General features: G+C 40.5%; 2 protein-coding genes, 3 non-coding genes and 2 pseudogenes across 5 annotated transcripts; 5 read left to right on the top strand and 2 right to left on the bottom strand.

The window, feature by feature from the left end:
- The first annotated feature begins 328 nt into the window (after positions 1-328).
- Positions 329-458, top strand: LOC129070061 (U8 small nucleolar RNA). The gene has a single exon (XR_008529079.1). It is a non-coding gene; the product is annotated as a U8 small nucleolar RNA (small nucleolar RNA).
- An 8,115-nt stretch (positions 459-8,573) lies between these two features.
- DDX21 (DExD-box helicase 21) lies at positions 8,574-28,680 on the top strand. The gene is made up of 15 exons (XM_054572688.1): positions 8,574-8,760; positions 10,914-11,363; positions 13,011-13,086; positions 14,198-14,376; positions 15,679-15,796; positions 17,214-17,399; positions 18,277-18,422; positions 19,301-19,450; positions 20,519-20,680; positions 22,212-22,331; positions 23,368-23,441; positions 24,724-24,883; positions 25,688-25,822; positions 27,679-27,723; positions 28,341-28,680. The coding sequence occupies exons 1-15, from the start codon at positions 8,674-8,676 to the stop codon at positions 28,608-28,610; spliced, it is 2,358 nt and encodes a 785-aa protein (XP_054428663.1). The 5' UTR covers positions 8,574-8,673; the 3' UTR covers positions 28,611-28,680.
- Positions 11,972-12,116, top strand: LOC129070071 (uncharacterized; annotated as a pseudogene).
- LOC129070075 (U6atac minor spliceosomal RNA) lies at positions 21,478-21,606 on the bottom strand. Its single transcript, XR_008529087.1, has one exon. It is a non-coding gene; the product is annotated as a U6atac minor spliceosomal RNA (small nuclear RNA).
- Positions 28,681-35,947: 7,267 nt separating the features above from the next.
- Positions 35,948-63,840, top strand: KIFBP (kinesin family binding protein). Its single transcript, XM_054572687.1, has 7 exons — positions 35,948-36,511; positions 44,973-45,071; positions 47,109-47,188; positions 47,498-47,681; positions 50,291-50,375; positions 58,309-58,424; positions 62,404-63,840. The coding sequence occupies exons 1-7, from the start codon at positions 36,086-36,088 to the stop codon at positions 63,277-63,279; spliced, it is 1,866 nt and encodes a 621-aa protein (XP_054428662.1). The 5' UTR covers positions 35,948-36,085; the 3' UTR covers positions 63,280-63,840.
- A 1,346-nt stretch (positions 63,841-65,186) lies between these two features.
- LOC129070070 (small nucleolar RNA SNORA33) lies at positions 65,187-65,315 on the bottom strand. Its single transcript, XR_008529084.1, has one exon. It is a non-coding gene; the product is annotated as a small nucleolar RNA SNORA33 (small nucleolar RNA).
- Positions 65,316-78,636: 13,321 nt separating this feature from the next.
- Positions 78,637-95,729, top strand: LOC129069726 (60S ribosomal protein L10a-like; annotated as a pseudogene).
- The last annotated feature ends 10,720 nt before the right edge of the window (positions 95,730-106,449 follow it).

Genomic DNA, 106,449 nt, shown 5'->3' with positions numbered 1-106,449 from the left:
GAAAGCTAAAGACATGGTTGGGGTGTGCCTGACCAGTCTCAGGAGTTAGGAAGGCTTTCAGAAGTGATGCTCAAAAGAAGAAGTAAAGCAAAAATATCAGTTCATCTAGCCAGGTGTATGTGAATGGTGAGAAGAGGAGTTTAGAGGGGAGAGGCTTTGTAGGCAGAGAGAACAGCATATGCAGAAACCCAGAGGCAAAGAAGAGTATGGTAAGTCTGAGGACCTATAATTAGTTCAGTATGGTTTGCCTGTGACAAGCAGAGGACAGAAAAGGAGCGATAAGTAATTAATAACTTAGAGGGACCAGATTTTAAAAGCTTGCGTGCAGTAGTCAGGTAGGATAATCCTACCTGTTCCACCTTTTGAAAGGCAGATTATAACATGATTGGAGTTTGCATGACTTGTGATTAGCCTTTCTGCTTCAGCAGGACTTGCAATACTGATTGCTCCTATCTGATTCTTCTTGGGAGAAAAAGAAAATGTTGTGTGCATTATTAAAGAGTTCAAACATTCCCTGGAAGACAGTGGGAACCCTTAAAAAGATTTAAGTAATAATTAACATGATGAGATTGGTGTTTTAGAAAGATCACTGGCTGCACTGAGAAGATTGGATTGCAGAAAGGGTAGACTGGAGGCCAGGAGGCCCTTTTTTCTTCTTTTTTTTTTTTCATGGATTTTAGAGAGAGGAAGGGGGTCATGGAGAGAAACAACAATTTCTTGTTCTATGCATTTATTGGTTGATTCTTGTCTGTGTCCTGACTAGGGATTGAACCCGCAACCTCAGTGTATTGGGATGATGTTCTAACCAACTGAGTTACCTAGCTGGGGCTCAGGAGACCTCTTAAGATCTTGTTAGAGCAGCAATTTTCAACTGGTGTGTTGCAAGAATTTTTAAAAACATGCAGTACCTGCCTAGTCAGTGGCACTGACCTCTTTTTCCCTTAGATTGTCAAATTAAAAAATGGCAGCTATCACAAGATCCGTCTGGTGTGAATGCCATCTTGAACCATAAATATATAGGTCATATAATAGAATTGCACTTTATTGGTCACATGGCATAATGAGGTTGCATCTGATTGGTTAATTCTTATACCAGAAATCCTTATATACACAATATAGGAACCTGATTTTTTAAAAAGTCACTTTGGAGCAAAAAAGGGTAGGTAATTACTCATTATTTTTTGTAAATCAAAATTATACCTGTTTTTGTCAGATTGGCAAAAAATATATTTTTAATGTACTGCAGAATTTTAGTAATTATTTATAATTGCTGTGAGATGAAAAAGATTGAAAGTCATTGTGTTGGAGTAATTCAAGATAGAGGTGATGGCAGTCTTCACTACTGATAGGTAACATGTTTTGAATCTTGAGAACTGAGGTCCTTGAGAGGCTGTCGATAGTCCAGAGCCACACAATTGGATGACACACAGTGGAGTGAGGATTTGGACCAAGGGAAGTCTGGCTTCTGAATCAACACTCTTAACCACTGTGCTAAGAAGTCACAGTGGGCATTGGGAAACAAAGACTTCAGAAGTTTTTAGAAGGTAAAATTGTTAGGACTTAAGTGATTTGAATTGGAAAATGAGAGAGGCTGAATGTAAACCTAGGTTTTTGTCACTGAGATAAGCTACTAGAACTAAGCAAGAAAAGCTGTTGAGGGAGTGGGAATATGATTAGTTCAGGATTAGATTTAATATTGAGTACACATGAGATATGTAAGAGGAGATAAACAGTTGGATTTATAGTTCTGAAGCGGGAGAGAAATCTGTTCTAAAGATTTAGGAATAATAAACAAAAATGGTCATTATTATTAAGGTCATAGATGAGATTATCCAGGAACGTATAGGACTGAGAAGGGAGAGGCTTTGTAGGCAAAAATTGAAAATTGGATTGCTCTCTAAAAATCAACTTAATTTTTTAAATGTTAAGGACTCAGCCAAAGTGACCAGAGTAATGGTCCATAGAGTCTAGGCTGCCTAGGGATTGAAGTGAAGATGGGGTTGATAATGGAGACTGTAGAAGGGCCAAGGCACTGAAGGTCAGTGAGGGATTCTGAATTCAGGTGCAGTGAACTCAGAGGCACATCAATATAATTACTGAGTAGCAGAGGGAAGGGGATCCCATTAAGGGTTAAGCAGAAGAGGGCAGAACGCCCAGAAGTGTTGAGTCTTTCAAAGAAACCAATAGATAAGCCTGAAGTGCCCATTGGTCTTGGCAAAAAAGATATCTGACATGAAGAAAGACCATATTAATATACTGATGAGAGTAGAATCCATTTAGCAGTGGGTTCAGCAGGAAATAGGAAATAAGTCGGGACAACAAAGATGAACATGTCTTGAAGAAATTTGGCTGTGAATGGGGAAGAGGAAAGCTGGACATAGGAGAAAGGATATGAGATCACAGTGAGAATTGTGTGTCTTAGGGGTTGTGGTGTTTGGGATGAGGAGGTTTGAGTATATTGAAATATTAATATGGGCAGTAGCTAGAAAGGAAGGAGGAAGAGAAAATATATGATGGATCAAAGTCCCCGCGAAGACCCTGTGGAATGAGATCAAACACACATGAGATTTTAGCCTTAGATAGTAGAAGCACATCTGTAACATTTTAAGCACATCAGGAAGAAAATGATTATCATGTACATGAGTTTTAAGGTATTAAGGTAAAAAATTAAGGGAGTGCCTACTTCATGTCTTCTATTTTTTTTCTTGCATCATCATTACTGAAGGTGAAGAGGGAAGTACTAGGCTAGGAGGTCTGAGGAAAGTGGAGAAACGCTGAAGTATTAACTAGAACAAGATGGAGAATTCATCAGGCAAACTGAGGGTTACAGTTAGCTTTGAGGGTCTAGTTGAGATTGGAGCCTGAATTTGTAGTGGCAGCAGTTAGAGTGATCGTACGATTTCCTGTAGCAACACTCAACATTCTGTTACAGGAAGGGACATGGGAGACAGTTGACTGATCCAGGATTGGGGTTTTGCTCTGTGAGCTGAAAGTATGACAAAATGAAAAAGGACTTCCCCTGGCAAGGTAGCTCAGTTGGTTAGAGCATACCATCCCGATATGCCAAGGTTGCAGGTTTGAGCCCTGATCAGGGCATATACAACCAAATGCATAAAAAAGGAAAAACAAATTGATGTTTTTCTCTCTGTCTCTAAAAATCAATTAAAAATTTTTTTTAATGTTAAGGACTCAGCCAAAGTGACCTGAGTAATGATCCATAGAGTCTAGCCTGCCTAGGGATTGAAGTGAAGATGGGGTTGACAATGGAGACTGTAAAAGGGTCGAGGAACTGCAGGAGAGTCAGGGATTCTGAATTTGAGATTTCAAGAGGAGAGCAGGTGGGAAGACAGGAGCAGCATGTGATAGTAGGCCTGTTGGGGGCAAAAGTTATTTCAGTTGAGGTGGTCAAAGAACTGGCAAGCCATGCCTTAAACGGATATTTTTAATGGGCAAAGAAGTCTAGAATGAAGACAAACCAGACGTGAGGAAGGGAGAAGCCAGGTAGCCAAATATAATGAATAATGGAGGTTGTTAAATTACCTGAATTAGGAGGGATATAGGGTGATAAAACTTCAAAAAACTTCAGAGACAAGTGTATTTACATGAAAGTGAAGGAGTAATAGTTTGCAGAAGAGGACATTGACACAGCAGGCAGGGTGCATGGAATGTGAAGGAATAAGCAGTATAGCCGTATACATGAGAAAGCTGCCAGGGGAGTATTTTTCAGGAAGAGCCAGATTTCAGTTAAGCCCAAGTGTAGGGAAGGACTCTCAGTGCTGGACTGAGAAAGGAGGAAATTTTGATTAAGGGGAACAGGGCTCCAGATAACCTATGCTGGGGGGGCAAAAACCTCAGTTGGATCTGATCTGAATAATTGTGAGCTCTGGATTTATACCCAAGAAGAAATAGGATCTCTATTTCTAGGTGCATAGGTACTAATACATGAGTCAGAATGCCCAATTGTATGTATAACATCCCAAGCACTATGTTTGGTATACAAAAGTGAGTAAGTAGTGCCGAGTCTCTGCCCTCAGGAGCTCAGAATCTAGTGACATAATTGGACACACAAATTTAAGTTCATGGCAATGACCAAATGGAATGATTTGAGAGCTCTGCACAAGGGCACCTAGGCCCACAAAAAGATTTTGGATGTGATGATTGCACATGAATTAAGTGAGGTAAAAGGAATGGGAAAATGGGCGAAGACACAATAGCTACTAAATGACATGATCTAATATAATGAACAATAAATAGCTCTTATTGCTGGGATCTTCACTATGAGGAAAGCAGTAATGAGAACACAGCAACAGTCCTATCTTGGAATGCTTCATAGGCCTTGTTTTGGCCACTGAAGTGTTTCAGGAAAGAAAATGAAAAAGATAAGCATGTAGGTAAATGCCAGCAGGGTGGACATGGATTTAAGGGGTCCTCTTGCTAAAGGCCGGCATCCCTATAAATAAGGAAAGTGAAGCGGGTCCTAAAAAGATTTAATAATAACTTTCCATGTCTTCTGGAATGAGGAGGAGGCAGGGCAAATTCCTCACCAAAATCTCAGCTTTGGGTCGCATTCTGCCCCTTACCTTTACTCTGCTCCTTCCTCATGGAGCCCAGCACTTCATGGTACCACTTTTTGGCCATTTAAAACCTCCAGTTTGGTACTCTGGCCAGCTATATGAACTTGAATCAGTTGCTTTGTTCTTCAGTTTTTGAATTAATAATGTTTTATTACCTTCAGCATCAGATATTTGAATAACGAATTCACGTTTATTCATTTTAATTTTCTTTTTTAAAATTGTAGAGAGTGAGAGAGAAACATCGATTTGTTGTTCCACTTATTTATTCATTGGTTGTTTCTTATATGTGCACTGACTGGGGATGGAAGCTGTGACCTTGGCATATGGGGATGACACTCTTAACTCAGTGGTCCCCAACCTTTTTGCACCAGGGACTGTTTTGTGGAAGACGATTTTTCCATGCACGGGGGTCCATGGAAAGGGGAGAGATGGCTTAATAGTCTGCCACCAGATGCAGCTTAATTGTCACTTGCGACTTACTGATAGGATTTCGATGTGAGTTTATGATTTATTATGATCTCTGGGCAGTCAAACCTCTCTGCTAATGATAATCTGTATTTGCAGATGCTCCCCAGTACCTCAGCCCTACCTCAGATCATCAGGCATTGGATTCTCCTAAGAAGTACTCAACCTAGATCCCTCCTATGCACAGTTCACAGTAGGGTTCATGCCCTACCTAGTGCCTTTGATGATCTAATAGGAGGTGGAGCTCAGGTGGTAACATGAATGATGGAGAATGACTGTAAAGACAAATGAAGCTTCACTCACTCACCAGTTTGCCCGCCACTCGCCTCCTGCTCTGTGACCAGGTTCCTAACAGGCCACTGGTCGGTACCAGTCTGTGGCCCTGGGGTTGGGGACCCCTGCTCTGACTGACTGAACTACCCAGCCAGGGCTTTTCATTTTTATTGAATTTATTGGGGTGACATTGGTTAATAAAATTATATAGGCTTCAGGTATACAATTATTTTTGTTTTTAAAGATTTTATTTATTTATTTTTAGAGAGAGGGTAGAGGAGGGAGAAAAAGAGGGAGAGAAACATGGATGTGTGAGAGACAAATCAACTGATTGCCTCTCGCATGCCCCCAGTTGGGGACCTGGCCTGCAACCCAGCCATGTGCCCTGACTGGGACTCAAACCAGCAGCCTTTAGATTTGCAGGCCAGTGCTCAATCCACTGAGCCACATCAGTCAGGGCTTGGGTGTACAATTCTATAATACATCATCTGTATATTGAATTGTATATTCACTACCCAAAGTCAAATCTTCTGTCACCATCCCCACTATAATGAGTTCACATTTAGATGTGAATTTCTGAGAGCCTCCTCTCACAATGTTTTTGTTTCATGTATTTTGGGGTTGTGCTTAGTAAGTTTTTAAAGCCACATTCTTCTTTTTATATTAGTAATACATGTCCATTGTTGAAAATTTGAAAAAAAGAAAAAGAAAATGAATGGAATAAACACCACCCATAATCATCACATCACTCAGAGGTAATTAGCGCAAATATTTTGTTGTATAGATGTGAATTGACTGTGTGTGTACATGTATGTATACATACTTTTTGCAACAAATTCTCCCCTTAATTTTATGAAAATATTATATATCATCTACATCAGGGGAAGCTAGTCTGGTGCAGTCAATATTCAGGCAGGATTTCACATTTCCTATCAAATGTATATAAAACTCACCTTGTTACTAAATTTTATACTGAAGACTAGATTCAATACAGTAATTTGGCCACCTTTGAGCCAACAAGGGCCTTCCGCATGTTTCCTCTTATAATTTTGGCCTTGTGCCAATGTGCAGGTATATTACAAAGGAACTTACTTCATAAGCCTTGACAAAATTTTTCCTTTAGTAGTGTTCTGGGCTCACTCTCTTGTTGAGTATCTGTTGATAATAAAAATGTCCTTATACTATTCGTAGCAGTATCACATAGTTTTGTGGTTTATCAACCAGACTGTGGTTTATCAACTTGGGGCAGGCAGTGGTCCCTTACTTACATCCTCTAAAGTCTGCAGTACAATCCCGAAATCCCAGATATTAAGCATTTTGTTAGTCTGTTGGTTGATTGCAGTCCAGGATGATCGAATTGCTTTTCTGCATGGGCATACAGCTACAATTTATTTCAAGGGGTTCTCCTCCTCTCCTCCACAATGCCATTCTTTAAAAAAGATTTTATTTATTTTTTAGAGAGATAGGGAGAAAGAAAATCATCATCAGTGAGAAAAGAGAAATTTTGATCAGCTGTCTTTTGCACATGTCGCAACGGGACCAAACCCGCAACCCAAACATGTGCCCTGTCTGGAAATCCAACTGGCAATCTTTTGGTTTGCAGGACAAGACTCAATACACTGAGCCACACCAGTCAGGGTGGCACAATGCCATTTTAATGATCAATCAACATTTTGTGACAAGCTACTATGTACCAGGCACTGTCTGAAATCTTGATACAAAAATGGATAAATCAAGGCTCCTGGCTCAAGGATATCACAGAGTATAAGTTACACTAATTTATCTGTTAAAAATTTGAGACTGAAATGTCAAATAATAATTTATGTGAAACATGAAATTTTTTCTTTAAACTGTCATTTTAAAGATTTTATTTTTAGAAGTAAAGAAAGGAGGAAAGAGGGAGATGTTGGACAAAATAAATATTAAAAAAAGTAATTTAAAAATTTAAAAAAAGAGGGAGAGCAACATCTATGTGTGAAAGATACATGGATCGGTTGCCTCTCGCACCCTCATACCCTATCATCCCCATCCAGGGACCTGGCCAGCAACCCAGGCTTGTGCTCTGACTGGGAACTGAACTGCCGACCTTGGGGTTTGCAGACTGGCACTCAATTCACTGAGCCACACCAGCCAGGACTAAACTGTCATTTTTAAAATGTGCAGTTAAATTAGTCTTATGAAATACAGAAATAAAACTTGCAGCATTTTCTTTTGTCATAAAATGATTACATTTTGAATTTTCTAAACACCTTGACACTGCTATGAGTTTTAATAGCTTTCAGGTATCGTCCCCTAGGTGCCAGGCACTACCAACACCTTTTCATTCATTATCTTAATTTTCTCAAACCATGAAGTAGGTTTTGCTTTACCCATTTCATGCTGGAGAAACTCAGGTAATGTGTCCAAAATCAAAGCAAACGGTGCCAGTTTCCAAAGCCAGCCATGATTTCAACCCATTTTTAAGAAACGTATTTATTGATTTTAGAGAGAGAAAGGGAGAGGAACATCAGTTTGCTGTTCCACTCACTTATGCATTCATTGGTTGATTCTTTGATGTGCCCTGACCTGGGATGAGCCCACAACCTTGGTGTATTGGGAGGACGCTCTAACCAATACAGCTACACTGCCAGGGCCTCAACCCATTCCTTGAAATGATTTTATGATGAACTGGCTCCCAATTCTTTGGATTACTAGCTCTTCAGAGGAAGCTTAGGAAGTTTGTTGCGTGCGTGCATAAACGACCAGACCCTACTGAATTCTAGTTTTTCATCAGGCTTGTGAGTCTGGGCTATTCTTTTTAGAGTGGACAAAATCATCAAGAATATTTGTATCGCGAACCTGTTCGTGATAACATAAAGCAGGGGTCCCCAACCCTCCGGCTGCGGACCTGTACCGGTCCATGGCCTGTTAGGAACCGGGCCACACAGCAGGATGCTATCGGCGGATGAGCGAGCGAACCGGTTTGTGGTGCCAAAAAGGTTGGAGACCGCTGACCTAAAGTACAGAAGAGGCGCCACTCAAAAACAACTACAAGTCTATTTATCGGGCCGGGGCGAGCAAGAATCTGGCCAGTGTTTGAATATAAAGCCAACCTTCATGGCTTCTTCCAGTACTATCCTACCGTAGATACCCTGTAGTTCACGGGCCGAGCACTCAATTCACCAAGGCCAGGAACTGTGAACAGCTGGTGCCAAAGAACTATCACGTGTGGCTCCGCCTCCCTGGGGTTTCCTTTTCCGGGCGAAATACTTTGCTACCGGAAGTGACGAAAGCTGGGTGGTGCGCCCCAAAGGGTTAGGTCTTTCTTTTCCTCTCCACGCGGTGGTTGAGATCGGCCGGCCGGCACAGCTCGTCCTGAACGATGCCAGGGAAACTCCTTAGTGACCCCGATTTGGAATCAGACGGAGCCATGGGAAAAGTAGAGACACCGCGAAAACAAAATGAGAAGGTACCACCGAGGGCGAAGGTTCCTGGGGCAAGGCAGGACGAGAAGCCGGGGCGCTAAAAGGCCCGGGCCCGGCCTGTCCGGGGATCCGCGTGGGTCTCGGCGACGGGGCGTCTGGGAGTAGTTTCCCTCGCGGGCGGTGGGCGCGTCGCCGCGCTCCGTGAGCTCCCAAGCCGGGACCCGGAGACATCGGAACTGAAGGGAGGGCCAGGTGTCCCACGTGGTCCTGGAGTCTGGGTACCCCACAGCAGGTGCACAGAGTTGCATGTTCAGTTAGGCCCCACGTTCTGGCTCAAGCTTAAACCTAATTCTCGGCGAGTGCGTGCGCGGAGCGGGGAATTTGAAGTCAAATCAAGGTAGGGACTGACGTTTTAAACTTTACTGCACACATGGGAGGCGTAAGCAGTGACATTTTTATACTATTAGGAGAGGTATAGTTTTCCGTAAGCAGCCCTTAGAAAATGAAGTGACTCAGTTCCTCCTAATGTTTATTGACCAGATTACCCGTTGAACTGTAAAGCTTTGTGTGGTGCTAACTGTATACCATATTTTTGAGATAAACCAGCAGAGTGCAGTAGTCGTGTTACCTTGACAGCTGTCTGCCTCCTTGTTGTTGCTTCTTTAAGTAGTGATTTAACTGTGACTGAGTCTGTTCTGAGATAAGGTCAGTGGGAACAAAAATTGTCCCTGAATTTGTGTTGTATATGACTTTTCTTTCCTTGCTGTTTCTGGGTCTTTTTGATATGGGGAGGTTTTACAACAGCAACATTTTGGCTTTGTAGGAAGCCGAGGGACCATGGACTTGTCTTCGCAGGAGGGCAAGACACTTCACTGTCTTTACCTGCTCTGCATCAGTGAACGTGTTCAGTTGTGAGGTGCTCGGATTAGTAGGGACAGGACCAAACTTCATTGTATTACGAAGGAGACCACCTGGATGGAAAATCCACTCTTATTTGGTCAAACCAGGTTATGAAAGAGCTGAAGTCATGTGGGAAAAGGGAGATGAGGTTATTTTTCAAATGTCTGATGGTTGGTCACGTGGGAGAAGTTACCCTGATGCATGATTTGAAAGGAGACGCCAGGCTTGAAGTTTTAGGGAGGCAGATTTCAGCTCAATGTAATAGTCTCTGTCCTTCTGGGATTGTGCTGGAGCTCTGTCAGAGAGGTTTTAACAGGCTACAACACCTGTCTAATTGTTTTCAGTAATATTAATTAAACTTTCAGTAATATGAAAAGTTGGAGGTCAGACATTTCTGGTAGGAACCATAGTCTGCTTTGGTTTTGAGGTTTCACTTATTCCATGTCCTTGTAATTTGTGCTTCACTGTCCCCCTTTCTTTTTTAAATTAGATTCATTTTATTTATGTTTTTTAAAAGATTTTATTTTTCAGAGAGAGGGGTAGGGAGAGAGAAAGAGGAGAGAAACATCAGTGTGCGAGAGATCAATGTATCTCTCACACCCCCCCAGCTGGGGACCTGGCCCACAACCCAGGCATGTGTCCTGACTGGGAATCGAACCAGTGACCTTTTCGGTTAGCAGGCAGGCACTCATTCCACTGAGCCACACTAGCCAGGGTAGATCCATCTTTTTATATGTGTGTTGCTCGATTGTGAGTTTTTATAGCTTTTTGATTCAGGAAGTGTCTCTGTAAATTCATTTGCACTTGTGAGATAATCACGACATATTATGAATCCTTGTTTTGCCTGTACAGGAATTCTAGAAGTCTGCCTAACATCTTCCATCCGTGGACATATATGGTCTTATTTTGCTTACCACAATTAAACTGTACTTGATCACTTGCTGTAGTGTTTTTAGTTTAGAGCCTGTTGGAACATTCCATGAGCCACCACAAATCCTTTGTGAAGATTGTAGTATACTTGTTTGACAAACATGAGTTGAATAGTTAACAAGAGGCATTCTCTTCTAAGCTAATGGAATTGTTGATATATATTTGTCTCTATATAGCTAAGAAATAGTACTAAAAAGCATGTTGTTTGAGTTTTGCCTTATTGCAAGATGAAAGTACAAATGTTGAAAAATGCCCCCAAATTGTGTGATCTTGAAGTAATCCAGAATTGGTGTATTATACAAATTTATCAGATGCTTTGTTCAGTGTTTGTATTTTCTTTATTGATTTTTTTTTTTTTTTTTTTTAGAAAGGTAGAAAAGAGAAGCCAAAATCTAATAAGACTGAAGAGGCACCAGAAGAAAAGGAAGAAGTTATTTCCCCGAAAGCTAAAAAAGTTAAAAAGAAAGCAGGGCCTTCTGAGGTTGACATGAATTCTCCTAAATCCAAAAAGGGAAAAAATAAAGAGGAGCCCTCTCAAGATGATGTGATTTCTCCTAAAACCAAAAGTGTAAAAAAACCCAAAGAGCCCATGGAAAAGAAAGATGTCTCTTCTAAAACCAAAAAAGTTAAAAAAAATGAGGAGCCTTCTGAAGAAGAAGTAGGTGCTCCTAAGCCCAAGAAGATGAAGAAAGAAAAGGAAATGAATGGAGAAATTGGGGAGAAAAGCTCCAAACTAAAGAATGGATTCTCTGATTCTGGACCTGACTCTAATTCAAACGAAGCTGCCAGTGAAGAAAGTAACAGTGAGTTGGAACAGGTAAAGGTTAGATATGTAGAATGTCATCATTGTCATTTCAGATAAATAAGTAGGTAATTGCTACATGTTGTTTACTCAAGGGAGGAAATTTGATTTGTCAGCTCTTAATGGGGTCCTTTGCATGCCTACTTTGCGAATAAACAGATCTGTTTAAGTTTGGGAAAAATCTTCTCTCCGGACAAGGTCAGCTTATTCGCAAGTCAGAAATCAACAGAAAGGATATAGTCATGCAAATAGACCCCAGCTTCTGCTGAGGGGTTTCACCAATAAATTACAATTAAGTAGGACCACTAAGTTTCTTTGTTTAGGCCATTTACTAACTTGAGTTGAACCAGATGATTAAATCTGTCTACTTGGAAGCTAATTCTGGCAGCTTTCAAAAACTCAGCAAAGAAAAATCCTAATTCTAATAAACAATTTTGTGTTTGATGTAGGTCATGATCAACATTTAAGAATTTTTTTCAATTCTAAAAAATACGTGATTCAGAGAAATTAGGAAATGTAGAAATTTATTTTTAAAAAGCCCCTCCCCCCAAAAATTAAAGTTAAAAAAGACTCCCTAAAATTTCTGCATGTAGTAATTCGGTGAATATTAAACATTTTTGGGAACCCCTTGGCAATGGGCAAGGACACACCTGATGAGTGGTGTTGCTCTTATATCAGTCAGGGGCAAAGCAGTTGTACAGTCCTTAGTTCATCCTAGCTTGTTGCCTGTGTTGGTGGCCAGAGCTGGTTCATGCCTGGGGCACATAAAATTAAAAAAAAAATTAAAAAAAAAAAAATAAACATTTTCGGGTACAGAGGTAACCTACTGAATTTTGGTACTTCCTTTTTATATATGGAATTTTTTTTGGGTCAGATTAGGATGATATTATATGCAATCTTGTATCCTGAGTTTTCCATTTTTTTTATATGCATTTCCCACACTTTAATTTTTTTCTTTTAATTCTTACCTGAAGACATGTTTGTTTATTAATTTTAGAGAGAGAGGAATGGGGGAGAGAGATACCAGTGGGAGAGAGAAACATCAGTTCGTTGCCTCCTTTAGGTGTCCTACCAGGGATCGAACCCACAACCTTTGGTGCACGGGACGACACTCCAACTAGCTGAGCCACCCGGCCAGGGCTTCCCCTACTTTCATTAAATATTTAATTTATTTTAATGATTTTATTTATTGTTAAATAAGAATATTAAATCTTTTTTAAAAATCTTAATGGTTGCATTATGCATCATGGAAATGTTTAGTTGGGTGTTCAGATTTTTTACTAACAAGTAATGTCACTGTTTGCTCCTTATTTTCTGTGGACGTATATGGGAGATGTTGCTTGGAAAAGGGCTAATGACCTGTGCAACAGTATATTTGTTTGGAATAGCAATCGAATAGTTCTTAATTGAGACTGATTCTGCCTTCACTAGCCATGTATAGTGTGTGTATAGTATATATTTGCTACAGATTTTTCTTTTAGGGTCTTATAGGTTATTTCCTTTTTTAGATCTTAATGTATCTACCAAGAATTTTATGTCTTTTTGGCTGATTGAGAATAGGTATTTTAGAATAGGTTCTTCAGTTTCTTTTTCAGAAGTCTTCTATTATTAACCTGTAGGGGTAAAATTACTGATTTCTTTCTGTGGCCCTTAACTTGCCAGGAGATACCTGTGGAACAAAAAGAAGGAGCTTTCTCTAATTTCCCCATATCTGAAGAGACGATTAAACTTCTCAAAGGTAATATTCTTAGAAATATTGTATAAATTAGAACATATTATTTGTAAGCACTCTGCTGTTTTTGTTGAGATGAACTAGGATATGTTTTTTTTTTTTTTAAGATTTCAAAAAATCTTTATTGTATCTTTTTTTCCATTACCACTTAGTCCCCTGCCCTTTTAAGATTTTATTTATTTATTTTTAGAAAGGGGAAGGGAGGGAGAAAGAGGGAGAGAAACATCAATCGGGCTGCCTCACATGCGCCCCCAACTGGGACCAAGCCTGCAACCCAGGCACCTGCCCTGACTGAGAAGCGAAGTGCAACCTTTCTGTGGGATGACCCCCGGCCCTCTGAGCTACGCCAGTCAGGGCAGGATGTGTTCTTACATGCAGCCATAGAATGAAGTACGGCCGTATATTCAACATAGGACTATATTTGTGGATGGCCTTTGTTGACTCTTAAACAGGTGGTTAAAATTTATTCAATACAATATGTATATTTAGAAGCAGACTGATAGTGCTGCTGCAGTTAAATAGCTGATGCCTTGTTAATATTTTCTTTTCTTATCCTCTTCCAGTTATTTTAAATTTTTTTTACTTACTGATTTTAGAGAAAGAAAGATATTGATTTCTTGCTTCACTTATTTATGCATTCATTTGTTGATTCTTGTACGTGCCCTGACGGGGGATCAAACCCAAAACCCCGGTGTGTTAGGACGTCACTAACCAACTGAGCTACCTGGTCAGGGCTCTTCCACTTCTTGAGGTGTCCCGAGCTTAGTCATACCAGCCTGGCTTAGAATTCATCTTAGCAGTGTGCTTGTGAATGAGCTAGGTGCTTACAGATGCTCAGTTAGGTATTTTCTGAACCAGGTATGGCACAGTCTGGGCTTGGACTGAAAGCTGATTTTCAGGCTTATACTGACCTGTGGATGAGATTTCATGACAAACAACTTAATCTCTTAAAATAGTAGATGCTTACTGCAATTTGGTGCTTTAAAATGTGTTGATATTTTTCAGTCAAGTAGATTCTTCACTACCAGAATATATTTGAACCTGACTTTGTAGATGTTGATGAGAAGGTAGAATTTCTTCCCCATTATGGCCCATAACACGGTTACTTTGTTCACAGCCCGTGGGGTGACCTTCCTGTTTCCTATACAAGCAAAGACATTTCACCATGTGTATAGTGGAAAAGATTTAATTGCACAGGCACGGACAGGAACTGGGAAGACATTCTCCTTTGCTATCCCTTTGATTGAGAAGCTTCTGGGAGAACTGCAAGACCGGAAGAGAGGCCGTGCTCCTCAGGTAACTCATAGCTTTAACGCCAACCTCAGGGCCTCCAAAGCCACACAGGAGAAAACCTCTCTTGGGCATTGTTTACAAACCCTACTGTTTTTTTTATAGGGTTCTCCTTAAAGCCTTTTTTGGGTATTTGCAGTGTTGGCCACAAATTCTGTATATTTAAATATTGTAATCCATCCCATGGTTGTGGTCACCTGTATTATTTATTAATGCTCATCAAGTTCCTTTCAAACTATTATGCGTCCCCGGGGCTTGCAGGTTTGGTCAAGTGTCGTTACCATTTTTGCTTTTAGTAGAGATGCATGAATAGAAGGAGAGGCCAGGCCGCCTCCTCTCACTGAAATGTGCTTTATCATGTTGGCTGGGGGTTCTCGTACCTGAATTCCTTGCTCCACCTCACTTGTTTACTGGCTTTTTGTGTCCATGCCCTGCCTCAGTAGTTTATTTGTTTACTGCTGTTAACAAATACAGCAGTAAATGAGTTATTCTGGCACTTAGAATACCATCTAGTGCATAGTAGATAATCAGTAAATATCTGTTGGGTGAGTGTATTAGGTTCTTCTTAAATCATATTTGTGTCACGTTGTCACATGACTAGAGGATCGGTAGTGATTTTGTGTTTTATGTCCAGTTGGATCAAACTCAGACGGCTGCGGGATTCAAAGCCTGTTGTCATGTTGGTCCTGTCTTCCTTGTCTGATTCCCATTCTGTTTCAGATTGATTGTGGTGGAGAGGTTCAGACCTCAGGTTTTGGAGCTGGACTCTGAATTTAAATCCAGGCTTGGCCTCTTCTTAGCCTTTGGTTTTAGAAATCTCTTTGTGTATTTATTGTAGGTATCACAGTGCAATTGTATGATACAGTTGTAGATATTTTAGATGAATAACTTGTGAGAATTAAATGAGAATAATGCATATTAAGCATTTAGCAGAACCTGAGACACGGTAAAACCACAAATATTAGCTAATGTTAATCAGCAGCATTACGCTTTGCTCAGGTGGTTCCTTTCTTGATATGCTGTTCTTTAAGTACTAGTAGCACCATGAAACTTTCCCCAGTTCCTCCAGCCAACCCTCATGGAGCACCATACCTTTGGATACCTATTTTTCTTCTGATTGGTAAGATCATAATCTTCTGTGTAGATTTGTTAAGAACTATAATTTATGATCCTTCCACATACAAAGCACATAATAGGTGTTTTGAAAATACTTGTTAGGATGAGGTGGACCTTCTGGTGAATACCAAATGTGTTAAAAAACACATCATGCTATGAATTCAGTTTTGTTTTGTTTTTTTTCCCCCCCAGGTACTGGTTCTTGCACCCACAAGGGAATTGGCAAATCAAGTAAGCAAAGACTTCAGTGACATCACCAAAAAGTTGGCAGTGGCTTGTTTTTATGGCGGAACTCCTTATGGAGGTCAAAGTAAGTAAATCCAAAAGTGGGGGAAGGAAAAGGCCATTGGTTGTTGGATGCCCTTGGTGTATCCAGCTTTGACATTTGGCTTTACCAGGTCTAGTCATTTGGTGGTTTTCTTTGTTATTATTGTTTAAAGATGGTCAATAACTTGATGCCCTGCATGATGATGTGGCAAGTCCATTCTTAGGACTTTAGTGCTACCTGTGTTTATCTGAAGGCTGCAAAGGTATCTTACTGTACTCAAGGACCCTTGGAACTAGAAAGTTAGAATTCAAGGTTACTCATTTTATTTGTCAAGGACCTTGGGTCTCTGCATCTTGCATCCTTGATTATTTTTTGTTATATGCAGGCTTTCTTTTCCCTCAGCCCAAGGACCAAACCTTGCAGCCCTGGCTGTGGTATTGAATTACTTCCACTTCAAGACCTTAAAGCTTTATTATGCAGAGCAGATAGATAATTCAGGAAAGAATTCAAGGAATTAAAAAAGTCTTAGCATTGGCACAGAAGGCTTAGTTCTTTTCAGCTTTGGTGGAACCAGTAGGCTTTGGTATCAGAAAGACCTGGGTTTGAATCTAGACTTCTCACAGAGTAGCTGTGTGATTTAAAGTTCAAGCTGCTTGATTTTTCTGTACTTTAGTTTGCTTATGTCTAAAATAATGTTACTAACCTCACCCTGCAGTGTATTGTGAGGATTGAATTGGGTGATGTGTGTAGAGTGCCTAGATCCCTAGACTGCAGCAGCAGCTCCATAAAAAGCTGCATTATTACCATCTCCTCCCAGTTATATTGAACTCCTTTTTTCCCTTAATGTCTCTATATCTTCTTGAAATACTTACCCTTCTAGCTTGTCTCATCCTCCCTAAATTTTAACCTCATAAAAAGTTTCTTTGGCTTTAAGCTTCCTGCTCTGGCTGCTGTGGCTCAGTGGACTGAGCGCTGGCCTGTGAACCAAGAGGTTACCGGTTGATTCCCTGGCAGGGCGCATGCCTGGGTTGCGGGCCAGGTCCCCAGTTGGGGGCGTGCAAGAGGCAACCAGTTAATGTGTCTCTCCAACGTTGCTGTTTCTCTCCCTCTCTCACTACCTCCCGTCCTCTCTCTAAAAATAAATAAAATCTTAACAACAAAAAATTCTTACTCTCACTTTGAGAGAACCTTGATACCTTGCACGAGCTAAGGAAATTGTTTCTTTCCTGCTGCTACCATCCCCCACTGGCACATTTTTCTGTTATGTCACATAATGCACTGGACTGTCACTTCTTACAGGTTTTTCCCACTAGATTAAGGAGTATCTCGGTATCTTTCTCTTCAAAGCATAGCATATTATCTTGTAGTTTAGAATATTTTAGAATAAAATTTTTTAATTGGTACCCAGCCTATAAAGGACTTAAAAACGCAGCATATCTTATCATTGTGTTCTTTATAGTTGAACGTATGCGGAATGGGATTGACATCCTGGTTGGGACGCCAGGTCGTATCAAAGACCACCTGCAGAATGGCAAGCTAGATCTCACCAAACTTAAGCATGTTGTCTTGGATGAAGTTGACCAGATGTTGGATATGGGGTTTGCTGACCAAGTGGAAGAGATTTTAAGTGTGGCATACAAGAAAGGTAAACTCCCAAGTTCAGGGAATTGATAAAAGGGATCAGAAGGGTGGTGATTAAGTAGTTTTCTAAGGGGTAAACGAAGCTTTAGATTGTTGGGAAGTGACTTATTTTATTCAGGAAAACTTGAATTAAAAATAAATCATGATTTATCACAAATGTGGGAAATGTGAGAAAGAGGAAAATTTCATACCTACCAGTTTGGTGTACTTGACTTTTGTATATTTCTTCCTGGCTTTGTGCTATTGTGTGTAAATATGTGTGTGTATTAACGTAACTTTACTGAGCATATTAAAACTTGGCATAATAGTCCATGAAGTGGTTGTGCCGTGATTTAATTCCACCTAAATGTTTCAATTTTTAAGTAATATAAATAATTCTGCTCACAGGCAGAGACATTACTGTGCATATAGCTTCCTTTCATACCACCGTATTTGGAATTAGTTCTTTAGGATAGATTTTCAGAAAAGAAACTACTGAGTTGAAAGGTTCATACTCCTCAATATACATTGTCAAGTTGCTCCCTAAACGGGCTCTACCAGCTTATACGGCCATTTGAAGTATATGAAAGTGGAATGAATTGGTGTTTTCCACTTGGTAGGATTTGTTATAATGGACAGATTTCCCTTGTGGTTCATAAAGGCCAATGGTCAGAAAACAAAGTAAGTTTAAAGCTTTTGCTGTTTTAAGGGTCTTTTACATAAATTATTTAGGCAGTATTTCTTTGCCTTTTGGGGACCTCTGTTTTTCATTTTTGTGTTTCAGTGCCTAGCTTGACCTAGTAGTTGCTGTAGAGTGTTAACAGACTCAGGAAGAATTGGGTGAGGTGGAATACTCTGTAGGTTTGTTTGGGTTATTCATACTAACTTTTTTCCCCCAAAAGATTCAGAAGACAATCCCCAGACACTGCTCTTTTCTGCAACTTGCCCTCATTGGGTATTTAATGTTGCTAAGAAATACATGAAATCTACATATGAACAGGTGGACCTGATTGGTAAAAAGACTCAGAAAACTGCAATAACTGTGGAGGTAAATGATTTATTTAGTTGCTGGAATTTGTAATAAATTATATGTCTTTTTTTTTTCTCTGATAGTTTTAAGACTGGCAAATTTCTGTGTAAATACTAAATCCATGGGAAGTAAAGATATATTTCTGTTTGATTGGTATATGATATCTGTATTTTCTAAATTTTGTCATCTTTTAGCCTGATTTCAGAATCTTTTGAAACCTCAATCTGTCTAAATTATCTAAACAGAAATTACCCCTAGACATTAAACACTAGAGGGCGGTGGAGGAATCTGGTGCTTTGTGTTCAAGTAGTTTTTCATCTTAGGGTGTGGTACCTACACAAATTCATTGCACCCACAAAGTAGACATGTACTAACTGACTACTGATTGCATTTTTAAAAACATCCTCACCTGAGGATGTGCTTATTGATTTGAGAGAGCGCGAGAAAACATCATTGTGAGAGAGGAACATCGATCAGTTGCCTCCTGCATGTGCCCGGACAAGGATTGAACCTGCAACCTTTTTGGTATACAGGACGATGCTCCAACCAACTGAGCCACCTGGCTAGGGCCTGATTGCATTTTTAAGAGGATGAAAGGACAAAACATCCAGAAACTTTTCTCTTGTCAGTTCTTTGGTTTCCTGTAGGAATCTGAATGATCTTTCTTTTCCTATATTTTCATGATTAGGTCAGAAAAATAAAGAAGTCACATGCCCTTTGGAGAAAGGGAAAAGGCTCTCTGCTTTCATGGTTTATTTTTTTCGCTAAACGTTGGTAGTGTAGTCTGCTCTAGGCCACCTTAAACAACTACTTGTAGTATCATTAGTGGCGAGCAAGTCATACCGGGTTCTAGTGGAGCTTTGTGAAATTGATCTTTTACTCCCCTCTCTTTTAAGCATCTGGCTATCAAGTGCCACTGGACCCAGAGAGCAGCAGTTATTGGGGATGTGATCCGAGTGTACAGTGGTTTTCATGGGCGCACCATCATCTTCTGTGAAACGAAGAAAGAAGCCCAGGAATTGTCTCAGAATGGGTCCATAAAGCTGGTGGGTCCTTCCTCTCCCTTTCCTTGAAGGAGGAAGCATCTTTTTTTTTTTTTTAATTTTATTTGTTGATTTTTTTTTCTTTCTTTCTTTATTTTTAAATACATTTGTCTCTGCCTCCCCCCTATTTGTTGATTTTTTGAAAGAGAGAAACATTGATTTGTTGTTCCACTTCTATATTCATTCATTGGTTGACTCTTGTATGTGCCCTGATCAGGTGTCGAACCCGCAACCTTGGCACATCGGGATGACACTAACCAACTGAGCTTCCTGGTCAGGGGAGGGAGAAAGCATCTTTTAATTGATAAAGTATACATGTTAGAGCTCACCTAATCTGTCAGTCTCATTTCAGAGATGAGGAAAAGGTGACTCAAACCCAAGGTTATATCAGCAACATAGATTTGATCATTTTTTTAAAAAATAAGTTCGACCATCATAACCATTGAAACAATTAAAAAAAATTTTTTTCTGTTGATTTTTAAAAGAGCAAGGGGGAGGGAGAGAGAAAGAAACATTGATTTGTTGTTCCACTGATTTATCTATTTATTGGTTGATTCTCATATGTGCCCTGACTAGGGATTGAATTTGCAACCTTGGCATATTGGGATGATGCTCTAACCAACTGAGCTATGTGGCCTGGGCAACTTTTTTTTTAGAGTATTGCTTATTGATTGATTGGTTGGTTTGAGAGCAAAACATTGATTTGTTGTTCCATTTATTTATGATTTATTGGTTGCTTCTTGTCCATGGCCTGACTGGGGATCAAATCTGCAACCTTGGTACATCAGGTTCATACTTCAACCAACTGAGCTACCCAGCCAGGGCGAGATTTGATCATTTATCTGGTGTTCTGTGTACCTTGTAAGTATAGTTGGGAATAGTTGATTTAATAATGACCAAGGATTGGAAATAGGTTTGAGGCTTGTCCATGGAACACACATATTTTCCTTCCCCTTGGTAATATTTTCAACAGAAGTATCACCAAGATATAAATGTCTTCTATAGGCCTCTTTGGTGAAGTACCCCTATTGTTGGATCTGCTATTTTTAAGCTAGTTTATTTCTTTGGCAGGATGCCCAGTCATTACATGGAGACATTCCACAGAAGCAAAGGGAAATCACCCTGAAAGGTTTTAGAAATGGTGATTTTGGAGTTTTGGTTGCAACCAACGTTGCTGCGCGAGGGTTAGACATCCCTGAGGTTGATCTGGTTGTACAAAGTTCTCCACCAAAGGTAAGTGTTTTGTTGTTTCTTTTGGAAGAAACAATGCAAAATGGAAGTTGCATTGTTTACTTTCATGTGATTAATAATAGCGGTTTGTTGAGTGCTGGGATGGTTTTAAAATTTATTGTGAGGCCCTCCCCTCAGACCTGGCAGTTGAGTGCAAGTGTGATCACATGTCAGAGGTTGGAGAGATAATTTCTGGTTAGAGGGTGAGCCCTGGAAGCCTTTGTGGAGGTAGTGCACTTTCGAACTGGACTTTGAACATGGGTATGACTTAGATGGGGTGGAGGTAGGAGGGATAAACTCAGGAGGCCGGCGAGAGAGAGAAGGGAGAAAAGGCCTGTAGGTAACAGCTTTTGTGGTTAAAACTGCTAGGGTTTGTGGGAGATGGGAAGGGAACCTCTCAGGGAGGGCCCTGAAGCATAGTTCATGTGGTGTGGACAGTACTTTTCTCATAAATAAAAGTTGGTCTGAAGGAGGCTGTTTGTATCACTTCAAGTGTGAATACCCTATAACTTTTCCCCAAATTGGCAAACCTATTGGGATTAAATGTTGTTTACATTGATGGAAAAAAATACCTGTTAACTATGAAATCATCAATTCTTTTTTTTATATTTATTTATTTATTTTTCCAAATACATTTGTCTCCGCTTTCCCCTGCCCCCCTCCCTCTCCCACCCTCAATCCTTCCCCACTTTGACTTTGTCCATGAGTCCTTGCTATATGTTCCTTGACTTGCCCCTTCCCTTCCTTCCCCCGCCCCCCGCCCACCCCTCCCTCCTTTCCTCTTGTCTTTGTTGGTTTCTTAAAAACAGTGGTTAGATGCTACGAAATCAGTGGTGGCAATGCCTTAACCGTATGTGTGTTGTTAGGCCCGAGGGCCTCTTCCATCCTTGTCAAGGGGAGTGCTAACCTTCTCTCCTTTCATACAACACTGAAATCACCAATTCTTAATAAAGGAAGTCCCCTGTGTGGCACAGACATTGTTTAAATGAACCTGCACACCTATCTGTCCTATATGACAGCCACAGCCACGTGTAGCTGTTGAACACTTGAAATGCAGCTAGTCTGAATTGATGTGTACCAGAAACAGAAAACACTCATTGAAATGTCTTTTATTTTAAACTTTCTATTATATACACTGGATTTTGATGACATGAAAAAAGAATGCAAAATACCTCATTTGATACATCGTTTTAAATAGATAACATATTGAAGTGATAAAAGTTTTAGTATGTTGAGTTAAATAATAAAATTAACCTTTTTTATTTCTTTTTAATGTGGTTATAAGAAATTATAGATTGAAATGACATATTGTGGTTCTTTTGGATGGCACTGTTTAGACGATGCTTTGTGTAGATTTGCCTACAGGCCTAGGGACCATCTTTCTAGAGGTTTTGGAAAATTGTCACAATACCATCATTTAAATCAAAATGTTCAAGAACTTCCCCTCACACCCCTGCATATTACCACCACTCTGTGTAGACTGCTCGGGTCTTTGTCTCCTTTTGTTCATGTCACTCAAATTTTACTTTAATAGGACGTGGAGTCTTACATTCATCGTTCTGGGCGAACGGGTAGAGCTGGAAGGACTGGGATTTGCATCTGCTTCTATCAGCACAAGGAAGAATATCAGTTAGCACAAGTGGAGCAAAAAGCGGTAAAACTATTTTCTTAGCCTTATTCAGCAGATGTTGAGTTCTAAAGTCTGTCTTTGGTTTCTTTATTTAATTTTTATTAACTTGAAATTATCATTTCCAGCATGTGACCATGACTGAAAGCTTGTTGTTAGATACATGTTTTATATATTGTTCTATAATATAAAACCCATTTTGAAACAATTTTGCATTTGAAAGCAGTGCTTTTGTTTTCATATTTACAATCATAAAGGGTGTTTTATGTTAGAAAGGCAGTTCTCAATGATAACATGAACACATCAGAAATACTTAAGCATAGATGAGGGAGTTATAGGAATTCTCCTGTAAGGAAATTCTAGGTACTTAGTCTTCAGGAGGTGGAGTTTCATTCCCCTCCTTGTTGAGCAGACTGCACTTAGTGACTGACTTCCAGAGACTAGTAGGAATGGTGAGGCAGGGGAGACTTGACAGTGCAGAAAGCAGGCAGACGCTGCCTGGCTGGGCGATCATCAGTGATAAGCATGTACCCCTGTTAGGAATTCTGAGGTGGCATTGACCTCTGGTCTTCTTCCCCAAAACCCATGACCCTAGTCTAAGCATGTAAAGACAGACAGCCAAATTGAGGGACAGTCTACAAAGTATCTGACCAGGACTCCTTAAAACTGCCCAGGTCATAAAAAACAAGGAAAGACAGACTGTCACAGATTAGAGGAGACCAAGAAGACATGATCAGTCGATGTAACGTAGCATCCTGGATGGGCTGTTGGAACAGAGAAGGGATATTAGTAGAAAAACTAGTAAAATTCAGATGAAATCTGGAGTTCAGTTAATAGTACAGGAGCAGTTGGGTTTCTTAGTAATGACAAACATAACACAGTAATAACAGTAAGAAAACTTGATGTATGGTATATAGGAACTCTCTATAAATCTAAAACCATTCTCAAAAGTTTATCTTACAAATAAATAATAACTTTTTGGTAAATATAAAAAAATTACTAAGCTCAATGGAAACAGTTAATGACCTCGTTGTACATTGAACTATGATTCATTTTCTTGTAGGGAATTAAATTTAAACGAATAGGTGTTCCTTCTGCAACAGAGATAATAAAAGCTTCCAGCAAAGATGCCATCAGGTATGTTTCCTACCACTGCTGTAGTCTGTTTTAGTGCTTGCTCTCTTTGCTGCATGTCTGTGCGCAGTAATGAGATCGAGCCTTTGAAAATAAATTTTCTTTATTCATTATTTTAAAAAATACTTTATTTTCAGAAAGAGGGGGAACGATGGAGAAAGAGGGAGAGAAACATTGATGAGAGAGAGAAATATCTATTGGTTGCCTCTCACATGCCCCCTACTGGGGACCTGGCCTGCAACCCAGGCATGTGCCCTGACCAGGAATAATGGGCAACTTGTAGGTCCACAGGTCAGCACTCAGTCCACTGAGCCACACCAACCAGGGCCTTATTCATTATTTTTAACAATTTATAATCCTGTTGTTATAAAAACTCAGATGTGCTGAAACAAAATTATGTAAAATAGAAATCCTTTTTCTACTCATCTGTGCCAAATCCTGTTCATTGGTGGAAACCATTGTTTAATGATTTGGTTTGCCCTGGCTACTGTGGCTCAGGTGGTTGGAGCGTTGTCCATAACTGAAGGGGTTAGGGTTCAATTCCTGCACAGGGCACATGCCTAAATTACAGGTTCAGTCCCCAGTTTAGGTGCAGGTTTGTGTAAACCCTGGTCAGTGTTTTTTGTATTGATGTTTCCCTGTCTCCTTTCTCTCTCTAAAAAGCAATAAGAAAAATGTCCTTGGCTGAGGGGAAAAAAATAGTTTGGTTTGTCTTAAGCAGTTTAAGGAAATATATCTTATGTATGGTGTAGGTGCTTCCCATCTGGAGACTAATTAGATTGGATCACAGATTATATTCCAAGTCTTCATTAATCCAGTCTCCACCTGGTAGGAATAAGAATTAATTATTTTAGTTATAGTAAATATTTAGATAGGATAGATTAACAGTGTTTGTTATTGGAAGTGCTTCTGTCATTGAGGGCAAGAAATTTTTTATTGTGTGGGATTGTCCTACAAATTGAAGGACATTTGTTTAGCATCCCAGCTGTTCAGTATATATTCCTGGGGGTAAGTGGGATTGGCATGAAAACCAAAACTGTCTTGTTTTCCAGATATCCCCTGCTTAGGACCAGAGTCTGAGCATCATTTTTAGAGTGCTTTCCACAATTACTTATAAATGTGTGACATACTTATTTTTAAAAAATCTACAGGGGGAGTTCATGTTCAAAAGAAATGCTGGATATTAGCACTGATTTATCTTGAGATGTTGTTGTTTTCTTGAAAATGAAATCTGTCTACTTCTGCTGCCCTTGTCCTAACAAATATATTCTCAATCAAACCATAGGCTTTTGGATTCTGTTCCTCCCACTGCTATTAGTCACTTTAAGCAATCCGCTGAGAAACTGATAGAGGAGAAGGGGGCTGTGGAAGCCCTCGCGGCAGCTCTGGCCCATATTTCAGGTGCCACATCTGTAGACCAGCGCTCCTTGATCAACTCAGATGTGGTAAGGGTCCCTATCCCATTTTTGATGTTTCGGTCTTGGCCAGGTACCTCAGTTGGTTAGAGTGTTGTCCCAATACACCACGGTTGCAGGTTTGATCCCTGGTCAGGGCACATAAAAGAATCATCCAACGAAAGCATAAGTAAGTAGCACAACAAATCGATGTTTTTCTCTCTCCAATCCATGTATAAACAAATCCATGGAGACATAAAGTATATTAGTGGTTGCCAGTGTACCAGAAAAGGGCGAAAATGGCAGTGACTGCTAATGGGCATGGGGATTCTATTTAGGGTGATGAAATGTTCTGGGATTTTAGATAGTCTTGATGGTTGCAGACTTTGTGAACATACTAAAAACCCCTGAATGGTACACTTGAAAATGGTGAATTTTGTGGTTATGTGAATTACATCTCAAGTTTTAAAGTTTAAAATATATGCACACGTACAAATATAATTCATTCAGCATACCTAGAAAGTTTAGAAGGTGTATGCTTTTATTTTGAGATGATAGGTTCACATTTTGTTGTGAGAGATAAAATGTAGTGAGATCCCTGTACACTTTGCCCGTTTCCCCTCCATGGTAACAGTTTACAAAACTGTGTAATATCACAACTAGATTATTGACTGACATTGGCACAGTCCGCCAGTCTCATTCAGAGTTCTTCAGTTTTTCTTGTACTTACTTGTATGGTGTGTGCGGTGGAATATCCTTTTAGGGAGAACTTTTCCAGAAGTATTTTGGAAACACGAGAGCAGTTGTTTTTCAGTTGTTTTTGAGACTGGAATTTTGTTCCCGTTTCTTCTATAGGGCTTTGTGACCATGATCTTGAAGTGCTCAATTGAAATGCCTAACATTAGTTATGCTTGGAAAGAACTTAAAGAGCAACTGGGTGAAGAGATTGATTCCAAAGCGAAGGGAATGGTCTTTCTTAAAGGAAAGCAGGTAAGGAAGGCTGGGACCTCTTTTGTGACCTTGCATTGTAGCTCGGTAGGTTTATGCAGGCAATATGACACTGTATGGTAGTTTCTCCCTGTTCTATGGGGATGGTGCATCTTTTTCTTTTCTCTGGGTAGTATCACCCATGACTCTCAGTTCCACTTAGTCATTGACAACTACCCCATCTAGGTCTCCAGCCTAAACCATCTGCGGCCAGTACTGGATGTGAAGATGCAGCTGCTTCCCTGACATCTCCACTAAGATGGGGTTTATTAAGCCACCTAAAACAAGCATTCAAAATTGAGTTCATAGTCTTTAACTCAAATTCCTGTTTTAAAATCTTGCCTTCCAAAATTGATGTTCTTTCTTCTGAGTCCTGTTCCTGGTTAATGGCATGACTAGCACCGCAATGCCAAGGACACTGTGCTTTCTTTCATCCTAAGTGCTTGTTGAACCAATGTGTATGATACTTCCTTCATGGTGTGTTTTATGGCTTGGCCTGGCCCTAAGTCTCCCTGTGAAGCTTTCCTGGCCATACAGCAGAGTTGGGGACATCTTTATCTGTACTGCGGAGTTCCCCAGGGCATACTTTTATTCAGGTAAAGCTTACTTGCTGTGCTTGCTGACCGAGAGCGTCAAGCACACTATAACCTATTCAAGGGCAAAGACTGTTGTCTAGTTATCTCTATACCCCAGTGAGTCCCAGCATTGAATACTTAGTAACCATGTAAGTGAAGATTCCTACAGATGACAAAATGAATCAGTACGTGGCGCCACCCGTGGTTGTAATTGGGGAAACTGGTGGGTAAAAGTGGTGTTCCTCGTAAAATACTGTGATGAAAGACAACCAATGGAGAGAGGGGTGCCCATGTCAATTGGAGGGGTAACTTGAATGTAGTATATGTGGAGACCAAAAAGCAGAAGGAATTCTTTAACTGGAGATGAAGTCTCTGCTTATTATCAAAGATAGTGTCCTGTATTTGACTTTTTAGAAAACTTTTTCATAGGAAGCTGAATTACAAAAAACCAGAAAATTAACCATAGGAGATTGTTTTTGGCTTTTAGTGTCACCAGTTGACACTCTTGCTAATGAATTGCAGTGTATTTTATTGCTTTTAGACCATAGGTTTTGGAGCTATACTGACCAGAATTTTAAAACCTATGCTATCAGCTATGGGCCCTTAGACAGATCAGTTGACCCCTTCAGTCTTCTGTTTCCTCAGCCATAAATGTAGCTAATAGTTACTTGAGGATGAGCACAATGTGATAGCCAAGAATGGTCTCTAAGTCAGTTCTAAATAGTTTGTGAGTTCTTTTGTCTTACACCTTTAGCTTTTTGCTGTTACACTTTTGGGAAGTACAATGTATCAGCCTTGGTCTGAAGTTTACCTGAAATGAATACTACTTTTTTGACTCAGAAATCACAAATTTATTACTTTCCATGGGTTCATTTCTAATGGGCACTTACAAGAAAAAAGTCTAGTACTTCTAACCTTATGCATTTAATATTTTTTCATACATTTAAAATTTCTTAGCTACATGTTTGTCCACAGTTTTGCTTTCCATTATTATATCTTAGTAATAAGAAATATGAAAAGTTAGAAAGAGAGCAAACAAAAATGGAAATGAAAGAAATAAGAGGTGTTTGAGTAAATTATTGATGACAAAATAATAGAGACTACTTATAAACAGCATTTGCTAATTATGTAATTTTAAAATATCTTAATGTGAAATGTAGTATTTCTTTTTTTATACCGTTTTTTAGAAAAAACATAATACCTGGTTATTTAGAGTATCATTTAATGTGCATTTTATAATTCTAGTCAAAGGCTGGATTAACTTGTATTTGTTTTTATTTCTAGGGTGTTTGCTTTGATGTCCCTACTGCAGCAGTAACAGAAATACAGGTATTTCTCTTGGAGTTTGAAGTTAACATATCTGAATTGTAGAATGTTCATTATTTAAAATATAGAATAATAGAACAGGAAACAGCAGCTCTAGTCCCTTTACTAAAAGACAATTAAGAATTTTAGTATCTTTTTCTCCTAATGTTTTAGTCTGGTATTTTTTTTCTTCTTTAGCCTGCCTGGTTTTCCTTCTGTAGAGTTGTGAACCATGTCTAGTCTTTTTCTCCCATATATGTTATATGGGGTTTATATAAACAGGTTTAGTCTCTGTATGTTTTTCTATTCAGTACTGCTGTGAGAAATGTGTTTGTACATGGTATATTTATGTTTTACCACCTGACAGCTTTAGCTATCCTATAGTAATAGAATAAATGATACTGTGATGATGATAGATTATGATGGTACTTCTTACAGTGATACTTACTTTTCCACACTTCAGTGACTCTGGCTTTTGGGTCATGAAGGTTAATATTTTTGACCAGTGACTTTTTAAGCACTGAAGTTATCAGTCTGGTTTTTCCTCTTTGAGAAAGGGTAAAAATGATGTCTTTCTCTTGCCGTTTTAAACCAAATTCAATTAAAATCAAAGAGGTAAAAACAAAATCATCTCTCAACAGGAAAAATGGCATGATTCACGGCGCTGGCAACTCTCTGTGGCTACAGAGCAACCAGAGCTGGAAGGACCGCGGGACGGATACTGCAACTTCAGGGGCCAGCGGGAAGGCAGTCGGGGTCACAGAGGGCAGCGGGAAGGACGCAGAAGCTTCAGGGGACAGCGGGAAGGAAATAGAAACTTCAGAGGACAGCGATCAGGAGGTGGCAACAGGAATAACAGATTCCAAAACAGAGGCCAGAAACGGAGTTTTAGTAAAGCATTTGGTCAGTAATTAAAGTAGAAAATTTATATAGTAAAACAGAACTTTGTTTGGCAACAGGAAACTGAACACTTTTTTTCACAAATCGTTAAAAGCACATTGTGTTTCCTTCCTAACCACTTGTCCAGGCCCATCTATTTTAGGGACAGGCTGCTTCCAAATTATTTCATCTGATGATTGTCATTTATTAGCTTTATTGCTACTTCTGTGTCAGGCTTTCCTTTTGAAAAGAGATATGAATTCATTACGTTTTTATTCTAATGCATTTTTTTATGGCTTATAAGTTAAACATGTAATGCCTATACTTTTAAGTTGACCTGTCTTTATACTTGATAGTGTTCTTCCCCAAATACCTATGAGGGATGCAACAATCTCTGGAGAAGCACTTTGTTCTGTAATTGGCATTCCTCAGCCACCTGCCTAACAATTCCTCATGTGATCCTGTAACACATCTTCTGACAGTTAATACTGAGCAATGTTTTGAAGCAAGATTTCAAACTTAGCTTGGCTGTAATAAAGTTTATGCGAATATATGCTTTAAATTTGGAGGATCATGATGCATTTGGTAGGAGACATGTGCATTAGCCATTGTTATGTGCATTTTGATACATTTTTAGCTTCCCAGTATAAGGTGATTTGTGCTTCAGTGAATTCACAAATTTTATATATCTATAACAAAATATTTTAATATAAAGCAAGTATATTTAAGGGATTCCAAATGTATAGGATGGCCCCATAACTTTCTTCGTAAGGAGACTGGATAAATGGGGCATAACGATAATGTATTCCACTTCCTATTGGAAGATAATATTATTTACCAGGAGGGAATTAGGGGAGTTAGGGGACAGAGATTTGCATTGTTGGACTCACAAAAAACAAAAAAACAAAAAAAACCCACTGAAAATACTTTTCATATGCAAGAAGGAAGTATCTTTTGAGAGCAAAGAGAAAACAAGTGAAGATGCATGATAAAACATTCTTTTAATGGTGAAGACTTAATGAATCATTAATGTTGCCAGAGGTTAACATCTAAAGGGCAAACTGAAATTTTTAGGTAAAATGATCTGGATTATGGGAATCTATTAGACTGCTGTTCCGTTGAGAGGTTTTAGCTACATAGGAAACTTTTTTTCCTTTTTTTTTTAAGACAAGCTATGTCTTATTTTAAGCTGTTGTTTTGAGGGAACTGAAGAACTTGATACAGGCTCTGGCCAGATAAATCTCTGAGTTCTCAAATTTTACTTCTCTGGGAAACTTTCTGCATGGTCCAGGAGCTTAAAAGAGCCATTGTCTTCTCGCCTTAATTTCTAGAAATTTCTCTACTGGGAATCTCAGGGAATAAACTATGATGGGAGAAGTTAAACTACATGGCATGTCCCATTTTTATTTAACTAACTGAAATCTTGGTGGGACCTGGTTTCTCTCACTTGGTTGTGTCTTTATCTCTTAACTGCCTCTTACTTGATCACCTTGCTATAAGGGGCTCAGATAGCAACTCCGTCCTGATTCTTGAGGCAATGTCCTCTTCCTATTGGGACTTCAGTTCCACCTTTGAATCCTGAGTGGTGTTTCTCTGTTTTCAGAAATTCTCTTAATTTTTATTCCTTGATCCATTTGTCAATGTTACCACTTTTCTTCCTGTTCCTTGTGGCTCCCTATTAAGCCATGGGGATTTCGGGGAAGGTGTTTGATGACAGAGAACTCATGTACCTTGTCGATTACAGTTTGTTAGATTCTGGTTTTGCTCAAGTACTAAGCACACTTTTATAATCAGCAAAACATTTGAGTTTGGATACAAATGGGTACCTTACGTAGCACGTAATAAAAGAAAACAATACCTGTCCTTCAATAAAACCTTTATGTAGATTAGCCTAAAGAAAAATAATCAGGCCTAAATCAAAAGTAAGGGGAAGATTATTGGATATTTCACTTTACGCAGCTTAATTTTGAGGAAAGCAGAGCTATGGCTGTTTCAATAAATGAAGCTAAAGTTACTTGGATCCCAGAATTCAAACCATACTTATAAATGTATAATTAAGCTACTGCTTGGTTGAAGTGGGCTTGTTTGGGCTAGCCTGAGAAATGCTATCATTTTCACTATATTCTATAGAGAAAATTATTTTCCAATTTATGATCTAAAATACAACCCATTTTTTACATTGAATTTATCTGTACAGTGTTTTCTTTACAATTGTACATAAAATCTTTTTACTATAAAATTGAGTTACTGTATAAAATACTGCTTTATGCCATAATAAAAGTATTAGTACTTGTTATGTTTTTGGTGACTTTATTCCTAAAGTTGAAAATAGCTTGAAATTTTTATTTTAAAAATAAATAATGGCCCTGGCTGGGTAGCTCAGTTGATTAGATCATTGTCCCAAAATGCCAAGGTTTCGGGTTTGATCCCTAGACAGGGTACATACAAGGATCAACCAATGACTGGATATTAGTGGAACAACAAGTCAATGTTTCCTTCTCTAAAAAATAAGTAAATAAATGAAAATTACCCTGTATCTCTTTTTCTGCTGGGGTCTACCTCTTCATAAGTTTTTTGTTTATTAGTAGTAAATGTGTAATGTAGCAAGTACTTAGAAATTTTTTAGTCTTTGGTATATTTTGACAAAATTTTAGTTTTTATGCAGTTGTAACTATCTTTCATTTTTTATGGCTGTCTTATGCCTAGGAAAGTATTCCCCACCTACAAGGTTACACAAAGTTTACCCAGCCCTGGCTGGTGTGGCATAGTGGATTGAGCATTAGCCTGCAAACGAAAAGGGTCACTGATTTGATTCCTAGTTAGGGCACATGCCTGGGTTGCGGCTGGTCAATGTTTCCCTCTTCCTCTTCGTCCCTTCCCCTCTCTAAAAATAAATAAAGTCTTTAAGAAATATAAAAAATTTCATTTTCTTCTAGAACTCTTGATTATATTTCAATTTTTAATTCATTTGGGATTTAGTGTAATGATCAAGTAGGGATCTAGTTTTATTTCACCTTCCCGAGCAGGTGACTAGTAATTCCACATCATTTATTCATCTTTTTGTCATGTTTTTAAGTATTGTCTTTAATTTTTTACTTTAAATCTTCAATTATAGTTGACATTCAATATGTACAGTTTTGAGAGTACAGTACAGTGGTTAGACATTTATGTAATTTACAAAGTATACCCCTGGTAAGTCTAGTACCCACCTAGCACCATACATAGTTATTACAATATTGACTGTATTCCCTATGCTGTACTTTATGAGACAAGTCTCTTGAAAGGTAACTAAAAGCATTTTTATTAAGTTATGTTTCCATTAGAACTGCAGAGAATTGGGAGTCTATTCCAAGAACTTGTTACTGCTTCTATTTTTTAAAAAGATACTTTAATTTTTATTTTGAAATAATTTTAGAGCTACAGAAATATTACACAAATAGTAGAGTTTTGTATACTCTCCACTTAGTCCACCAATGTTAATATTTTATGTAATAACTAGTACATTATCAAAACAATATATAACTATAGTACAGTTATCAAAACTGGATATTGAAATGAAGGGTGTCATTCTATAGATACTGCTTTGCATTTGGTTTTTTGCATTTTGCTTTTTTACCTTAACAGAATATCCTGGAAATCAGTCCATATTCATTCATAGAAACTTTACTCTTTTTTTATTTGTTTTACATCTGCACCATACTCCATTATGTGGAATGGGTATACCATAGTTTATTCAATCATTTTCTTATTTCTTACGTAAGAGCACATAGGCTTCCAATATATTTTTTTAAAGGTTTATTCTCATTCGAGAAAGAGGGGAAGAGAATGAGAGAAACACTGATGGGAGGGAAACACCCATCTGCCACCTCCTGCTGTGTGAGCCCCAAATAGGGGATGGAGTCTGTAACCTGATCATGTGTCCTGAACAGGAATTGAACCTTTCGGTTACTGGACAGACGACGCTCCAACCAACTGAGCCATGCTGGCCAGGGTGGTTTTCTATATTTTGCAGTTACAAACAACGCTGCAGTGAGGGATCTTGTGTCTGTATTTCATACTGTTGGAAATGTATTTTCAGAGTAGATTCCTAGAAGTGGGACAGTCTGGTCAAAAGGTAAGTGCAAGTATAGTTTTTTACAGTATTCTGTATGGACAAATTTCCCTGTCAAAGGGGAATTCTTTTTTTGCAGTTTAGTTTTTGAAGGAGCCAGGCCATTTGTTTTTCATTGTTACAGCTGATAAAAAATTTGTAGATTTTAACATATGTAATATACTTTAACCTATTGCAGTTATTCATGCTCAAATTGTCCCCTCTTTGAACAGCAAGAGCCTCTTTTTAAGATGGCACTTTCTCAGTCCTGTAGACCTGACCCTCCTAGGTTTTGATAGTTTCTTTGATTTCTGGTTTGACAAAATACGCAGGTTCATCCTGTCCCAAAACCAGAATGGTCTTGAAGGAAACATGTTTCCTTATAATAAGTAATGCTGTTTAGGGCCTACATCTGGGAAATAAGACTTACGGCTTACATTCTCATTATTTTTATTTAGCTCATTAAATACCTTAATGCTAGATTTTTGTTGCTATCATGAAAAGGATATTTTACTTCATTGTATCTTTCCTCCAATAAAAAGTTGTTGATTTTTATACATTTATTTATGACTGGCCTACTTACTAAACTTTTACTTCTTTTGTGTTCAGTATTACTTTGCATTTTCAGGAAGACAATCATAACATCTGTAATTAATGATAATTTTCCCATCTTCCCAATAATTGACCACTTACTTTGTTCAAAAGAATTTGCAATTGCATTTTCTGGCACTTTCAGATCAATATTATATACTACACATGAGTGTCACCCTTCTTTTAATGAATTTTCCATTAAGTTGGTTCCCTGGTGTAAAAGATGAAGAAATTAGTGCTCTTATTAGTGTGTTATTTTTACTGGAATGAACATACGTGATAACAGTTGTGCTCCAACCAAACAAGTTAACTCCCTTCCATCACAATGTGCCTTATAATGGGTTGGCCAAAAAAGTCCATTTAGTTTTTCCATGAAATAAAAAGACATTTTTCATTTTCACCAATAACTTCATTGGTTTGGATATTTTGAGTATGTCGGCTGTCTCCTGCTCTTGGCTTCTAGTAGGTAGAGGCCAAGGATGCTGCTAAACATCTTCCAGTGCATAAGGTAGTCCCGCAGCAAAGAATTATTTGGTCACAATGTCAATAGTACCAAGAAACTTTGCTAACCATTTTTGACGTGTTCTATCAGTCACAGCACCTTCTCCATACACTACAAAAATCTTTTTTTGCATTCCAGTTGCACTTTTACCTTTCTTGAAATAATAAAGCAAAATATGCCAAAAATATTGTATATATTTTTCCATCTTCAATATTAAAATGGCTGCACAAAAATTCACCAATTTTGATTTTTTTTAAATGCCCCTGATACAACAGCTGTCACAATACAATCTAACAATTGTTTTGAATGAAGTTAAAAAACAACTAAGCACTGCTTAGAGCCATGGTACAGAGAAAACCAAAAGAACTTTTTGGCTAACCCAATACTTTTGTTTCTGCTAATGGTTATCTTCCATGAGCTAGGTCTCAGGTCACTGTAGTTTATACCACTCATTGGACAAATTCCACAGGGGCTGCTTTATAACATCTCACAGGGAATGCTCATCTTTCAAAATACTGGTATAAAAAAAAGACCAAGAGAAGAAATATGTTCCCCAAATGTCAGCTAGAACTCTTCCATGTCAAGTGTCCTAGTCTGATGTCTTTATTAGGTGTGTCTGGGTAAGGATTTTTCCTAAAATATTTCCTAAAATATTTTAGTTTTCATCTGGCTGTTCTTCCAGCTGTATCTTTAGAGGTCAACACCGTGTCACAGTGGTTTATTGAGCTATTACTACAAGAATGTATAGCATAATTAAAAAGTGTGTGCTCTGGAGCAAAACTGCCTACTTATTGTGTGTGACTTTTGATAAATTATCTCTGGATCACAATTCCTTATCTACAGAAAAGGAATAATAATAGTATCTCACAGAGTTCTAAGGATTAGATGATTTTAACATACAGAATGTTATCTAGCTCATAGTAAGAAATTAGCTGCCATTATTAACTGTGTCAATCACTTTCCTATTCATGAAAAGATATATACTGAGCATCTAGTATGTTTATTACAGTAGTTTCCTTACCAGTCTCCCTGCTTCTTCCCTTGTCCCCTTTTCAGTTTTCTGAATAATCCTATAAGTCAGATCTTGTTGCTTTCTTGGAAACCATCCATGGCTTGGAAACCGAATTTTGGAATTGAGCAACATATGTAATGGAAATTGTAGAAATGCATTAAGATCGCAGGGACAAAAGTTAGGATGGAATCCTGAAAAATACTAACATTTTTAAGGGAAAGACATTTCATTTCTTTTATTCCTTTGAGTAATTCTGTAGAGATAATATATTATCACTTATGTTTTACTATATGACACCTGAAGCTTAGAGAAGTTAACTTGAGTAGCAGATCTGAGCTTCCAAAATCAGTGCTCTTTTGTGTATCTCAATACCTTACGATAAATAGGTAAATAGGTAAGTAGGTGATAAATAGGTAGAACCTTCTCCAACCCCTACCCCAGCCCTCCCCATAACTGACTTGTTAATTTATGAAGGTATGTAATGGAAAAAGTCGAACCTGAGGTGGCTAGTCACGACTCCGGGATTTAACTCCTGTGTTACTTTGGGAAGTTGTGTACATCTTTACAACTCGCATTTCAGAGTTGAAGTGAAAATATTTATCATGGAATGCTTTTTACATCCATACCTTTCACTCAACAGCCTGAAGAGAACAATTCGGTTCTACCCCAAGTTGCTCACGAAAAAAAATGTCTCGGTGGTCAAACAAAATTTCTTCTCCACCCGAAAATCATTTCTTGCTGATATTTATATGATCAGTCACCGTTCGTTACTCAGGTGATAAAGGAGATTCGGTTTTCCAACAAGATGCTTCTTGGAACAGTCTTCCTGAACGAATTGTTTGAGAAACGTTGTTCCACTGTGTTAATAATATGGAATCCTTTTACACTTTTATCGTGATGGGCTGAGTTCTACACTGTCAAAAGAACTATGCCTTTCAGCTTATATCAATTAACAAGAGTGGATATGTTTGTAAGCAATTTTTCCATATGTTATATTAACTCAGCCGGTAGTTTTGTATAGATAGAACTTCAGCGGGTAAAGGGAGACGTGAATTAACCAAAGCAGAGGGCGGCGGTGCAGGTGGGGGCCTCCCTCGACAGCCTCGTGTCCGTGACAGCGGTTGCTCAGGTAATCACTACGCCTTTCCATTGGTCTCTGCCGAGCATATTGCGGTGTCCTGGGCGGGCTTCATTGGTTACAACTTTGCAGTGCCCGGGCCTATCGGGGCCGTAAGTGAAGTGTCGCAAAGCAGGAGGAAGGCGGGAGTCCCGATTGGAAACATTAAAGGAAGCCTGAGCTGCGGAGTCTGTTATGGCGAATACTTCGTGGGCCGAGATTCGTGAGAAATTCCAGGCCGCGCTGGCCCTGTCTCGGGTAGAATTGCATAAAAACCCCGAGAAGGAACCTTACAAGTCCAAATACGGCGCCCGAGTTCTGCTGGAAGAGGTCAAAGCGCTGCTGGGCCCCGCGCCGGAGGATGAGGATGAGCTGCCTCAGGCCGAGGAGGGCTTGGGCGCGGGGCCTCACGCCCTGGGGCCGCCGGCTGAGGTGGTCGAGGTCGAGGGACCCATCGCCCAGCGGGCAGTGAGGCTGGCGGTTATTGAGTTCCATCTCGGGGTGAACCTCATCGACACGGAGGAGCTGTCTGCCGGGGAGGAGCATCTGGTGAAATGCCTGAGGCTGCTGCGCAAATACCAGTTGTCGCAAGACTGCGTCTCTCTGTACATCCAGGCGCAGGTGAGAGCGGGCCCGGCCTGCTGCAATCGGCCAGAGGCGAGGGGCTGGAGAGGGGCCCCGACTCTTGCCAAGGCCAAAGGCAAGTGTTATAAGGCACAATTTGTCCCACGTTTTTGAAGCTTTGGGATAAGCGTCTTCCAACTCCCTCTCCACCCGCATCTCCCACTTCAACATCACTTGCTGCTTCGTTTAGTCGTGCTCGAAGCCATTGTTTTCCCGAAACCCTCCTACAATCCCATATGCCTTTTCCAACTCTTCTTCACTAGTCATAATGCTGTTCATTCTGTTAGGAAAAATCAAAGTAATTTTAATTTAAGATCTCAAGGAAATTACAAAGAATGGCATGAGTACATTCTTAATTTAAAACAAAATATTTGAAATCTTAAGTTTCTCTTATTGCCATATTCATTTGTTCGTTCCCCAGATAAGCCCATTCTTTAAAACTCATCTTACGATTCACCCCATACTTTTAATACCTTTATTTGGATCGTTCCGAGTTGATCGCTCCCTCCTACCTATGAAATCTTATTTCTTGTATCACTTTGTTTCCCATTTATATGGTACCTGGTTTACTAAAAAAATCTGACATTTTCATCAGGAACATAACATTTCAGAGTGCAAATATATATGAACTTGTATGTACCAGGTACTCAACATTTACCAAAATCATATGGTAAGTAGGCCTCAAAACCCTCAAAATTAAAAAGGAAACTGTAGAGGTCATATTTCATGATCATGGCCCAATAAAGTTAAGAGCTACATAGTAACAGGAACTATAGTTCTTTTTGCTCACTATTTGTAACCTTAGTACCAGGCACCTTGTAGGCCATTCTAAAAATTTGTTGAATAGATGAATGATCTAATGAAATCTATTAAGATGTTGAATTCAAACAAAACCTCAGTTATTTGAAATTTTCTTTAACAGCGTGGCTGCCTAAGATTTTTTTTTTTTTTTTAAGATTTTATTTATTTTTAGGCAGAGGGGAAGGGAGGGAGAAAGAGAGGGAGAGAAACATCAGTGTGTGGTTGCCTCTCACACGCCCTGTACTGGGGACCTGGCCCACAACCCAGGCATGTGCCCTGACTGGGAATTGAACACGTGACCCCTGGTTAGCAGGCCAATGCTCAATCCACCGAGCCACACCAGCCAGGGCTTAAACATTTAAAAAAATGACTTCAATATCATGTCCTGGCTGTGTGGCCTGGTGGATTGAGTGCCTTCCTGCAAACCAAAGTGTCGCTTGATCCTGTTCCTGGTCAGGACACATCCCTGGCTTGTGTGTCAGGTGCTGGCAACTGACGGATGTATCTCACACATGGATGTTTCTCTCCCTCTCTTTCTCCTTCCCTTCCCATCTCCGAAGGTAGAGAAATAAAATATTTAAAAGTAAATAAATAAAAAATTCATTATCAAAAATAGAAACTTTTCTTAGTGTAGTATAGAATCGCCACTGTTTATTGTATTTTATTAATTATAATACGCACATTCTTTCATATTTTAATATCTTTGAAATCATTGTGCCTTTATAGCTGATTGATTTTGTGTTATAATTTACTTGGCAATATTTTATTTTTGATACATAAAATAATTGTGTGTCTTACAAATTTTGACATCTTACCTTCAGTGAAGTACAATATTTCAAACAGCCAGCCTTTTCTGAAGGGTGGTTGATTAGAGACATTCTGGTCCTTGTAATAATGTAGAGAGCAAGTAAGAGTTATTTTGGAAAAATAAAATAATTTATAAAAATAAAAACCATTTGCATGTGTGATCTTTCTGTACCTAAAGAACCTGAAGTCATCAACAGAGAAATGATTAGAATTATCATTTCAATAAAGCAGGAGGATATAAGGTAAATATATCAGTAGTATTCCTTTATATAAGCAATAACTTGTTGGAAATATTATTTTTAGAAATTGCATTCACAATAGCAGTATTAAGGGTGATAGAACTGATAATCTGTTTTAAAAAATTTTATTTATAGAGGGGAAGGGAGGAAGAAAGGGGGGAGAAAGAGAGGGAGAGAAACACCAGTGTGTGGCTGTGTCTTGTGTGCCCCCTACTAGAGACCTGGCCCACAACCCAGGCATGTGCCCCAATTGGGAATTGAACCGGCAATTCTTTGGTTTGGAGGCCGACACTCGATCCAGTGAGCCACACCAGCTCGAGTGGAGCTGCTGATCTTAAAAGGAGAGATATACCATGTTCCAAGGTGGCAAAAATTAAACATAATAGTATCGTTATCCTGACATTTATTTTTGGCCATGATGCAGTTCCTGCTCAAATTAGAATAGATTTTTTTCTTGGAACTTGACAAAATTAGTATGTTTATCTGAAAGAATAAAGAAAAGTGAATATAAAAATATGGAAAGTAATGCACTAAAACTCGCCCACCAGGTACTAAAACAGTACAGCAGTAGTTATTTAGTTAGATTCTGTTTGTGCTAGTCTGTTTTTTAGCCCCATTATTTAGTTGATCTGTTTATTCCAGTGGCATTACCACACCAGAGCATTTTATTACATTTAATATTTGCTATACATGATGAGAGATTTGACCTCACTAGTAATAAAGCAAACTAAAAGAATGAAATAGAAAAATTATATCAGATTGGGAAAGATTATTAAAGATATGGACTTACATTCATTGCTGGAGAGACTGATAAAATGAATTTAACCATTTGCATGATTGCTGGTGGAAATATAAATTTATCAAACTTTCTAGATATCAGTAGGTATCAGAACTCTTTTTTTCTCTTAATTTTATTTATTTATTTATTTTATTTTTTTCCATTACCATTTAGTCCCCTTATATGCCCCCCCCCACCCTCGCAGTATCAGAACTCTTGAGTTAAGACTTTGTCTTAAAAATTCCACATCAATATTATAAAATAATATTGGGATTCAAATGCAAAGGTATGTTAGCATGGATGTTCATCACAGCATTGTTAATTTAAAAAAGTAATTATCAGTAGAAATGGTTAAGTAAATACTGATACATTCATATAGAACAGTGATTTCAATTAGTGTTCTGCAAGAATTTTTAAAGCATGCAATACCTGACTGTTTAGTCAGAGGTACTGACTGACCTCTTTTCCCTTAGATTGTCATATAGAAAAATGACAACAGTCAACAGAGTAGCCATCCGGTATGACTACAAATACAAATAGAACAATTTTTTTGTTAAATCAGCAAAAACTTGAATGTATATTTAGTGTGCTGCAGAAATTTAGTAATTAGTTTATACGTGCCATGAGATGAAAAAGGTTGAGAATCGTTGATACAGAGGAACAGCATGTAGCCATTAAAAATAATATATTTGTTGACCAAAAATATCAATCTTAAGAGGGAGAGGGATGACTATAAGGCATGTTTGGAATTATGTAGAATGATTATGTTTTGGTAAAAGACTACATGTGTGTACGAAAAAGTTTGAAAGTACCACTTTGTGGGAATTTATGATATTTTGACTGCTTTTTACAATCTGGTGTCTTCTTCCTGGCAAACTATAGATATACGAAATCTGGACCCACATTAGATTATCGAAAGGGACTGTACCCTCTTATCCTTACCAGGTTTTTAGAGTCTTAGGAATGATTTTTCTTCTAATTTTTGCTGTCAGCAGTATACACTTGCATTATCATCTTGAGTAGAAACTTACAACTGTGGTACAACACTGTAGTAAAATTCCCTAACAAATTAGCATATTGATCAATTATCTCCCTTCCCCCTGGATATATATGTCCAAGGAGCACCTTTTGTGTGGGTTTATGGTTTTATTGAGGTAAATTTGACATATGATAAAACTGCACATATCTAAAGTATACAATTTGATGAATTTTGACATATGCATATACCCATGAAGCAATCATTGCAGTCAAGGTAATGAAAATATCACTGCTAAAAGTTTTCTTGTATTCCTTTATAATTCCTCCTCCTCTCCCTCTTTTCTCGCTCGCTCTCTTACCCTCCTCCCCCACATTTTCTAGAATTTCATAATGAAATCATAGTGCATACTCTTCATTTGGTCACACTTCTTTGATTCATCATCATTTTTTTGCTGCATCTGAGATGATCATTTTTTTTTATTTTTTACTCTTTTAATATGGTGAATTTCATTGACTTTCCAATATTAAACCAACCTTCTGTTCCTGTGATAAACTCCATTTGGAGTTTTTAACCAAGTAAAACTTCAGTAAAGTATTACTTCTCTATACAATGTTGGATTCAATTTTTTTTTTTTTAAAGATTTTCTTTATTTTTAGAGAGAGGGGAAGGAAGAGAAAGAGGGGGAGAAACATCACTGTGTAGGTTACCTCCTGGGGATCTGGCCTGCAACCCAGGCATGTGCCCTGACAGGGAATCGAACCGGCGATGCTTTAGTTTGTAGGCCAGCACTCAATCTAAGCCACACCAACCGGGGCTGCTGTTGGAGTCAATTTGCTAAAATTTGATAATATTTTTTGTATATGTGTTCATGAAGGATATCAGCTTGTAGTTTTCTTATATCTTTGATTTAGTATGAGATGGGAACTGTTCTTTCCTCTTCACTTTTCTAGAAGGATTTGTGTAGAGTTAGTATTATTTCTTCCTTACATAATTGGTAGAATTCACCAGTAATAGTACTTTTTTAGCTGTTTTTATTTTATATTTAACTTTTCCCCTACCTAGTGTGGTATCTTTTTTTTAATTTTTAAGATTTGATTTTATTTATTTTCTAGAGAGGGGAAGGGAAGAAGAGAGGGAGAGAAACATCACTGTGCTGTTGCCCTTCACGCACATTCCACTGGGGACCTGGTCCACAATCCAGGCATGTGCCCTGACTGGGAATCAAATTGGCAACCTTTTGGTTTGCAGGCTGGTGCCCAATCCACTGAGTCACACTAGCCAGGGCACTAGTGTGGTATCTTGAGGGCAAGGACATGATGATGCTCAGTGTGAATGGTACAGTGTTTTTCTGGTGTAGTATTGTAGGATTTATATTTTATTTTTTTAAAAAGATTTTATGTATTTTTAGAGAGGAAGGGAAGGAGAAGGAGATGGAGAGGAACATCAATGTGTGGTTGTCTCTTGTGTGTCCCCCACTGGGAACCTGGCCTACAACCAAGGCATGTGCCCTGACCAGACCGGGAATTGAACTGGCGACTCCAAGGCTCACAGGCCAGCACTCATTCCACTGAGCCACACCAGCCAGGGCGATTTATATTATATTTAAAAAACAATTCATGTAGAATGTCAATACCACTTATCTCTGTGGCGTGAACACTTAAAACACAAACCCTATATTTTTGAAAAATCAATTCTAGATCCCTTGCGTGGTCCTTACCTTCAAGATCTCAATAAGTTATGGTTCAAAATAAGTTAAAATAAGATCAAAATAAGTTAAAGTTGTATAAACAACTTTAGTTATTTGTAGGTTTCTACTTGGTTTAAGATTTATCACACACCAAAGTTGTTGCTTTCTGTGGCACAGCCTACTTGGGATCTAGCAGGCTAAGTGCATCACCAGCCCATCAGAATAGAGCAATTGTGGCTAACCAGTTCCTGGTACTAGGTAAATCTGTAGACTGCCTAGGCTAGGTACAGTATGCTGGGGATGGGCTTGCTGGTGTTGTGGCCAAATGGAATATTTCAAGAAAAAATAAATTGAGCTAGGGAATGAGAAAAGGTAGTTGTGGATCCATGTCTAAGATCAGAAAAGTAATGTTAAAGTAAATTGTATTTGAGGCTAGGTGGGCAGAATAATTTGTAAGTTAGTAGTGGGCCCTCAGGCTTCCCCAGCATCCTGCAAAGGACTTCATAAGCAATATAGAGGAGAAAACTGCCCAGTCTCTCAGTAAATTATCACTACGATCTGTAGTCCTAGGCATGAGGGTCAATCGTCACATTAAAAAATTACAGAATAGATAATGCAAAGCCAGAGTAGAGGTCTTTGTTGCAGTGAAATGCTCATCTTCAATCTGTAGGGTTTATAACCATTTTTTGTGCCATATGCCCCCTTTTGCAGTCTAGTGGAGCCTATATTTATTATAACAGGGTAATGATTTTAAATATATAAGATAAAATTAAAGGATTATAAAAGGAACCAGTAATACAGGAGTTACAAAAATATATTTGAAAGAAATGATATAGTAATATATATGCTGCTTTATTAATGTTAAGAATATTTAATGATGTATCTAATGTCTAAATTTTTTTTTAAGATTTTAAAAATTTATTTTTAGAGAGAGGGGAAGGAGAGAGAAAGAAGGAGAGAAACACTGATGTGAGAGACATCAGTGGGCAGCCTCTTGCATGCCCGCAACCAGGGACCTCACCTGCAACCCAGGGAATTGACCCTGCTGGTAACTGAACCAGCGACCTTTCAGTTTGCAGGCTGGCACTCAACCCACTGAACCACACCAGCCAGGGCAAAAGTCTATAATATTAAAGTATAATGAATATAAGTAAGTATTTTGCAATATAGCTAATTGTAATATGAAAAATGTTCCACTTCTATAGGTCACAGAAATCTCAGGTACTAAATATTGTTGTATTTTGTTTCCTGCATTCATAATTAAAAGATGCTAAATTTTAGTAGGACATAATGAAAATAAATTCTAATGTTTTCCCATCCACGTTCATAGACTCTGAATTCTATTCATGGGTACCTTGTGCGTCTAGACCCCAGGTTAACAATCTGCATTAAAAATTTGATTTATACTGTTCTCTTCCCTAGGGAAGTTAAAAAAAAAAAAAAAAAAGATTGCAGAAACCCAGCCTCAGAAGTTTCCTTGTGCCTAAAGGACTGTCCCAAGGAGTGGGAGGCAGTTTAACTTTACTTCCTGAAGAGGAGCTGGGCATGCAGTCTTGAGTTCGGACCCTCTAAGCAGGCTTGATTTGCTCTGTGCAGGGCCTGGTAAAGAGTCATGGCGGGGGACAAACTGGCTTGGTTTTAAAAATGTTATTTAGCATATAACCCCAAATCTTAACACCTTCATGGTAGCAGAAGGAAATTGGTGCTATGGAAATCAAAAAGTAGTGATCAATACAAGAAAAGACAATACAAATGAAGCATTTTTAGTTGACTGTATACAATTAGAAAGCTATATAATTTGAAGAACTCCGGAAAATATAAGCATATGTTTTATTGTTTGAAATGGTAAACTTTAGGAATCCAACCTAACTGATGAATAAAGGTATATAGCATCTTCAGAGTTTTCATAACATAATTTGAATAATAGGAATTTGAGAGTTGATGTCCATTTCTTCAGGTTTTGAATCAGTAACTCTTGAGAATGTTTCCTTTTTAAGAGGTCTCTGGAGATGTAGATATTTGAAAACATGTTTCTGGCTCCTCTTTATGTCTGTGTGTATTATCTATTGCTATGTAAAATTTCACCCCAAATTTAGCATCTTGAAAAAAAACTTTTATTACATCAGGCATCTGGGCAAGGCATAGCTGGAGGCCTCTGGTTAAAGGTTTCTCATCAGATTGTTGTCCTTTTGGGGATGCTCTTGAAAGCTCAAATCGGGGAGGATCTCTCAAGCTCTCTCGGGATTGTTGGCAGCATTCAGTTCCTTACAGGTGGTTGGTTTGAGGGCCTCAGTTGACTTGCCTGTTTCTTGCCACATGAATCTGTATACCAGGTGACTCATAATGTGGCTGTTAGCTTCCCACAGACAGAACAGGAGAGAGAGCACGCAAGATGGAACCACAGTGTTCTGTAACCTAGTCTTGGAAGAGACGTCCTATCATTTCTGCCATATTTTGTTTGTTAAAAGCAAGCCATGCCCTGACCCATGTGGCTCAGTTGGTTGATTGTCATTCTCCAAAGTGAAGGGTCACCAGATCAATTCCTGGGCCGGGCCCATGTGTGGGTTGTGGACTCAGTCCGCAGTTGCAACTGATTGATGTTTCTCTCTCACATGGATGTTTGTCTCCCTGTCTTTCTCCCTCCCTTCTCCTCCTTCTAAAATATAAAATCTTAAAAGATTTTGTAAATATTTTTAGAAATATTTTAAAAATAAAATATATTTTTTAAAGATTTTATTTATTTTTTAGAGAGAGGAGAAGGGAGGAAGAAAAAGAGGAAGAGAAACATCCACCCGTTGCCTCTCACAACGCCCCCAACCTGAGCCCTGGAGCACAACCCAGGCATGTGCCCTGACCAGGAATCGAACCAGCAAACAAGCAACCTTTTGGTTTTTGAGTCATGCCCAACCCAGTGAGCCACACCAGTGCAATAAATAAAATCTTTAAAAAGAAAAAAAAAAGCAAATCACTAAATCCAGCCATACTTAAGGGGAAAAGATTATACAAGGTCACAAATATCAGTAGGCAGGGGTCATTAGGAATCCATCTGCAGCTGCGTACCACTACATCAGGGCTGGTACTATTTGATAGGTAAATATTGACTTTGAAACTATGAAAGTTACTGTAATTAGAAGTTTATATTGTCATTTTTTTTTTTAATTTTCCAGAATAACCTAGGTATCTTGTGGTCTGAAAGAGAAGAAATTCAAACAGCACAAGCTTACCTAGAATCATCAGAAGCACTATATAATCAGTATATGAAAGAGGTATGTTGCATGTCAGATAAATTTTAAGATTTGATTGAAACTAGTCAAGAATGGATGTTAAGAATTTCTCACTGATAATTTTAGTATATGACTCTTGAGCGTACATAGGGACCTCTCTATAGAACTGTGTAGGTCACCACCTAATAGCTGTACTTGGCAGGCACTGTTATAAGTGATTTACAGATTTTAACTCATTTAATCCTCATGTCAATTTATGAGGCAGATACTTTTGTTATCCTTATTTTAGAGATCAGGAAACAGCACAAGAGATTAAGTGACTTGCCTCCACACACCAGTGAACGGTGAAGCTGGCATTCCAACTTGCAGGATCTGACTCCAGAACCCATACTTTAAACCACTATGCGTCCTCTCATAGCAATTGGACTTAGTGTAAAATACAAGACCAAGGTGCACCTTTAAGAACAGTGTATATCAAATGATGATAGCAGATAGAAGGAATATGCTGTAAGCAGAATGCACAGCCTGAGTGCTCCTATTTGCTTTGTCAGTTTAGTTCATTAAATGTTTATTGTTTTTAGTATGTGCCAGGTACTATGCAAATATGCTGGACAATCAAGTATCAATAAAATATCGTCTCTACCTATAACTAGCTGCCCCTGGAGGATAAAGATTGGAGCAAATCAACATGTTAATTACACCCACAAGAAATTTTAGAATGTACATATAGAACATGTGTTTATAGGCCCTTAACACTCATTTTTTTCCCTGAGGAATATATCCCCAGATTGGAGAGTTTTAAGTCATGGCTTTTCTACCTTGGTGTTACCACTTTACTCCTAAAGTACCGAAGAGAGCAGAACACCACAAAGCCAAATTGAGATGTTAGTCTCTTTTTACGATTTTAGGCTCTCACTCTTAATTCATGAACTTATTAAATTAAAATGTGTATATATCAAATACCTATAATATCTCATTAAAAATAGTATTTATAACAAAACGTAAAACACATAGCAAAACTCTGTGCACTTTTATACTGTTTTAGTTAGGAGATTGATTTAACTGTGTCACAAAGTATGGTAGTCATAACAGTGAAGTATGTATGTAAGATAAAACATAGATTAATTCCCCTCATCAAGCCAGGGGTAAGCATACTAAATAAATAGCCCTCAAAATTGTTGAGGAGGTCTTTGAAGAATTACTCATCTCTTGTGTTTGCCTTGGGCCTTGCTTCCTGTCATTGTCATTTTTACTTTCTGTGAATTCTAGGAGCCCAAGTTGTGATGCTTTTATGTTTGCATCTAGAATACAAGGTCACCGTTTTTTCTTTTTGTTTGTTTGTTTTTTTAAATGGGAAGCATTGATGCTATTTGGTGGTTAGTGAATTTGGTTTAAAGCAAGGCTGGGTTTGTAGATGGGACTGTTCTCAAAAAAGTAGAATGAGGCAGAGGCTAAGTACTATTCTTTTGGAAGACTTGAGATACACATATTAACTCATTAATTCCTTGTAGTATCCTTATGAGTTAGATACTCTTATTATTCTTATTTAATAGATGAGGAAATAGAAGCACGAGACAATAAGCAATAGACTCACTGGTTTTAATGATCCTCTATTGAAATAGGGTAATATATATACTTGTTTCCTCGAGGTAAAAAATACTAGAAAAATTATTTAAAACTTTGATTTTTCATTAGTGGTCAGTTTAGAACAATATTACTCTAAGGATACATTTTTTCCTATTTGTCATGCTTATGTAGATTTTTAAAAGAACTTTTTTTTCACCATACAGACTTAAGATTTTAAATACTTAAAAAAGCAAAGTTTTCTTTTTTTTTAGTGTATTTGAAGTTCACCTGAAACAGCAGTTAAAATCTTGTGAAGTGTGTGTTTGTATGAAATCTCCTTTTATTTCTTTGACTCTTTTGTATTTTATAATTAAGAAAATTACTTCTTGGGTAACATGAAATGAACTAGTAAAAACTATATTGGGCTATTAAAAATTTTGATTTCTCCAGTTTCTCCAGAAGAGGGCGCTTGGTGTTTAGAGTAAAATTTTAGTTTTGTTTTTCTAACTGTAGGTTGGGAGTCCTCCTCTTGATCCTACTGAGCATTTTCTCCCTGAAGAAGAGAAACTTACTGAACAAGAGAGATCAAAAAGGTGAGTAGGTATAGAAATCAGCCCTCACAGGTATTTCTACATAGTGTAGATGATTGTTCAAAAAAGCATGTTTTCTCTTAAAAGACACTCTTAAAGGTTCTAGAATGTAGATTCTGATACAGATTAAGACCTTCATTTGCCATTTACTAATATGTGACCCTGTTCAGATCTAAGGCTCAGTTTCTTATCTGTCAAGTAGATAGTGGCCATACCCAATTCAAGAGTTGGTGAGAGGATCAAGGTAAATATATGTGAATGTTCTGTATACATTGTAAACCATTATGCAAATGTGGGTTTTTTTCTTCATAGATTTGAGAAGGTTTATACTCATAACCTATATTACCTGGCTCAAGTCTACCAGCACATGGAAATGTTTGAGAAGGCTGCTCATTATTGCCACAGTACTTTGAAACGCCAGCTTGAGCACAATGCCTACCATCCTATAGAGTGGGCTATTAACGCTGCTACCTTGTCACAATTTTACATCAATAAGGTAAGCTTCTTGAAATTACCTAACAAAGTCACTGACAGAATATGTGAAATATAGACCAAATAGTATTTTGAATATATCATCTTTTAAAAATAGGTAGCTTATATTTTATGATGTAAACTAGACAGGAAAGTGCATCCCAATTTGCCAGTGTACTAAAATTTTCTAGCTTTTGTTGCATTAATCTGTTGGATCTTAAAATACTGAGTTTTATCATTGTCTTACATGTTTCTAGTCTCTAAGATTACATGTTACCTAAAACCAATTCTTTTTTGATGTAAGCATGCTATCTCAATATAAGCATGCTGTCTCAATTCATTTCAGTGAGATGTTACCTTTAAGTACAGATTTTATCTTGTAGATATAACTTTATCTTTAGGCGGTGGTAATCTGGTAGTTACAAGAATTTGTCTGAGGAAGTTGACTGTTAAATGTGGGCTTTGATAAAAGCATGTGATGCATTTCAGTTATTCTTTAGAATTAATTCCTTTATAGTAATTTTTTTTATGTTGAAAATCTCTCTGCTCAGTTCCAGAGTTCCTGGTCTTTATTATCGATATATATGTCTCTGGAGTATTACACAGGGACAAGTTTGAGCTTTTTAGTTGTTTATCGGAATTATTCAGAATCATGTTTGGTATACTCTTAATTGACTTATTTAGAGTTTTTAATGCTGAAACACTTTTAAGCCACCTTTCCCAGCTAGATTTTCTCAATCAGATATCTCAGCAATAGAAATTACTTTTATTTGTATTTCTGATTCACAAGCCTTTGTGAAGTGTTGGTAATTTTTTGCTTATCAGAGTTCCTTCTTAGATTTCTCTGCTTACCTGTTACAGTATCCTTACTGGGCCTTTAGCCTTTCTAAAATTTTTGTTAGTGCTGGTTCTGTAAATGCTCCCTATGTTTAAAGTATTGTCCCACAGAATTTCATTCAGAAAAGCTATTAGCAGGAGAGAAAGGGCTGTGGTGACTGCAGCATCGCCTCTAGGACTTTGGTCTAAGATCAAGCGTGTAAGTAATGCTACTGCATATATCAGAGCATTCAGTGAAATCTAACTCGTGCATCCATTTCATTGTGGCCATCATCCAAAAGTGTTATCTTGTGCCTCTGCTTGTGGCACCATTTTTATAGCTTCTGGAGGCCCCTTATTTGTTTTGTTTAGCAACTTTAAAATTACATGTTCATTGTGATTTTAATTAACCCTTAAAACAACATTGATGTTAATACTTACATATCTAGATATAAATTTAAAGTGTAATTTAACATTTAAAGTTGTTAAGCATTGCTTATGTGGAGCATGCAGTAATTTTCATCAGACTTCCTCTACCCTGTGCTTTTATTTTTTTTAACCAAGATGTTTTATAAAGTTTTGTTACAACTAGCTAAGCTGTATTGCAAAAAGAGACATTCGAACCATGTTTTTAAAAAAGCAATTGTCATTTATATCATCCTCATCTTCATCTGGTTCCAGTGATGAGGTTTTGCTACTTGCTGAGTCCCTACCTGGCAAATGCTAAAGTCCCACATTTACCAGCCACCTAGAGGATACAATGGCACTGTTCTAGTAGTGGTTGCTCACAGGGAGCCAGTCTGGAAAAAGCTGAAGTGATAATGATGGGCAAGGAATTGCAGAGGGACAATTAAAGCTGTTTCTGTAAACTGTAACTTTTGGTTTTTCGAGGTTTAATGCCAACTCTTTGATCTGCAGATGTTGCTGGGCTAATACTACAGATGGTCAGTCCCCAATTATTCTCAAGATGGCTTCTGAATTTGCCATAATGGAAAGCTACATTTAATGCTGAGATTTTAAAGTCATAATTAACCATTAAAAATATTCTTAGCAAAATCGGTAATATCTAATATGAAGTAGACATATTTAATGAGGGTGGCTTCCAACTAAAAGTTGGACTTTAACTTTGTACTTCTGCTGGGTGGTCCTGTGACTTACATGATAAATGCGAAGTGTTTATATTAACAAGATCTTCAAACATTTGAGAAGTTTACTGCGCCCAGATTTGAATTATGAAGTCTTCCAAGTGTGTTGGTGAAGCAGTTTCATAGTTTATCTGTGACTTCAAAACTTGGTGGGAAGCCCCATTATAAATTACAAAGATTTTAGAAGACAGGACTCTCTTCCTATCAAAATTGAGTCTTTTTGCCTTTGAATGGTAGAATATAAAAGGGATCTCTAAACCTAAAACAGTTAAATATTTAAGTCTTTTGACATAGTGTAAATGATCTAAGAATTTATCATGCATGGAACTTTGGCTATTTGAACTAAACCTAAAGGCTGTCTGAGGCACTTTGAGTCTATGGTGATAGCTATTGTTGTATACTTACTGATTACCTGAGGAGAGCTAACTTTCAATCAGCAGCTGTCTTCTAGGCAGTTTGGATTATGAAGAGTTTGGGGGCATTGTACTTCTTTGGTGTAGCTTTTTGACCTGTATTTAATATACCTTCTTAATGTTCAGCATCTTTCTAGCATCTCCTTAGTGGTTTTTACCTGATTTTAATAGCTCTTCCCATATCAAAAGACATTATGCAATATAAATTGCAAATAAGGCTGCAGGACAGTTGCATTTACTCTTGTTTATTTCCTTAACAGCTGTGCTTTATGGAGGCCAGGCACTGTTTATCAGCTGCTAATGTCATTTTTGGTCAAACTGGAAAGAATCCAACCACAGAAGACAGTAAGTTTATGTGTATATGTTTTATTATATATAGCTTTTTAAAAACTTTATTTGAAATATTTTTAAACTAGAAAACTCAAGAATAAAACAAAACTACCTACCATATGCCCTTCTAAATTCATTAATTTATAATATTTGGCTCATTTGAAGTCATATTTTATTTTTCTTTCTGAACCACTTGAGAAAAAATTATATACATTAAGCTCCTTTAACCCTAATTACTTTAATGTGTATTTCCTAAGAATAGGAATGTTTTCTTATGTAATCATAGAACAGGAAACACTATAGTTCTTTTATCTATAATGTGTATCTCTGTTTCATTAATTGTCCTCATAATGTCCTTTATAACAGTTCCTGTCTAGTACTAGAATATCCAGTTCAAGATTGCATATTACATTTAGTTGTCACTCCTTTTTACTCTTTTTTAATCTGCAACATTCCTCAGCCTCTTTCTCATTTATCACATAGACATTTTTTAAAAATATAGGCAACCATTTTATAGAAATTCTATCAGTTGTTAATTTGATGTTTTCTTAGTAAAAACCCAGAGTTCAGTAGTAACCACTTACCTGCAGGGGCTGTGTCCCAAGAACCCTGGCGGGTACCTGAAGCTGGATAGTACTGAACCCAGATACACTACGTTCTTTTGGGGAGAACCCCCAAAAACCGAAATTTATTTATTAAAAGTTGTGTATTTAAAAAATTATATTTTATTGATTATGATATTACAGTTGTCCTGATTTTTCCCCCTTTACTCCCTCCAGTCAGTGCCCCCTAATCCCTTAGGCAATCCCCCCACCATTGTTCATGCCCATGGGTCAGGCGTATAAATTCTTTGGCTACTCCATTTCCTATACTGTGCTTTACATCCCCATGGCTATTCTGTAACTGTCTATTTGTACTTCTTAATCCCCTCACCTCTTCACCCGCTCTCCCCCTACCCCCTCCCATCTGGAAACTAACTTCTTTTCTCTTGCTGCTTTTGAGAGTCTCTCTTATCTTTAACCTTTGACACTTTAATTATGGTATATCTTGGAGTGGGCCTCGTTGCATGCATCGTAATTGGGACTCTCTATGCTTCCAGGACGTGCATGTCTGTTTCCTTCACCAAATTAGGGAAGTTTCCTTTCACTATTCTTTAAGATAGATTTCCAATTTCTTGCTCTTTCTCTTCCCCTTCTGGCACCCTTATGATGTGAATGGTGGACCTCTTGAAGTTGTCCCAGAGGCTGCTTATACTATCCTCATTTTTTTTGGATTCTTTTTTTTTTTTTAAGTATATTGTATTGATTATGCGACTACAATTGTCCCATTGTTTTTTTTCCCCTTTATTCCCCTCTGCCCTGCACCCCTCTCCCACCAGCATTCCCCCCCATTAGTTCATGTCCATGGGTCATACGTATAAGTTCTTTGGCTTCTCCATCTCCTATACATTTCTTAAAGTTCCCTGCCTATTTTGCACCTACCATTTATGCTTCTTATACCCCGTAACTTCCCCCCCATTCTCTGCCCTCTACCCCGCCCCCCACTGATAACCCTCCGTGTGACCTCCATTTCTGTGATTCTCTTCCTGTTCTAGTTGTTTGCTTAGTTTGTTGTTGTTTTAGATTCAGTTGTTGATAATTGTGAGTTTGTTGTCATTTTACTGTTAATAATTTTGATCTTCCTTTTCTAAGATAAGCCCCTTTAACATTTCATAGACTTAGGGCTTGGTGATGATGAGCTCCTTTAACTTTATCTTTTCTAGGAAGCACTTTATCTGCCCTTCCGTTCTAAATGACAGCTTTGCTGGATAGAGTAATCTCGGATGTAAGTCCCTGCCTATCATGACTTTGAATACTTCTTTCCAGCCCCTTCTTGCCTGCAAGATTTCTTTTGAGAAATCAGCTGATTGTCTTATGGCACTCCTTTGTAGGTAACTGTCTCCTTTTCTCTTGCTATTTTTAAGATTCTTTTCTTATATTTAATCTTGAGTGATGTAATTATGATGTGCCTTGGTGTGTGCTTCCTTGGGCCCAACTTCTTTGGGACTCTCTGAGCTTCCTGGATCTCCTGGAAGTCTATTTGCTTTGCCAGATTGGGGAAGTTTTCCTTCATTAGTTTTTCAGATAAGTTTTCAATTTCTTGCTCTTCCTCCTCTCCTTCTGTTGCCCCATGATTCAGATGTTGGAATATTTATAAAGTTGTCCCAGAGGTTCCTAAGCCTCTCCTCATTTTTTTGAATTCTTGTTTCTTTATTCTGTTCTGGTTGAATGTTTATTTCTTCCTTCTGCTCCAAATGGTTGATTTGAGTCCTGGTTCCCTTCCCTTTACTGTTGGTTCTCTGTATATTTTTCTTTATTTTACTTTGCTGTTTATTTCATTTTGTTCTGTTTCACTTTACTTTTTCTTCCACTTTGTGACCATACTCAACCAGTTCTGTGAGCAACCTTATTACTAGTGTTTTAAACTCTGCATGTGATAGTTTATCTCCTCGTCACTTAGTTCTGTTTTTTGGGCCATATTTCTGTCAGTTGGGCCATATTTCTTTTTCTTGGTGCACCTGTTTCCTTGTAAGGGGTGGAGCCTTAGGTATTTGACAGGGCAGGGCAACCCACATCACTGCATTGTGGCGCTGTCTGTGGGCGAGGGGTCAGAGAGAGAACAATGACACTTTCTTGGCTCTCTGTTGGCTTTCAGTCAGTTACCCTACTACCCACAAGCAAATTGGGCCCTTCTGGTGCTGATTCCCGAGTGGGTGGGTTTGGTATGTTCTATGATCCTTTGGGTCTCTCCAGTGAACATTCCTGTGAGGCAGGGAGTTTCTCTTGCTGCTGCAACCCCCACTGGTTTTTACAGCCAGAGGTTTTGAGGCTTTCTTTTCCCAAGCTGGAATCCTGGGTTGCGAGGTCTGTCTCACTCCCCTGTTGTTCCTTCTGGCTTATCATGCAAATGCTGGGACCGCCAGCTGCCATCTCCCCTGCCCAGTCCTCCAGCCACTGCCTTGCTGTGTGTCCTCTCCATCCCCGCTGCCTGTCTCCACCCCGCCTACCAGTCCAGATGAATCTTTCTTCTTTAATTCCTTGGTTGTCAAACTTCCATACAGTTTATTTTCTGGCAGTTCTGGTTGTTTTTTGTTTTTAAATTTGTTGTTGTCCTTCTTTTGGTTGTGTAAGGTTGCAAAGTGTATCTACCTATGCCTCCATCTTGGCCAGAAGTCTGTTTTAGATTCTTTTTTCTTCTTGTTCTGCATGGTTGTTCTTTGCTTCCTTATGTTCCAAATCATTGAGTTGATTCTCAGCTTCATATACTACTGTTGTTTCCCTGTAAATTGTTCTTTATTTCAGTTAGTATATCCTTTTTTCTGCCTGGGTCTTTTTTATGTTATTGAGGTCCTCACTAAGTTCCTTGAGCATCCTTTTAATTGGTGTTTTGAACTCTGCATCTGATTGATTGCTTATCTCCATTTCATTTAGCTTTTTCTGGAGCTTTGATCTGTTCTTTCATTTGGGCCATGTTTCTTTGTCTCCCCGTTTTGGCAGCCTCCTTGTCTTTGTTTCTATGTATTAGATAGAGCTGCTTTGACTATTTGTCTTGGTTGTATGGCCTAATGTTAGTAGGTGCCCTGTAGGGTCCAATGGTATAGCCTCCCCAATCACCCAAGCTGTGTACTCAAGGTGTGCCCTTCATGTGGGCTGAGTACACCCTCCTCTTGTAGTTGAGTTTGGTTGCTGTTTTCCAGATCAATGGGAGGGATTTACCCAGGCCAGTCAGCTTCAAGGACTGGCTGTGACTACTGACCACCAGCGTCCACTGTCCATGGAGGATCAGGTGTTCAGGGGGCAGGTGCTCAACGTGGTCTGTAGCTGTCCACTAAGTGTACTGGCCTTGGGGTTTCCCAGGTGATGCAGGCCAAGGTCAGCCCGCACCTGTGTTTTGCCTGGGGCACCCTACCCTGTCTGAGCTGTAAAGCAATCTGAGATGGCTGTGAATTGCGCTGGGCTTGGAGATTCCCCAGTGAAGCCAAGCTGTGAATCTAATCTAGCTGCTGCTGGGGCTCACTGAGGCCAAATGAGGCCAGCTGTTGCTTGTTTGATAGGATTTATTTCAGTTGATAGGAACTGAGACGAGCCTTTCTTACGGGCAAAGCACCTTGGGTGGGCCTGTAAGTTGGGTGGGGCTGAATCTCTGGGGATCTCCAAGAGGGTCAAACAGTATTTTAGCAAGGTTGATGGAGTCTCAGATATGACACCAACCTGCTAGCTCTGTGAGGGGAAGGTTTAGAAAAGGGATAATGGCCTCTGCTCACCTTGATGCCAGACGCTTCAGTTCCTCCCTATATACCATTGGTGCCTTTCAAGCTGCTACCCTGGTGCTGGAGCTCAGAGGGAGTGAGTGAGTCTACATAGGTGAGTCTGTGTGTGGGTTCTTTAAGAGGAGCTGCTTGTGGCTCCAGCAGTTTCTTCCATCAACTCAGTCCCCGCTGGTTTTTGCAGCCAGAAGTTGTGGGGACTTATCTTTCTGGCACTGGAACCCTGGCCAGGGGGCCCCAGTGTGGGTCTGGGACTCCTCACTCCTGAGTTATCCCTTCCGAATTTTTATCCACCACATGTGTGTGAGGGACTAGGCTGTTCCACCTCTGTGCCCCTCCTACCAGTTTAGATGGATGTGGTTTCTTTAATTCCATGGTTGTCAGACTTCATTCAACTCGATTTCTGAAGGTTCTGAGTGATGGTGGTTCTATATTTTAGTTGTGGTTGTGCAAAGAGGCAATCCATTTCTGGGTATGCTGTCATCTTGGAAAGTTTTTTTTTAATTGAGGTATAGGCTGGCATATAACATTGCACTAGCTTCAGATCTACAGCACAATTTGGTATTTGCATATTGTGAAATAATCACCAAAATAAGTCTAGTGAACATCTGTCACCATACAGTCACAAAAAGTTTTTTCTTGAAGACTTTTAAGATTTACTCTCTTAGCAGCTTTCAAATATGCAATACAGTTATGCTATATGTTAAAATCCCATGACTGAATTATTGCTAATGGATTTTGTACCTTTCTCTAAAAATGACTTCCTTCTAAGTAATATTCCATTGTTTATATACAATTTCATTATCCATTTATCCGTCGACTGCTACTTAGGTTGCTTCTGTATCTCAGCTATTGTAAATAATGCTGCAATGAACATAGGGGTGCAGATATCTTTTCAGGGTAGTGTTTTCCCTTCCTTCAGATATACACCCGGAAGTGGAATCTCTGGGTCATAAGGTAGCTTTATGTTTATTTTTTGAGAAACCTCCATACTGTTTTCCACAGTGGCTGTATCAATTTATATTCTCACCAAAAGTACACAAGGGTTTCCTTTTCTTCACTTCCTTGCCAACTCTTATTTCTTGACTTTTTCATACTAGCCAATCTAACTACTGTGAGGTGATATCTCATTGTGGTTTCGATTTGCTCAAATATAAATGTTAACTGTAATTTTTAAGACTAAAACACTATAATTAAAAAATTGGATATTTGGGTACATCCTTTTTGTAGTATTCCAACCAAAAATATATACAGTAATATCCCCTTTTCTGTCGTTTTGCTTTCTGTGGTTTCAGTTCCCTTAGGTCAATGATGGTCTGGAAATATTAAATGGAAAATTGCAGAAATGATTCATAAGTTTTAAATTGCATGCCATTCTGAGCAATGTGATGATATCTCATGCTGTTCTGCTCTATCCCTTTGTCCATGCTGTGTATATACTACTTGCCATTAGTCACTTAGTAGTCACCTAGAGCAACTCCTGTGGTGTCACAGTGCTTGTGCTCAAGTAACCCTTATTTTACTTAATAATATCCCCAAAGCATAAGAGTAGTTTAAATTTTATAATAGGTACATATATATGGGGGGGCCCAAAAAACCAGAGTCATCTTCTGGAGTGTGGGCCCCTTTTAAAAGTTTTCCCCCGTTAGGTGAATGTTCTAGGAATCCATCTTATCAGTGTACCAGCTGGCATTGTTGTGAGAGGCTGCATTTGGTTTCAGTGAAGTTTTTTTGAAGACTTTTTCAACCTGTTTGCCCTTTTCATGATGGGTGACTTACAAGCACACCTGCCTCCACTGCACTGCGTATTCAGCAGTTTTGACCAAAAACAGCATGACCCTGTGCCCCACCTTTCCCGTTCGCCTGATCTCCCCCAGAGTGGCGTGTTTTGTTGTTTTTGTTTGTTTGTTTGTTTGTTTCCCCGGATGAAAAAAAGTCCTCAAAGAAATGTTTTGCTGATCTGGAAGAGCTGAAACAAAAAAAGCAGAAGCACTAAAGGGCATCAAAATCACCAAGTTCAAACACTGTTTTGAGCAGTGGAAAAAAGTCTCAATAGATATATTGCATCAAACGGGGAGTACTTTGAGGGTGACTGAAGTTTCAAAATATAAGAATAAATACACAGGACTCCTAGTCAAGATGGCAGTGGAGGCAGACATGGCTTGCCTCTGTGTACAACCATGTCAAAATTACAACTAAAGTATAGAAAAACCATCACTCAGGAATGTCAGAAATTGAGCTGAATTGAAGTCTAGCAACTATGAAATCAAATTGAATGGAAGTCTGACAACTAAGGAATTAAAGAAACTCCAGTATGCAATTGGGTGGAGAGATGGAACTGCTCAGAGATGATTAGCATTTACATAGTGTTTTGAGCAGACACTCGCAACACTTGAGCTCACAGCAATAGTAAGAGGAGATGGCTATGAAATTATTATAGTAGTACAGTATGCATTACAGTTAATTTAGTTAAAATCATAATTTACAGTTGTGATTTAATGCTGCCTCTTTATGTTTGTTTACATTTCTTTCAACTGCAGGTGGTACCATGTATGGTTTGTGTTTGTGCATAAGTTTTGATAAATTTTAACTTTGTATAATAGGTTTGTGTATATTTTATGGTAGTACGTGGTAAAATAGACTACTATGTACATATAGTTTATGCATTCATGACATACCTTTTTCTTAATTTTTTTTTTGATATTTCTAGACTATGTGATTTGTCTGCAGGTGTTTTTGAATTGTCACAAACTTCAAAAATTTTTCCAATATAGTCACTGAAAGAAATTGACATATAAGTGGACTCATGCTGTTCAAACCCATGTTGTTCAAGGGTTCACTGTAGTTGTTTTTTCCTCCCTTAATTTATTACATTGAATTAATTGTAGATTGGTTGAAACATAAGACGCACTTGTCCGCCCCAAAATTAATAAAAACTAAATCACTAGTAAGATGTCATTGTGTTTTTACTCTTCAAAATAGTAAGGTTAAAAAAATGACAGTGTCCAACCTTTTCAAAATGCTTCTATTGAGTAGCTTGATATATTGTTGGTTAGAGTATTTGTTGAAAATAATTTGACGGTATGTATCAAGAGCATTTAAAATGATGTAAACTCTGACCCAGTGAACTCCACTTGTAGGAATCTGTCCTAAGGAAATAAACCAAAATCCAGACAGATTTATGCACAGAAATCTTCATGTTTAGAGTTGTTTGTGATAGAAGAAATTGGAAACAACACATGCCCAGTATTAGAAAAATGGATAAAATATGGCATATTTATTTAATTGTATATCATGCTATGCTTAAAAATGATGTTAAAAGATTGATAATGATACAGGTAAAGTGTTAGTGGTATAATATAGAAAGAAAAAGCTATATTTAAAACTGAATATATATCATGATCTTAGTCTTCACCTACAGATAATACATAAGAAAAAACTAGAAAGAAATATGCAAAAATAATATTAGTAAGTGCCTCTGTGTAGTAGGGATTTGCAGCTGGGTTTTTTCTCCCAGTACTTCAGTGAGGATCTGTTACTTTTATAATAGGAAAAAGTGATATAAAAAAGAATGATGTACAGTACACAATGAAAATTACAATTGTGACCATTAACTTAGACAAATCATATTTGTAATTTTAGCTACTGAAGCTGAAGGAGATGTGCCAGAGCTTTACCATCAAAGAAAGGGGGAAATAGCAAGATGCTGGATCAAATACTGTTTGACGCTCATGCAGAATGCCCAACTTTCAATGCAGGTAATGCAGTCAAAAGCTGCCTTGACTGTGTTAAATGAACAGGACATAGATGAAAGCTTAAAGCTGGAATTATACTTATTGGGCTCACTGCATGTTTATTATGAAAGACAGGCAGAATGCTCTCATAAACATTTCTTACTCTCGTCATCTATACCTTTTAAAATCTTATCATTTAAGGCCTATCTCAAATACCACTTCTTCCTTGAAGACTTTTCTTTGATCTTTTTAAAAAATATTATTTATTTATTTATTTTTAGAGAGAGGGGAAGGAAGGGAAAAAGAGAGGGAGGGAAACAAAACATCAATGTGTGAGAGAAACATCCATCAGTTGCCTCTTGCACTCCCCCAACCAGGGACCTGGCCCACAACCCAGACACATGCCCTGACTAGGAATCAAACCGGTGACTTCCATTCACAGCCTGGCACTCAGTCCGATGAGTCACACCAGCCAGGGCCTGAAGACTTTCTTTGGATAGAATATAATTTCCTGAGAAATGGGGTCTGTGTCATATTTATATTATATCATCTCCAGGTACAATAGATTCTCAATAAATAATTATTAAATGCGTAGTTCTTCACTGCCTACAGTTGTTTCCTTCCTTTAAACTCCATAGAACTTTTCTAATCCCTGCCTAAGTCACTTAAATTCTCCTTTGTATTATCCCTATTCATGTTCCTTTACCTCTTTCTAGACTATATGCAACTTAAGGGCAGGAAATAATTCTACTAATCTTTAAATACTTCATGCAGTATATACAGGGTGGGGCAGAAGTAGGTTTACAGTTGTTTGTATGGAAAATGATACGATAATTAATAAATAAAAATATAAGAATAAATTCTGTTTTGCATACTCAAAGCTTTAAACCTACTTTTGTCCCATCCTGTAAATACATATTTTTATAACGATAAGTATAAATATATCTGGAAAAAGCCTTGCCAGTTTGTAGTTATGTGTTCTTGGCAACCTCCTCAATCTCTTTGTGCCTCAGTTTCCTCCTGGTAATAGTAGTGTGTATTAATAGTGTTGTTAGGAGAGTTAAATTTGTGCGTGTGTGTTTGTCTCAGAAAAGTGCCCGAGACATACCAAGTTCTCAATAAATGTTAACCATCACCATCATTATTATTACTGATCCATTTTAAATCCTAGTTTCTAACTACTAAAGAGGAAAGAAAAGAAATCATTTGGATGCAATATACTAAGTGTAGATACATAGACTTTCCTGAAGGAGCTGTTATGCTTTATTTTTTCTATTTGTATTCAATAAAATGCATTAATTTTTACCAGGAAATAATACAGAACATTGTAAAACTACTAAACAAAAAAACCCCCATAAAACCCCAGGAGCATAGTTCTTATGAAGATGACAGCATTTTAGAGATGAAGGGTAAGGAAAGTAGGGAAAAGAACTAGGGAGTTTTATATTTAGAGAAGTTGGAGCCAGGAAGAGCTGTCAGGTTTCTTCTCAAAATAAGCAGCCAGGAAGCAAGTAAGTAAACAATATTTAGAGACTTATGGCCTACGTTGGAGTTTATTGTGTCAAGCAAAGTTCATGTGGTTTAACTCTTACCCTTCAGTTAGTTGATGTTTTCCAGACTAGGCACTAGAACCTATCACCTGACTACATTAAGCCCAGATAATTGCCATGCTGCAAAAATTACTCAGGTTTTCCTTCATCTGACCTTTTTTGTTACGTTAACTTCATCATTTGATCATTTGTTTATTTCAAAAGGCTTCTTCAATTACACTTAAACATACACAGATTTATTTAATTAAATGTTTATACCAGCTCTCTGCTAGTCATTATACTCTAATGAACAAAAAAACCCTGGTTTTTGACCTCATGTAAGAGTGCAGCTTTGATAAGTTCCACAGAGACACACGGTATGAGAAGACATAATAGGAGAAAGGAACATTTGATGGAAGCTCTGGGACTGCGTAGGAACTACCTAGACTGGAGAAAAGAGGGAGCACCATTCCCAGGAGCTGAAGCAGTGTGGTTTAAAGTTCTAGGGTATAAGGAACATAGTATTAGAAAGGATGGAGCAAAGGTCTGTGAGGCTGGAAGAGAGTGAGGGAGCATGTGATCAAAGAGAGTTAGAAAGGGCCCAGAGCATGCAGGGCCTTCAAGGAATGGAAGCCTTGAAGGGTTTTTGGAATAATTGCTTAGGTAGCAGAATGGAGAGTGAATTGAGGGGAAGTAAGAGTGGATGAGGGAGATGAGGTAGATGGAAGACCACTGTAGCCGTCCAGGTGAGATGTGAAGAAGAAAAAAGATTGGATTCAAGAGGTATTTAGGAAGCAAAACATTAAAGACTTGGTGATAGATTGGAAGTGTGGAGTAAATGGAGAGGAGAGGGACTTCTCAAGGATGGTTCCTAGGTTGCTGGCTGTCCCCATTGATGAGGTGTTCTTCCCTAAAGAAACACTAGAACAGGAACCTGTTTGCTGAAGAAGAGTAGGGGTGTGCATATTGAGGATGAGATGCCTCTGAATCTTCTGAGAGGAGATGTCATCAAGGGAGCTGTAGTTCTGGGTCTGGAGCTTGAGAAGAGGCCTGGGCTGCAGCTGTAGACTTGTGAGTCATCATCCCATGAGTGGCAACTGCAGCCATGGGTGTGGCTGGAATCACCTGTTTAGAGCAGCGCTATCCAACAGAAACAGAATACCAGCTACAGATGTAATTTTTAATTTTCTAGTGGCCACATTAGAAAAGGAAAAAGAGAAGCAGATGAAATTAATTTTAATTATATTTTTAACCCAGAACATCAACAAATACTGTCATTTCTATATATTATCAATATTTAAAAATTAAGAGATTCCAATTGGAACTTCATTCATACAAAAATTTCTGTGAGCCCTGGCTGGTGTGGCTCGGTTGGAACGTTGTCTTGTGGAGCAGAGGGTCATGAGTTCAATTCCTGGTCAGGGAACATGTCTGGGTAGCAGGTTTGGTTCCCAGTTGTGGCGCATACTTGAGGCAGTTAATCGGTGTTTCTGTCTCACATCGGTGTTTCTCTCCTTCTCTCTTTCCCTCCCTCCCCTGTCTCTAAAATCAATAAGCATGTCCTCAGGTGAGGATAAAAAATACTTCTTGGAAATTGTATATGTATTATTTTACACAGCCCACATCTCAGTTTGGACCCACCACATTTCAAGTGGTAGTCATTCACACATGGCTCTTTTTTAGAACAGTGTAGGTCTAAAGAGACAAAATCAGGAGAGAAAAAGAAAAGCTCTTGAGGCTGAGCATTAAGGGATCTGATGATTAATTTTATTTGCCAGGAAGAGGAGGATGAACTTACTCTATTTCTTAACCATCCTAGCTATCTATATCTATATCTATGTCTGTGTCTGTGTCTATGTCTATACCTATACCTATACCTATACCTATATCTACATCTATATACATATATATGTCTTTATATACAACTGTAACTTCAAATTATGTGTGTTTTTTTTGTCCCAGGAGGCAGGAGAGAGAACTTTAACTACAAAGGGAGATTTAACTCTTAGCTTCACTTTGGTGTCTTTAAAAGACCTGGTGCATTTCTCTGAAATATATTTCACTAAATAACTTATAGCATAAACATCATATCATTAATGTCAATGGCATGTTTGAAATATTTTTAGGATTTATATTGCAGTTTTACTTTAATGTTAATAATAATGTATTACATGTAATAATGTTTCACATTTTTAATGTTATTTCATATGTATTTAATTTGAGATCCCTAAAGAGGAATAAAGTATGTAAGTGGTTTATCTATTTAAATACTTCTTCCTAGTTTCTTGTATTTTTAATATAATTGGAATATAATTAGAGGAAAGAAGTTTTAAAAGAATGTTTAAGATTGTCATATCTCCCTAAACCAGGCTAGGAAATAAGAGGGTTTATTTTTTTTACTTTTCAGTTGCTTTAATATTATTTGACAGCAGGAGGTTAGTGTCCAACTTAACCGTAGTTATTTTTTCTTTCAGGACAATATAGGAGAGCTTGATCTTGATAAACAATCTGAACTTAGAGCTTTAAGGAAAAAAGAACTAGATGAAGAAGAAAGCGTTAGGAAAAAAGCTGTGCAGTTTGGAACCGGTGAACTCTGTGACGCAATCTCTGCAGTAGAAGAGAAAGTGAGCTATTTGAGACCTTTAGATTTTGAAGAAGCCAGAGAACTTTTCTTACTGGGTCAGCACTATGTCTCTGAGGCAAAAGAGTTCTTTCAGATTGACGGTTATGTCACTGACCATATTGAAGTTGTCCAGGACCACAGTGCTCTGTTTAAGGTGCTTGCATTCTTTGAAACTGACATGGAGAGACGATGCAAGATGCATAAACGTAGGATAGCCATGCTAGAGCCCCTAATTGTGGACCTGAATCCACAGTATTATCTGTTGGTCAACAGACAGATTCAGTTTGAAATTGCTCATGCTTACTATGATATGATGGATTTGAAGGTGGCCATTGCCGACAAGCTGAGGGATCCTGATTCACACATCATAAAAAAAATAAATAATCTTAATAAATCAGCATTGAAGTACTACCAGCTCTTCCTAGACTCCCTGAGAGACCCAAATAAAGTATTTCCCGAGCATATAGGGGAAGATGTTCTTCGTCCTGCCATGTTAGCTAAGTTTCGAGTTGCCCGTCTTTATGGCAGAATCATCACTTCAGATCCCAAGAAAGAACTAGAAAATTTGGCAACATCGTTGGAACATTACAAATTCATTGTTGATTACTGTGAAAAGCACCCTGAGGCTGCGCAGGAAATAGAAGTTGAGCTAGAACTTAGTAAAGAGATGGTGAGTCTTCTTCCAACAAAAATGGAGAGATTCAGAACCAAGATGGCCCTGACCTAATAATCCTCATTTTTAAGGAAAGGACACGTGCAATATTGAAGAGATTTTTTTCCCTTACTGAAATGGGCCCAATTCCATCGTGATACTTTTGTAGCCAGATGAGTACAGTTTGAACTTGATATATAGTCAGACCAACTGAGTCTCTACTAGGACCTTAACATAAAGATAATAAGTTAACACCAAATTATGTAAATTGCCTTGTTAAAGTGACATGTGATTGGCATTTTAAATTGCTTGTTTCCTATTTAAATATAAACCTTTCCTGACTCATTTTCTAAAGATAGGTGCTTTGTTGTCTAGTACTTGAGAGATTCTCTAAGAGGAAAATTGCTGAGTAACATACCTGGTAGACAAGCCTGTTATATTAAAATGGAAAAAGTAACTTCCTGTAGTTATTTTTTCCAAAGTATTTACTTTCCTAAATTCCCAAAGAAATCTTTTCTCTTTGAAAATATTAAAAAACTAAGTTATGTTGTTGTAAAGTATTGTAGTTTGTCTCATTTATAGGAGGAAAAATGCCTTGTTGGAAATATAATAAAATGACTTGTTTCACTAATAAAAGCATTCATTTACTCTTATTTTCTCCTAAGAATTGATTTGTTGTTGTTATTATTATTATTATTATTATTATTATTATTTAGAGAGAGGGCGAGGGAGGGAGAAAGAGGGAGAGAAACATATATCAGTTGCCTTTCACATGGTCCCAGCTGAGGACCTGGCCCACAACCCAGGTGTGTGCCGTGACTGGGAATCGAACTGACAACCTTTCAATTCGCAGGCTGTCGCCCAATCCACCAAGCCGCACCACCCAGGGCAAGAATCAGTATTTGATACTTTGGAGGTATTTCCATAATTTGAAGCCAGAGAAGAATATTTCTTCAGTAACATTGCACAGGTTGAAACATTTACATCTCATTTATTGAATAAATATTGAGATACTACCATGTGCCAGAAAAATATTAATTGGCTGTTGTTTCTCATCAGAGGAGCCTGGTATATTTTATAAATCTTTAAGAACTGTTGGAAAAGGATATGTACTTCATAATAACATTGTTTGTTTGTTTTTTAAGATTTTACTTATTTTTAGAGGGAGGAGAAGGAAGGGAGAAAGAGAGGGGGAGAAACATCGATGTGTGAGAGAAACATCAATTGGCTGCCTCTTGCTCACCCCACCTGGGGACCTGGCCCGCAACCTAGGCAGGTGCCCTGTCAGGGAATAGAACTGGTGACCCTTTGGTTCATAGGCTGGTGCTCAATCCACTGAGCCACACTAGCCAGGACATAACATTGTCAATATATCTTAGTCATTTTAAGACACGCAGAATTGAAATGGAGTCCCTTTCCAGTGCAAAAATTAAGATCAGTTGTAAAAAGTGATACAGAGAATATATGTATGTTGACTTGCTTATTAATTTGCTCAGAAAACTTAGAACTAGGTCACCCCTAAGATTCTGTAACCTTTATATATGTGTGATAAACACCTTACTTTTTCTTTGAGGTCGATCTGCCAAGAAAAAAACCTTTTAGTGTAGTAACAATGTGTAATGCCTTCAATATTTAGTATTTATTAAATGTCTACCATGGGTCAGGCACTGTTCTCATATTTCTAAGTGTGGAGTAATGAGCAAGATAAACAAGGTCCTGCTTTCCTGGAGAAAGTAAACAGTAGGCAAGATAATTTCAGGTTATGAGTGTTATTCAGAAAGGAACCAGAGAGATAACGGTCAACATTTATGAGAAGGGGGTCTTCTTTAGCTCCAGTGCTCTGAAAAGGTGGGAGTTGACATTGAGCTGAGAGCCCGTTGGGGAAAAAAAGGCAACAAAGTAAAGGTTCCTTGGTGGAGTATTCCAGAGAATGCTAGACCCTCAAGCTTTGGAAGGCGTTGGGCATTTTATTTATTTATTTTTCCTACAGTTATTTTCAGGACCTTAATGATTTCAAGGTCTTTAAGGCTCCTAACATGGTTTTACTATTGCCAACTTTCTCTCAATTTCTGCAGAAACACTTTCAGGTAAGCAGACTCATTGGCTGGCTTGGCACTGGGCATTTTAGAAGATGGAAAAGGCCAGTGTGGCTGGCGCCGAAGGTGATGGGGAGTGGGAGGGAGTGGGGCAGGGGTAGGGGTAAGGAGCCCAGATCAGGAGACTTTGTAGGTAAGGGAGAGGAGTTCGGATTTTATTCTAGGTACACTGGGAAGCTTCATTGTTAAGAACTGTTAAGAGGAGAGTGGCATGATCTGATTGGCACTTTTAGGAAACCACTCCAGCTCCTGCGGGAGACTAGCTTGTAGGGGGCGGGGTTGGTGCCAGCGGGGAAGCTGGAAGACAAGCTAGGTTCAATTAAGATTAATCCAAGAGAGTTGGTCTAGGGTGATAGAATAGGGATTGACAGAAGTGAATAAATACAGGTTGTACTTTGGAAGTAGAATCACAGGACATGCTAAAAAATTACATGTAGACCATGAGGGGGGAAAAATCAAGAACATGTTGAAATACGTAGGAGAAGCATGTTTTTATGAGGGAGATGGTGGGGTTAAAAGTTAAGAGTTCTGGTTAGCTCATAGAATGAGTTTGATTTTTTTAATCCTTACCCAAGGACATGTTTATTGATCTTTTTTAGAGAGAGAGGAAGGGAGAGAGAAACATCCATCAGTTGTCTCCTGTACGTGCCCCAAATAGAGATCAAACCCACAACCTAGGGATGTGCCCTGACTGGGGATCGAACTCACAACCTCTTGGGTCGATGCACAACGAACTGAGCCACTGACCAGGGCAGGTCATACTGAGTTCGGATGCTTGAGAAAAAATGATTGCTAATATCCCTTCATCAGACTTTAAAAGGAAAGAGGATCAAGAGGTGGCAAAGGAGAAAGCAATTTCTTGGGTATGGTGATAACGGCTCTGCATCCCAGTTACTATCATTATAAGCCTTTCCTGATAGAGTGATTTTGCTACCAACCTCATTCAACTTAGTGACTTCGCTTATATAGTCATTCATTTGTTTTAACAAATAACTTACTGAGCTCTTCTTCTGTGCTAGCCATTGTGCTAAGCTCTGAGAATATGATCTGTAAGTCACAGCCTCTAAAATCATGTTAGCTTTTCTTCTTTCCAACAGTGTTATCAAGGTGAATTCACAGGGGAAAGTGGTGGCGGGGAAATGGAGACAAATGTATTTAAACAATAAAATTTTTTTTAAAGTTGAATTCAAAAGATAAAATTCAAGTATAACAGGCACTGGTCTTAAAACCATTCTTTACCTAATACCCATCAACATACTCTGCTGTTTGTCATTTACTGTTTGTAGTGACTTCACATTTTAAGATTTTATCTTTAGTTACAGTAGAAAATCTCGTTGGCTGGTTTGCAATCTTGCACTGTACTCCTTTAGCCTATTCCACAAACTGCTTCCCCTGAGCACAGCTTCCCAAAGACAGCTGCCCTCTGAGAATTCATTGCTTATCTAGATTTTAGCAGTTGTCAGACATTTTGATCTCAAAGCTCCTTTGTACTTACAATTGAGGATGCCACCCTAGTGGGGCAACTCGGTTAGAGCGCTGTTCTGATATGCCAAGTTTGTGGGTTCGATCCCTGATCATGGCACGTACAAGAATCAACCAATGAACACGTAAGTAAGTGGAACAACAAATCTGTTTTACTCTTTCTCTCCCTTGCTCTCTCAAAGGAATAAATTTAAAAATTAAAATTGAGAATGCCAAAGAGCGTTTATTTATATAGGTTATATCTTTATATTTACCCTATTTGAAATTCAAATTAAGAAAATTTTAACAATTTATGTTCAAATGACAACAATAAACTCATTGGACTTAAACAGAATCATTTATAAACAATTATTTTCCAAAAAAAAAAGTGGCATATTCTACATTTTTTGTAAATATCTTTAAAGTTTGGCTTAATAGGAAAGAGGTTGATTTTCATAACTGGTATAACATGTCATGTAGCCTTGGAAAACTCCACTGCACTGCACTCATGAGAGAGTGAGGTTGAAAAAGGTAATGTCTTCTGATTATTAAAATAGTTTCATTGGGATCACCTGCCCACTTGGAGGTTCCCCAGAACCCTTTGAGAACTGGTACCCTAACCTGTTCTGTGTTGGGCACTGCGCAGAATAGATGTTCAAAGTAGGAAACTTAAAACAGCGGTGGCTGGTCTAGGTCTCACGTCCAAAGGAAAACTTGAATCCCTCTATTACTTAGTACACACTGATTTTGGTTCAATCTGGAGTCATGGCAATGGCATGTCTTTAATTGTTAGTTTATCATGGAATATATCAAGTTTCTTGGCAACACTGGATTCTTTTAATATGTTTTGGAGCATTTGAGATCTTGCTCCCTGGCATATGCCATCAGTATGGCCTAAATAATCTCTCATAAAAATTTTAAAAATACATATTGTTTCATTTGCTTGAACTCTGACAAAGCCGTGTCATCTTTTTTTTTTATCCCTATTATTAGAGAGTCACTAAAGAGTAATAGAGGCTCTCCCTTACACAGTTGGTTGTTATTCTGGGCTAATTTTGTAAAATCTCACATGAAATATATAGGCCCAGAACCTTTAGAAGTGTAGCATCATGATGGAATTTGTATTAGAATAAATGACCTACCACAACCATAGATTTCAAATAACCTTTTGTTCCTCTTTTCCTTACCCCTGAAACCAATTATTAGGGCAAGACTAAATATTGAGCTAATAAGAAATAACTTTTAAAAATATTTTATTTATTTATGTTTAGGGAGAAGGGAAGAGAGGGACAGAGAGGGGGAGAGAAACATCCGTGCGTGAGATCATTTGCCTCTCGCACGCCCCAAGCTGGGGACCTGGCCCACAACCCACGCATGTGCCCTGATCAGAAATCAAACTGGCGACCCCTCAGTTTGCAAGACAATGCCCAGCCCATTGAACCTCACCAATCAGGGCTTAAAAAAATGATTTTTGACATAAAATTCCTTTGCAATTTTCTTCTTCATTTTGCTAGATTTAGACAGCTAATAGGCTTAAATGCATCATTCATTCATTCACTTCATTTATTCATGTATTCAATAAGTATATATTGAATGCCTACTTAGAAAACTACATAATACCTGAGCAGTTGTCTGAGAAAAACAATGAAATTTGTATGTATGTGAATTTTAGGGTCTTACGGTATAGATTATCTTTTGGGGGGAACCCTAGTTATTAATAACATTTGTTTAAATGCCAATCTCATTATTATTTTTGGGGAACCACACTGGACAAAGGAGAGACTTTTCCTCTTCCCTTGCAGTTCCTCTGGGAAAGGTGTTGCAGTTGCCTGTAACTCAGTGGACTCTTCTAGGTTATCTACATCTCGTTCATCTCTGCTCCTCGGATTACAATTTGAACCAAAGCTGTCAACTTCTCCCTGAGTCATGTGAATGGGCTTGATAAATATATATTTTTGTTTGTGATTAGAAAATACACATATCCACAGTTCAAATGATATTAGTTTTGGCCAATTAAATATCTTCTGATACTTGGGGTTGGCACACTTTCTATAAAGGGCCAGATGGTAAATATTTTAGACTTTTCAGGCCCTACCAGTCTTGCAGCTATTCAATGTGGTTGTGAAAGCAGCTGTAGGCAATGTATAAATGAATGAACATGCCTATGTTCTAACAAAACTTTAAACAAGAGACCTGGCAGAGTAGCTTACTTGGTTAGAGTTTTGTCCTGATATGCCAAAGTTGCGGGTTTGATTCCTCTGGTCAGGGTACATATAAGATGCAACCAATGAATGCATAAATAAGTGGAACAACAAATTAATGTTTTTCTCTCTCTCAAATCAATAAATAAACATTTTTTTTTTTAAAAAAAAGACCTTTACTGCCCTGGCTGGTGTGGCTCAGTGGATTGAGTGCCAGCTTGCAGACCAAAGGGTCGTTGGTTTGATTCCCAGTTGAGCCACGTTCCTGGGCTGCAGGCCAGGTCCCCAGCTGGGGACACATAAGAGCCAACCAATCAATGTTTTTCTCACACATCAATGTTTCTCTCCCCCTCTCCCTCCCTTCTCCCTCTCTAAAAATAAATAAATAAAATCTTTTCTTTAAAAAAAGAAAGAACTTTACTCATGAAAACAGGTGGTTTACTCATGAAAACAAGTGGCAGGCCAGATTTGGCCCGTAGGCATTGTTTTGCCAACTCTTGCCTTTTCTGGTTTACTTTTAGAGTTTCTTTATACCTTATATACAATGTAGTTATAAAAGCTAATGTTATTGAGCATTATACCTAAGATCATATTTTCAATAATAGGTTTAGGGAATTGTTTTCTAGAGTCAAGTCCCAGGATGACCTGCATCAGGATCACGTAGAAGTACTTGTTAAAATGCAGACTCCCATGATCTAGCCCAGAACTAATAAGAAACTCTGGGGTTGAGGTCCAGGAATCTACATTTTAGTAGTACCACATGTGATTCTTATGTACATTAAGTGCAAGAACCTCTGCTCTTAGAATTACAAGAAGGATGCCAGAGCTGGAGCACATTGGAGCATCTTTTATAGGGAGTAGCATCCTGAACCAGAAAGTTATTCTGTGCCTTTGGTTTCTAACGAGAACCCAGCCCGGAGACAGAGGGACAAAAATGAACATTCCCAGCGGTTTTAGGTAGCCAAAGAGCTGCAAGTCTTTCCTCCTAGTTCTTTAAAGACTTCCTCCTGTACCAGGAGGAGAATTCTGCTGGGTACATGCCAGTGTGGGGCTGAGACTGGTAAGCACAGCATTAAGTCTCTCAGGACCCAAGGAGAAGCCGTCTAGATGAAAGCTAGGGACTCCCTAATGACCCCTGCAGAATACCCTAGAATGCCTCAAGGGAGGCCAGGAAAAGGAAGGAGGTTGTTTGATGAGGAACACAGACTCAGCAAGCAGAAACTCTTGGGGCATTTGAATGGAAATACCCATATGGTTGTCCCAGTGACCTGGTGTTAACTACTCAGCATGCAAAGTCAGCACTATCTCTCAGGATCTGACAAATTTGGGGTGGAGTAAATATTCAGATTCCCCCACTCTCACACTCCAAAAAAGGCTGTGTTCTGGTGATGTCTGATTAAAATGAAAATCGAGTACCTTCTTATGGGGATACAATTCTTTATCCTATAGTAGGCAGAGTGTCTTAGGGAAATCTGCAAACTGCAAGACAGAAACATATGTTTGTAACTTGGATCTACATTTAATACCATCTACATTTGGAGGGTAAGAGGGTCACGTGCCAGGTAGATAAGAGCTTGGACCTCTGAAGCAGAAAAATGCAACCCTTCCCTCCTATTTCTATAGCCAGGCAGTCCAAGATACCTCTATATACACATACTGAGCGTAGTCCAATAAACCAATATATATGCATTCAACATATGATGGACTTGGGTCATTGACCAGAAGTCCAGGGACCTCCAAACCGGTAAACCTAATGGAAACTTTTCAGTCATCATTCCTGACCTCTTGATAGCATTATAGGAGAAACCCAGTTCTTGCCAACGCAGTAAAGAATTACAGATCAGCAAGTCTATTAGGTGCAAAAAGGATTTATTGGTGATCTGTTCTCATGGAAGAGAACGGGCCGTGGGTCAGGGAGACAGCCAAGAACAGGGGTGGCAAGGGCAGGAGTGGCAAGAGCCCGGGGGGCCTGAGGCCAGGCAGCCGGAGAGAGAGTCATTTGTTCTGAGGGCTTATGTAGTTGGAGGGATGAGAATGAAGAAGTTACATATTGATTGACAGGTAAAGGTGGTATCAGCTTTGGGAAGGGCGTGAATACCCAAAGATGTCAATGGGATTCTTCCTTTGAGCACTGTGGGCCCTATCTGGCCTTTCAGATCTTGGGATGAAAGCACAGTTTCAAAGGCTTTCTTTCCCAGACAGTGGAAAGGATACATAGAATTTCAAGGACTGCCCTCCTCCCGTGTTAGCATGGTGTTTCCTGTGAGGTTGGAACGCCCGGCAAAATCATAGACCAGGCTCAGGCTGCTGAGTTAGTGGGTGAGACATGTCTCCCTCCTGCTCCTTGCCTTGGTTTGCTATCTATCCTACCTAACAATAGCATGGCATTTAACAGACTGAGGCTCCCTTCTTGAAACGTTTCCTTATTCTTTCACAACACTGCACTTTCCCTCACCTTGCCAGCCATTTCTTGTGTTTCCTTTAAGAGCTTTTAAAATCCATCACTTAAATATGATGATCCTTAGGATTCTCACCTAGGTTTTTAGTCTCTCTAGGCTCCCAGAAGCAAACTCATCCATTCTTAAAGATATTGGTTATTATCAGTATAAAGTTCTTAATCTTTTTAGTTCACTTATCTACAAATTAGATTTTGTTGTATGTTGCTTACACTCATACACAAAACTGCATTTATTTCCATTTTTCAAAAGTTACTTCAAGAATCTTAAAAGCAAATAGTAACCTACAAAGGAGCTCCCGTAAGATTATCAGCTGATTTTTCAAAAGAAACTTTGCAAGCCAGAAGGGATTGGCATGAAATATTCAAAGTGATGAAAAGCAAGGACCTATAACCAAGATAAGTCTGCACAGCAAGGCTATCTATCATTTAGAATTGAAGGACAGATAAAAGAACTTCCTGGAAAAGAGAAGCCAAAGGAGTTCATCACCACCAAACCAGTATTACAAGATGTTAGAGTCTTCCTTAAGAATAAAAAAAGATAAAAAATATCAACAAAAGAATGTCACTATATACATATCTATCAACAATTAAATCTTAAAAACAAAATGAACAAGCAGAACAGAAACAGACTCATAGATACAGGGAACATTTTGACGGCTGCCATATGGGAAGTGGGTTGGGAGGGTGGGGGAAAAGTGTAAAGGGATTAAGAACAAATTGGTTGTTACGGAATAGTCATGGCAACAAAAAGTACAGCATAGAGAATATAGTCAATAATATTCTAACTGTGTATGGTGTCAGATGTGTATGAGATTGGGATGATCACTAAGTTATGTAGTATCTAATCACTGGGGTGCATACCTGAAACTAATATAATAATGAATGTATGTCAACTATAACTGAAAAAAATATACTATTATTTAAAAAAATAGTTTCAAAGAGTTTAAAATGAGAAGTAGCAGCCCTGAGTACTATCCTTCCAGATACACCCCCCTCAGCCACTCCTAGGATGGAGCCTGTTTAACTCTCTTTTGGTGGTTACCTGAATATGTGATAATGGGGTCATATCACTATTTCTTTTTAAAAAAATGTTTTGTTATTTGTTTTTAGAGAGGGGAAGAGAGGGAAAGAAACATCAGCGTGTGGTTGCCTCTTGAGCGCCCCACACTGGGGACCTGGCCTGCAACCCAAGCATGTGCCCTGACTGGGAATCAAACCAGCGACCCTTTGGTTTGCAGGCTGATGCTCAGTCCACTGAGCCACATCAGCCAGGGCCATATCACTATTTCTTAAATTATCAATTTAAAAGATTATTTATTGACTTCTTACAATGATAGTAGAGGATTTAGCTCACTTACCATCCCCTCCTCACCTCTTTCAACGTAGCTCCCAATATTAACTTTGTTTTTGGTTACATTATGTTATGTAAAATAATATTTTATGAACAGGTATATATGTACATACATAGGTAAATATATAATAAACATATATGTAAATATATATGCATATATTTATTGACCATTCACTAAGGTAAAGCAATTAGTTCCCTTTTACCTTTCCTTTCTTCAACCTCACAAATCATCCATCTTTTCATTTATACATTGATATTGTGGAGAAATATACATTCTATTATGTATACATTTTACTCTGTCATAATCAAGTTCTTGTTTTTTTGTCTGTGGGTTTCTAAAAGTATATAATGAATGAACTCTATATTACAATGACTATGTAAATATTGCCACTGTAGAATTAAGTAAGATATACTATGATTATATTCTTTCCTTGCACCAATTTATGTTCTTCTTAGAGTTTCTAACTGCCTCCCCTGCCACCCCAACACCCGCCTCAGTGTTTGCCTTTAGTTTCTGATTGTCAGACTCACTGTCAGTCATGTATTCCTCCCTTTCCCCGAAAGACCTCCCTCCAGGAGCCCCTCTCCCTCCTGCTCTGTCCACACGGACCTTTCTCTAGATCAGTCATCATCCTGGGACAGCCCTCCGCTGCTCTCCCAGGGGGTAGCCACTCTTTCCTGGATCCCCTATCTTGCTTTTTCTTGGTTTATTAAAATTTTAAATTAAAAAGTAAGTATATGCTTGTTATAATGAGTCACGTACAGATGAGACAGGGTAGTAAGAAGTTAAGAAAATTTCTTGGCAAGTAGAATAGGGAAACTTCAGACAGAGCGGAACACAATGGCCGAGCAATTTACAGCCAACTGATGGTCACCAGGGTGGAAGGCGTGGCAGGGGCAAAACTGGGAAAACAAGGACCCTACCCCCGGGGTAACCTCTCTTCCTCTGACCTTTCCTTCCTGGAGAGAACATTTCGGCCTCAGCTCTATTTCAGCTCCAGTCCCAGAAAAGCAGCAAAACCGGGTGGGAAACACCAGAACCAACTGCAGTGACTAAAGTCCCCCTGCCCTGTCACTGGCCAATCAGAGGACACCATGGCCCTGTAAGGACACGCCTGGAAAACTGTTGAGCATTCTGCTGAAACCTTCCTCTGAGACCTCCCCTAAGATTCCTGCCTGCAGGAGAGAGATAAAAGCCTCAAGGCGAAGGACTCAGCAACCACACTCTTCCTTTGGTGTTCAGCCCATGCCATTTCCTTTTCCTTCTTCTCCCATTTCTTTCCCCACAGGGACATGTGTCCTAAATACTAAGGCAATGGGCACCTGACCTCTTGTCCCCGGCTAATCCCCTGAACCTGTCCCCAAAGCCCCCTTTTCTCCAACTTCCCAGTGAGCCAAGGCAGCCCAGGCCAGCCTCTGCTGTTGTTTCCTTTATGCTAAGCCCCTCCTTGTTTGACTGTCCCAGCTTTAATAACTGTATTGTCCTAGTCACCTGGACACGTGCTGTGAACTTTCTCTTACATGACGTCAAGAACCCACACACACTCTAGCTGGCCTGAGGCGGACCTGCTCAGGGCCGGGCCCCTTGTCCAGAACGTAGAAACAGAAGTTTCCCATCATTCTCCTCCAGCCTTGCGCTCCTGAGGGAACAGACCAAAGTGAACCGTGTGATGGGCGCTCTTCTATAATTTTATCTGTGCTCAAATACATCTGAATACTGGTTCCTTCCAGTTTGTTCTTTTACAAAAATGGAATCTTCTTACACAGCTTACTCTGCAACTTTTTAGCCCGACTTAATAATTTGTCATAAACTTTCCTCCAGCTCAATACAGATTGATATAATGTTTTTTTTTATAAGCTGCTTCTGATTCCATAGCATGGATATACCCTGTTTATTCACCTGTTTCCTATGATGAACAGTCAAGTTATTTTAAATTTTCATGTGACTACAAACCAAGAAATAGGCTTGTGAACAAATCCTTACATATTGATGCTTGTATTTTTACAGGACAGATTTCTAAAAGTGGAATTATTGGATGACAGGGCATGCATATATTATTTTAATTTTTCTTTTGGAGACCAGAAACAGCATGCATCACAAATGTACAGTTTCATGACTCTCACAAATAGAACGCACAAGTGCGACTTGGCACCCACAGCAGGAAACAGAGCCTGGCCGGCTCCTGAGGAGCCCACTTCCTACTCCCTTTGGATCAGTCCGCACCCCCACGGGACCCTCCATCCTGACCTCTAAGGTGTGCATAATTTTCATTTTAAGACATGTAGCTTTTTAAAACTTTTTGCTTACCTGGTGGGTGAAAATGGTATCTCATTGTTATTTTAATTTGCATTTTTCTGAGTAACCAGAGAGGGTGGGCATAATGGCCCAGGCTCCTTAATTTACAGATAAGAAAACCAAGGCTCAGAGAAGAAAAGAGCACGGATCTCGCCCGCTCACATCGCTTAACATTTGCTTTGTTTTTCTGGTCAGTTCAATGTTGCAGGGGTCGCCGGGAACCACAGGTCACTCCACAACAAATCAAGTTCCCATCACATACCTCCCTGAAGCTGGAAAGGAGAGTAGGAAAAGAAGGGTACACACACGCCATTTTATTGAGCTGGGCCTGGGAGACAATCTTTGTTCTGCTCATACAAACCTTTGTAACTATAGATTTGGCTCAAAGACGGGTTTGGGGCAGTGAGGGCAGGAAGCCGTGCTACATGCAGGCAGAGATGGCTGGCTATGGAGACAGCAGTAATACAGCCTGGTTGAGGAAACAGTCAAGCAACCACGTGTGCAACAACTCTCGAGTGGGGGCGTGGAGGCGCCAGGGAAAGCTGGGACGATCTGTGGACTGAAGGCCAAGAAGGTATCGCTTACCCTCTCAGAGCCTGTTTTCTCCTTTCTGGAAGAGGTCATGGCGATGCTGAGATCCACAGCCTGGGCGGGAGGGGCCCTCGAGAACCTGCAGCCCAGGCAAGACGCGTGTCCACACACATCTGAAACAGGAACAGCACAGGCAGGAGTGGTCCACGCCCAAATGAGTGTGTGTGGAGGCTAAGGATGAAGGTTACCTGGGGGAGGTGGGACTAGAGCTAAGCCCTGAAGGGACGGTAGGTTACGTTGGGCAGAAGCAAGAGCGTGGCGGAACCTGGGGCGGAAGAGGTGGAAAGGGGGGTTGGGCCAGTATTTTTTCAATGTTTTTTCAATCTGCACCCAGGATATGTTTTTACTGATTTTTAGGGAGAGGGGAAGGGAGAGTGAGAGAGAGAAACATAGGTGTGAGCGACAAACATCAGTCAGTTGCCTCCGTCGGCACCCCACACAGGGATCAAACTGCAACCTAGGTACGTGCCCTGACTGGGGATCGAACCTGCAACATTTTGGTGCATGGGACGACACTCCAATCAACTGAGTCACCTGGCCAGGGTGGGGTTGAGTCATTTTAATGCCAAAGGCCCAGAGAGGAGAATGAGAAGAATAACTGTGAATGAAGAAGATCTTGAAAGAAGCACTTACGGTAACATGAGGCTGGAAAGACAGGCTTAGGCCGGACAGAGTGGTCCATGAAGGACCTGCTTGTGGGCAGGTGTAGTCAGTGCCTGTGATTTAATGGGGCATTCTTAGGAAACAACTGGTAAAATACAGCGCAATTGCATTATGTAAACTAAACTGTAACAAACTACCACATACTTGGTGGCTTAAAACTACACAAATTTATTATCTCACAGTTCTACAGGTTAAAAGTCTGACACGGGTCTTGCTGGGCTAAAACTAAGGTGTTGGCAAGGCTGCACTCCTTTCTGGAGACTCTAGATGAGAATCTGTTTCTTTACCTTTTCTAGTTTCTAGATGCTTTCTGCATTCCTTGGCTTGTGGCCCCTTCCTCCATCTTGAAAGCCAGCAAAGACGATTCGGGTCCTTCTCATATCACATAACCCTCCCTGATCTTTTCTTTTGCCTCCTGCTTCCATTTATAAGGACTCCTGTGATTACATTGATCCCACCTAGGTAATCCAGGGAAGTCCTATTTTAGGGTCATCTGATTAGCAACATTAATACCATCTGCATCTTTAAGTTCCCTTTGTCACGTAAAGTAACAGTCCCAGGTTCTAGGGATTAGGATGAGTAGAATATGGACATCTTGGGGAGAGGGGGCAGGGGATCAGTATTCTGCCTACCATACTGTGTTAATTGGGAAAATTTGTTTAGAAAGTAACAGAGGTAGAAGAATTGAGTGGTATAAGAAATGGGCTCCGAAACAAGTTGCAGAAGAAGAACCCTTGGAGCTTAGGAGAAAAAAGGAGGCAAGGAAATGCCTGGGGGGAAGAAGAAGGTGATGGGGAGGGAAAAGACAAGGGCAGGTGTGCTCCTGGGAGGGAGAGCCTGCTAGGACCTCCATCCTAAGGGCTTTTAAGGGCAGGGATTTTAGGGGAGTTCCCAGGGGTAGGATCTTAATAGAATGATCATCAGCTTTCCAGATGTGTCCTTTCCAAGTATGTCCTTTCAGGGTCTTGGTCTCCACTGATTGGTCGGTGCCAGGACAGGGGATCATTAGTCAATGTATCTGGTCCGGATGTCAGCTATGGCATCACTGGCCTGGCTTTGCTGCTTTTCTGGGCCTGGAGCTGAAACGCGACTGAGTCCTAAATGTTATTTTTAGGTAGGAAAGGTCAGGGGTTCAAACTGCATGATTAGCAATGTGCTAAGGGAGGAAAGGCCACCCTGGGGACCAAGTCCTTGTTTTCCCAGTTTTGCTGGGCACCTGGGGCTTTCCACCCTAGTGACCTTCTGTACCTGGCCCATCGTCCTTGCTCTGCTCCTGTCTGTCTACCTGTCTACCACAAGACCATTTTATGCTTTTTTAAAAAATAGAATATATATATATATATATTTTAAAGATTTTATTTATTTTTAGAGAGAGGAGGATGGAGGGAGAAAGGGAGAGAAACACCATTGTATGGTTGCCTCTCACGCACCCCCAACTGGGGACCTGGCTTGCAACCCAGGCTTGTGCCCTGACTGGGAATCAAACCGGTGACCCTTTGGTCTGCAGGCCAGCACTCAATCCACTGAGCCACACTAGCCAGGGCCATCTGATGCTTTTTGAAATTGTTGAATCTTGTTGCCATGGGTTATATCCATTGATGTCTACCATATTAGATATTAAAACTAAGAAAAATCTAAATGACAATAAACCCATTCCATGTTAACATATTTTATGATAATAACTATATTTGCCAAAATGAAAAATGTAGTAAGAAGAATGGCATTATATTACATTTTTTTCAAATCTCTTTGATGTCCAGCTAATGAGAAAGACAGGTTGCTGAATTCTTACTGTTTCTGCATTCAGTCTATTGTGATACCATATATCACGTAGCTTCTGAAAACCCACAGTAACCTTGGAAGAGAAAGAGAGTTAAAAAGGCAATTAACCTCAATATTATTGTGGAACTAGTTTTGACCTCACAGACCCCTGAAAAGTTCTTAGGGATCCCCAAGGATTTTTGGACACACTAGGGAAAACAAACAAACAAACAAAAATCCCTGCTGCTCATTGGAAATAGACCTGGATTTGAGTTCCGGTTTTGTGGCTGTGTGACCTTGAGCAAATTAACGTTTCTAAGCTTCCCTTTTCTCATCTGAGCTCACCTTATTGCTTTGGGGTGAGGGTTAAATTAGATAACAATGTGCATGGAACATATTCATCACTCAATAAATGTGACCCATTTCTATTGCCACTGAAGTTTTGGGCTGGGGTGACTGGTAAGTAGTGGTGCCATTGGCAGGAATGGGTATGTGAAGCGCAAGAGGAGGCTGGTAAGAGAAATTCAGTGAGTCATGGGGTGTCTGAGTTGGTGATGGCCACCCAGGTGGACCAGCCAGACTGGAGTCCTGGAGGCAGCTCCGAGCTTGAGTTCATGATTTGTGAGTGGCTGATTCACAGAAGGAAACAGAAAATGTAAAGGCCACAAGTGCCACCTGTGTGAGGGCAGGAACCGTGTGGTGGAGCCCAGCTCTGAGAACAGTGCCAGGCGCAAGGTGATGTTTGTGGCGGTGGTTGAATACACTCTGGAGGAAATCCAGCGCTAAGGGGTAGAAGTGGAAATGAACCAGAGAAGAAAGGACAGAGCATTCTGGGCTGTGGCGAGGGAGGAATGGCTCTGATGCTAGTTGTCCTGAGCGGCAATGTCAGTTTCCTCCAGGACCATTGGCTTTAATCAACAAGGGGATCCCTCCTGAAGCTTTGGTTGAGGCACCCACCTTTTACATTGGAACCTGGGCTTAATGTCTGGACAAGCAGGAGTGAGAGGGGGGCCTTCACTATGCTCAGGTCCTTTGGGTGTCACTGCACTTACTTGCTCATTTATATAGGTTATTACTTTGCCCATGAGTTGTCTTATTTCAGGCAGTGGAAGGGAGGGAAGCTGTGTTTTCATGTGATTCCTGAAGGTAGAATTTATACTAGAAGGTAATTGACACTCCAGTCCTTAACTCTTACCAAAGAATAAAAAGGAGTTGCAGGATAATCTGCATCCGTCCTGCCTGGATGTGCAGGGAGTGCAGAGGATGGGGCCCCCCCCGCCCCCTCCCCTTGGCCCAGTGCTCTTTCCCAGGGTGTGCATGCAGGCCATTGTCTTGGAGGCAGCAGCTATGTGTCCCCATAATTTGTCCACCAAGCCTGGAATGGACACTTTTAAGGTCAGTATGATTTCAACAAAGTCATTCTTTATTAATTTTCAATTTTATTTTAGGCATCTTAGGGCAGTGTCAATGGCTGATAACTACTGGACAGTGGAGATCTGGGTCATCTAGTCCTTGTGTTACTGGACAAAGCCTGGTTCTGAGTGGGTCCACCTAGGGCCAGCTGTGGTGTGTGGGTTCTTGACTTCATGTAGAAAAGAATTCATAACATGAGTCCAGGTGACTAGGAGGATACACTCATTAAAGCTGGGGACAGTGGAACAAGGAAGGACTTAGCATAGAAGAAGCAACAGCAGAGCCTGGGCTGGGCTGCCTTAGTTCACTGGGAGGTCAGAGAAAAGGGGGCTTTAGGGACAGGTTCAGGGGATTAGCCTGGGACAAGCTGCCAGCTGCCCATTGCCTGTGGGGAAAGAAGCGAGGGAAGGACGGAAAGGGATTGTCATGGGCTGCTCCCCAGAGGAAGAATGTGGTTGCTGGGCCTTTGTCTCAAGGCTCTTACCTCTCCCTTGCAGCGGGGGATCTTAGGGGAGGTCTCAGGAGAGGGTTTCAGCAGAATACTCATCAGTTTTCCAGGTGTGCCTTTTCAGGGCATGGTCTCCTCTGATTGGCCAGTGACAGAGGAGGGGGTCTTCTGTCATTACAGTTGACCCTGCAGCTGAAATACAACCGAGGCCTAGATGTTATCTCTAGGGAGAGGTTACTCTGGGGTGAGGTCCTAGTTTTCTGAGTTTTGCCCCCTGCCAAGCACTGGAGGCCTCCCGCCCCGGTGACCATCAGTTGGCTGTAAACCGCTTGGCCATTGTGTTCAGCTGTCTGTCTGTTTCCCTATTCCACTTGACAAGGAATTTTCCTAGCTTCACTTGGACTTTAATTTTTTGGGAAATAATTCCCTTTTATATGTACTTCTGTTATAAGCTGTGTATTTTTAGATTTAACTTTAACATGCAAAAAATAAAACTTTATCATGCAAGGTGAACTCCCTCTAGAGGGCCTCATGGCGATTCTTTCTTCCTTCCTTCCTTCCATCTCTCCCTCCTTCCCTTCCTTCATTCCTTCCTTTTAAGGAAGTTCCATTTTTGTCTTATTTTATTAAAAGATTAAAAACAATTTTTATTGTTGTTCAATTACAGTTGTCCCCATTTTCCCCCCATTGCTGTCCCCTGCCCTGCCCACCCCCCAACATTCAATCCTCCCCCAGACCCCATTTTCTTTGTCCATGGGTCCTTTATACATTTTTCCTGACCCTTCCCATTTTTTACCTTATTATCCCCCTCCCTTTCCCCTCTGGTCACTGTTAATTTGTTCTTTATTTCCATATCTCTGGTTCTATTTTACTTCCTTGTTTGTTTTATTGATTTGGTTCTACTTACAGGTGAGAGCATATGGTGTCTGTCTTTTACCACCTGGTTTCTTTTAATTAGCATAATGCTCTCCAGTTCCATCCATGCTGTTGCAAAAGATAGGAGTTCCTTCTTTCTTTCTGCTGCATAGTATTTCATTGTGTAAATGTACCACACTTTTTTGATCCACTCATGTACTGATGGGCACTTGGGCTGTTTCCATCACTTGATTATTATAAATAATGCTGCTATGAACATCGGGGTGCATAGCTTCTTTTGACTTGGTGTTTCAGGATTCTTAAGGCATAATCCCAGCAGTGGAATTGCTGGGTCAAAAGGCAGTTCCATTTTTAGGTTTTTGAGGAAATTCCATACTGTTTTCCATAGTGGCTTCACCAGTCTGCATTCCCACTAACAGGGTACTAGGTTTCCCATTTCTCCACAAACTTGCCAGTACTTGTTGTTTGTTGATTTGTTTATGGTGGCCATTCTGTCTAGTGTGAAGTGATATCTCATTGTGGTTTTAATTTGCCTCTCTCTGACAGCCAGTGATGTTGAGCATCCTTTCACACGTCTATACGCCTTCTGTATGTCCTTCTTAGAGAAGTGTCTGTTAAGGTCCTTTGCCCATTTTTTAATTGGATTGTTTGTCTTCCTGGTGTGGAGTTGTGTGAGTTCTTTATATAATTTGGAGATCAAACCTTTGTCTGAGGTGTCATTGGGAAATATGTTTTCCCAGACAGTTGGTTCCTTTTTCATTTTGCTAATGTTTTCTTTAGCCATGCAGAAGGTTTTTAACTTGATATAGTCCCATTTGTTTATTCTTTCCTTTCTATCCCTTGCTCTAGGGGACATATCAGTGAAAATATTGCTGTATGGAATATATGAAACTTTCTTGCCTATGTTCTCCTCTAGGACTTTTATGGTGTTGCAACTTATATTTAAGTCTTTTATCCATCTTGAGTTTATTTTTGTGTATGGTATAAGTTGGTGGTCTAATTTCAATTTTTTTCATGTACCTGTCCAGATCTCCCAATAAGCATTTGTTGAAGAGGCTATTTTTACTTTATTTTATGCTCCTGCCCACTTTGTTGAATATTAAATGAGCTTTAATTGAATATTAATTGAGGACTTATTTCTGGACTCTCTATTCTGTTCCATTGATCTATGTGTCTGTTCTTATGCCAGTACCAGACTGTTTTGATTACAGTGGCCTTGTAATATAGTCCATTCAGCTACCCTATGTCTTTTGATTGGAGCATTTAATTCATTTACATTTAAGGTTATTATTGATAGGTACTTTTCCATTGACATTTTACCCCTTTGTACCTGTGTTCCTCTCTCTCTTATTCTTTTTCTTCACCTTCTTAAAGCAGGCCCTTTAGCATGTCTTGCAATGTTTGTTTGGTGAAGGTGTATTCTTTTAGCCTTCTTTTGTCTGAGAAACTCCTTCTTTCGTCTTTCATTTTAAATGAGAGCCTTGATGAGTAGAGCAGTCTTGGTTGCAGGCTTTTTCTTTTCATTACTTGGAATATCTTTTTGCCATTCCCTTCTGGCTTGTAGTGCTTCTGTTGAGAAATCAGCAGCTAGCCTTATCAGAGCTCCCTTGTATGTTACTCCCTGTTTCTCCCTTGCTGCCTTTAAGATTCTCTCTTTGTCTTTGAATTTTGCCATTTTAATTATGATGTGTCTTGGAGTGGGCCTCTTTGGGTCCATCTTGATTGGGACCCCCTGTGCTTGCTGGACTTTTGTGAATTTTTATCTCATCAAATTTGGGAAGTTTCTTATCATTACTTTTTCAAACAGGCTTTCTATCCTTTGCTCCTCCTTTTCTCCTGTCATCCCAATTGTACGGATATTGTTATGTTTCATGTTGTCCTGCAGCTCCCTTAAATCCCTCTTCATTGTTTTTTAATATTTTTTCCTTTTCTCGCTCTGAGAGCTTTTTTCTACCTTGTCCTCCAGCTCACTGATTTGATCTTCTGCTTCATCTAACCTGATTTTAATTCCTTCTACTGTGTTCTTCAATTCAGAAATAGTATTCTTCATTTCCTCCTGGTTCTTATTGATAGTTTCTATGTCCTTTTTCATGCTGATGTAGTTTGCAGTAAGTTCCTTGTAGCTTCCATGTAGTTTTTTGTAATTCTCACAGAGTTCATTGAGCTTCCTTATAACCATTGTTATGAACTAAGTGTCCGATAGTTTACTTGCTTCTATTTCATTTAACACTCTTTCTGGGGATCCCTCCTTTCCTTTCGACTGGGGGTTGTTTCTTCATCTCCCCATTTTGGAGGAGGCTCTTCTTGTTTGTTTCTGCTTTGATTCTCTGTCTTTGTGGTGTGAACTTCTATGGAAGGAGACCTGTGGGATTCAGTGGTGCAATCTCCTTGATCTCCTGATCTTGATGCTCTTGGGATACCCTCTATATCATTTATGTTAGCTGTCTGGATGTAATTGGATTTTGACTGTTTGGTCATTTTTTGGTGGGTCCTTCCCTCCAGCTGGCTGACTGAGGGTCAGTCCACCCACTACTTCTTGTATGCTGTTGTGCACATGCTGCCAGAACAAAACCGCAGAGCCCAGGAAACAAACCCCACCAGCAAAAACTACTCCCACCCACAATCCCACTATCAACAGCAAATGAACCAGTATTAATAAGGGTGTAAAGAGATTAAGACTATTATAAGAAAGGAGAAGTGAATATGGGATGACTAACTGAAAGAAAAATGACTTTGAGAGGGTAAGAGGGAGGAGCACTAACAAGAGTAGGGAATCAGGGCAATGTGAAGAGAGAAAGTAAAATTTACATTATAAATAAAAAAAGGTATGAAGAAGGCAGAATAGAGTAGGAGAAGGGAAGCGTATAGTATTAGGTTTAAACAGAAATTTAAAAATAAAGTAAGAGAAAGAAAAAAAGTAAATAAATAATTTTAAAAATGGGAACCAAATTGAAGAAAAAGATCTACCACAGCACTGTCAACAACAAATGAGCTAAGATTAACATAGGAGGGATGGGAATAAGAGAGAAAAGAGAAAGAAAAGCTTAAGAGATGTCTACAGGAATGGGAAGTGATTTTAGGAGGATAGAGGGAGATGGAATATTAAGAGTGAGAAATGAAAACCAGGCTAAGGCAGGGAAAAATTAAAATTTGAGACAATAAAAAAGAAAGGGCATGATTAAAGAAAAAAAGGAAAGAAAAGGAAAAAACAGGCAAAGATAAGAAAAAATTAAAATTTGAAATGAAAGAAGGAACAGGTAGGATGAATGCAGAATGAAGTAGGAGAGGGGAATGGTAAAATTTCAGATTTGAATACAAAAATAGTGAAGATCTAGAGATAAAATTGAAAAAATGCAATAACAACTACCCTCTTCACAACCAATGTGCAAAGATTAATAAAGATGGAGAGAGAACGTGGGTATTTTAAGAAAGGAAAAAGAATGTGAGATGACCATTGACAAAAAAATTGGTTTTGAGAGGCTGACGGTGGAGAAATAATAAGAATGCAGAATGGGGACAAGTTGTAGCAAGAGAGAAAGCAAATTTTAAAATGAAAATAAGAAGAGGAAAGAAGAAGGTAAAATGGGGCAAGAGAAAGGAGCAAAATATGAGAATTGAAATAAGCTATAACATAAAATCTAGTGACTTAATATGCAGAAACTTGAAGGACAAGAAATGAATGTTAAAACACTGTACAGGAAAGAAAATATCACAAATCATGGAGAAGACTACAGTGGATTTTGTCTCAGTAGCATCTAGTATTTACCACTGTTTTTCTTTCTGGATCCGCCTCTGGTGATGTCAGGTGGTGTCCCAGCCAGATTGGCCTTAGGCAGCCTGTTTGAAGCTAGCAGAGACTTACTATCTGCAGCTGGCTCCTTCAGTTGTTAATATAGTCACTCTGTACTCAGCAGTCAAGCTTAAGCACCACAGGGCAGGGCAGAATCCCTCCTGGGGGTGGGGCTATAGCTTTCCTTCAGGTTGATGCCACTCCAAATGGAGTGGTCTTCCTGAGCAAGATAGCTCCTGCAATATGGGGGATGACTCAGCACTGGGATCCTGGCAGTTGCTCTCTCAGTTCTCTCCCCAAAGCCACCATCCCATCTCTCCTCTAGCCTACCCAGTCCCTCCCCTTTTGCCAGAGTCCAGGATAAGTGGCTGCATATGAAAATTTATGTGTTGGTCCCTTTAAACAGCTCTCTGCGTCTCCAGCCCTCCATCTCTGGCAGAGAGAAACCCTGCCACTTTTCACAGCTGGATGTTATCTGTGTACTTTTCAGGCTCAGGCTGGGGAGCCCAGTTGGGGTTTAGACCCCACACTTCTCAGGGGGAATGCCCCCCACCAGCCGCTGAAATACTGCTCCGGCACTTTAGTTGTCACCCCCGGGAGCCCAGTCAACCCTCTTGTGTCTCCTCTCCACTCTGTACCAGTCATGTTGTGGTGAAGTGGTTGTTTCTCTGTCCGTGGTTATGAGGCTTCTCTCCTGCTATTGTTCAGTTGTTTATTCCAGATGATTTCTCCACAATTTAGTTGTAATTTCAGATTAGTCCTGGGAGGAGGTTAGCGTAACTTCCACTCATTCCTCCACCATCTTGGATCTCCTCACCTTTCTTGAATGGATGTATCTGATGGCCCGACCCTTCTTGTAGTGTGCCAAAAGACACAGAGACAGGTCACTGGGCTGGCCCTTGGGATAGGATATGGTCTCCCTTCAGCTGGTGCATTGTTAGCATCACTGCCCTCAGGGTAAAGCTCAAAAGACCCCATGGTCAGGCCATCTAGAGAGGCAGCTGACAACTGTGGCTTCTCTATTCCCAGAAGGAATAGGTCATAAGGACGTGTCTTTGCTCCCATGCAGCTCTGAGTTGGCAGAATGCATTTCCCATTTTGGTAAAGTGGTTCAGCTGCCACTGACACTTGTATGGAAGTCCACAGACCTGTCCCCTTCATACCTTGCTGCCAGGGGACCCCACTTTGACCTGACCCTACTCACCATGTGCCAGACACTGTGCAAAGCACTCATGTGTGCACCCTATTTGACCCTCCCAACAACTTTATGAAGCAAGTATCATTGCTGAGGCCCAAGTTACAAAGCTAGTTAGGTGCTCAAGATGGTTAATTTTATGTGTCAGCTTGCCTATGCATCCAGTTATTGGGTCAAACTACAGTCTAGATACTGTTGGGAAGGTATTTTTTAGATGTCTTAGTATGTCTAGGCTGCTATAACAAAGTACCATAGAGGCTTAAAAACAGTAGAAATTTATTGCTCACATTTATGGATGCTGGTGGTCTGAGGTCAGGATGTCAGCTAGGTTGGGTTCTGGTGAGAACCCTTTTCCGGGTTGCAGATAGCCACCTTCTGACTCTGTCTTCACATGGTGGAAAGAATAAGCTAGCTTTCTGGCCTCTTATAAGGAAACTAGGCCCATTCATGAGGGGTCCACTCTCATGATCTAATTATCTCCCAAAAGCCCCACCTGCTAATACCATCACACATTAAGGTTTCATCCTGTGACTTCTGGGAAGACACAATCAGTTCATTGCAGATGAGATTAACATTTAAGTCAGTAGACTTTGAATAAAGCAGATTACCTCCCATAATATTGCAGGCCTTTAAAAGGAAAAGACTGTCATCTCCCAGGAGGAAGGAATTCTATTTCCATACTGCCCTTGAACCAAGCCCACAACATCAACTCCTGTGGTTTTCCAGCCTGCTGCCTTCTCTACAGATTTTGGATTTGCTCCCACAATTGAGTTAGACAATTTTTAAAAATAAACCAATTGTAACATTAGAAGGCTTTTTATAGGCAGAAGATGGGTGGGACTAGAAAGTTAGTAGAAAGGGAAAAGAAAGGATTGTTTTCAGGCCAGGAGACTTTTTGTGGGGAGGATGGCAGGGGTCTTATCCGGCAGAATAACCAGGATATTCCAGACTGGTTTAAAATTCCATTTCTGGAAGAGGCTGAAACTACTTTTAAATTAAGTCTTAAGTCTTGCTGGGCTTGAACATCCAAACCTATGGAGAATTTTTATTTATTTATATTTTAGAGAGAGACAGACATTAATTTGTTGTTCCATTTATTTATGCATTTATTGGTTGATTCTTATATTGTGCTCTGTCCAGGGATCAAACCTACAACCTTGGTGTATCTGGATGACACTCCAACCAACTGAGCTACCTGGCCAGGGCTGTGGAGAATTTTTATGAGAGTTTATTTGAGCCAAAACTGATGGCAATGCCCAGAAGCTAGATTTGAAATGCTCTGCAGAAGGATAGTTATATAATTTCCTTTATGCTCTTGGAATTAAAGATGAGAATTTAAGGAAGATTACATGAATGTAGGAGAAAGCAGGGTGAGGATTGGATAACAGGATAGTTAACAAGATTATGTGCCCTCTTGAGAATGGTTATGCCTTGGAGAGGTGTTACTTCCTATATTTCAAAGGTATGTTAATGTAGATGCATCAGAACAATGGACAAGACTTGCTTAAAACCTCTCACTAAGGAAGTTATAGGTCTGAGACATGACTACCCACTGGACATGACCTGTCCAGTTAGGAATTTGTGATTACAGCACCATTTTTTTTGGGGGGGGGGGTCCACGCACCTCAGGGCTGACCCCAGTTCTTACCAATTCCACATCAGCACTGGTAGAAAGTAATGCCCCAGCGATCTTAGTATGAACTGCCTACTCAGGGTCCCGAACCTTCTAATGTACTCTGGACACAGACCTGTTTTTGTTATTTCTGTATATAAAGTAGCTAGCTTACTATTGTTTTCCTTTTCATTGAAATTTGAAAAACTGTAGACCACTGCCGTAAGCAATGCTATAATGGAAAAGACGGACGCCCCTATCTGCGGGGAATCTGTGGGGTCTGAATGTGTCTGTGGGTGTTATGTACGTGATCACAATACAATTCTGTGGGTTTGAGTACAGCTGTCTTCATCTGCAGTGTTAACAATGAGACACAGTCCTTGCCCTCAAGGGTGTGTAGTCAATGTGTCCTCCCTGAAGCCTGCGTTAGAGGGGAAGTTGGGAGCAGTAGCATTGGGACCCTCAGGCTCTTTACTTTCTTAGCTATTTGTTATTACAGTCAAGGCACTATGAACCTAATAATAATGTTCTCTGAGTCAAAGACATTGGCATTTTTTAGAGCAGGCTAGCCAGAAGTTATCTCCGCAGACTCCCTATGAAAACCACTACAGCACCTTTACTATTTGCCCCAACATTTGATTGTAAATATTATGCCTCTGAGCCCAAGATCTGTTATCACTCGCACTAGGGCTTGGGTCCCAGCCATACTATTCAGCAGCTGTGTGATCTTGGCCTCATGACTTAACCTTTCTTGATTCTTTCCCCATCTATAAAACTAATTTTGATAGGGAAACTCAAGAGTTAAAGATTTTAGCTTCAGTCATAGTTGATAGGCTTAGGTGATTAATGCATGTGGAAAACTGTTATTCCAGGAACTGGAATGCATGACCTACTGACTCTAAGAGGTCTACAAATAACTCAAACTTTGTGCCTCAGGGAGTCTGGAAGCCATAGAGATGGTTTCTGAGCTATCGTGTTCCAGGGAGGGAAGTGACTCGGATAAACACCTATTGATCAGCAGATAAATAAATACTAGGAAAATTGTTACAGGACTGCAAATCTTGTCTGATTAACCTTTTTCCAAACCCCTTATCTACCCTTTCTTTCTCCTTATAAAAAAGTTTGGCTTGAGATGTTATGATGGGTTTTGAGATTACATAGATCACCGTCTTCTCAGATCACTGGTATCTGAATAAAGTGCCTGTGAGGATTCTTGTCTCTGCTTATTGGTTCTTGTAGTGACAGACAGCACAAACACTGACTATTCCAGTTTCAATTTGAGGAAAAACAGTTCTGTACTTACCTGGTGAGACTTCTGGAGAATTTAGTGAGATTGTCACAGATGGTCACAGGTAAGCAGGTTCTTGGTGATTGCAGACAAAAATTGAACCGAACACACGGAGTTTATAGCAGAAAGTGAGAAAAAGCAGATTTATTAAGCCACACAGAACATGGGAGCAGGCCAACTCTGAGCAGAGTGGAGCAGAGAAGAGCCTAACAGCAGCGGCCCCGAACTCAGGGGCTAGAGGGCTTTTATTCCTCAGGGTGGGCCTCCCAAGATTTCCTTGATTGGCTACTGGGAAGAGGGTCCCACAATGCTAATTTATTATAATGAAGTAGGGGTCACATGGCATCTTCTGTACAGATGCAGTCCTGGTGAACTAGGATTTAATGCTTTTCCAGATGCAGAAACTGCCAGGCTTAGGACAGGGCCTCCGCCCTTTATCCATGTTCTTTATCTTAGCCCTGGGGCACCTCTGGAGTTTCCTCCTTCCTGACTACCTCCTGCCTCAACTTTCCCCTTGAGAGACATGGTTCTCAAAAATCTTTTAGGGGTTGTCGAAGGGCAAAGATCATTCTTCTGTAACTTCTTCCGGCTTATATGGGGCAGTAGTCCCTGTCTATTGAGAACCATGAAACTCTCACCCTATTCTACCTAGAGGTTGAAGAGGAACTCCTGAGGCCATCATGGACACTGTATGTTGGTCAGCTTCAACATCATTCTCAGGGAGTGTTTGGGAACCCTGGAGCATCATCAATTTGATGTGGAACTGCTTAAGACTAGAAGATACAAACTTAACAAGTAAATTAAACAAACAAGGGCCTAAAAGTAATAAGATCAGCAAAATTAAGGGACATAGGAGTGGTAGTAGCCATGTTAAACTAGGGAGCCAGGAGGTCAATGTATCCCTAGTTCCTTGGTCCTTTTGGTTGTATCTGTGTAGTCACTCTGCCTGCTCATAAATTTTCCTTATGTTAGTTTCAACCATTCCAGAATTATTTACATAGGTGCAGCAGGTTTTATTGATAACAGCACATTCCCCACCTTGTTCTGCTAGAAGATAGTCAAGGGCAAGGTGACTAACCATGACTACGTTTGCCAGTGAGTCTACCGATCTTGATAGTCCAGCTAGAGCATCAGCGGTATCTTTGGAGACTTCATCTATAATCTTAGTGTTACTGAACAAAAGGACCCATGGGGGGGGGGGGCATGCGCCGATGCTATTACCAAAACAACAACACCCTCCTCACCCGGGACCCCTCGGTTATGGGTCCTTTGCCCCCCGCCCTTGGAATTATGGCTCTGAATGGCAGAGTTTGGTGAAAAGGAAAGGAACTATTTATTCAAAAGTTATACAGGTTTGATTAATGGCTAAATGTCACCCTTAAACCTCAAAATCCCTTCAAAACAACCACCAGCACACACACCGTCCTGCCTTCACCCCTTTGCCCAGTCAGGCCAGTCAGACCAGTCAGCGGTACCGTCCTTCATAAGAAAAAGAACGGAAGTCCGGGGCTCGGCTAGGCAGGCCTCTCAGGGGTCTCAGCACCATCTACCGCGTCGCCGCGATCTCCAGCTCTTAATCCATAACCATGTGGCACCTGCTCATGGTCCACTAGCAAGAGTCCTTTCTCCCCTCTTTCTTCCCGCCTGGTCTTCACACTGTTCCCCAGAGTCTGTGTCCCTTTGTCTCTCCTGCAGGCCCCTGTCTCTCCTCTTTCTCTCTGGGTCACATTCTGTAAGTCTTTCAAACCTTCCTGATTAGCTTTGGTGATATGCCAAATAATCTTCTTTGCAAAGGAGGAGCGAAGCTATCCTGGTATTGACATGCAAACTGACTTCTCAATGGCCCTGCTCCAGGCTCCCATCCCCCATGGCGGCCCACCCTGGGGTGGGGATAATATATTTTTCTTGGACACCCCAATCTCTGGATTCCATTACAAAATACCCTTTGGCGGGGGCGGGTAGGAGCCCTGGCTGTGCCCTGTTACAGCTGGGCTCTGGACATACACTCCCCTTACTCTGAAGGAAGGCACCCCAGACCGGCCCATCTGGCCTAACGGGGCAAAGTGCGGGGAGGACAGGGCTGTACGTTGGTAAATGTCCCAAAGGGACTCTGAAAGCCAACAGCAGCATTCACTACCCGAAACCTACACAAACCCTTGAACGAGTAGTCCCCTTCCCCAAGCAGGTCTAATATTCGGTAACATTCTGGGTACAAAGACAGCAGCAACCCTACCTAAACAAAAAGGCAAGTGGAGTATGAGTGCAGGTATAAAGGCCAAAATCAACCGGGGAGGACAACCGTAAAAGACTCTGTGGACCCGATGAGGAGACTGCAAAAGGGAATCTTGGCGCAGACAAGGTGGTGACCGATATCCCATATAGAAGGTCAAACTATGCCTATGAGGGAGCGGCCGCAGGGTGGGGTGGTGTCTTACAGTTTTCAGTGTGTCTGACCGGGGTGGGGACATTTTCTTGCACCTGGCGGGGACTAAGGCTAACCCCGTTCCGCACCCAGGTTATCCTATCGCGGGTGTCTTCAAGCGGTGGGCGCCCTTGTAGCTTTTAACTGCCCGACCCGTGCCCACAATTTAGTGGCCGACCCTCCATCAGAGAACATCAGACTCACCAAAACAGAATAAATGGCGATGGGAAGGGGCATCCTTGGGTGGCAGCCCACTCAGGAAAGGGGGCTTACCACTGCGGTGTCTACTCCAGGCTGGCTCACCACAAACTGTCAGAGGTGGGCACAGGTAACCAGGTTCTTGGTGATCGTGGACAAAAAATTGAACCGAACACACGGAGTTTATAGCAGAAAGCGAGAAAAAGCAGATTTATTAAGCCACACAGAACATGGGAGCAGGCCAACTCTGAGCAGAGTGGAGCAGAGAAGAGCCTAACAGCAGCGGCCCCGAACTCAGGGGCTAGAGGGCTTTTATTCCTCAGGGTGGGCCTCCCAAGATTTCCTTGATTGGCTACTGGGAAGAGGGTCCCACAATGCTAATTTATTATAATGAAGTAGGGGTCACATGGCATCTTCTGTACAGATGCAGTCCTGATGAACTAGGATTTAATGCTTTTCCAGATGCAGAAACTGCCAGGCTTAGGACAGGGCCTCCGCCCTTTATCCATGTTCTTTATCTTAGCCCTGGGGCACCTCTGGAGTTTCCTCCTTCCTGACTATCGCCTGCCTCAGGATGATATATACCATACTGCCTTGCATAAAGTGCTAAAAATGGAAGTATTGACTTCCATTTTTGTTACTTATCTCCTTACTTACCTATTCTTGCTTCCTCAAGGGCAAGGACAAATTTTTCCCTTCTCTTACCCAGCTCCGTATTCTAAACAGGACTTAAGACAAATTTCAGCAGGTTGATGGCAAAAACAGAGACAAAGTGAAGATACAAACATAAAAGGAGCCAGTGAAGAGACTAATACAGAAATGGACATTCTCATTTTTGAGGGTCACAGGATTCACTCAGCTTTCTAGCAACCAATGAGAAAAAGGAAACTGGATTTATTCACACAATTCAACAATGTTTTCATGAAATAAAACAAGTTAATGACTCAGGAAAACACACCCTGAGCAAGATTTATTCCTTCTCAATGTGCTTTCACCTTGACTTTGTGATTCATTTTGCTGAAAAGAAGCCCATTTTTGAAAAAGTTTTTCTGAAAGTGACAGAGGTCCCAACCCTGAGTAGAAGTCTGTCCCTTGTTGTCCCCAGCTGATCTAATAGCAAAGATATAGTTCCTGGACCAGCGAACTAATCTTGCAATAGGTCTCTGCATCTGAAACCAAAAGCATCACTGCAGATAACAAACAAGATATGTGCACACTGTGGTTAAGCTGTTTTGTAGAAACTCTTGTTTCCTCTCTTGCAACTTCAGGTTCAATGGGACTTGACCTAAACACAAGTCATGAAGGTCTCAGGCTGACATAATTTAGACTAGGCCCTAAGTTAATTTGAATTTCCACTTTCACCCTTTGGAGGGCTTATCAAATTCAGCAATCAGCAAAGCGTTATTGAACACTCCTTTTGTACAAGGCCCCTACACTAGGCCCTGTCTAAGAACCCAGGCTTCCAGCTCCCAGTAAAGAGGTCAAAGAGGAAGTGCAGGTAACTAAGGCTTTGGGAACTCAGAAGAAATTTGTTTCAGAAATATTCTTTTTCCATCCTTTGGGGGAAAATAACTATGGTTATCTTTATTTTGGCATCTTGGTAGGAATTCAGGGAAGTGTCTTCACTCTTAATATGCTGGTGTCCGAAACACCTGGTTCTTCTTCAAGCCACTAGACCACATTCTTGAAAGAAACTTCCCAGTTACATGGGAGAGAATGGGGAGTCAGTTGGTTGAGGGGGAGACAAGGATGAGGACCAGGAGGCTGGAATCTGCAAGGAATGAAAGCAGGACTCTTAATAGCTGTGGGTGATTTAATCTCACGTTGTCTCTGTTCTGCAGGAAAGGAAATGGAGACTCGGAGAAGATAGAACAAAAATTCCCCAAAGTCTCAGAGCTAGAAAGTGACAGGAAGCCAACCTCAAAATTCAAGTGACAGCAAAGTTCAGCTCTCACTCTGCCATGCCATCCCTTAGGAAAAAGAAACAAATCTAAAGGCAAACACAAACAGAATCACCTGTCAATAGAGGATTCCTGGGCCCTTTTCCCAGAGATTCAGGTGCAATGAGTCTGAGCCCCTCCCACCCCGCACCCCCTTCCCCAGGTGATTCTGAGGACCAGCCAGATTTGGGGACTCCCGTTATAAAGGAGCCTTCACTGTAGGTCCACCCTGGGTTGGGGGGATGATGGGTTTCTCCTGGGAGCCTCTCTCTGAATGGCAAGGTGGAAACTTACAGATGCTAGGCTCTTGATGAGGAAGATGTGACAAGAACAAAAAAGAAAAAAAGAAGAGGAAGTTGTTCTTTCTGTGGAAATTTGTATGAGATGAAAGTGCAGAAGAATGGGTCACACTTGTAGGTGCAAGAAGCTGTGGAAACTGCTGCTTGCTGACTTCAGTTCCCACTACCATACCCTCCCCATTACTGATGTCACAATGAGAACCTCAGCTGCCCACAGAGCTGGGGACAGGAGCTGTGGGGGAGGTTGTGGGTGGACTAACAGAGCCTTGGCTTTTGGTCCAAACTGTGTCACAAAGCAATGTGGTCCCTTGAATAAGGTACCACCCTTCTCTGTCCACAGACTCCTGGACTGTAAAAGGAAGGAGCTGGGCTCCATCTTCAGCCTATAAGTCTGTAACCACTGCAGGGGTTCTTAACCCCTTGGAAGAGCCAAGACTCTGAAAATCTAGTAAAAGTATCAACGCTCTCCTGAGGAAAGAGCAGGTGGACTTGAATTTTAGCCCACAGTCTCAGGAAAATTAATAGACTTCCCAAAGCGCATTGATGAAGCCCTAGAGGTCCATGGACCTATGTTAAGCACAGCTAGTGTGTCTGAAGGCCTCCATGACTGCGTTGTCTAGTGCGACATCCTCCAGCCACACGTGACCACGGAGCACTTGGAACACGGCTGGTCTGAATTGCTCTGTGCTGTGTGTATCTGGATTTCGAAGACTTAGTATAAAAGAAGAATAAAATTACCTCAATAATTTTTATATGGATTATAATATATGAAAAGATAATTTGGATATTTGGGGTTAAATATAATATTTTATTAAAATTAATTTTACCTGTTTCTTTTTTTTAATGTAATTAGAACATTTGTGATGGCATACGTGACTGGCATTATGTTCGCATCGGTTGGTACTGCTCTGTGATGACATCCTGTGGGCTGGGACTTGAGGCCCTTTCCTCTCAGTCAGCATTTGCTTTCACAATGCCAGCTTGCTTCACTGCAGGTCCATCACTTCCTCTTTCTGGAAGATGCAGTTTTGAAAACGGGCAGGGAAATCTTTGCAAGCTGTAAACAAGCTGTAAATCATATGTTCCGCACTAGCTCCTTGAGGGCAGGGACATGTCTCCTGCATCTGGGGCCCTCCGTGGATGGGCGCCCAGTAAATGAGGTGACCCATTTTTGGCCACTTATGAGACTGGAGTTCCAGATAACATTGGAGCATGAGTTCCTAGAGCTGCCCTAATAAAGCTGGCTGGCTTAAGACAGAAGTTTTTTTTCACAGTTCTGGAGACTAGAAGTCAGAAATCAGGTGTCGGTAGTGCCACGGTCCGTTTGAAGGCTGCAGAAGATCCTTTCTCTTTCCCTAGCTTCCGGTGGGGGTCTGCCATCCTTGGCTTGTAGATGCATCACTCCAATCCCTGCCACCATGGTCATATGGCCTTCTCCTTCTGTCTCACATCTTCTTCCCCTTGTGTCCAAATATTTTCTCCTTATAAAGGCAATTGGAGCTCTTTTCCGGTTTTTGCGATGCGAGGAATTGCAAGCAGCAGTCTCCCGTGATGTCTTCTCCAAGGTGGAGCAGGAAGTCCTGCACGGGAACCGGCAAGCTGGGTGGAGCTGCAGATCAGCTTGAAGAACTATGACCCTTAGAGAAGGACAAACGCTTCTTGGGCACCATCAGGCTTGAGTACACTCCCCACCCCAAATTCTCCATGTGTGTTCTGGGAGACCAGCAGTGCTGTGATGAGACCAAGGCCCTGGACATCCCACACATGGATGCTGAGGTGCTGAAGAAACCCAACAAGAATGAGAACACTGCTCAAGATGCTGGCCAAGAAGTATGATGCCTTTTTGGCTTCAGAGTTGCTGATCAAGCAGATCCCATGAATCCTGGGCCCAGGTCTGAATAAGGCTGGCAAGTTCCCTTCCTTGTTGATCCACAACGAGAGCATGGTGGCCAAAGTCAATGAGGTGAAATCCACAATTAAGTTCCAGATAAGGAAGGTGATGTGTCTGGCAGTGACTGTTGGCCATGTGAAGATGACGGATGATGAGCTGTGTACAACGTCCACTTAGCTGTCAGTTTCCTGGTGTCACTTCTCAAAAAGAACTGGCAGAACATCCGGACTTTGTACATAAAGAGCACCATGGGCAAGTCCCAGGGCCTATACTAAGCCACAGCTTAATACTACTACCATTAAAAAAAAAAGACAATTGGATTAGGGCCATAAGAAATGCCCAAACCTATAAGAATTTTTATGAGTTTGAGTCAAACTGGTGACAATTGCCAGGAAGAAAAACTTCAACAGACTGAGGAAATGCTCTGGAAAACGGTAGTTTTCACATCTTATTTTATACATTACAATCAAAAGAAGTGGCATAAGGGAGTTACATGAAATCCATTGGTGCTAAATTAGGGAGGTGGCAGAAAGCAAAGTGGGAAGGGGGTACCTCTGGGATAGGATAAAATATAAAATGATAGACACATACTTCTTTCACATAGGTGGGTCCAGGATAGTTAACAGTCAACAACTAACATGATAACAACAACAACGAGGGGATTCATGGTCTCCTCTCTGGTGTTCTGCTTGTGCTTTGAGGGTTCCAAAAAAAAAAAAAAAAGGAAATTATCTTGACATTCCTAAGGTGTGTTATCATAGATGCAAAAAGACAATAGACAGGCTCATTCAAGGTAAAGATTGACTTTTGTTAGGGAAGATTCTAGCCTAAGATGTGACATGACCTGCTTTTAGTTAGAAAGTTTTCATTGCAGACCATACTATGTGGTTACCTTAGATCACAGAGTTTGTAAGGCCACCATGCAGTCTCCCCTGAGCTTGTCAGGTTTAATATGTAGCCCATTTTCGTCTACACAGTGATGAATATGACACAGTCTTTGGCCCCATGCAGCTCACATTCTACTGCCCTGAGGCAGACCAGTGCATTGATATATAATATGATATTATATTGTGGTAATCAGGGTAGGGGACAGAGAGGAACAAGGTGATAAAGGTGGTAAGCTATTTTTAAAGTACAGGATGGGCAAGTAAAACCACTGAGGCAAAACTTGAGAACAGGACTAAGGTGACAGTGAATGGCAAAAATATCTGTTGGCAGAGATCTAGGGTAGAAGCAAGTGCAAATGCAAAGCCCCTGAAATAGGACTGTGCTTGCTGGGTTCAAGGAACATAGGGAGAGGGCAGGTGATATGGGTGGCCCACCAAAGGTGCCAGAGCCAGGACAGGACAGTGGGAAGGTGTGGGCCGGGGGCTGGGCATCCGGCTGTCTGCCCAGAGCTGCTGTGCTTGGGTTGGGGGAACCTTCCAAGGCCTCTGGCTCATGAGTTTCACTTCCTCCAGCCCCACTTCCCCCATTGTTTAGCTGGGTGGAGGCTGGTTATCCCTGGCTCTCAGTCCAATGCCATTCTCACGTTGTCTTTTCCAGATAGTAAGAGCTGAATTTTCTTTGCTTGATACTGAAGTTCAAAATGGAAGTCCTTCTTCCATTTTTTCCTTGTTTCCCACAGGGACAGGCCTGAGACTTTTCACTGTGTCCCTCCATGGTTTCAGGCTGGCCTCTATTTTCTTCCGGAAGAAGGCAAGTGGCCTCCAGGCCCCTGCATGGATGAGATCGCCATCTGGCTCACTTCTTCACCTCCTTCAAGTCTTCACTCAGATGTCACCTTCTCAAATGAGTGCCCCTGATCACATTATGTAAAATAGTGCATCTCACTTCCGACCACTTGACCTCTTTTCTGTATTCATTTCCCCCAGCACGCTGTACAACTTCCTTAGGCATGATGTGTCAGTGTCTCGCTCACCCCCCATCCCCATCCTGCTAAATTGTGAACTCCATGGGGGCAAAGCTTTGTACCTTTTCTTCATTGATATAGTTCAAGCACCTAGAACAGTGCCTAGCAGAGAGTAGGCACTCAAATATTTGTGGATTGAAATGAATAAACAAGTGAATGGGTTGTGAAGAATAGAAGAGTCCAGAATGATTACTCCCCTACACCTTCTTCTACAAGGGGACTAAAATGTAGAGAACAGAAGGGAATTCTTTACAATACTTGCAGGGTGTGCCAGAGTCGGTGCTAGAAGCAGAGAGGCATCGGGAAGTAGAGCTGGATGCAGACTGCCCTCAAGGAGTTTACATTCTAATCAGGGATGGGCAGTTCCCTCTTTGCACAACTCCAGGGGGCACCATTTTCATAGCACCCAATGTAAATGGTATCCCTGGAGTTCTTCAAGGCTGTTGCCTGTGGGTGAGTTATGCTGGGAGAGGCTGTAGATGGACCATGGTGTGGGGCTTGGAAAAGAGTAGGTACAACTGCGTGGGGTGTGATAGCTTGGAGGGAGGGTCCTACCCAGAAAAGAGCACCACCAGCCCAAGGCCAGAAGGAGTGTGTGTTGAGGACGGCCACCCTCTGTGGTATCCTCTGTGCCTAGTGCCAGGCCCAGCCTGGGATCAGCCCCCCATAGGTGTGGGCTTGGTAAATGGGCCGTGATGCTCGGACTCCAGTCTCGCGAGGAGAGCTCAGGCTTGCTCTTGTGACTGTGCTTGGCCCTCTAACTCAGTGAGGCTCACTTTCCTTGGTTCTGTCCCTCTAGCCGGTGGCTCTTCACCCTGGCTACATGGTAGAAGCTAAAATCCCTTGGGGAGTTAAAAAAAAACCCCAAACACTGGATGCCAGGGTGGAACCCAGGACATCCTCAGGGATTCCATTTAGGTGGGGCTGGCGTCACCTCACCAGGTGATTCTTGTGTGTGGCCAATGAGAACCACTGCCCTAGGAATCCTGCTATTGTCTCGTGACTGGGGAAGGGTCCAGGGTAAGGATTCTTAACTCTGCAGCTCCACAGATGGACTTCAGAGGAGTCTGTGAACTTGAGGGGGAATAAATTACACCTTAATTTTCACTAACCACTAACTGAAATCAAGCATTTTCTTCCACTATGAATGTGGGTGTCAAACCACAGTAGTGCTTGTGACTTTGTCACCCATAGAAATCACAGATATTTTTCGTATCATTTTATGATTCTTGTGGATTACCCTGAAATATCATTTTGAGTTCATCCCTATTTCAAAATTAAGGTAAGTAAAGATTTGTTCCCAGATTTTGTTATTTAGTGCATTCATAAAGATGCACGTATATCACTATACTAACCTTGTAAAAATATTTTGACTTCTAGTGTAAAGGATGATTGTTTTCATTGAAATTCTATGTATCTTATATGTATTTAAAACAGCAGTCTGAGGAGCGGTCTGCAGGCTTCCCCAGATGGCCAAAGCGGTCGGGGCCCAGGTGAAGATGCACCTTCAGAGAAGGCTCGCTCTCTTGTCCTGTGTGGCCTTCGGGCAAAGGTCACATCATTCATGGTTAGAGCTACCTGACTGTCCCTTGGGATAGGTGCCTCTGGTGGCTCACTCACCCCATTTCCCATCTCTTGGCAAAAGTGCCCTTTCATCCTCCCTGCCATTGGTGACCAGCTGGGGCTTTCCTTCCTGTCACGTCAGCCCCCTGGGGTAGGGTAACCCAGAGGATGGAAAACAAGAGCTTGTGCTGGAGGGGAGTGACAATTCCCTGAGCCCCTGTGGACCTCTGGTTCCTTGCTGCCTTCTCACCTTTCCGCCCGTCCCTGTGATTGGTACACCAGCCAGACCAAAGAAACGGATGTCCCAGGGATTTCTTCAGGTGCTCCTTTAGAGCCCTTCTTCAGTGTCGCAGATGCCGGGCCATGGGATCCTGACCTAGACACAGTCCCTGCCATCGGGAACTCACTGCCTGGCGAAGGTATCGGAGCCAAGAGCTTAGAGTAGGAAGAGATCACAACTGTATAAAGATTTGGCGCTGAGGGTGGGTATAGGTATGTAGAGCAAATGAGAAACAAATAGGTTAATGACACATGATGCTTCCACATTCTCACACCCATTCCCGGGCTGTCTTGGGTTGCTCAGTGGGCCCACAGCTGTCTAGTGGAAAAACCAAGAAGCAGAGGCACAGGGAGGAGCTGGAGGAGCCTGGGTCCACTTCCTGGCTGCTGAGCTCATACAGAAAACACATCATTTCCAGGAAGCGTGGATGCAAAAGACTTTGTCCTACTTTCCTTGTATATTTCAGGGAGGGTGAACACTCTGTGTCACCAGGTCACTGTGGTTTGGTTCTTGTTAAGTTCCGGAACATTTTCTATGCTTGAGGAGGAAGGTCTTGGATAGAGAAGAGGCTGAGTGTCAACTGCCCAGCTTGCAACAGTGTCCTTAGGGTCTGTTCTCCCCCTGCCCCGGGGAACATGTGCCCTGTGAGAAGTGGTGGTGTCACCAGGGGGAACTCGACCTCTTGGTTCCACGGCCCAAACAAGACTTGGTTAAATAAAAAGAATCACGGTTGTGAGTGGCAGGAGTCCCAGAGGGGGGTCAGAAATCTCTGGTGATGTCTGAGCTGTGAGTGGAAGGTCACTGAGCTGAGAACCAGCAGAAAGTCCTGTCAAATGGCAAGCCCAGGAAATGGCCACCATGCCACCCAGAGTCAGAGGACAGGGTCCTCAGTCATGACCTTTTATCCACAGGAGGTCGGGGAACTCTTTCAGCCCCTGGCGAAAAGCACTGGCACTTCTTCCCAGAAGAACGCATGTGTATCATTTGCATACTGTGCCCCATTCCAGAAGTCCTCACCCAAAGTGTGGAAACCCCGTGTTTGGAGGAGAAAGAAAGCAAGCTACAGACATGGAGTGAATTCCCCGTGACCCGCTGCACAGCTAGGGGTAGGGCCAGGCCCCCAGGTCCCTGCTGGCTTAGTCTGTTGCCCTTTCCCCTTCCTGTCACCATCTCCTATGGGAAGGAGGAAGTGGGTTGAAGGGCAGGCCACATTTCCGGTTCTATACCATACCGGGAAACCTGATTGGTAGAAATAAACACAGGATCCCCTGTGTACCAAAGGTGGTAAGGCATCTAGTTCTCCCCAGCTCTCACTCTTCCTCTGAATTCTTGATTCCACTGCAGGAGACCACTGGATTTTCTCCCTGAGTCATGACCTGGGGGAGGTACAAAGGTCTAACTTCTTCTGTATCCAAGACTCTCTCCTCAAGCAGAGAAGGGTTTCAGGATTTTAACAAGAACTAAACCACAGCCACTACACACTGTCCACTATGCTGAAATCTGAAAGGAAGGCAGGCTGAAGGCTTTCATGCCTGGGGTGCCTGAAAATGGTGTCTTCTCAGCGTGAGCGGGGCTGCCCAGGACAGACTCCTCTCCCCAGACACCTCTTGGCAATGGTGAAGGGGCTGCTAGTGTCAAAAGGAACCTACTGGAAATAAGTAGAGGATCACCCACATTCATTCTCCCACTGCCTCCACCTAAAAACAAGGAGGAAAGGGTGGGGAGTGTGCTTCTAATGCTCTGAATCCCTCCCGAGGATAATTCAGGCTGTAGGTGTCTGAGGTTGGGTTGCAAGAGAGCTGGATTTTCTGAGTCAGTGTTCATTTCAGACATGCTATTTCCCTTCAGTTGTGTGTCCTGGCTAGTGGTTCAGAAACTTTGTTGTTACAAAGGGTCTGCGGCAAAGCCCTGGGAAGCCTGGTGTGGGCAGGGCTCTGTGGTACAGGTAAGGGAGTGTGTGGATTTAGTTACTCTCCCCAGCTTTCACTCTCCAAGGTCTGATTTGTGTCTGTTAAATATCAGTTTAGCATGGGCCAATTCATTCCTCTTCTCTGTTTTCTCTCCTTTTCTTCTGTATTGCCCAAGTTTAGTCACCACCAACCTATTATTTATTTTATTTTATTTTTCAATTATAGTTTACATATAATATTATTTTGTATTAGTTTCAGGTGTACATCATAGTGGTTGGATAATTATATACTTTATAAAGTGGTCCCCTTGATATTTCCAGTACCCACCTAGCACCTTACATAGTTATTACAATATTATTGACTATATTCCCTATGCTGTATGCCTTCCATCTATGATTTTAAAATCAAATTTAAAACTAATTGATGAAAATTTTGTCTTAGAGAATATTTGAAAAAGGACTCTAGATAAGAGCGGTTTATGATTAGCATGTCCCTTGACTAAAGTGGGGTCTTAGCAGAATTTGTTCTCTTACATTTTCTTAAATCATTAACACACAATTCACTTACCCTAATAAGAGTAAATTTCAGCTCCATCCTTGCCAAAATGAGTGAGATTTTTCTGAACTTAGAATTATATTTGGGGGCTCCTTTTGGGTAAAATTCTCCTGGTTTTTAAGTGCCTCTGAATACAAAACGAACAGGAAGCAGGAGCTGCCAAGGCCTCTTTTTGGCGCCTCAGCGAGTTCGGGTGTCAGGGTGAGACTTGCAGGGACAATAACCCTCCCTCTACGTAGCCGCTGCCTCTCAGAATTGCAATAGAAAGCAATTGGAAAGCCACTTTATATGTATATACGGCTTTTATTTTTATTTTTGGATTCTCTATCAATGCAATAGAAAAATTCTGTGACTGCTTTTGATAGAAATAAGCAGCTCATCCTTAATAAAGCCCACTTGAAGAAAAGGCACCTTTCAAAGGCAAAGACGTTATTTATTATTCCTCACAAACTTCTGAAGATTAAATATGGGACATGCACTACCAATGTGTGATCACTTTTGCCTCGCTGAGTGGGAAGAATTTTTTAATATCTTCTGTCATAACTCTTAAGTGTTACCCAGGATACTTCTTAGGGACAGAGTATAGTTCAGGAGTTAGAGTATTTCTCAGACTAGTGGGCTGATGATGCGGCAGGACAGTTTGGGAATTACACAATCTCTGCATTTCTTCATAGCTCACTGGATGTACAGCTAAATGAATGCTTTCTGTTCCTGTTTTGTTTAATAAAAATAACAAAGGAAGCATCTATGAGATTAGCAGAGGAAAAAAGCCCAAACAGCAAATTCTGTTCGATTCGACCCAATCAATGTACACGATAGTGATCAAAGGACATCTCTGAGAGCTCATTTTTGACCTTGTGTACTTCCTGTGCTTGGCTGCCTCTGCTGGGCGTGCGGCCCAGGGAGGGCTCCCGTTCCTCTGCAGCATGGCCAGGGCGAGGCTGGTGGAAACCCTGGGCTATGGGTGTGTACCCTGCATGAGCAGGCTGCTGAGCTCACTGCAGATCCCGCTATGGCTCTAAGAGGCAGCTGCTCCTACCTACATTGCACAGGTGAGAAAGGAAGCTCTGAAATCTCAGCAACCTGCCCAGGTTGGGTGGCTGTAGGTGGTGGAGCGGGACTTGAGACCCAGGTGTGCCTGGTTCCAGAGCCTGTGGCCCTACTACCCATTCTGTACTCTGCTCCCTGTTTTTCTTGCCAAATTTTTTTTTTTTTTTTTTTTTTTTTTTTTAGCAGTGTAAGAGTGAGAAAGTCTGGCTTCAAGGAACTCACAATCTAGTTAAGAAGAAAAGATAAATAGCTTTGGCTGGTGTGGCTCAGGGGATTGAGCACCGGACTGCGAAGCAAAGAGTCGCCAGTTTGATCCCCAATCAGGACACATGCCTGGGTTGCGGGCCAGGTTCCCCATGAGGGGCGCATGAGAGGCCACCACACGTTGATGTTTCTGTCCCTCTCTTTCTCCCTCCCTTCCCCTCTCTCTAAAAATAAATAAATAAAAGAAGAAGAGATAAATAGATAAAAAAACATTCTCTGTACAACAAGGAGACTGGTGTTCAGGAATTCTAACCGGAGCTTCAGGTCAGATGAGCTGAACAGCAGATGCTGGAACGGAGCACTGTGGGGATTCAGCTTAAATCTGGCCAGAGCGGTGTGTAGGGACAGTGGTGGGGGAATGCGGTGGGAAACAGTGCAAGTCAGAGGGACCAGGACACACCCCTGAATGATGGCTAACGTGTAGTATAAGGGCAACCTCAGCAGCTAGTATTTATCTGGGGCTCACCTGGGCCAGGTTTTAAGTGATTTAAAGATTTTGATGCATCAAATCCACCTTATGTCCCTCAGATTAGGTATTACTGCTCTGCCTGTTTTCCATATGAGGAATAGAGATATAGGGAGGGAGTTAGGGAGCTTGCCCAGGTGATCCCACAGCTAGTACATGGGGAACAGGGATTTGAACCTGAGCAGGCTGGCCCCAAGCCCAAACTCTTACTACACAAAGGACAGGATAGGTTACACTATGGCTACTCTTGTAGACCACCATTATACTCATCAAAATTGTAATCATTGCTTATTGTCTGTTTTCCCCACTAGACAGTGCCTCTGAGGGGACAAAGATTATATTTTTCTTGATCTCAAAGGTCATCCTAACACCTAGCACACAGAAGTCACTTGAAAGTTTAAAAAATGGACAAACAGCATTGGAGGGAACCAGAGGATTCCTTTTCAGGAGCAAGCCCATTAGTGCCCCACGGTCCGCCTTCAAAAACTCGTGAATGTGAGCAAATCTTCTCACTTCCTCCCCACCTCAGTTTCCTCCTCACCTCAGTTCCTCATCAGCAAAGTGAGGAAGATAGCAGAGGTGAAACTTTAGAAAACAGTCTGGCAATTCCTCACAAAATTCAATGTAGAGTTACCATATGACTTAGCAATTCTACTCCGGGGCATTCACCCAAGAGAACTGAAAATACAGTATATGTTCACAAAAAGATTGCATGTAAATATTCATAACACTGTTACTATGAAAGCCAAAACATGGAAACAACCCAAATGTCCATCAATGGATGAATGGGTAAACAAAATGGGGTATGTCCATATGGTGGAATATCACTGGGCACAAAAAGGAACAAAGTATTGATAACATGTACCACATGATTAAACCTTAAAAATATTCCGCTAAGTAAATAAGCCAGTCACAAAAGACCATATACTGTATGATTCAATTTACAGGAAGTCTCCAGAATAGACAAGTCTGTGGAGGCAGAATGTAGATCAGTGTTTGTCAGGCGGGGTGCAGGGAGGAATGGGGAGTGCTGGGGAGGGGCAGAACTGCCCCCTACCCTTTCTTAGTTCTTATGGCTGGACTATGTACAAAATAATAAAATTGACACAAAACTAGGTTAACAAGAGAAAAACCAAGTTAATATGTGCACACAGGAGAATCACAGCATAATATTCAGGTCGTAAAATGAGGCTGAAAGAAATGATCAGGCTGGGCACCTTTTAATATTTTTTAGATAAAGAAACAATAAATTTGTGAGAAATTGACAGAGCTAAGAAAGTTAGTCCTCATTAGCAAGGACTGTAAGCAAGGTTTGGGCTTGGGTGGTAAATTGGTAAAGGAGCTGCCAGCTCAGTTTATACTGACTTTGTCATCTCCGGGTTTTGTAACCCTTGTGACAGAGTTGTCTCTCAGCCTTCAGGAGCAGAGAGGGCACCTATCACGTGGAGATTTATGTCCTGAATTTAGAGAGACAGAGGAGAGTCAGAGAGCTCCTTCTGCTCCTGCTGCTTCTCAAGTGATTTTAATTTTAAATAATTAACATGCCATTGTGAGATATCTTACAGGAATGACTACTAATGGGTACAGGGTTTCTGTTTGGAGTGATCCAAAAGTTTTGGAATTAGATACCAGTGGTGATGATTACTAATACACTAAAACCCCCCACTGATTTGTATACTTTAAAAGGGTGAATATTATGGTACGTAAATTATATCTAAAAAAACAGAATGAAAGTGAAAACAATCTACTAAGTTCTACATAAATTTAGGTTGGCTACTTATTTACATTTTGTAGGGGATTTTGGGGGTCTGGACTTAGTCTCAACAATAAGGATTTTTTTGGGCCCATGATCTTGTTCAGATGTTGATACTAAAAAGAAAGGCAAGAAGGACGGAGGAGACACGCAGGTTTGAGACTGGGATCCCTGTGTCTGTGCCTCCACAGGCCTAATGTGTGGGGCACAGTGCAGAGCACTTGGGCAGAGGACCAGCCGGCTCTAGACTTGCTTGGTCTAAAATTCCAGAATTCTCCCTGCCCTTTGCCTCCATCCATTCTGCCATCATCCTTTTTAAAGCCACCATTATTTTTTTGTCTGAACTACTGTAATTGCCGCTCGAGCGCTTCATTCATCCCTGGAATATTTACTGAACACCTTCTAGTGTTGGGCACTGTTTGGGGTACTGGGGATCGGCAGTGAACAAAGCACAGTGAAACACCTGCTCTTAGGGAACTAACAGTCCAGCAGAGTGGGACAGTAAACAAACGAATATGCAAATTGTTTGATGTGTTAGAAAATAGTAAGTACTCTGGAGAGAAATACAGCAGAGGAGGGAGGTAGTGCTGGTTGAGGAGTTGAGATTACAAATTTGGAGGTGGGGAAGGCCTCATTGAGATGGTATCATTTGAGAAAAGATTGACAGATGAGGGGGTGAGCCATGTGGATATCTGGGGGGAAGTGTTCTAGGAAGAGGGAAGAGCCATTGCAAAGGACTCAAGGTGACTGGCCTGAAGTGGTCCCCTTTGGGGAAAAGCTAGGAGGTCAGTGTGGCTGTGGGGAGAGAGGGAAGAAATGAGGTCAAAGAGGTAAAGGGAGGGGACAGCCCCTAGGGATTTAAAGTCATTTATTCTTTCTTCTCTGGAAAACCTTCCACATGGTGTAACCCCGCTGCCTCTCAGACACCAGAGCCTGCCCTTTCCCCTCACTGCTTCGCTTTCCACCTCAGGACCTTTTCTCTTGCTGTTCCCTCTGCCAGGAAAGACCTTCTCCCTTCTCCTGACTGGCCAGTTGTTGTCATTCTAACCTCAAACTTCACATTTTCTGTGGACCCTATGCAAAGCAGCCCCAGCCCCTAATTATCCCACTACTCGTTCTATTTTCTTCTTGCTTTATGACTACTTAGAATGCTCTTGCTTGTTTTACGTGTGAGTGGCCTGCAGTTTACCCTAAACAAAGAATCTGATAAGGTCAGAGACCTCTTCTCGGTCATTTACCTGG

Source organism: Pteronotus mesoamericanus, unplaced genomic scaffold, assembly GCF_021234165.1.
Source record: "Pteronotus mesoamericanus isolate MK-2021 breed Mesoamerican mustached bat unplaced genomic scaffold, CSHL_Meso_final contig_24, whole genome shotgun sequence".
Classification (NCBI taxonomy): Eukaryota; Metazoa; Chordata; class Mammalia; order Chiroptera; family Mormoopidae; genus Pteronotus; species Pteronotus mesoamericanus.
Note: the sequence above shows the minus strand (reverse complement) of the source record. Positions and strands in the feature narration are given on the sequence as shown.

Excerpts from the sequence above, each read along its gene's own strand:
- DDX21 (XM_054572688.1), top strand. The coding sequence starts at position 8,674 with ATGCCAGGGAAACTCCTTAGTGACCCCGATTTGGAATCAGACGGAGCC. Across the intron at positions 8,761-10,913 it reads CGCGAAAACAAAATGAGAAG|AAAGGTAGAAAAGAGAAGCC; the intron begins GTACCACCGAGG and ends TTTTTTTTTTAG. Across the intron at positions 18,423-19,300 it reads AAACTGCAATAACTGTGGAG|CATCTGGCTATCAAGTGCCA; the intron begins GTAAATGATTTA and ends CTCTCTTTTAAG.
- KIFBP (XM_054572687.1), top strand. The coding sequence starts at position 36,086 with ATGGCGAATACTTCGTGGGCCGAGATTCGTGAGAAATTCCAGGCCGCG. Across the intron at positions 45,072-47,108 it reads ATAATCAGTATATGAAAGAG|GTTGGGAGTCCTCCTCTTGA; the intron begins GTATGTTGCATG and ends TTCTAACTGTAG. Across the intron at positions 47,189-47,497 it reads GAACAAGAGAGATCAAAAAG|ATTTGAGAAGGTTTATACTC; the intron begins GTGAGTAGGTAT and ends TTTTCTTCATAG.